We start from the raw sequence: 144,179 nt of genomic DNA, 5'->3' as shown, positions 1-144,179 counted from the left end.
AAAATTCGCAATATTTTTGGTTTTTTTTCTGGTCTATGGGTATCTACTATATATTTCCTGTTCTACTATGTCCTTAGATGTAAAATCCTATATGCTATAGCAATTCGATATATTTTAAGAAAAAGTAGATTCGATATATATCGAGCGTGAGACTATATACAAAACATGTTTCCATTGCGCATTGTGAGGAATACCATGATGTACCAATTCACTAAATTTCATTGGTCCAACGTATACACTTATCATTTTATGCCAATTTGCGTATTTGCTATAAAAATCGAATCGTACATTCGACCTTACTGCCACCTGTATTGAAAAATTCGCATACTATTGATAACCCCTCCATTCGATGGCCATACCCTTATCCCTCTCTTCTCTACTATCCCCGCTTTCAAAATTTCGCCTATGTTCTTATATTGGTGACGTATATAGGGCGATGCGTGTATTTCTTACGGGGACCTAATACAAAAAGATATAAATTCATATTGATATATCTTCGTTAGGAAACATTACTCATCTAAATAATTTATGTGTACGCATAATTCATTTCTTCCCTTACATATTTTTACAATTTTTATCCCCGTAACTATGTAAATAGGTCTGAAAAATGGCTCAATCGAATGCAACCTTTTATCGATCATAACTTCGACTGTAATCGCTCGATTCGCTTGATTTAACTTTTGTCGAAGAAAAGACATTAACAGTAGTATTATATATTACTTTCACATTCATGCCTTGATTAAGAAAAAAGTTATTAGCGATTTAAGCGTAACCAAGGAGATTGGTATCGATATAACTCGCACATGAATCGATCGAGCGAAATGGTCATCATTGCAAAAGTTGACCATTGTGATAAAAGTATTACTCTGAAAATTTCATTTCTCTAGCTTAAACGGTTGCTAAGATATTCAAGATTGTATGCTCCACAAAAAAATGGCGACAATGATTTTTCGCTTGCAGGACATTTTTCGGTATTTAATTATTAATTAACCAAGAGGGATACGGCGAAAGTGAGCTCAAACGTGAGGGTTCGGAGAACCCTCTAACGGTTTTTCTTGGAGATTCCAAATTTTCATATGGCACATGTCTCAACGCCGAAATCCAAGATTGAAAATTCGACCACCTCTACAATGGAAAATCGAAATCGTTTATTCCTCGGAATTGTTTCGACGTACGAAAATTTCAAGATAGCCAAAAAATTAACCAAAGAATTATCTAACTTTTTGGCAAAGGAATTTGTCGTGCGATTATTGCAAGTTGGTGAAAAAAATTCCCAAAGTTTTCCCATAAGAAAAGCATTGAGAGCGTTCAAACAGTAATAAAAAATACTAAATATCAATTCGTCGCTATGGAAACCACACCAAAAAATCGACCAAAAAATCTAGTCCATGTCCATTGAATATCATGTTCCTCGGACGTTTAAAAGTACAAAATAAAAGCGAAAAAGTTGTAGTCCCATAAGGCTCCCATGTTAATTCAAGTCGATATATCTCGAAAACTAATCGACTTTTTCAACTTTTCAGATTTTTCCTCCCGATGAATTTTTTTTTACTTTCACGTCCAATATTCCATGTACCCACACCTATCACAGTTTGGGCTGCTAATTTGTATCAATCACCCAATCAATGATCACTTTCCCACTTTATAGACGCAATGACGAGTCGATTGGGTGCTTGAATTCTTCAAGCGGGTAATTAGGAGGGTGGGAACATTGTTGTGTCACGTGTTGTCGAGCATTGTGTCCATAAGTGTTTAAAATATTCAAAAATTTCCCAGCCGGTTTTTGAAAGGGTAAGGAAATTAATTGTTTACTTTTTAAATTATTTGTTATTTTCAATATGATTTCATTTGACGGATACTTCATTATTTGAATAGGCTAAGTTTAGCACTGAGACATAATTGGAATAAGGTTTTTAAAATTTCAAGACAGTGATGATTTTGTGGTTATTTTTCAACTCTTAAAGTCCAAAAGCGTTGTGATAAGCGAAACTTGAAAATGAAACGCAGATTCCTTAGATAAATGTATAAAGATGTACCACTCGCAAAACATATGTCCATAATGCAGTGTGTAAAATACTAAATTGTAACGATTCCCCAAATTTCTTTGGTACTAAAAAATAGTTATTCTCAAGATATTCCAATTTGAAAAAAATAGCTTTGGCATATTTGCTATCATTATCGTATCGAATTATCAAGTATACTGACACGTGTATTGAAAATTCGCAATCCTGTTCCAGTCTTCGATCATCAACCCTAAAATTCCTGGTCAACTATGTACGTGGATAGAAAATCCTGTATGTAATAACGATTCGATATATTTTAAGAAAAAGCATATTCAATATATATAGATCGTGAGACTACACGCAAAGCATATTTCCATTGGGCATTGTGAGGAAGACCAAGATTTACCCATTCACCAATTTTCATTGGTCCAACGTAAATACTGATCATGTTATGCCAATTCGCGTATTTGCTACAATTATCGAATCGATCTTTCGATAAAACTGCTATCTGCACTGTAATATCCGCAATGCCGTAGATTTTAATTCCAGTTAATAGAAATCTTCTCTATATTTCCTGGTCAACTATGTCCTTGGATGTAAAATCCTATATGTTATAGCAATTCGACATATTTTAAGAAAAAGTAGATTCGATATATATCGAACGTGAGACTAAACGCAAACAATATTTCAATTGGGCATTGTGAGGAATCCCAAGATGTACCCATTCACAAAATGTCATTGGTGCAACGTATATACTAATCAAAATATGCTAATTTCAGCATTTGCTATAACTATCGAATCGATCTTTCGATTATACTGACATCTGCACTGTAAAATCCGCAACGATATTGATTTTATTTCCACGCTATGGTCATCTTCTATATAATTGCTGGTCAACAATGCCCGTGGGTGTAAAATCCTAAATGTTATAGCTATTCGATATAATTTGTGAAAAAGCAGATTCGATATGTATCGAATGTGAGACTACATGCAAAACATATTTCCATTGGGAAATGTGAGGAATACCAAGATGTATCCATTCACCAATTTTCATTGGTCCAACGTATATACTAATCCAGTTATGCCAATTTGCGTATTTGCTACAATAATCGATTCGATCTTTCGATTATACTGACATCTGTAATGTAAAATCCGCAATGACATTTTTTTTATATCCAGCCTATGGTCATATACTATATAATCCCTGGACACCAATGCCCATGGGTGTAAAATCCTAAATGTCATAGCTATTCGATATAATTTGTGAAAAAGCAGATTCGATATGTATCGAATGTGAGACTACATGCAAAACATATTTCCATTGGGCAATGTGAGGAATACCAAGATGTACCCATTCACCAATTTTTATTGGTCCAACGAATATACTAATCCAGTTATGCCAATTTGCGTATTTGCTACAATAATCGATTCGATCTTTCGATTATACTGACATCTGTAATGTAAAATCCACAATGACATTTTTTTATATCCAGTCTATGGTCATCTACTATATAATTCCTGGTCAAGAATGCCCATGGGTGTAAAATCCTATATGTTATAGCTATTCGATATAAATTGTGAAAAAGCAGATTCGATATATATCGAATGTGAGACTACATGCAAAACATATTTTCATTGGACATTGTGAGGAATAAAAAGATGTACCCATTCAACATATTTCATTGGTCAAACGGAAACACTATTGAAGTTATGCCAATTAACGTATTTGCTAGAATAATCGAATCGATTCTTCGATCATACTGACATCTGTACTTTAAAATCCGCATTGCTTTTGGTTTAACTTACAGTCTATGGGTATCTACTATATAATTCCAGGTCAAATATGTCCTTGGATGTAAAATCCTATGTGTTATAGCAATTCGATATATTTTAATAAAAATTATATTCGATATATATCGAGCGTGAGACTACATACAAAACAAATTTCCATTGGGCATTGTAAGGAATACAAAGATGTACCCATTCACCAAATTTCATTGGTCCAACGGAAACACAATTGAAGTTATGCCAATTAACGTATTTGCTATAATAATCGAATCGACTTTTCGATCATACTGACATCTGCACTTTGAAATTCGCAATGTTTTTGGTTTAATTTCTGGGATATGGGTATTTACTATGTATTTCCTTGTCTACTATGTCCTTAGATGTAAAATCCTATATACTATAGCAATTTGATATATTTTAAGAAAAAGTAGATTCGATATATATCGAGCGTGAGACTATATACAAAACATGTTTCCATTGCGCATTGTGAGGAATACCATGATGTACCAATTCACTAAATTTCATTGGTCCAACGTATACACTTATCATTTTATGCCAATTTCCGTATTTGCTATAAAAATCGAATCGTACATTCGACTATACTGCCACCTGTATTGAAAAATTCGCATCCTATTGATAACCCCTCCATGCGATGGCCATACCTTATCCCTCTCTTCTCTACTATCCCCGCTTTCAAAATTTCGCCTATGTTCTTATATTGGTGACGTATATAGGGCGATGCGTGTATTTCTTACGGGGACCTAATGCAAAAAGATATAAATTCATATTGATATATCTTCGTTAGGAAACAATCCTCATCTAAATAATTTATGTGTACGCATAATTCATTTCTTCCCTTACATATTTTTATAATTTTTATCCCCGTAACTATGTAAATAGGTCTGAAAAATGGCTCAATCGAATGCAACCTTTTATCGATCATAACTTCGACTGTAATCGCTCGATTCGCTTGATTTAACTTTTGTCGAAGAAAAGACATTAACAGTAGTATTATATATGAATTTCACATTCATGCCTGGATTTAGAAAAAAGTTATTAGCTATTTAAGCGTAACCAAGGAGATTGGTATCGATATAACTCGCACATGAATCGATCGAGCGAAATGGTCATCATTGCAAAAGTTGACCATTGTGATAAAAGTATTACTCTGAAAATTTCATTTCTCTAGCTTAAACGGTTGCTAAGATATTCAAGATTGCATGCTCCACAAAAAAATGGCGACAATGATTTTTCGCGTGCAGGACATTTTTCGGAATTTAATTATGAATTAACCAAGAGGGTTACGGCGAAAGTAAGCTCAAACGTGAGGGTTCGGAGAACCCTCTAACGGTTTTTCTTGGAGATTCCAAATTTTCATATGGCACATGTCTCAAGGCTGAAATCCGAGTTTGAAAATTCGCCCATCACGACAATGTTAAATCGAAATCGTTTATTCCTCGGAATTGTTTCGACGTACGAAAATTTTAAGATAGCCAAAAAATTAACCAAAGAATTATCTAACTTTTTGGCAAAGGAATTTGTCGTGCGATTATTGCAAGTTGGTCAAAAAAATTCCTAAAGTTTTCCCATAAGAAAAGCATTGAGAGCATTCAAACAGTAATAAAAAATACTAAATCTCAATTCGTCGCTATGGCAACCACACCAAAAAATCGACCAAAAAATCTTGTCCATGTCCATTGAATATCATGTTCCTCGGGCGTTTAAAAGTACAAAATAAAAGCGATAAAGTTGTAGTCCCATAAGGCTCCCATGTTAATTCAAGTCGATATATCTCGAAAACTAATCGACTTTTTCAACTTTTCAGATTTTTCCTCCCGATGATTTTTTTTTTACTTTTACGTCCAATATTCCATATACCCACACCTATCACAGTTTGGGCTACTAATTTGTGTCAATCACCCAATCAATGAATTACTTTCCAGCTATATAGGGGGGCGTCAACAAGGCTGCTAAACTTGATTTTTTAAAACAATTAGAAATTATCAGAAGCCAGCATGTTTCATGTAATCAATATTATTACACTTATGATCCACTATCCCCTCCCTGACATAGATTTACCTTTAAATTGGTGCTATTTTCATCCTAAACCCATCTTGATCCTGCCTATTCCACTTATCAGTAATATAAATGCCGGTAACTTTAGACATTGCTACCCACTAGATGCCATTACATGTTTTGTCGACTGAAATAATTATATTTATTATTGAAATAATGATGGTAACTTTACAATTAAAGGATGATCCCAACCCACATATATGTAATAAGTCTTTGAGGTAAACTTGAACATAAAAAATAAGGAAGGTGCTTATTAATCTCTATCGCAACAGGCTCAATTTTGTGGAGGTTCATTCTAATAAATAAAAGCGAACAAACTATGTATAAATCTACCAATTTATTTTTGTGATACTACTAGTTTCGACGCAGCAGCATCATCATCAGGTACAAAGGCTACAAAGAAACAAACAAGGGGTGGCTGGGAAATCTGAGGTATGTGATTGGGCGTTGTGGGAGGGTGGTGAGAGTTGGAGAGGGGTGGGTGTGGAAGACCGTTGGTCGGGAGTACCGGAAGGTTGTTGGTGACTAAGGTAATGACGGAGATGTCCGTGGGAGTGGGGGGAGGGGAAGGATTATGGGTTGTTGGTTTTTCCGTGAGGTTCCCAGCCAACCCTTCCACCTACCCCTTCTTCCTCCTGAAACCACATGATACATAAGGATGTTTGTTTCTTTGTAGCCTTTGTACCTGATGATGACGCCGCTGCATCGAAACTAGTAGTACCACAAAAATAAATTGGTGGATTTATACATAGTTTGTTCGCTTTTATTTATAAGGTGCTTATTGGTAAGTAGCTTAGCCTTTTTTTAAGGCCACACTAACAAAGACCCAGAGGAAGGACAAATGGGGGCCCAACTTTCAGCACTTCTGTAAATATTGATATCATAGCATCATTTCAGATAATTCATTCAGGTATTAATTCCCAAGAATTATAATTGCATTTTTAGTGCTTCCACATTTTAAGAGAGGGTCCTTGAGAGACAGTGCCACCACTGTCTCTCAAGGACCCAGATTATCTCTTGGAGTTTGAGGAAGGGTCCAAGGAAGAGTCGGACTCGAGCCATAATGGACTTGTTTACCTATCGTTTCAGTGAAGAGTGACGTAAATCAAAAATATCAACCGCCTGCATCAAAACAATCTTTGTATTTAACTTAAGATGATGATGATTTTGTATGATGTGTTACTTGTACTATCAAGAAAGTACTACTCTATTCAAAAATGGCCCATGGCTTTAACCATTCCATTCAAAATCAGAATATACATCTAGCATCAGTTTGCCAACATCTATTAGTCAGTCTAACATCTATTGCACACATTCTCATTGAGGTAAAAATGGGATTTAACAACATATCATGGATAAGGACATCAGGAGCCAAAACTTAGGTTGATTTTTGGAAGAAAGAAATAAGGAAAGCAATTAATCAACTCCAAGGAATAGAAAAGGATGGCATTTCACACCTGATATATAGTTATGAGATGAGAAGGGTGAAAAAAATGCAAGAGCTGCTGGCAATTATTTTTAGAAATGAGTTAATCTCTTTTCCAGAGTGGAAATGACTAACGCCACACCAGTGAGAAACGTTATATTTCGGAGATTCCCTCTCCCACCAACATCATTGGGTAAGGCTGTTAATTGGAGACAGGATGCTCTGCTGATGGATGGAATGTATTAATGGGATGCCATTGAGAACTGGGATCTTTGGAATCGTCAATTTGACCGCATCAGGCATTCAGACCGGGAATGAATTCCAATCTGAATGAAGCTTCCAGATTTTTAGTATCCTGCACATCAAAGAAGGCTAGAGCCAGAAAAATTTGGGCTACATCTTTGGATGGTGGGTTATAACCAGCTATCTCTAGGTTACCAAGCAAGACCTTCTTGGGGTTTGAGCTCCTGAGTGCCCTACTCAAAATGATCTTTTTTTTGAGGGATTACAACCCCTAGACTCCATCCCACTAGTTTAAGCATTCAATTAATATAAAAGTAAACTTTTGGTCAAAACATTATTTTGGGAGGAATACCAAAAAGTAATCCCATAACAGATCACAGACCAAAAAACTATTATTTTTCTATATCTGGATTGACCTCCACTAAGTGAAGCCTGAAACAATGAGACACACATGTGAAGAGATTATAATGGATCCATAATTATAAAAATCATTACAGAAATTCATTCATATAAAACACTTTTAAAATTCTACGAAGACAACATAACAAACTGTATCATCAATTTATCAGCTTAATGGAAAGGGCTGGCATGATTTTAGTTGACCCCAAAATACTGGCAGGATTAAGGTAAAAAGGGTTTTTTTTAAATACAGGCATCCCCCGAGCTACGTAAGAGATGCGTTCCGGCAGACTATGCGTAAGTCGAAATTTACGTAAGTCGAACCTTTGCGTTGGCGCTTCAGAGATTGCTGTATAACAAGTTGTATCGTACAGGAATGAGCGCAACCACATACGCCACCACATCCATCTCTAGAACTGCAAATTTTCACGATGATTGCTGACTTGGGATTTATAAGTGATTTTCTTTCGAGGAATGACAAAAATGGGTCACTTTGTTATTTTTAGCACGTAAAAAACTCTATAACTACTCGATATTTTTTCTACCATAGGTTGTACGAGCAAATATCTACTTCTTCGCGCTCGCATTCGAAAATTAACGTAATCATTTGAAATACGGTTATCACTTACGTAAGTACGGATTTACGTAAGTCGAGACATACGTAACTCGGGGGATGCCTGTATGCAATGTTGGTTCCTAATTGAAGAGTTTTTAAAAACATTTACAGGCAGTATTAATACATTATTTTCTTCTGAATGTTTGTCTACTGAAGCTGTACAACAAAACAAAATAATCTTATGTCAGCCTGGTGCACCAGACTGAGGACTTGAATATGGTTAGGCCTTATTAGTATCACCTTCAATTTCAGTATGTAATTTTTTACACAGATTCTCAAAATGTCTAATTAAACTGATAGACTTAATCATCTATAATGAAAACAGATTTTAAGGCCACGGAGACTAAACATTAATTTAAATATTATAAGAGTATGCAATGAAAACTGGATTAGATGATGGGCTACTTGAGCGCTAGACCAAACTTGAGCCAAAAATAAAATAGAGATAATCACTCTTGTGAGCAGCAGCATTAAAATACTCTTAGTGACTCTTAGTGACACAGTTTTCCAATTGATAGCAAATGGGAACAATTTTTTTCAGTTCACAGAATAGCTCACAAGGGGTTCTGTGGTGGCTGACCTGTCACTGTATGTAGAGATTTTGACAAGATGATTAATGCCAAGTTCGTTGAAGGCAGGTGGTCAAAGTTGCTGAAGCTCATAAGCACTGTTGGTAAAAATGCTGAGAAAAAGTAAATGGGCTCCATCACGGTTACTTTACAAAAAAGTAATCAATCACAAGTACAAATTACTGATATAAAAAAGTTACGAATAAAATAATAGTTAGAATTATTTCTTGTGAGAATGCCCACTCTATGGACCAGCAGGCAACTGTAGAATATTGCTGCAGAATAACTTAATCCTAGTAATTACGTTGCAATTTCACTTAAGATACATAGGTACAATTATAACTGCTGTAACAACACATAGGGTGTCATATTTTGTATCCATCATAAGCAGTGCCACAGCAAACTTATAGAAGATCTTCTAGAGTGTAAGGGTTAATAAAATATCCCTCACAAAGCTATAAAACTCACCATTTTGAACCGTTTATCTTAAAAAGTTTCTGGGGGAGGGCCCCCGCACCTCCTGTTTATCCTGGTGGGTATACCACACACCTAAAACCCCTCCTAGCCTTAATTCCTAGCTGCGCCCCTGATCATAAGAAGGCTAGATAACATGCGAGGGGCTGAACCTACACAGGCAAAGTACGCTCAAGAGATCAGTAAAGTAGACGCCCATTACGAGCAAGTAAAGATTACAACGAAAGTAACAATTCTCCTTTCACTGCGAGGAGTACATTACAAATATAAATTAATTTCAAAAAGGTAATCGCTATAAGTAATCCAATTGCTTTTACTCGATTTCTTACCGACACTGGTCATTAGGTGAAGTATAGCTAGCGAAATGCATGCATGCTTAAAAGTAAGATCAAGGGCGTTAATTTTCTTGAATGTGATAGCAGGGGGATCTGACCCAATTTATGATTTAGCTTACCCTCATTGAATAGAAGCCGACTCACTTATATGACTGATATACTAACATAACTGCAGACAACAATTAGTGCCCTGATAAAAATAAACTCCTCCATTGAGGAGAGGTCTACCCTCCATTGAGGGTGAGGGAAGGATAGGTGTACCCTTCCTATACCCTTCAGCAAGGGTACATGAAGGGTATAGAAATCTTTTATCAATCTCGAAATCTTTTAACAAGCAAAACCCATGCAAAATTTAACATATGGACCCACATCGTGAGTTCAACAATGTTCGAATTTCTACTATTTAGTATTAGTGTAACTAAAATGAAAATCAGGAGTAAAAATATAATTATGAATTTTTCACCAGTAAATGAGACAAAAATAATCTTAAAATATTGATACTCTCAGTGGAAGCCATCAACATGGATGGCAGGATAAAACTCTGACTGGGCACATAATAACAGCATCGAAGAAAAGCCTACCAAAAAGGGATTCAAAAAGCGCAGTTCTTCAAATTTTTATTAATTCCAACCAAATTCAAAATATACTTACAAAACATAATATGAACAAAGGAAAAAGAAAAATTATTACCATATTTCAAAATGTTGACATTTGAATTGATATTTTTAGCATTTAACAGTTGAATTTACCCCAATACCAACGAGAAGGAGGGAAAAAAATGTATTTTACAAAGAATATGCTTAAATGGGAATATAAGTAAATATTTAATTTTAAAGTATATACCATTACACAACACAACATTATCAAGAGCAGTGAAAATGAATAAGGACAGTAAATAAATTTTAAATTGCTTTAATTCCTCAAAAAAACACAATAATACTTATTCACCATGTCATAGTAAGGAGTAAATAAAAAAAACAAAAATTTGTGGGTAAAATCAGCTATGATAATAAAAAAGTGAATGAAAAATAAATCAGTGATATCATCATGAAACATATTTCAACCTAAAGAATAAGAATAACAAAAAATGAAAACATTATAAAGAGAACAAAATTACATGAGCCAAAAGGTAGGTAACATTCTTTCACTTCAAACCTCCTAAATACAAAGCACAATAACAGAATTTGAAATTGCACTAAGGTACCATACTGCTTTAGCCAGAGGAAAGTCCAACGATATAATTCAAGCAGGAGATAACATAAATGATTCATTAAAATCAACAATTTATTGGTATAGACTTTCCTCTGTTTATCCCCCTCCCCACGTAGAGGGAGCAGTTTGGATTTTGAGGGGGAGGGAGGGTGGGGAGGGATTTTTAGTGAAAGGAAAGGACAGTTAGTGTCAGTATTGCTACCAACACTACCATTAGTACTACCACTACAAGCACACACAAATTTCATCAAATTACATTCCATTCACTCATTCATGAAATCACATTCCACTCTTTCATTCATAAAATCACATTCCATTCAATCATTCATCAAATCACATTCCACTCTCTCATTCATAAAATCACATTCCATTCACTCATTCATCAAATCACATTCATCCATTCATACAGCCCTGCCTACCTATATCCTACGCCTGAATTTTTTACGCCTGAAAAACTACTTTATACGCCTGAATTATTTAAACGCCTAAATACGGAATCGTGGCCACGATACACGAAGACCTGCCTAATCTGAGTTATTTCTACTCGACGGTAGGACGCAATATAAAATCCCTACTCTCCTGCCGCAAATCCTAACTATAGCTGGAAAAAATACATGCATTAATAAAAAATATACAAACACCCTGTACAATAATTGCTACAAAAAATGCAAAAAACAACCATCTTCAGGCTTGGTGTCTTCTTTCTTCCTATCTTCATCCTTCCTTTCTTCACGATAAAATCCTCAATTCTCTAGTTGTCGGCGCAGTAACCTTCAGGTGTCCATTTCATGGACCTGAACAGTTGTCTCCAAAAGCAATCGCTGTCGCTGTCCACAAGCTTGACCTGTGGTAATATAACAAAAAAATTCTCAAAATCCAACAAAGGGAGACCTAAAAAGTTAACTCAGCTCAGGAATATCATTTCGAGGAAGACGTTTAGACAATATTAACTTTTTAAGTGTCTGGAAATTTTTAAAATTAAAAAATGCAAGTGTTGGTAATTCCAAATTATTTGATTACGCTTATCTAATGGGCGATATTTCAATGTATGTTCATTATTCTTTAAAAATTTTAAAGATATGATTGGGCAATATTAAAAATTTTCCCGGAAATCATTAGCGAGCTGAGTGTGTTTTTAATGTAACTTTTTTACGACTTAATAGGACTTCATGGGTAATACTAAAAATTGATAGTAAAAATGCATGTAAAATTTTATGAAATGGAAAACAATGATAAAATTATAAAAATCATTACGATGACATTATTTAGAAAGACGAAAAGAGAAGTTACAAATATGGCATCCTTATTAAGGACACCACACCTATCCAGGGGGATGTATTTTAATAATTTCTTGTAGGATGTAATTTAATAATTAAGTCCTATGATACGAAAGAAATAATATAAGTTAATTCTCAAAATCATGCAAAGAGCCCGAGGTCTAAGTAATAACTTCAGAAACAAAACAGCCGAAAAAAATGAAAAATACATGCTGATTTTTCCGACATCATTGGAGTAATAAATATTTAATAGCAAGGAAAAAAGCGTCAACGGAAAATAAGTACCCAAGATTAAACAAAAATGAGTATCAATCAATGTAACATTATTTTTGCGACTTTTTTTAAAATATGCCACTTATACTCGGAATATATAAGTCGCGGAAAAAATCAGAAAGGTAGAAAATATGACCGGAATCTCATGTTTCCCTCAGGTAGGGTCTCCGAGGAAGTTATTACTTGAGCGCGCTAGACGGATGCTGAGTTACCAAAAGCAAAGCCAATATGGAAACCTCGACCACCACATTACAATGAGAAAATTAAACAGCAAAGTAAATACTTATGATAGATTCACGAAAATCCCCGTAACTGTCCTTCATTCGAATTATATACATTAATGGAAATGAAGTTTCACATCGAAATATATGACAGCAAACGCTATCGTCGTCGTCAACCAATCAATGCCGTGAGATTCAGTTCGGGATTTTAGTTTTGAGTGTTACAAAAAAAAGCGCGAAATCATTATTAAAATAAAAGCGCGGGTGCGGTTGAATTAAATCTTTTCGCGAAATGTGAAAATACTTATGTATTTTCTCACACAATCATTACTTTTATCATCGAGGTTCCTGAATGTAAAAATTATAGTGTACCTATGTGATCACTAAATAATGGTTCTGAACTGAACTGAAAACTTGGAAAAGGAATGAATGAAATCTTACCGTCTACCTGCGGCAACGAGCTGTATTCTTCCGATCTCTTTGCACGTGCTTTCATCGAGGCCTCGAGTAGTCAACTCTCACAATACCATCCAAGGAACTCTGCAATTGAAAAAAACGAACACTCATAAAGAGACAAAGCAATGTCCTCGAAAATCGGCTTCATAGCCGTATCAATGGCCAAATTTTCTTATGGCGCATGGACGTTACAGAGTGAATAGGCTCACCTTTTAATTGGATTTAAAAACTTCGAGTGAAAAATAAAATTTCCCGTAATGCAGGGGAAATGAAAATAATATTCACTTAATTAAAAATGCTTATTATTTTAACATAATTCCAATCAAAAAGAACTATATCTTTGTTTAAATAGGAAAAATTAAGGATTGATTTTGAAGTAGGTAACTTCTCACAGGGCAAAAAATAAATAAATAATTCTGATTGAGAATGAAAAATCATGATGGAATATAAAATTTGTAATGAATATACATATAATTAGATACTAACTTTAAATAAAGGATTTTCGGACTGCTCTATAATGTGAGAATATTTTGCGGAAACTGTTAAGGGAGGTGATATTTTGACTCGAAAACATTTGTAAAGAAAATACGGTGATGTGTTATTATAAGTCATCCAGAAAAAAGTTGGCACAAAAAATATTTAGCCCATTGCAATATTTTTTCATAACTTTACAATTCAATTCAAAGTTAGTATAGGTCAATCAAAATTATATCACTTAGAGTTACTAAGTACCAAGTACAATTTTCAAACTGAGTAGTCAATGACTAATTTGAAGAGGATATTATGTTTACTTGTTAACTTTAATGGCATTATGGGCAAATTAGAAGTTCAGTGTAAGCACTTTTGAGTTCCGTTAATGAATGCACCATTGAACATTATCAAGCAACTCGTTAATTTAAAAATTTATATGGGAAAAATGAACCAAATTTGAATGAGTATTATGAAATCATACCGCTCCTTATCTGCTGCAACTCATGTAGAGCCGCAAGAAGCCGGCTCGGTAAGGTGCACCATCCCATCTTCTTCCAAGTGTCTTCTTTCTCCTCTTCTCAGCATGTCCAGCGATGTCTTGCGGACCTAGGGAGAGAGCGGGTTAGTGCATACACAAATAAATAACCCTTCCGAGGATTTGCACCACTCCAAAGCAGCACACAAGAACATGACAATGGCACCGATAGGAAATTTCCTACCTAGCCACAGCCACATTCCTGCATGACGCAATGGAATTCGTAATGCAAAACCACGGCACAAAAAACTAAAACTAACGCACGGAAATAAACGCCTAGCCTTACGCAAATTTAAGTTCATTGGCCATAAGGGCCCAAAGCTAAGATGTCGTCTTCTTCTGGTCCCGCGATGCCATCCTCTTCTGTCTTCTCTTCTTCCGATGAATCTTCATTCTTCTCTTCACATCCAGCGATGGCTTGCGGACCTAGGGAGAGAGCGGGTTAGTGCATACACAAATAAATAACCCTTCCGAGGATTTGCACCACTCCAAAGCAGCACACAAGAACATGACAATGGCACCGATAGGAAATTTCCTACCTAGCCACAGCCCCATTCTTGCATGACGCAATGGAATCCGTAATGCAAAACCACGGCACAAAAACTATAACTAACGCACGGAAGAAACGCCTAGCCTTACGCAAATTTTCATTCATTTGGCCAGAAGGGCCCAAAACTAAGCCGCAAATATCCCACTCGTCTTCTTGCGATGCTCCTCTTCTTTCTTCTGTGAATACTTGCGTCTTCAGTCTCCTCTTCTTTGTGAAGTCTTCACTCTTCCTTCCTTGAAGTCCAGCGATGGCTTGAATCTGTGAAGAGGTAAGATTAGTGCATGCACAAATAAACAAATAAATAACACTAACATGCTAGCCCTAACGCGACGCAACGGAAAAATACTCGCACCACACGCAAATATAAAAAATCACACGCAGGAAAGTATCACACGAAATCACACGATAGATAAAAAAACACACGCAATCGGATTCTTTCCGTTCTTCGAGCTCAATTTGATGTCTTCAATCTTCATGGCTGGAAGGGAAAGAGTTACAGACATGTTACAATTAAGTACAAAAAGCACACTCAGTTCAGGCGAGGGATTATCCAAGTCCATTCATTCCCGATACACACACAGATTATCTTCCCTCTTCATTCTTCGAGGCCCCCTGAGATGTCTTCAATCTTCGGGGCCTCAGCTACGTCTTCTTTCTTCATTCTTAAATCCTGCAATAAATGGTGTTAGTACAAAACCCACCCAAATACCTTAAAAAAACTACACACTCAAAAATACCCACGTGGATTTCCTGCCTAAGAATGCATTCTTTGTCTCCTGGGACCGGTCTCATTCGTAGTAAATAACTTTCAAGTGCACTTTCTGGTACCTTTGTTTCAGCGCTGTTTATAAACCTTTTCAAACCTGCTCCTTCGAGCCGTTACCTTTCGTGTACTTATGTTACCTAGAGCTCGTGCTTCGATAATCGAGGGTGAATTCACTTTCCACCAGGAGTCTCTCATAACTCCAGTTGTGTGGTTCAGGTCGGCCCTATTTACCATTTCACGTTCAAGATTACCTGATGAAAATATACGGCAATGCACAGCGTCCGAGGAAAAGTGCACTCATACCAGCCTTCAACTCAAGTCGATGAATGGTGTTCTAATTCTTCAATATTCATTCTGAAATTTAAAAAGCAAAAATTTGGATTAATATTCTAGTCAAATCTCTCCGAATAACATAAAAGAAATTAGCATTGGATGTCCCGCGAGGCCATCGTCTTCTTCTCTTCTTCATTCTTCTTGCTCCACCTTTCATTCTTCCCCTCACGTCCAGGGATGGCTTGCACCTAGAAGAGAGCAAAAAATTAAATTAAATTCGGGGGTTAGATTATGAAACATGGGTCACTCCACCTTAATTCAACAAGCGTTTGTCCCTAAGAGACTCAGATTTTGATACCTGTATGGGTCTACCTCAACCTCAAACTTAATACCCTGAGATCATTTTTTTCATATGTGGTTTTAATACGTTATCAATTTTTTCCAATAAAATTGCCATAAATCATATAAATCCCACGATTTAACTATAACATTGCCTTAGAGCCATTATTTATTGCTCATTTTACAGCTACGTGCTTTCGGAAGTCACTCTGAGAAAAATATTTATAAAGTGCACTTCCCTATTATTGTTATATGTAAATGTTTAAAACATTGTAAATCAACTTCTTTAAAATAATCCATATCAGAATTTGCCCCAGCATTTACTTTTTAGAATGTAGGCTCATTCATTGCCTTAGAATTACAAGAATTAAATTTAAATTAACCCCTGAATGATATTTTTTGAAAATATGTAAACGTTTACTTTTTCTCCCGTACGGATTTCCGATTCCTTTTAATACCAGTCTATGGACGTGCACTCATAGACTGGTAGTCTATATCATAGTAGTATGACCTACAGCGTCAACTATAAAATAACCATGAATTCATCAAAATCTGAGACCCTACGGGACAAGCTTTTTTGGAATTGAGGTGGAACGACTCAAACTATTATACCCGTCTGTCTTTAAAATTCGTGGAAATGGATGCTAAAACAAAGGCTGTTTATTTAAAAAGAAGGATACTCAAAAAATTCTCTAGAAATTCACATATTTGTTCAATGACTTTTAAACAACGGGCTATTTTTTAGGGAGTTTGCTAAAGTGATATTGAATAGGGTAGGTATATTAAAATCTCTCGTAAACAGATTTCATTGTTGCACTTTAATGTGGAATTCTTTATATCCACTTGATTTAAGCAGTAAAAGATTTGTATAAATATGTAAACTAACTTAGAAATATATAACTTCAATTATTATTATAGCAACACTAGAGAATTCGTAGAATAAGCAGTACCAAAGAAGTACATAGCAAACAAACGTTTTGGGAAATATTACACCGTATCAACTTTTTTGTTTAAAAAAATAGGCAGACAGCAAAATTTGAATATATAACTCAAAAAATTGAAGTAATTGACCACACGATGTTAGTATATCACAAGTTGAACAAAATTCTTTAACTATATTGGATTTGTACAAATTGGAATTCAAAGTTGCTTTGTTCCACCGAGATCACGAATTAACTTTATCTTGTTTATTTTGGATACGTTTATTTTGGATAAATTAATATGGAAGCTCATTTTTAATCTATAATCAAAGTCAATATTTACATAAAAATTTCCTTCTCTCTTCACAAAAATCGTTGAAATTGATACTGAAAACAAAGGAGGCAGTCAAGTGAACCTTATTTCTATATTCACGGGTTATCTTAGTGGTAAAATGAAAAAATCAAAACCAAAAACTTAAAACCATGACCATTGACTACTAACAAAGTAAATATTCGTCTGGACGGTTTTTGACACGAAAAATGAATGCTGAAATTTTTGTCATTTATTTTCCGAATGCCGCAAATATCCGTTTTGTTGCCCTTTTATTCCGGTCGCAGTTACGCGAAGTCTTATCGGGACCCAACAAAGCGGGGACATACCCTCGAAATCCGGGAGCAGGTACCCGGACGAGCAGAAGACGAGCTGTCTTCTATTAACCCTTTTTGTGGTATGGAATAGCGATTATTCAGTCAGTTTTTGAAATAAGTATTTGTTCCTTTCTCCAAAAATATAAACTAATAATCGATTTCTTTGTCTTTTAAGAAGAGTTTACAATTTTTAAATGAAAATTTACCGTAGATATTAACTTATATCTCGATTTCAATAAAAACATCAACATATAAATTGTTGATGCTTTAAATCCGTTAATTAGGACGATATAGCTCCGTTCAAAAGTTGACAATGCACAGGAAAAAACGATGAATTACATTCGTAGTCTGCCACATACGGGCAAACAAGGATTATCCTAGTAGCTAATTCACAAAAACTAATCATGAGTTGACCCGGAACCAATTCCGCTACTAGGGCTATCAACCCGGAAAGGAGGAAGACCAACTATACTTTGAGTCCGAGATAATCCGGAAAAGTCGTAAAAGGTTGGCGCTGAGAGAGTGTGATTATCCCTAAGACCCTTCTTAATCAATGTCCTGCAAAAATGGTGCCTACAGAGGAGACGGAAGGGACCCTTGGGGCTTAGTCCAACAGCCATGCTAAGGAAACAACACCACTGTGTCGAAAGGGTTAATGGATACCCCCAAAGATGTAATATTCGTAAGAATTTGCTTGTATGATACAGAGTAAATATATAGTTGACAGACGAAAGTGGTATATTTTGCTTGAATGTTGAAAAAAATAAGGAAATAAAATCCTTTCAGGAATTAAGGAAGTCGGAGTAGTAGACCAAAGAAACATTATTTTACATTAACGTCCGAAAAATATGGCTCTGCTGTGACTACAAGTCAAGGGGAAAGTGAAGGGTCTATCAATTTATAATGACAGGAACTTTGAGAATAATGTGATAATAATATTCGGTTCCCTTAGTTTTCACCTGTATTTGCTTTAGTATCGAGTACGGACACGGAAAAGATAAGCGTAAAAACTCCATTTGCGAAAAAATTATAAAATCGAAAGAATGAAATGCTAGAAATTAAATAAATAAATTATATTTTTTCAAACGTTCCAACTTCAGTGGTGAAGTATATGAATAAAAAATAATAAAAAGTACGGTCTTATCCTGTAACTCATGTCATAAATGATTAGCCTCATTCACTAATTCGAATCACGTGCTAACATTCTGTACGCGAGAGACCTACACTTAATCAGCTTCTTTGCTTATTAATGCTTCATGTGACATTTTTCCGATGCCCTTTGAAAGTTTAGTTAAATTAGCGCCAACGAGAGTGAGACGATCCGTATGTCAAATGCTAACTCAGCATAATATCCAGTCAGCATTATGCGAAAAATCCACGGAGAAAAAAAATCATTCACCAGGATTCTAGCCCGGATCCTTCCGAATGATTTTTTTCTCAGTGGGTTTTAGCACAATTTGTGCATTGTGGGTGACTCGCGTAAAGTTACCACCGTGGCTAGTCCCGGTATACATATAAAAAAAACACTTATCCAGCCAGCAAACGGAAAAGGTGTTTGGCAGGGTTGGCTTATCACAGGCATGTGAGCTAGCTTCCATAAATTTTTACGAAACATAATAGTAATGAAAAAGGAGTTTGGTCCGTGATTTCAAATGAAACTATCGTTGATCATGTAATTCACTGCTTTCCTTGGGTCCTAACTTCCTTTCTTCGCAAGATTTATCGCTCACGGACACTATAAAATTAATATGAATTTATTCATTGGCGGTATACAAAGAACTCTGATCAATTTTGTCATGTGGCAATGTTCCAACAAATATTCCAGTAATTTTCATGGGCAATGATTAGTTCTTCCCGATTCCCAATGAAATTATTCGAATGATAGAGATTTATATTATCGTATCAGCTTTAAACTAAGGAGCCCCTTTTCTTTTTTTCCATAAAAACCAGCACAAACTAATATTTCAGTTTTCTACGGGCAAATAATGATTGAAGGGCTAATTTTAATCAAACAGAATCACTACCACTATGTAGTTTTCCTATCATTGTTCTCAGTGCATTACATATGACGTTATTTCACTCAACTCTCTTCCCTTAGGCAACCATTATTATCCTCTGCATTTTGAAATTCTTTGAACTAATATCACCTACTTCGGACACCGCAAAGTAAAAGTTTCAACATTTCTGACTCTCGACAAGAGTAAAGAGTTACCGCAAAGTAAAAGTTTCAACATTTCTGACTCTCGACAAGAGGGCAGGTGAAAAATTCTAACGGAATGAAAAAGGAAGATTACATGCGTTCTTGTCAGCGTAAAGAATAGTATTAACTCAAAAGCACACAATATATTAATGAGCGCATTTGTAAAAATGTATACAATAACGCATTTTATCATTAATTAATCGTTAGTCGTCGTCCTGGCGTTATTTAGACGGCGCGTTACTCTTTTACTGAGCTAATCCACAACATAATTGAAATTAATTAAAAATTATTTTGATCACCTAAATCTACATCTACATACTAATCAGGAAGCCGCCTCAATAGGCATGTGGCAGGGGGTGTTAGGTCACCTGCCGTTGACAAATAAAAATGATATTCTACAACGAAATTACGCCCAGCATTCAGTAAAGTCCTTTATTGTCGACGGGGGAAAACTAATTCCCATACCTATCCGTTCGGCAAAACATCTCTCTCAATTTATCGTTTCTGTCAGACCTGTAAATGTGGTGGGGCTCTGATATGATGTTCTCCGTTTTCGCTTCGAAAGATATCCATTGTCCATTGCTCAAGCATTCCAAGTCTAACGCGCAGCCTCCGAATCCACAGCCGTTCCAACCTTACTTGTTTAACATCTGTGTAACTAACACTTTCTGTATGCCCGAAGTGGGTTTGTTACGAGTCGTGCAGCTTTCCTTTGTATTTTATTAATTTCATGAATTAAGTCTTTCTTCACCCGATCCCATACGCTCGCTGCACATTCAAGGTGTGGCCTGGCGAGTGTGAAATAGCACATCTCTTTTATTTTCTCATCCGAAAATCCACCCATTAAACGCTTGACGAATCCCAGCTTCTTCAGGGCTCTGACAAAAATATTTCTTAAGGCCTGTTTACACGGTACATTAACACGTACGAGTATAAATGTATGAACGCGAGAGTAAGCGACAAAATGCACCGCGTAACCACCCAACTTATGCGAATGGATGCACAGAAAATAGAACCTGTTCTAATTAGGTTCATGCATTAATACGTGTTCCGTTCCGATCCACAGAAATCATTCATTCATGATACATTAACTCGTACGTGTCAATCTGTAGCCATAATGCTAAAAACATCCACAGAAAATACATGGAGATAGTAGGGCGACCCGAGCAAAAAATTCACCGTCGTGCATTTGATCAGAAGTTCGAGTCCCCACTCTTGGCTCCACACATGGACGTTGTTTAAATTCGTTGATGGAATTTAAAAGCCAGAGTGATTACTAGTATGGCGGGATGGATGGCAACGTGGCGACGTTGCCATCTTCACCTCCTCTGCAGCCTTTATGTCAATACCATCCACAGCATTAGCATGTTTATAGTTGGACGAACTCTGCAAAAAATCCACCGACATGAATTTGCTCAAATTAAGTTGGAGCCCCCACTCTTGGCATCACAAATGAACGTTGTTTAAAATCCATTTATAGAAATTCATTGTTAGAGTGACCACTAATTTCGCGATAGATGGCGGCGTCGTTAGCAAATAAGCGTATTTTACTGCTAATTCCAGGGCATATGTCATTTATGTATATGCCTAATGAACAAAACGGGGCCCATTACCCTTCCTTGTGGGGCACCTTATGTCACTTCAACTACATCAGAGCTAATTCCGTATTGAAATAATTGTTACTTACGATTACTCAGAAAGAAGCGTATCCAGTTTACCACTGTTTCATCTAATCCCCATGACTGTAAATAGTATATGAGTTAATTGTGAGGTACCGTGTCAAATGCTTTCTTAAAAAAGAATAAAGTGTAATCATGTCTTTTCGATTCGACAGATTAAAGGACATCGTGAAAAAAGAGCGCGAGCTGTGTTTCCGGAAGCCGTGTATATATAAAACATTTTCTCAGTAATACGGTAGAAGAATAGATTAAATCGAAATCCCTCCGTGAAGGGATTAAGGGCAAATTTTTGGCAGGTGGCTGAAGTTTATTGAAGCCTAAGAAAATATTCTAGTTGTGACAATAATAATATTTCACACAAACATTTTATTTTCGCTTATGTTTTTTCTTATGACGTATACCCCTGCCTGTCCTTCCCGTATTTCATTTATAATTAAAGGGTTCTTAGAGCCCGTCCACATTACGATATTGTTACTTACATTAAACTAAGTCATCAACAATGTATTCACAACAGCGTATCAGCATTCCAAGCCTACTTGAACACCTTATAAAAACTGTAACAACTGTCATATAAAGCCTAAATAAGGTTTTAAAAAGGAGTACTGATATCCGTATAAATAATCGGTTATAAACTAGGACTCAACAACAGCTGTCAGCTCCGAGATCTCAACGCGACTCAAGTTATCAGAAGAATAACCAGACCGAAAACCTTTTGCAGTACAAGACTTCGGAGCCTCTGATGAGCTCAGTTATACTCCCAGAACTTTTCCGTAACAAACGCGTACAGTATAGACTTACTTGGCGACGGAGCCACGTAGTATTAAGAGACAAACGGTGAGTGCAAATGTGAATCTAAAGATAGACAAAACCTCGCCACGGAGCCCGAAAGAAAACACTGCGACGCACAGTGGGCTGAAATCGAAAAAAGCTGGCCAAAAATGATTTTTTCACTTTTTAATTTGGAAAAAACTATTATATTTTCAAATTATAGAATGATCATTGACCACATTACTGAAATAATTTTATTTATAACTAATTTTTTTTAAAGCAGGAACCAACTGTCAATTTAATGAAAAATGATCGCAAAATTTTTTCCCCATTTTTTGAAAAAATTGAATGAAGTTTTTTTCTACTGTTGCGTTATGTTTAAAAATGCCCAAATTTAAATCATTACATAATAGAAATTAACATTTTTAGAATCCATTGTGGTGAAAATTTTAATTCTAGCGATAATATTTATAAGTTTTATTTAAACAATTAAAATGTCCTATTTTTCACGTATTTTTAACATAATGTAGAGAAAAACTTGATATTTTTCACTTTGCTTCACGAAGTGTTTAGCACCACATTATAAAATGAAGTGTCAACTTTAGTTATCAATTGAAAAATCCTGCCCCAATTTGCCACCCCGCCTCTCCCATCAAGTTACGTGCATGAATGTCCAACCACCCGACGCGGTGGTTAGATGCTAACGTTTGCTCAGACATAGCTGTAGTCGACGATAATTCGCCAAAATTGAGGCGAAATTACGGTTGTCTACACTTATTTACTCTGTATACATTTAGCATGCCATATTAGTCTTATTGTTCCAATTTTTCCAAGGGCACATTACGATTTCCTTCATAAGTCATATAATGGACTCAACGGTTGGGCCGGCAAGTCAGATTCTTGTCCCGGGAAGCGGGCGGCTGCAAAGAACTATATATTAATTCTTGGAAAGCCCAATTCTTAACACTATGCACTTGCATATTCTGCTATCCGTACTCTTCTAGGCCTTTTATAACTCCCATCAGCTCAAACACTGGAAAGGGCACACGTGTGGCGGAGCGCCGCCGGCGCAGTGGCGGCGGGCACTACCCTGCCGACCACGTTAATCCCTATTGTACCCGAAAACCCAACCACCGTGTTATAATTCTTATCTGGCGTTAAAGAAGTTCTGTACTCGTTTGATAACTGTCCCTATGTAGAAATGCCGCTTATTGCTTTGTTGCCTCGATCTATGAAAGGGTTATTGCACTGTTGAGGATCGCTTCCCTTCGCACGGGGTTTTCCACAAATGCTTCCCTCCAATTGGTAGAAAACTATTCTCTTCCACAATTTTACCGAGAAAATTAGTCAGTTTGTCTTCGTGAGTGCGAAAGAATGTGCGTGCTTGTGCTATGGAAGCGAAGAACGAGGATTTTTTCCCCTATATCGTGAAATTTCAGCGTTAAGGCCGAACTACTACTAGTGAAGGATATCTCGGAACGATAAAAAGGTACGTTTTCCAAGTAAAATATCTCTGTGGTCGTGTGTATTAATTAGGGAATTATGTTCTAATTTCGCTTTCCTTACGCGGTGATTTAGATTGTTAATATTTCGGATGAGAGAAAATGGAGCGCATGAAAGTAACCCGCAAAGAAATACATGACGTTATTGTTAATGAAAGTGGATATTCTCTGTCGTCAAAACGTGAATTGGCCCTTCAATATCTTTAAGATAACTTAAAATTGGGGAAAGACGAGAAGACAAAGGAAATGTTGAAGAATGTCATGGATAAATACGTTTTCAATGGGTATATCCAGAAATGGAAAGAATGCAAGTGAACCAGTGTCAGGTTTGTAGTAAAATTACGATGTTGTTTAGAGAAGGATATACCGCTCCCAACAGATATGCATGAATCTCTTCTTGAGACTCCTTGTTAAAGCATGGTCAAGGCACGAATAATGATGGGAACACTGCCCGACGTTTTTTTCTGAACCTAAGCTAACATCAGAAATTACCGGTATGTTTACCATCAAAAAGTCACATTATATAGATTTTTATTTATTAATTCCAAAATTTGTTATGAATATTTAGAATTTTTTGGAAGAAAGATTTGGTGAGGACTTTTTTTCCTTTAAATAAGAATTAGCGAGGAACTCATCTCAAGGTTTGCCTCTATTTTAAAAGCTCTGACATCTGGACTTGAGATAGATTACGCCAATTTCAGCGAGTACTGCTATGAAACTGCATCCCTTTTTGTGGATATGTATCCGTGATACTACATGCCTCCCACGGTGCACAAAGTGCAGTTTCATGCAGCATCACTTGCCAAGGCAGCAGTGCTTCCAATTGGCCAATTTTCTTAGGAGGGCTTTGGAATCTCTCCACAAAGATATCAGAAGATTCGGAGCGCACCACACGCGAAAAAATTTTGCGCTTAGAAGAAATGGGAGATCTTTTCCGAAGGCTCCTCCTTACTTCGGATTATCTAATATCCAATAGTTATGTATGTACAAATGCTAAAAGAAGTGTTTCGAATGATATACGAAACTTACTTGTATTAGAGGAGCCAACTTCTGATGAGGACAGTGACGGCTGGGAATCCGTTAAAAACTGGTAGTGGGCTGGTAAATTTATCCCTAATGTTTTCTTATGTTTTATATATTTATGTTAATATATTATGGTTCATAAATAATTTTATGTGGCATTTTGGTTTATGGTATAAATTTTTGCTTGGTGATTTCTTGTGTGTGTCCTTTCAAAGTGTTAACGCAAAATTAGTTGACTAATAATGTTTAAAAAATAATTTATGTATTTAATATGAACATTTTTATTTATATTATTAAATTTCATGTTAAACTACTTACTTTTTTATTCCTAACTATTAATTTCATTTAAAAGTTCCCTCTTAACTGACGCCGTCCAAATAGTCGATTTTTGTTTTTTTTCCGTCTCCGCGAATTTGTTTAAAAAATTTCCCTGGATAAATGTTTTCGGCAAAATGTCTTTATATTCATGTTATATAACCCAAATATGTATAGTAGGAAAAATTTCGTCGAGCTAATTATAAAAATATGGAAGATATGATTTTTGGCCAGCTTTTTTCGATTTCAGGCCACTGTGCGACAGCCCAAGGTGAGTGTGAACGTGGGTAACCTCAGTACATTATAAGCCCTAATCTTGATTCTGATTGGGCTCATGCCAATGGAGTTTGACTCCCGATTCGGTGGCTAGGTCACGTCGTGCCGCAGACACGGGTGGACTTGGGGTGGACTTGTGTGCAAAACGGGCGAACTCTGCTGCCGCTTGTTCTTCGTTGCTCAATTTTTATGATATTATAACGGTGGATTCATCGAGAGCCTTGCGGAGTAATCATCGAGAGCGTTGGCAACGGAGGTTATTGACGAGGAGAGGAGAGTTAACAAGAAGGGATTGAGAAAAATAGTGTGTTTGGAGTGACTTTAAAATAACTGTGTTTTTTATATTGGGGATAAATATTCTTTCTTGTGTTCTACACAAAAAATGATTTAAATCTATTTTGATAATTGATTTTTAAGTGAATCTGAGTGAAAGTAAATGAATATCTAGCAGATGAAACGCAAGAAGAAGTCACCAAAGGTTTATTCATCTCGCAGTTAACTTTTATGTTTTACCATGTTTTACCGATCTTAGCCGTATGGTATGTTTTAATAAGCCACCTGGGGATCGAAGTCTTCTGTAATAAAAAATGACCAATGAATTGAATCATACATAGACTACGCACAGTTGTTTTAAATGATACGAGCCATCATTTTCAATTTAAATACATTCGTCATTAGCGTCACTTTGATCTGCAACAGATTCGTATTCAGTACATTTCTCATGGGTTATGCGGTGGAATTTTTTCGTATGTACTAAGGACATTGAAAATAGGAAATTTTTCAGTTCATATGGATGCAAATAAAAACTAAAAAACTGCCAACATTCTAAAACGAAAAGAAATTGCAATGAACGCCAGAATCTAGAACAGGCGTACCAATCTGATACTACAATTTTTGATATAGTTACATTTCATAATAACTGTCAGAAACCAAAGATGAAAGTAATTTTTAGGAATATTCAAACGTAATTTATAGGTAATCTATTAAAAGGCGCATTAATAAAATGATGACCAAGATTATGCTGCTTTGTAATGCATCTAGAGCAAGGAATGTGAGACTAAAGATAAAGGTGGGTGGGGAAAAACTTAAACAGGTGGAGCAATTCATATATTTAGGTAGATTATTAGAGGAAAACGGACACAGTAGAAAGACATCAGGAAGGGAATTGCATTAGGAAAGAAGGCGTTCATGTACGGACAGGACCTTCTCAGAGGATGGTTATGTAAGAGTTTAAGGAAAAGGTTGCTGAAGAGTCTAATCTGTAGCGTAGTTCTTTACGGTGGGGAAACGAGGGCACTTAGGAAGGAGGACGAGAGAAGATCGGAGGCATTCGATATGTGGGTGAGGCGAAGAATGGAGAAGGAGAAGTGTCCGACGCATTCCTACGCTGTTGGAAACGCGAGTGACAAACTTGAACGGTCTGTTGTTCAGGCATTACTCGTCCCCGGTGAACGCACCACCGATGGTAGAGATGGGAGTGGTTCCCCAAAACCTTGAAATATAGTTCTCTTTTTCTATAGAGCGCCAGGTGCATGCATAGGATGTGAAAGTACATCACAGTCTCTTTTGGCAAGATGGATTTGAGCAGAAACAAGGTGAATTACCAAGAAGATATAATGATAATTCACAGTCATTCTGAGATTAACAAAACTGTTCACCATTCAAAATTTTGCCTTCATTCATGTAGTTTTCTCTAGCTCATCACACACATATGGGTCACACTCTCCGACAACGTTAACTTACAACACTTTGTAAGACTAAAAAAATAAATAAAACATGACTCCTGTCGTTTTCCTATATATAAGAAAATGCTGCTGCTGGTACCACAAACTTGGGAGAGGAAGAAAACCCTCTCCACTGCCATATGGTGGAGTGTATCTTACGGAAGAAAAGAAACTCTCGGACCGAAAAACAACCCTAGACGAGTGAATCGGGAGATACGGCGGGGAGTAGCTGCTGATTCCGTGGTTAGAGGGAGCGCAAGAGACCGCTCGTACGCGAACGTCGCATGTTTCGGGGGAGACCCCGGGAGGGGAGGAGTGGAGGGAAACGAGGGGAGGGGTGAGGGGAGTTGAACGCCGAAACCTGTTTTCGTGCGCGATCTGTAAATCGCGGAAATACCCCGGAATTAAAAATATTCCGTCAGCTGATCGGCTAGGTAAGTACGTCGCGGTGGAAACCGTGACAGGTGGACGGAGAGGAGGAGGAACGACGAAGTGCTGGATATGGTGGTTGAGGAGAGGCAGCTTTTATATTAGATTCGGAGGAGACATAAGGTATGAATGGAGCGAGTACTTAGCGGGGAGGGGATGTTGAAAACAGTGATAGATGGTACAATGTTAGATACACGATGGAGAGGAAGGAACAGGATGTAATAATAATTAGATAGAATGAAAGGCAGTAGGCCTTATTGTGAATTGAAGAGCAGTGCTTGAAGTAAGGGGATGAACCCAGAATGCTTCTTACGTACTCCATGGAAACCTACCCCAATCGGCAGAATACTTGAATAATGTTTAAAAGGTATGGTTTACCGATGCGTTTGAACTAACAGTAAAATATCTGTGATTGCCACCCGCGTATTTAGCTAACTTCGGACTGTGTACCTGCGTCTGATATACAATGTCTCCTGAATAACTACACAACTCTACACCTGTCGCTGGCCTCCTATGACGTCAGTCAGCCGGCAACAGTCGCATGAGGTCGCAATGTCATCCAATGGTAGAGAAATGATGCCTCCTGTAACCGACCCTCTATGAAGCTGAGTGTTGTCATACTTTCACAAGAGATAATAAAAAACAGTCAGAAGGAAACTAACTACAGTTTAGAAATCAGCATGTCTATTCTAACCTAAAATAGCTCAAAAATGGAAGTCGACAAATAATAAGTTAAAAATTGTTCTCCAGTGTAATCAATAGAATTACATTAATTTTTGTTACTCCTTAAATGTCATTAAAATGATTTCAAAAATATGTGTTTCTGGTTATTTAGTGAGAATTGTAGTTAATACGAGTAGGAATTTTTCCCAACTGATACTGGACAGAATAAGCCGAAATGACACGAAGATACGGCCTCAGTTTATATTATCTCACAAACAGTCAATGACTCTGCTTAAAAATAAATGGATTAATGTAGATAGTCATTATTTTATTAATTCGGCCGTTTTTAATAATTAGGTGTTAATTATTTTTTGAGTCACCTGTGTCTATTATGATGATGTTAAGAATGATTATTGTACAAAAAATAAATATGAATTTTCGGATTCGAGCCCTCCAAAACAGTCACAGAAACGAATGCGCGTGAAACAAACCTACTCACCGGAGCCAAATCTACTCATTATGTGAACGTTGAATCCAAATATGCACTTAAAAAGAGGAAAAGCCTCGCCAAGGAGCCCGAAAGAAAACACTCCCACGGCCATAGCTGTGCGTTAACGTTGGTACCTTCACTGCATTCCATTCGACCCCGGTCTGCATTTCAGTGGAGAAGATAGTAGGTAATTACCGAGAATTATCTTTTCTTCTTTAAATAACATTGACTCACATGTATGGTATTTATTGTTTTAGGATTGAGGATGCGAAACTTTTTTTGCAAAGAAACCGTCTCTAGGGTACATCGAGGGTTGCACCAGTATTGAGTTGGGAAACACGCCAACTGCGAACGTTTGCTCACGATATGTTTTCATGGAGGCAAGCAAGCTTTTTCAGGATGAGACTCTTAGAATAATTCGTCGACAGAATTAAAGGGTCCATTGGCAATATTATCAGCCAATCAGAATGCTCGGCCGCTGACAGAGATTTAATTTAATTCAATGCCAATCTTTGATGTTAATTGAATGAGAGTTATGGATACGGAAAGTGACGCAATATGCGATGGAAAAAGGGACGATGGGATTGACCGCGAGATTCATAAGAAATGATGGATCAGTGAGCGATGACTATTTTGGTCCCTGAAAACCTATCGGTTGACCTGTGAATATAGGGGATGGAAAAATGATGGTGTGATTCCGGATTCATGAATCAGACTCAACTTTACAAACAAAAGAGAAAAATCTTTGGCTGCAGTTTCTGTTAGAATTTATTTCAGATAAGTGAACGAATAAGATTATTTAAGATAAGTGAACGAACGAATACAATTGATGGTGAAATGCATCATAATATCATACTATGCGACGATGAAGTTTATTAATTGTAACCTATGTGAGTATATGAGGTATATAACAAGCATATGAGGGGTGAGTTTAAGCTAACGAGCCGGTGATAGCATTGGACCCAATCAATTAGCGGGGTCACTACCATCAAATCTATTAAGCTTCACAAATTTAAGCCCAACTAATGAGATCTACAAAGAAACTAATTAGTCAGAAGTTGTTACTACTCATCAGATGGTAAATTTCTACAACCAATAGGGCCGCGAGTAAAATCACCATGGCAACCATAACTAATGTGAGGCTACACTGGATGAGTACTTGCAAAAGGTAATATTATTGATGAATTCCTTATTCTGCATATGATGTAATAAAGCTTTTGGGACAATGGACTAATGCATTATAAAGGCCACCGAGAAATCCATTTAATCCAAATAACCCGTAGGCAAAACGAGGTGGTGAAGACATGATATCGGAAAATGGAAGATTGTGAAGCCGTAGTTTGCTTCACGCTCACCATGCATAATTATGGAGCTAGAGAGTCACTATCGTAATACTCGGTATCTATTAATTTATATCTTAAATAAATTCAGAGAAAATAGAAAGGAGGTTCTGATTTGTTGCGTGGTAATGTGTAACAAAAAAACTACTTCGTCTTCTAAGTCGGCAGCACTACGTGGTTGTGTTTCCTCGTGTGTCCGGGTCATTCAGTCTGTTCCCTAATCTGCTCCGGAGTAGTTGTTCTTGAATAGTTTTCATTGAATTTCTCGGCTGTCAGCAGCACTGTTGTGATGTGATTACGTGTTTTCTCTCTCCTAGTGATGGTGCTCTGAAAATTCCTCCCTCAGAGAGATATTTGGCGCGACCCAATGACCATGCCATTGATAAAATCAATCAGGAGATTTACCATTTACCATAAATTAGGCGCATTTATAAGTTACCACTCATGTGAAATAATGGGATATGTGGGTGAAACAAAAGATTAACTCCGTTTTAGGTCACCTAAAGAATACGCTAGAGAGAATTGATATTTATAGAAAGGTACCAAAAAGGCCATTGAAAATGTTCAGTTCAATAGCATCTCCCTTCACATAGTCACACCGTATTAATTTGCTACCTTCAGGTATAACTAGGCTACCGCAATTATGGTTATCAGAAATAAGGATAAGCAAATGGGAAATTAAAAAATATCCTCGGTAACAAGGCATACGGCTAACGATTGACATTTGTAATCCCAACAGGTTCCAGTCAACATAACTAGTGAAGCTATAAATTGATTTTCAAAAGTATCATCATTTTGTATCTGGAGAATTTTACTGTCAGTGGGATTTGCGATTGAAAGAGTGAAATAGAAATAATGTGCTGGAACACATTTTTCCTTGGCGAGTACTCCAGAACTGAAAAGTGTGCAAGACATTTCGAGGACTGGAAATTTATAGTAAAAAACTATCTCAATATTAAGAACTTATAGAAAGCAGAGGATCCCAAAACCGACAACGACGGTAATGAGTTGCCGATAAATGGAGATAAAGACTAGCTCGTACAACGGTTTGCACAATGTTAGAACCTGTGTTCTTCACCAAATTACGAAACGCGATCTCTTTGACGCGGGTTTGTATTGAGGACAACTGTCTAGGGAAATGGCGATATCCGAGACACTGCAAATTGGAAGTAACCCGCTCGATGGACGATTATCTGTCGAAAGTAATGGATCTTGTTCATCGGCTAAAATATATAGACACCAATGTTTCGAATATCGGGTCATACCAATAATTATAGGCGGATATTCATCTATTCTACCTGATAAGTACGCACCTTTGACCATGCCCATAGATAATAGTTATTAAGTGGTTACTATTGAAGAACTCAGGAATAATATGTTAACTGAGAGTGACCGGTAGCAATCCATTGGAGTACAGAACCGTGAATATGTGGCTCTGTGGCCCATCGCAGCGAAGAAAAATGGTAAAAAATGGGCAAAGGGAGCGTAGGTAAATGCAGTGCTCTTGAGCAAGTTAGTTGTAAGAACTATGAGTTCGAGTGCTATCAGTGCCATAAGGAAGGTCACGGAGGGTCTGAATGTTAACAACGAAGTTATTAATGTTGCTGGAAGAACCAACGTCTCCATTTAATTTCCAAACAGTCCTCTTATATCGCTCATATCCGATATCGTGTATGTCCCATAAGCAACTACTAACTTGCTGTCAGTTAGCAATGCTATCCGCTAAAGGTTTTGCGTGATCTTGGTGAAAATAAGGATGCCTAATCTTCCGTAATCATGGTTATACTATTAACGGCGATTGGGCAGCTGTGTCCAATGATATCGTTGTGATTATCAGATGGAGGTTGTAACTGTGGAATATGTGATAGAGCATAAGAATCCACAAGTCTACCATATCACTACCAGTACAGGAGAAATTCTAAAAGAACAGGAGAAATAAATCCTAGTGCTGAGGCACACTGGAATCGGAGACTGGGACAGCAAAAGATGTGACTAAATTTAAGACATTGGCTTATGCTGTCAACTCAACGGACACTATGGAGATATGTTGCACTCCATGCATTGCGAAAAAAGATGAGGAGAGCTCCAATGGAAGAAATCTTGTCAAATGAAAAAATATTAATTATAATTCCTGCATGCTGATCTCTGCTGGCCAATGGAAGAAAAATCATTGGAGGGGAAGCTGTATATTACTGACGATGAATGACTATCATGACAGAAAGGTATTTGGATATTTCCCCTAAGAGTAAACCTGATTTGTTGGAGTCGTTCAAAGAAGTCTTAGAGTGTGTGGAGAATCAGATTCGAATGCGTAATGAATATCCTTTTTTAATTTGCAAAATACATACTTTTAGCATCAACACAGTAGATAGTGTTGACCCAAAAAAGTTTATAATGGATTTTTTTAGAAGAGAAAATTTTTACAAAATAATTAATATATGTATTTCAGCACATCCATTTAATTTATTTATAAAAATATTCATTCACTGAGAGGAAATCAGCATGGAAAGTGGCCATAGTTGTATCATCGTGTGTATGTGACTAATATCTGTCAATTCTCAAATTGAGTAAAATTCTTACATTAGTATCGACAACACTCAATAAATATTGTATTCTTTGTATGTATTCTTCCGTACGATGTATTCATAGTTGATTAGATGTATTCTCTGTCTTCTTCTACGATGATTTCTTAGTTGAAATAGTTTTGATAATCCTAGAGCAGAAGATATAGTATATATCTATAATTACAACGCAAAGTATATAGTAGTAGTTATACATAAACGGTGAGTACAAATACTATCTAAAGAAAGGAAAATCTAAAGAGAGGAAATTATTCGCCACGTAGCCCGAAAGAAAAAAACACTCCCAAGGCCTTTCCTCAGTGCATTCCATTTGCAGACTTCAATTCCGATTTTTCACCGACCCGGCTCCATCAGTTAAATGGGGCTCCAACACAATAATCGACCAAAACCACTTTGCCGAAGAAAGGCGGAAACTAGAGGCTTTTCTGCGGAGAAATAATTCGACGAAAAAATTATCTCACGAGCACTGAATAAGGTCATGAAAAAGAATGATGAGGACAAAGGAGACACCCAGAAGCAGCGAACTCCTCAAGAAATACCCTCAGCGACCGAAAGAAAGTCTACTACACATAAAGGCATTCATAAAGGCATTTCAAAAAGGTATTTGATAAAGTACCCCACGGAAAGTTAATAATAAAACTGAAATCTTATGGTCTAGACGAAGATGTCATTTCCTGGATTAGAGAATTTTTGAGCGACCGCGTCCGAAGAGTAGTATTAGACGGTGCAGTCTCCAATGAGGTTAGAGTCACTTCTGGCGTTCCTCAGGGTAGTGTCATTGGCCCACTCCTATTCATTCTTTATATAAACGACATTGGCGAAGTAGTGCAGAGTAAGGTACGATTATTTGCAGACGACGCTGTAGTTTACAGAGAAATCCGTTCCAGCAAAGATATAGATGAACTAACGAATGACCTTGCTGCTATCCAAGCTTGGTGCGATGCTTGGCAGTTAGAATTAAATTTGGAAAAATGCGTCGTAATGAATTTCTGGAAGAAGAATAACTCCCTACAGCGTAACTATATCATTCGGGGCACCCTGTTAAAGGCAGTTGAATCCGTGAAATATCTAGGGGTAAGACTCAATAATGATCTATCGTGGAATAAACATATTCCAGAAATAACCGGTCAAGCTAATCGTAAAATGGGTTTTGTTAAAAGAATATTAGGAAAGTGCGACGACAAAGAGAGAGAAATAAGCGACTTTTCCCTCGTTAGACCACATTTGAAATACGCTGCCAGTGTTTGGGACCCCCATGAAAAAGGCTTAATAACAGAGTTAGAACGCGTGTAAAGAAGAGCTGCCAGGTATGTGAAAGGTCGTTACGATAGTCTTGTTAGTGTAACTGACCTCTTGGATAAACTCGGATGAGAATCTCTGTCGGACCGTAGATTAAAAAATGGACTAAACCTTTTAGATAAATTCAAGAGCAGTGTCTTTTCTGACGAAGTTAACCATATCTTGCGGACGCCAACGTAATACGGAAGATCAGATCATATAAAGAAAATAAGAGAGATAGATAGCAGAACAGACAGATTCCAAATGTAATTTTTTCCACGATCAATAAGAGATTATAACGGCAGCAATAGAACTCGTAAATAGATTGCATGACCTGTAGTGTAGCCTACTAACCTATGTAAAACTTAATGCATGTTTCTTAATTTCAATTCTATATTCTATTTCTAACAGCATATAGTAGTATAGTTTGTTATTATACGGGACGTTTTTTGGACGGTGTGGTGTGCATGTGGGAGTCCAAATGCATGCTGCGTGCTGGTGATTGATCACCCCCTGCCAAACACCCTAGAGGTGGCCCGCAGGGTATTATGTAGATGTAGATGTAAAGGGGACGACGGACAGATTTGGAAATAGCCAAAGAACATTTCAGATAAGGACAATCTTCCCTCCTCACGTGCAGATAAAAAATCTCTTTAAACCCTCAAGAACATTCTCCACTACAAGTCGAAGGGGTCTATCGGAACCCATGTCAAACATGTGGGAAGAACTACATTGGCCGATCAGTTAGAACACGAGAGAGCAATTAAACTGGGGTAGTTGACGCGCCGACATATCATCTTGCGAAATACCTGGCTCAATCCCTACAGCCACATGCTGGAAAAACTTCGTCTTATGTGAAGAACTCAGCTCACTTCATTGACATTATAAAAAATGTCTCCATCAAAGAAAGCGATATTTTAGTGAGCTTCGACGTGGTGTCGCTTTTCACCAACATTCCGATTCCAGATGCAGTTGAAGTTGTAAGATCGCTCACATCCGATGGCATTCCAAAGGACTTCCCGGAACTGGTCGAGCACTGCCTAAGGAACTCGTTTTTTCTATGGAACGGTTGCCACTACGAGCAAACGGAGGGCACGGCGATGGGTTCACCACTATCACCAGTAGTAGCCAATCTCTTCATGGAGAAATTCGAAAAGGAGGCACTCGAATCCTGCGAAAAGAAGCCGAAGATGTGGCTGAGATATGTGGACGACACGTTCGTCATCTGGCCGCATGGTGTACAAGAATTACAAGGGTTCCTTCGACACCTGAACTCACAGCATCATGGAATACAATTTACTATGGACATGGAGAAGGAGCAGTCATTAAATTTTCTGGATGTCCTCGTGACCAAAAAAGACAACGGGAGACTCGGCCATGCTGTCTACAGAAAGCTTACGCACACCGACCGATACCTAAATGCAGCATCTCACCATCATCCCAGTCAGAAGGCCTCACTAGTGGCTACATTAATTAACAGAGCGTATAATATCTCCGACGATATCTCCCTCTCCACGGAGATAAAGCACCTCACTACGGCACTGCAGAGGAATGGCTATAGGAGAGAATTGGTCCTTAAAAGGACCACGAAGGAAGAGGAAAAGCGACGCAAGGCCACCATTGAAAACCAAAGTGATGACGTTGGAGAAGAAGAATCGTCAAAGAAGCTATACGTCAACCATCCCTTTCATTGCTGGAACGTCGGAGAGGATCGCCAGAATATTAAAAAAGCATGACGTGGTCACCAGATACAACTGTGTGACCAAGATAAGAGACTTCCTCCCCGGGCCCAAGGATATCATTCCCCAAGAACTGTATGAGGGGGTATACAAGGTGCCCTGCTCCTGCGGAAAATCCTACATAGGGGAAACTTGCCGCTCCATGCATGTGAGGATTAAAGAACATCAAAGGGCGACCAATAACAAGCAGTTTCAGCTCTCTGCCATCGCCGAACATGCATGGTCGGAACCTGGCCACAACATAAAATTTGAGGAGAAGAAACTTTTAGTTAAGGAGTGCCGATACTTCCCTAGACAAATCAGGGAAGCGATAGAAATTCAAAAAACACCTTTGAATTTCAATAGAGAAGATGGGTACTTCCTTCACAGCGCCTGGAAAAGAGTCATCAAAGAGAAAGCCAATCACAGTGCAGCTACCATCCAGCCCACAGTATATAAGCGAGGCAGAAACCAACAGCCGACACCTTCGACCTGAAGACGCTGGCAGGACAGCCAGCGAAACTGTTGTCAATCAACCAACAACCTGACGCGGAAGAAAACCCTGGAGACATGCAGAGATCAGACCATCGCCGCGGAAATCTACGCTCTAACAATAAAGCCCCCGATAACATCAAAGAAAAAATTGGGAGTTTACATGGATGAATATCCACGAGGAGAAATCAGCACACGCTTATAATATTTGTAAAACAGCAAAACATTCTAGTGAAGATGGGCAGAACAACGATCTATGCCATCTGAATATCACCATCAAATACAAGAATGTAGCTAACGACAGGAAGTTAAGAATAGTATAAAACTAGGGAAACAAACATTGGAAGAGGTCGACCAGTTTAAATATTTCGGAGGTAGAATATGCAAATGCAGAAACAAAAGAGAAATAATCAGTAAAATAGCCCAGGGCAAAAATACTTTTAAGAAAAGACAAAGCAATTTGCTTATAAAAGCAGGAAATTTTATCATGAAGCTTGGAAATATTTTATCAGAACTTACAATTCGAGCATATATGGCAATTAATCATCGGCAATGACAGCAGTGAAGAAACTGATGGCTATTCGGCCATATGAAAATTAAATTGATCGTTCGAGTGAGGACTGCGGGATTCCTCAGAAGAGTGGGAGAGAATAGAAATCCTAGTCAATACTCATAGTAAAATACACACCATTACAATCGAACGTATCTTGAAAAACTGATCTTGATGGTCTAATGAAGACAATCCTCGAATGACAAGTGGTTGCTAAGAGCGGAAAAGTAAGAGGTCTGATTTCCTATTTAAGAAAACAAAAATGAAGGATATGAAAGAGCATTTGAGAGACCGTGACATGATTAAATGCTAAAATGAACCTCTCAAAATTCACCTGAACAACGTAAAATTATAACAGCTTTAAGTCCTCTTCGCTTTCATAGTCACGGATATTCATACCAGTAAGCAGCCGATAATTCGTAGCATTAAATGCAATTAAAAATAGCAAATGATGAAATACGGACAAAGAAGTAATCACAGAATAAGTTGATTTTTGCGCACCGCACAGGATTCAGTTCTTATTTAGCTACTAATAAATACAAAGAGAAGCAGGAGATCTGTGTATGGGAATATTCAAATGAAGTGATTGATATTGACTCACCATATTTCTTCAGTCTTCCTCTTCCTTGAAACCTCATCGGAATGCCCCATTCAACCCCAACCGTTTCACGGAACTAATCCGCAACCCCTAATTCAATCGAGGACCTGAAAAGAAAAAGTTCGCGTTAAAGGCTGGCAATATTCACGCACTAAAAATACATGCACTTTACATGGAGCTTAACTTAAAGATTATGTTGATATTAAAGGCTACAACAAATTATCATAATAACGACCACAAAGTAAGTGGAAAAATTAATTGCCAAGTGAAGTGCTGTAAATCCAATTAAGACCTCCAATATTCTATTACTTTTCCTCATCATCAAAATTATACATATAATCAATTATTGCGGAGCGGTTTCGGAGTGGCAGGTGCGTGTATTAACGAAATAAGTTAATTGCAATTTCCTAGGTTCATATATCAATGACTTTTTAAAATACCTCGTTGAAATTTTAATTATGAGGAATAACTCACATTCACGTACCAATTATGGTAAAAATTATAAAGGATGAATAAGGGATCCCAATGGCTAACAACTAAAGAAATCGCGGATAGAAACTTCGTTTTGAAATTTAACGTTCTCCCATAATCAACAACGAAGCAGCGTGGGGGCATGAAATACACTGTTCCACGTCTAATGTTAATACCTTATACCTACAGTCACTGCGATGAAATTCATCATTTAGACATCCGTCAAAATAGTAACTAGCCTGCTGAAGTATTAGAAGTAAGCTATCAGTGTGCCGTACGGATCATAATTGCTGCGATCAAATCGATGTTCTAAAAACCTCGATAAATGTAAAGATAAAACTACTCACACGTTAAATACTCATTTCAAAAGCCGGCACTTCATAATTGAATGCAATTTTCACAATTTACACTTATTACACTCGGAAACAATTATTACGTACTCAGTCAAGGGTGAAACGCGTTGAATGATCGAATATTCGCTCTGGCAACAAGCTAAGTACGGGATTTAGTCCATTGCCGATACACTTTTCACAGAATCTCGAAAAATTTAATTTCTTAGAGCACAAGATAAAGAGATCAACAGGACAGTTTTAATCGGTGAGGATATTTTCCCATCACTGTCGTTCTTTTAAAAAACTACTCCGACACTAACATTAACTTCGAGGCACATTTCACACATGAGTTAAAAAAAGTTGGAATGTGAACACAGTCGGCGTAATAAATATTGTCACTCAAAATATATGCCTCTCTGATTACGATTACTGAATGAAGTTGAACAAAATGTATTTGCGAAGTATCCAACACTTCAGAGGATAAATTGAAAGTGCATTGAAAATAATATGAGAAATAAGTAGTTATGGTACTCACCTCTTGACCCCAAGAGAGCTTGCCGCGAACTGAAGTCCAGAAACAGGGGGAGGGGATGTTGCGAAACTCCGTCAGCCATGTCACGTGTGCCTGTGACGTCACGATGATTTGGAACCGATTTATATTTTTAAGCAATGAAAAGCCGAAAAAACCGCTGAATATATTATATTTTTGGACATTTAAATTTTATTCGATAAAATACATCAATAAATACGGTTATATTCTATGTTGTAAATAAAAAAATATATCGCGCGGAAAATCAATAAAACGTTCAGCCAATAAGATTCGTTCGTATGATGCCGCTATTACACAAAAATAGCGCGGAAATTCTCAAGCGGCCAACGGTCGAAACACACGTGACCAATGTTCCAGAATTTTCTAATCACCTGCGAAGGTCATTAGTTACGTTCGCAAAACACGTCATCGCATTACGAAAAACAGTACATCAACGGTCCGCATTCAACTGTGGTCCCAAATCCAGTACCTCCCCTTCCCCCTACTTACGAAGAACGCACACCCCATTCCCTCACCAATCGTCCTTTCGACATAGTCACACTTCTGAATGTTTTAAGTTTGTTAAATTAATTTCCTGGACTGTTTCAGCCATTCCTCCGTTCGTTGAAGTCGCCATCTTATTATGCGGAAACGACAATGGAGAGCGATTGCTACAAGCTACATTTCATCAGAAATACCGAGAAGAAATACAACGGTATTGACTTAGGTAAGTGAGCAAAAGTAATTTTTGTAAAATATTGAACCGAGAAAATAATTTTAATCACGATTATCCTTACGCATAAACATGTCTCTAATATAGCTCATCACGTAAAATGTTTGCATACGATTGTGAATAGCGCAGACATGTAGTGAGTTAACGAACGATAAGAGCATTGCTATTCCTACTATGCCATAAGCACACTAGGGATAAGATTATTTGTGTTCGCTATAGCGCATAAAATCTCTCTACTTTACGATCCATTCATTGTCATCGATGTATCAAATTTATCGAATATTTAAATATGAAAACCACACTGAGCATTAGTAGCTTCTATTCAATCAAGGTCGTATGCATTGCTTAGCTTAATACTACTTGGAATATACGTAGTATTTCGGTGGTACAGATTCCATGGAAGGGAAAAATTCTATTGAATTACACCAGCTGCGAATGTGTTATTCGATATTCTCATAATTGGTGCCATAAATTTAATCGCAGAAAAACTTTCAAATGGCCTCCAAAAATTATTTTTTATTATCTTTTTAACTGGTCGAGGGTAAGCAATGAAACCAATACAGTGCCAAATTAAGAACTTTCAATGCTTTGAAGATCTTCAGTCTTCGATATGATCTATGATATTCAATGAGATCATCTTCTTTCACTATGCCACATCTTTATACAAGGCATTGCTCAATGGTTCATTGCGAACCGACTGAAGATATAAATCACCTGCGAAAGTTACTACCTCGAGGAAAGGATAAGAACGGACAGATCAAATTGATTTCTTTCCGTGAAGACAGACAACATTCTTGGTCTTCATCGTGGAATCTTACTCGAGGTAAGTCATATCGTTAGCCTTTCATCAACTGAATTAATCAATCTGTAATGACTCGCATTAATATTATTAAATATTCGAAATGGTAATTTTATTCTTCGTTGGAACTATAAAAACTGGCATCTTGAGTAGGTTAAAACATATTTAAATTAATACAAATTTTGGTTTGATTTCCCCGAAATAAAACCATTTTCCCTAAGAAGTAATTGTGGAATTTAGGCGCCACTAATAGTAAGCTCATACGAAGTTATGTGTTCAGTGAGATTAAGTGAAGGAAATTTCAAAACAGATCAATGAAACCTCGTATTCGATAATAATATTCTTGCAAATTTCAAGAAAAAGCTATATGGAAATAATCAGTGAATTTCAGCTTCAGCACTCGCCAATTTCATACAGTGGTCATCCCTACTGGAATGATTTTTAATTGATAAGCATTAACTAAATGAGTTTATGGATTTGAATCAACCCGTTGTAGCATGGCAATATTTCTGTCTGTGTCATTCAGACTTTGCCAACGAGGTTTGCTTATCAGTATTGTGTAATTTAATAATAATGGTCTTATCCAACGGAAGCTGAAGAGATCTTATCCATCGTCCGCCCCATACTCGTAGACATGAGGAAGCAGACAAAATATTCGGTCAATATACTTGAATATTCTTTGGCAACTGACGAGATATGGCAATACAACAGGAAAGGTCTCGTGGTTTACTTCAGATCTCAAACGGTTTCGATTTTTCCGTAGACAAGGCGACGAAGAATAATATGGACAGGGGTTTATCTTGGATAAACAAACGAACGAAGTATATGGGGCAGAAATGATGAGTAAGCTTGTGTCGCGTTAGAGATTTAGACAATATGCAAGGGATGAATTGAAGGTATATATCCTGAAAAACGGCAAAGAATAGCTTTAGGATATAGCAATTAATATGTCGATAAAAAGATAGAGCAAGGAGTATGACCATAATTTAGAAGATGTATTCGGTCGAGCGATAGTGGTGCGTCCTTTTAATTAATGCCATTCAGGTTAGAGATGGAAAAAACAATCTTAAAACTGATACAATTATCCAGATATCACCATTAGGGGTGACATTGGATAAAGATGCGGTCAAATCCACATTCCCTGCCTGTCGCAGTTACTGCTTCAGGCAGTTTTGCACGGTCATGCGTTTACAGCGCAATGGGAAGTGGAAAAGAAGCTTATCCACTTCTTCCAGCCAAACACCCATCTCACTTCAACAAGTTTGACCCTGTTTAAACTGAGCAAATACTTTTTTGAGAACTTTTCTACACGACGCTGCTTGAGCTTTCAGACTCTTAAATAGATGTAAAAATTTTAGGAATGGCATATCAGTGACTAAGATTATAGGGTGCAAAATTAAAGGATAAGAGCATTACGAAGTAATTATTCAATCCAGGGTATCGTACATTAACCTGTTCGCGGCTGTGAAAACTGGTGGCCAGGTCACGCGATGGCGAAATAGCAATAATAGCAATTCATACCGATTGAAATAAATTGAAAATCCTTTTTTTCTTCCGCTATACTATCAATTTAAAACAAAATCAATTTTGTTTTGAAGAATTTTCCGCAACACTATTTAACCTCCATGTTGAATAAAACTGCAAGAGAAGAAGACTCCCTACCTTTTACTTGCTGCCAGGTCCATCGGCGACAGAGCTCAGCATTACAACAGCGACTCTCCGAAATACTAATATTCACCTGCACTTCACAGTGAACACAACACTGACAATGAATTATTTGGTGAACCCTTGACACATTCACTTCACTCTTTAGCTCAATGAACACTCGCTCGTGCCGTTGAGTAACACATTCAGGTAATTTCACATAATTCCATGAGACATGCACACTGCTTCCATGATAATGAAGAACCAATGATAATTATCCAAGCGTTGAGGCAAAGGGTTGAAGAGATTGCTGACACCATGATGTAAGGATTGCAGTGTCATTCAATGAATTAATGGAATTGTTCACTCCAGCTCTTGTAAACTGAAAAAAAGAAATGGTAGATTTAAGCTATAACACTAGAAATTCGGTGTTGATGAAAGGAGGAGTTCTTGATCATTATACTCGAAAGGAATATGAAGTCTAAGCCAAGAATGTGGGTACAACTCCATTAATTGTGACCAAATCATATTGCCAAAGAATGTATCATTCATGAGCAAAATTATCAACTAGTACGATTTAATTTGTAGATTATCATGGATTAAAAGGTTATTTACCAGAATAGGACTTACCCGTACACTTCAGCGACGGAGGATTCGCCTCCTTACCCAAACCGAACTGCTGAGAGACTAAAACTTACCTAGGTATGATAGACTGAGGAAATGGGGGAAAACCAAAAGTGACGCAGAGCTTATTACTAGCAGTCCTGAGAGGTAATGGAGGGTATGGAATCACTAAGGATGTGAGGGGAGGTTGCCGTGAACAAATAGCTCAAGTCAGAGTCAAAATTGTTGGCCCGATTTTTTGTGTCCCAGTGCATCGCGAAGGCGTTCGGGAGAGGTTCGGTTGGCGCGTCGTAGGGTGGAGAGCTGGTTGTTAAGGGGAGGTATTGAAGGAGAAGAAGAGGGGATGAGGGAAGGGGAGTCAGGGCACAGCAAAAGAGACCCTCCACATTCCTCTCGTGACATCACATACTTTGGTCACAAGGTTCGCTTCACGGCGAATTGTCGCAGAGTGAGCTAATGTGTTCATTTAACTGTGTTGAAGCAATGAATTTACAAGTAGGAGTTAAAACGTGAATTTTTCATCCAAATCACATGAATATGGACGTATATTTTGATATTATGCGTAATACTACTGTAACCGTGCGTTGTGCATGTGGTGGTCCTCTTGCATGGTGCAAGTTGTTGATTAATCACTCCCTGCCTAATACCTTAAAGGTTGACGAAGAAGAATTACAAAATGCTCTTTTTTCTGTTTCTCTTCTTTCAATCGCCTGCGCAATTGGGTTGGTTACGCGGTGCCTTCTTAAGTTAATGCATTTACACATTTCCTTACACATTTTTGTGTATCCTATTACCAAACATAAACACCAAGGAGAAGTTCTTAATCATTATACACAAAGGAAACATGTGATAAATGTTTTTCATAATAAGTACTAATTGATTATAATAGTAAGCTTTATAGGTTCAACTAAACCATAAGTTTTCACGGGATTAACTTAATTCCAAATGTCAATTCATTTTCGTAGCAGCAACTGTGGTATCAAGTACTGCAATTAATAACTTACTTATTGTTATCACCGCTTAATTTTTAATATTATAGCATGATTTTTATACCTGGGGAGGTCGTGGCGATGGCGGTAGGTGACGAGGTTTGTAGTCTTCTTAAGTATCGGGAAACCAACCACCTAAAGTACAGATAGTTTACAAATTATGGCTAATATTTTATGCCTGAATATTTTTCATTTGTGTTCATTGTTTTCTATCTTCTTTTTTCACCTTCCTGATTTGAGTTAATACTCTCTGCCTGAGCATTGCATATTTTTTTATTATTGGTTGTATGTTTATTTTTCAATTCCGAGGGCTGTTTTTTTCAATCTCCAATGGGTCATGAATAAATGACGAAGTGATTGATTAAAAATCCTTTGATTGCTAAATATAATACTAACTACAATGTCGCTTAATTTTCGACGCAATCGCTTCGGCGATTAACTATCTTCATAGATCGGTGCTGCGAATGCCTTTCAATGAATTTTACTGGTATCCTGAATCTAATCGTCCCCTTATAAATGCTTTTTCCTGGCCAAATTTTCTCTCCGGCGAAATAAGCAAGTAAAAAGTCGCAAGTTCATTATTGCACGGAGGGTAATCGTACACGAGAACAGTTGGGTTGTACAGGCACTTAGAGGACGGGCGTTGTCATGTATCAAAATACTTTCAGAATTCAGAACGTCTCTTATATAATTTTGAATGGCTCCGCGTAGTGAGGATGTTTTTTTACACCATGTATTTGAATTTATCGTTAAACCCGGCAGAATTAAATCTAAAAGTAACACGCTTTTTAGGCCCCAAAACAGAGTAACATAATATTTCGATTGTTTAAGGATCACTTGAATTTTCTTGGTTAGCTTGGTGACTTTTAATGCCTCAATTGCTTTGACTGTAACTATGTTTCAGGTGTGTCTTATGAAATCCGTATCATCTTTAGTCACAGTTGCTTTTTAAAAAAGTTCTCTTTTATCAGCTTAAAGGACAAGAAATGTCAACGCTTAACCCATTCGTCAAGTTTCGTCGTTGTCACTCCACGGTTCTCACTAAGCGATAGAATTAATGGCTGTTATATCTACATCTACATAACCTCCTGCGAGCCCCCTCTAGGGTGTTTGGCAGGGGGGTGACAAAACACCAACATGCAGAATGCAAGAGGACCGTCACATCCACACCGCACGGTCGTAGAAATATTACGCATACTAGCAAAATATACATGCTTATTCATTAAAAAAACTTGCTAATGGTTAGTAATTCCTAGAGCAAATACATGCAAGGTTAGAAATATGAGAAAAAACATGCAATAAGTGATCATACCAAGCAACGCCATTAATCCTATCCATTGAGACAACGTTGCTATCCGTAATAGTACGAGGGAAGAATGGTATTTTAAATCTCCCTGTTTTGCAGTCTATTTCTTTTAATTTATTCTCATGATAACGTCTACTATAGTACGATGGTAAACGAAGGATGTGATTCACGTCGTCTGAGAAAATATCTTCTTCGAATTCCCTAAGTAAGTTAAGCCTAAACTTCGATCTACGCTCCTGTAAAGATTCCCATCCTTACTCGTGTTACATACTGGAAACGCTGCAATTTTTGTCATAACAACCCATCAAAAATCTGGCCGCCCTGCGCTGTACTCGATTGATTTCATCTATTAGTCCTACTTCGTAAGGGACCCATACGATAGCATCATATTTTAAAGTGAGGCCTCACTAGATTCAGGTAGCTTATTTTTTTCGCCTCTTTTGGGCATTTAATGAGAATTCTTTCTACAAATCCCAGATTACGGTTAGCTTTCCCGCATACTTCCCGTACGTGTTTATTCCCACGAAAGATCCCGGGTAATGGTGACCCCCAAGTATTTAAATGATTCAGCATTTGATAGTAGAATCCCGTTAGTGGTTTAGCTCCTCCTTGAAGATATATCCTTTTCCCAAAAATTCATCACCATAAACTTTTCAAGATTTAATTCTAACTTCCAAGTACTGCACCAGTCATTTATGGCAACGAGGTCCTTTTCTAATGCTAATCTATCGCTATGGTCGTAAACTTCTCTGTATAAAACTACATCATCTGCGAAGAGGCGGATTTTGCTCGTGATGACGGTGGTTATATTATTAATGTAAAGAAGGAACAGAAGAAGGCCGATAACACTTTTTTTGGGTACTCTTGTGATAACTTGAATTGTATCCGACCTAACTCCATTCACAACAACCCTCTGTTTGAAATCATTTAGGAGATTTTTGTGTACATATGTGTATGCTTCCACGTGTGTATCTATGCCGTAGACTTCCAACTTTTGAATCAGCTTTAAATGCGGAACCTTATCGAATGCTTTTCTGAAGTCTAAAAATATTGCGTCGACTTGAACATGTCTGTCACCCGCGGATAAGATATCGTGAACGAAGAGAGCAAGTTGAGTTTCACAAGACCTCCCTTTTCTAAATCCGTGCTGTTCTTTTGCTAACAGATTTTGGCAATCTAGGTGACCCATTGTCGAACTGAAAATAATATGTTCCAGTATTTTGCAAGAAATGGAAGTAAGTGAAATCGGACGGTAATTACTAGGCTTTTCCCTAACCCAATCTTCAAATATGTGCGTGACGATTGCTGTTTTCCAATGTTAAGGGACTGTGTGTTCTGCTAGAGATTTTTCGAACACTATCTACAAGTAAGGCGCTATCTCTGATGCTGATTCCTACTATCTTATACTGATGATACTATCTGAGCTCTACTTAATCTTAAAATTTAGAGAAACTTCCTTACATACGATCAACATTTCATTGGCCATCATGTGATTCTAATATGACTTGATGTCCATTGGTCCTCAATGTACATCAAGTCATATTAGAATCACTTGCAAGGTAGCTACCTGGCTCGAGTCAAATTTAATCCAACATTCACAATATCGTCGAATTTAATACCTGCCACATGTTTCTGAAAGAAAATTTCTTCGCGACCTAGGTAAAATACGATATAATGAAATGCTGAAAGTTCCACTTGGAAATATCATAAAGCCTACCTTATTAAATCATTCTAAATTTCATCTTACGCCCATTAAACACCATGTAATTCTCTCTTTTCTACCTCGCTTCAGCAGCATCTTGTCTATCTTTTCTTGTGAAATTATCTCATCTATTAGTTGAGAGCATAGATGATTCCATCGCCTAATAAATGTTCAATTACTTCATGAAAACGGCCGTGTGACCATTAAAAAATTGGTTTGGCAATGAGAACTTGTGGGAACTCTTCTCCATCATTGAATTCAAATATATATTGTGAATAATCTCTATGACCTGCGCCTCATAGGTTAGGCTATAGCAAAAAGGACGAGTATTTCAAAAATAAAGTAGTGTTATAATATGGTAGACTAATTCCGCTTTATGAAAATACAGCACATCACATGCAGCATCACCATGAAATCCGCTGGACCAACAATGCAAAGGACAACCAGAGTGCATCGCAAGACAACACTCTACGTCATCTATTCACCAACCCTGATGAGGACACGGTGGTCTCTTTGGGGGTTTTATCGACTTCCCTAAAGTTTCGGACGAATACCAGATCACAAGGCTCTCACGGAAGAAGAGAGTTCCGGATGATTTTGATTTAACTATGTCTGCCACATGGTCATTAATAAATGTATTAAATAATAATAACTTATTGAAAAGGCTTGACGACAAATATATAGCAAAGATCTATTTTATTTATCTCTTATAACTTATTAAATGCGGTTCATGGCTCAATTTTGGGGCTAAGTCCTAGTTTGCTATTAAGTATTGTAATGCAATAATTTATGTTGATGCCATAATTTGTACCATTAGCATTTTGTAACCAGCCATCAGAATATACTTGCTTGATTTAAGCAGATTAAATGTATAACACTGATTTAGTAATAAATAAAGACAAAACATCAGCCTCGATGGAGAAGTAGTAGCAGCAGAGAGAATTAAGAGGTAAAGATAAAGTTGTTCTATCACGTTAATATTTGTGGTAAGTATTCATTGTAATGATATCTTGTCATACCATCCGAAGAACAGAGTACTATGCTCCTAACGCCTTTCTCAAAGTGCACACAGGGTGCAATATTTGAAAAATCTCCGCCTCCACCAGCATTTGTATCCGGTCACACAGGTTGCAGTTAATTATAACTGATGTAAATATCTAACTATAGTTATCACAACCACCAAACCGCAGAGTGATACCTTAAGAATACATTATAAACGTTCTTTTTTCTTTTTAAAATTCATTAAATCAATTTTTGTCGAATAATTGTTAAAGAAATCCACCGTTAGTGTATGTTTCTGATTGTGATTGATTTTGTTTAAAAACGTAGCTCATGAAAAAGTGTTTTTGTGTAATTATAGATTTTTTTCAATCACTTGCTTTAAAAGATTCACTTTCCAACATCCATTGATAACGGTGATCCGCGTAGCCAGCAGCCATCTACGGACTGCCGCATGTTCGACAAATTGATTTTGTGCGGGTGCAATTTTTTCTCCCTTTTAATCTCTGCATCATGGTCGGTCGCTATTCATCTCTACGTATCGCGATCTACAGACTTATTTGTATATCTGGTGTAAATATTTCGAGGTAACTTAGTGATCATTATGTATATTTATAATTAAACGCGAAAACTTGACGAAAAAACAGGGTCCGCGATTTTTCCTTCGCATTGGTCACAAATAATACAACTAATTTGTGAAGAATTATTAAAAACAAACCAATAAATACAATATTGAACATTAACTATTGAATATCTACAAAAGGTCAGCAATTATTTTAGCGTGCTGAATTTCGAAAAAAACAATGCGGATATTTTTGGCGATTTTTGTTCAACTTTGAGGTATACTACAACTTATGTATTTTGTTTAAAAGTATAGCTTAGGAAAAACTCTTTGCATCACAAAGTTATAATACACAAATCTGCATAGCTGCAACTTCAAGACTAAAAAAAATACATTTTTGAGGTCTCATCCAGGTATAGGCGCGTTTCAAATTTTAAAATATAGAAAAAAAAGGCAGGGTCTCATGTACGAATTTAATTGGAATGTTCATGTACAAATTGAGGTCAAAGGACCACTTTAAAACAACATTGGAAGTAATTACACTATCCTCTATTAAATGCACATGATGACTCATACTTACGTATCAACAGGAGACTTCGAATGTGGAATTAACCGCATTTTGATAAAAGTTAATTAAATAATGCGAGATATTGTTGCAAATGAACAAATGTATCAGTTTGTGCGCCGTTAACGTCAGGAATATTTACCGGTTTTTGTTTTTTTATAATTATTTAAATACCATTTTTAGGAAACAATAGTAATATTTGAAAAGTAAGATATGCCGTCGCATGTTCTCTGATAAATTCTGTGAATTTTGGTACCTCATTTGTAGAGTTTGGTTGCGTATAAGTTGAGAAAAAGGTATCTATACAGTAGAAATGATAAAGAAGATTGAACCTCGCGCAACATGCTTCAAAATCAGTATCCGGCTTACAAAAAATGGTGAATTTAAATGCACTTTACCATTCAGAGAATGCGATAATATTCTAAACACATGCTTTTTCCATCCATCCTCTACTGAATTGAACATATTTCAGCTAAAAAACAATGGCATTTAGCATATGGCGGAAGGTGATTCTACCACAGGCCAGCAGAAGGCATATCTGGCGCCGCGACAATACTTTCGTTCACCTTGGTGACCAGTAAAACGTAACCGTACGGTAACATTTTATCAATTGGATTTTCGTTTATTGGATTCGGTATGACGTCTTTGCCTATATAATTACATTACATTATAATTTTTTACCCTTATTCTTCAATTGATCTCTATAGATTATATATCCCACTGAATGTCATTATTTTTAATGGCAACCAGGGCGCGTTATTATTATTTTTTCAAGTGACCCAGTGCTCTTTGAGAATTTTTTGTCCCGTTTTTTTTATTCAATTTTTCAATTATTGTACTTATAATACGGTATTTATACTAAATTAAGCCTGCATCCACGGCCGTAGCAGAACATATTCCAGGGGTTTGTGGATTAGTATGCAAATATAAAGCTATTTTAATAAGATAATTAAAATAGCTAATACATTTATACACAGTTGTTTATAATTAGCCCTTAAAGAAAAATACAAACGTTAGATTTTTTTCGTATCCAATACTGTCCTCACGGCGAGAATAACGTGTAAAAGCTGCCCTAAATGACTTGAGCTATTGCCGTTGGCGGACGATTACTCACCCTCCTCCTCATTGCTTTGTTTGCCCTTGTTCGGCTAGATGGGGATGAGGGCAGAGGGTGCATTACGACTAGCCATCCGATGCGGGGAGGGACGAAAAGGTGATAAGTGAAGAGTCAACTACCACGAAAGCTTCAGAGCGAGTGGAAAAACGTAAACAAATTCTAATTTATCCATTTCCTTTAATTCAGTGATTTGTTTTCTTACTGATTGCATTCGATTGTGAATTTCCAGTAACTTACACTTGGATAACTAACTTTCTAACATAACGTATAAGAGTTACATTCACATATACGATTAATTGAAAACGTTTTACACTGCCTTTCTTAGCACAAACTCTACTTCCTCATACTCATGCATAAGCCATTTTTTGACTGCGGATGTTAAATCCCATCTCTTCTCCCTCATTGCCACATTTTTGGCAACATACTACATATTTTAGCCCCAAGTATTAATATGACAGTCTATAAATTTCTATCGTTGGCCTGGGTATATTGAAGTTTATCCAAGATCTGATGTAATAAGTTTGTGGTCCGGCCTTTACACCGATACGGTTTTTGAAAACTTCAAGGCCTTTATAAATGAATAGATGCCTTAAAGGGAGGATGTTATATTTTCTGAAAAGAGGGAATGAGTGGCTTTTCCTATACGACCGCGTTATAACCCTAATAACCCTTTTTTGCGCCATCATTAATGGTTTAATGTCGGTAAAATATGCTCCACCCCAGCTGGCTATTCCATATTGCAATCTTGAATTAACAAGAGCATAATATACCATTCTTAACACTGATTTAGGGCTTATGTATCTGAAGAAGTAGAATTTTCTGACCATAGAAATCATTTCTGATTTTAATTTATTTATGTGAGACTTCCATTTACAATTTTGGTGAAAATATATGCCTAAATATTTTATGTGACTAACCTGTTCCTTCAGAATTTTTTTCCCGATGAAGTAACATTATAATTTATACAATTGGTACATTGATAGTATACTTTACCAATACTCCGCAAGCCGCCTTTAACGCGTGTGGCAGGGGGTGTTAGGACACCAGCCGTATAAGCATAAAAATGAAGTGCTCTAACGAAGGCGGACTAGCGTTTATTAAAGTACTTTATGGATCGGTGGAAAAACGAATTCCCATATGTATTCGTTCGGCAAAACATCTCTCTTAATTTATCGCTTCTATTGGACCTGGAAATATAGTGTGGCTTAAAGATTACGTTCTCAGTGTCAATCTTAAAGACATCCATTCTCAATTGTTCAAGCAACTTAAGCCCAGCGCGCAGCCTCCGAGTCTCCAACGGCTCCCAGCCTCATTCGCTAAACATCTGAGTAACGCTGTCTGACGAATCCTAATTTCTTCCGGGCTATGACGCAAATATTCCTTACATGTGTTCCCCACCAGAGATTCGAGGTTATCTTAACTCCCAGGTACATCACTTCGTTTGTTGCCTTCATGTCAATACCATCCCCTGCATAAACATGGCCATAGTTGGACAAATTCCGCAAGAAATGTATCATCATGCATTTGCTCAGATTAAAATCGAGTCCCCAGTCTTGGCTCCACAAATGAACATTGTTTAAGTCCGATGATTGAATTTCATAGTCAGAGTAATCACTGATTTCGCAATACATGACAGCGTCGTCAGCAAATAAACGTATTTTACGACTAATGCTGGAGCAGAGATCATTAATGTATATATTGAACAAAAGGAGACCGATTACGCTTCCTTGAGGAACACCTGATGTAACTTTTACTGCATCAGAGCTAATTCCGTCGAGAACTACTTTTTGTTTACCATTACTGAGAAAAGTCGTGTATCCAGATTATAACTATTTAGTTTAATCCTCATGACTGTGATTTGAATAAAAGTTTCTTGTGCGGTACCGTGCAGAAAGCTTTCTTAAAATCTAGAAGTAGTGCTTCAACTTGTCGTTTCGATTCACCTGACTTTAGAATATCGTGAAGATAGAGCACGAGCTGTATTTTGCATGATCTACCTTTTAGGAATCCGTGCTGACAGTCATGGAGGAAGTTACGTCTGCCCAAGAAAGTCATGATTTTTCTAACGACGAAATGCTGAAGTCTCTTACCTACAATCGATGTTAATGAAATCGGACGGTAGTTGCCTGGGTCTTGTCGGTTTCCCTTTTTAAATATGGGTGTAACGATTGCAAATTTCCAGAATGGCGGTAACTTTCGTTCGGAAAGTGACTTCTTGAACATAATTTCTAAGGAAGGTGCGATACGTGGAGCTAACTCCCTCAGGGCACATGCTGACACGTATCCCCATGGCGAGAAGAACGAGTAAGAAGATATAACTGTAAGTTGCCCTACTTGACTGAGCTGTTTCCGTTTTCGGACGACTACACACTCTCTTCCCATTGCTTTGTTTGATATTGCTCGACGAGATACTTAGCGAGAAGAGGATTATAACAGGGGGTGCGTTGCGACTTGCCAGCCGTAGTGGGGAGGGACGATAACGTGATGAATCAGTAGTCAACAACCATGAAATCTGCTGACCGCAAGGAAAAACATAAAGTCTATTTACGAATATACCTCTTGACAAACATACGACACTAGTAGCTGGATTCAACAATCCCTTTTTTAAATGAAAAAACGACGTCCAAAATTGAAAAATCTTCGATGTTTAAAACTTCTATTCCCATGGCAAGAATAACGAGTAAGACGTGATACCAGTAAGTGCCCCTGCTTGACTTGAGCTGTTTCCGTTAGCGGACGACTACCCACCCCCCATATCAATGCTTTGTTTAGGATTGTTCGTCGAGATACTAAGCGAGAAGTGGATGAGCGCAAGGGGGGCAGTACGACTAGCAAACCGTTGTGGAGAGGGACAGGGAATAATCAACAACCACGAAAGCTGCAGAACGCGAGGATAAACGTAAACAAATGCTAATGATACCATTTACGAAGATACCTTCTGAAAATATACGACATTAATAGCTGGCTTGGAAAATGCATTTTTTTGATGCAAACATAACTTACCAGAGTCAAAATCTTCGACATTTGAGACTTTTACCCCCACGGCAAGAATAACGTGTAAGAAGGTGTACCTGTAAGTTGCCCTACTTGACTTGAGCTGTATCCGTTGGCGGACGACTACTCACCCTCCTTCTCAATGCTTTGTTTGCCATTGTTCGGTGTGGTACTTATGTTAGCGAGAAGAGGATGAGCGCAGGGGATGCATAGCGAATAGCCAGCTGTTGTGGAGAGGAAAGATTAGGTGATCATTGAATAGTCAAGAACCACGAAAGCTGCAGAACGCGACGAAAAACCTAAACAAATTTTAATTATAACGTTTGCGAATATACCTTTTCACATGGTACATAAACGACACTAATAGTTGGCTTACAAATTACCCTTCTGAAAGCAAAATTGACATCCCAGAGTCAAAATCTTCGAGAAATGAGATTTTTATCCCCATGGTGAGACTAACTTGTGAGAAGGTATAGGCATCCCCCGAGTTACGTAAGGGATGCGTTCCGGCATACTCTGCGTAAGTCGAAATTTACGTAAGTCGAACATTCTGCGTTAGTGCTTCAGAGATTTCGATCGGTGGGGTGAATTCTCAGCGGAGAAATGCGCGGTACATTCCCGGTGAAGTTTCATTCTATTCACTGCGATATTCATTAACTCTTCCGCGTATTATTACGTTATTAGATACGAAATCAATAACATTGTAATAGTCGGCGAGTTGCATCTCAAGCATTGCCAATGAAAATGCGTAATATTATTCACCGAGTTGACCGATCGCGTAAAAAACTCTATAACTATTCGAAATTTTTTCTACCATTGGGTATACGAGCGAATATCTACTTCAACGCGCTCGAATATGAAAATTAACGCAATAACTTGAAGTACGGTTATCACTTACGTAAGTACGGATTTGCGTAAGTCGAGGCATACGTAAGTCGAGGCATACGTAACTCGGGGGATACCTGTACCTGTAAGTCGCCCTACTTGACTTGAGCTGTATCACTTGGCAGACGACTACTCACCCTCCCTCTCAATGCTTTGTTTACGATATGTTCGGCGAAATACTAAGCGAGAAGGGGATGAGCGCTGTTACATTGCGAACAACCATTCTGTCTTTTTTAGCAGTCGTAACCGTCTGAACTGGCCTCTTGAACATTAAAGAGGCGAAACATAGAAAACGGAGGTAGTGTTGGAATAGGCCTTGGCCAGAAAGGTGAGATGAAAGTGTTCGAATAAATATACTTAACATATTGTAAAAGGAGTTTGTTGCCAATGTTCCCGTTAATAGGGTGGTTTCCTATTATTTTTTTATTGCCTATATCGGAAGATTATTACTCCTGGAGTACGTATTTCACGCTTTTAGATTTTTAAATGATGATATCTATTTTTCGCGATTAAATGAAAAGTGAAAATTTTCAAGCGCGCGAAAACGCGACGGGTAAGGAAATCTCTCCGTGTGACGTATTTCTGGTTCCCCCTCCCGTCTTGTGAGGTGACCTTGATCGAGGCTCTAACCGCTGATACGACGCTGGCTGCTACAGGGTAGCTGAGTGCCATCCTGACTGGTAGCGCTTGGCTTAAAAAAGGTTTATTTATACCTTATTAAACGGAGAAAACTTTCTGACCTTAGCCAGTTTTAATAGGTGATTATTAAGACATGTTTCCCTGAGCTCTGCGCCTCATGCATGCATTGGTAATCTCAGACGATGTATAACTCCTATCTTCTCGTATAGAAACTAGGTCCCTGTGACGTCACGTGGAGTGGCATTGCATGGGCGCCAAATTGGCCCTTTTCAAATGAGGATAAAAATGGACCATTGCCATTCGTCTAAACCGGTATTTCTAAAACCAAATAATTTGTATATTATGAACACAGTAATGGTGGGTAACAAATCGCAATCAATGCCTTTCGGTTTCTTTGATGAAGGAAACTACCCTATTGTATGATCGATGGGTGCAGAAATATTCATGTCCCTTATCAGCAAGGTTGAGGGCAGAATAAAATGCCAGGATGGAAACGTGAGGCAGTTTATTCTTGCCAGGCAAATTTTATTATTAATGATGGACAATTTACTTAAGACGATGTTATGAATAAGGCCGTAAAACGTGCATAGAAATCTCATTTTTTCTGCTAATCAAGCATTTGCTAAGTACTCTATTAACTTAAAATCATAGTGATCGAAACTGGCAGCTCTAGTATATTTTTTCTAGTATTGCACAGGTTGTCATTTCTCTAGCTGCTCGCTCGAAATCGCATTCCCTCCACAAAACTAACCAGTAGAATTCGGCTTCGATGTTTTTCTTTTATAGTTTCCAAAACACCTCTTCTTGCATTGCGATTCTAATACATCGCACAGTGGGAAAAAATCGAAAAAAGGTGGCCAAAACCCATTTTTTTAACCATTTTATATTGATCCGAAAGTTGCATAATATTACAAAAAAAATCACGGAAGTCCAATTCAATACCTCAATGATTGTTACCCAGATGTTCGGGGTAAACATAAATTTGATTCTATTGGTGAATATAAAACGATAATGAGTATCTATTAGATACTATTAAGCTATGATTCTTGGAATATATCACTATCCGAATGAATTCCAGGAAATAAAGCACGTAAATGAAAGCGGAGCTGTTTAGACTGTTGCCTCTTCAACATTACTGGGGATTAACACTGGTACTACAATGGTATCGTCACGGAATTCACCCCAAGGACGGTAGGAAACCCATGAAACCACCATGAGGCCACCACAGTACAATGAACCACATAAAATTTCAACATACTAAGGATAGAATATGTCGAGAGTCGCAATGTGTAAAAGTTATAATGTATCAACATGAATAGATTGAATCTACTGAATATAAATAGTTAAATCGTCTATAGTCTTTCACTATCACAGCATTGTATCGTTCTCACTATTTGGGAAAAAAGGATGCACCAATTGCAAGTTCTACTTTCTCTAGTTCTTTTTCCTCCAACTCAGAGGGAGTGATTCGGGGGTGATCACTTGTCGAATCGACGCTGATGTTGGTACTCTTCTGTCCTGATAGTAGATGTGGTCACTGATGAACCCTATGGCCGAGTAAATCTTCCCCTTGTTGTCCTTAAGGATCGCAAATTCCCCGGGAAGCATGATTTCAAATAGGGCCGTGGCTTATTCTTTTCTTTCCTCCAGGCGGCGTTGCTCCGAAGCCATCACAATCTGTGGATGAAAGGTTCGATATTATTAATTTCATATACGTGCTTTCCTTTCGTACAACATGAGGATCTGACGTAATATACGCCTCACGAATGAAACATTCCCCAAGGATATTGTCGCGTACCCAAAAGAGGGTCGCTGGGGTTAGGGACGTAATTACTCAGATTCAGGATCGCATGTCAACAGAGGTAGTCTTTAGGAAAGAATTACACACTATGTCTTAGATAACTCCATTTAATGTCAATTACAGTTAATACATTTACTCACAAATTGTGCAACATGGCGTCGAGGTTAAGGGGCGAGAGTCTCAGGTGGGGAAGACAAGTGGAGAAGTAGCGACTGGCTGAGGGTCTCAGAGCGGAGGTTCGGCGGCGTCCTCGGAGTAGGGCGTGGCGTCGAAGTGGCGGTCGGCAGAGGGTGTCTCGGAGCAGAGCTTCGCCGTCAGAGATTTGCCAGAGAGAGAGCGTCTTCATCAGAAGACGGGGTGTTTATACCTTCGCAGTAGAAGCTTCTAGAAGCACTCTATGCCACGCCCTGGAGGTTACACGTGGGGTGGGAGGTGGCGTCAGAGACGCATCTCTCTGACCTCCATACACTGTCCTTTTGGGGGGCATGGAAAAATACCAAGCTGGGGGGAGGGAGTCACGTAAGCACATAACTAATGATGCATCGCCATAACGAACGGAAGAATGCGGTTGTGAGTGCAACACTAAGGGGAACCCCCAGACCACAGTCCAAGAGATAATAGCCTAGCGCTGTGCAGGTGGCTTGAGACATCGTGAGAGCGGCCTGCACCGCGAGAAAGGAATTTTTATTCTTAAGGAATAGCTATAGAAAGTTTGGGAAAGCGGCCCTGAGCCGGTGCACCTGGCGGTGACTCTAACTTAGTCGAATAAATGAGTATTCAATCTGGAGTCGCACACGGAAAAAAAAGTTTAGTTAGAACTATCGAATTCTGATGAAATTTATCAAACTTTTGGGTTCATATGGCACTTTGAAAAATTCAGTAATTATTACCAAACCAGTTTGATAAATTCTATCAAACTGATTTGGTAATTATTACCGAAATGGCTACAGCAGTTCGATAAAAACTATCAAAATCGAAAGGGTAATAAAATCGACGTAGCGTGCACATGTGAAAGATTTGCAACCCAGAAAACACTATTATGATAAAAAACAATAAAATTAGGAGTTTGGCGTAAGTTTCTGCAAAACAAAATACAAAAAAAGTGGAAAATAACAAGTCGGCATGAAGCATTTGTTGTGCTGCATTAGAACATGGGCAAAACCCACTTAAAGCACGCGCCACAGCGAAGAACACGGCACCACGTGACCTCCCCTCACACCACACATCTTCCCCTCATCTCCTCTCACACCTTCCCCACTCCGGCCCGCTGCCTTCCCCTTACACCACGCGCTTCCCCCACTCCCGCATCTACTGGCGCAGCTGCTCTCACACCACGCGATTCCCCCACTCCCGCGTCTAAACGCGCACCTGCCCTCACACCACCTCCTCATCGAACGCGTCACCACGTGTCCCAGCGGAGCACCCTCATTGGACGGAGGGCGGCCAGGCAGGGGTATATAAGGAGGAGCCCGAGACCAGGGAAGGCAGTACGGAGACGGGAGCCTTAGGAAACGGAAGCCGATTTGACACCCTCGTCGGCCTTCCTTCCTTGTGAACGGAACCCTAGGGCAAGAGCCGATTTGACACCCTCGTCGGTCCTCTTCCCTTCTTAACGGAACCGTACGGAAGTAGCCGATTTGACACCCTCGTCGGCCTTCCTTCCTTGTGAACGAAACACTAGGGCAAGAGCCGATTTGACACCCTCGTCGGTCCTCTTCCCTTCTTAACGGAACCGTACGGAAGTAGCCGATTTGACACCCTCGTCGGCCTTCCTTCCTTGTGAACGAAACCCTAGGGCAAGAGCCGATTTGACACCCTCGTCGGTCCTCTTCCCTTCTTAACGGAACCGTACGGAAGTAGCCGATTTGACACCCTCGTCGGCCTTCCTTCCTTGTGAACGAAACCCTAGGGCAAGAGCCGATTTGACACCCTCGTCGGTCCTCTTCCCTTCTTAACGGAACCGTACGGAAGTAGCCGATTTGACACCCTCGTCGGCCTTCCTTCCTTGTGAACGAAACCCTAGGGCAAGAGCCGATTTGACACCCTCGTCGGTCCTCTTCCCTTTTTAACGGAACCGTACGGAAGCAGCCGATTTGACACCCTCGTCGGCCTTCCTTCCTGCCGGAAGCCGCCCGCGGAGTCAGAGGATCGGAGCTGAGACGGAGCACTTGGCCGGTGACCACTGACGCCGCCATCCCGCCTGCGGCTCGTGGACCCGCCGCCAACGCCGGAACCCACGCCAGAGCTGTCGTGGATCCCCGGCGATCCCCAGAGAGGCCGTTCCGGACCGATCCATCCCAAGCCCCGCGGAAGCAGTAGCCGCGCCGCGGACCTCGCCACCCACCTTTGCACTCAATCTTGTAGGAGAAAGTAATCAATAAACACACCCTCGGGGTGTTTTAAACTACTTTGAACGTATTTTCCTTCCAAGATGCTTACCCGATCCCGTGTACCGGGGTGGGTCTCCCTACCACCTCCGGAGGTCGCTGAACCCGCGACAATTGGCGCCCAACTTACGGGGACATCAACCGGCAGCATGGATAGCAGCCGGGACCCACAGGGCCCTCCGACTGACAACGCCTGGCAAAACAACGCCTCCACCATGGATATTCAACCCGTCGATGGAGCGCCCGCTACACCTAACATTGCTCTTCCGAGAGAGCCTCAACAAAACTCGGTGGCGCCCAACCCATCTCGCACCCGCACAAGGGATCAATGCGAGGCTACAACCTGCACCAGAGTAGGGGAGCACCTAATTTCCTGTGCCAGCTGCCAACGATGGTTTCATCACCTCTGCCTTGGCTGGAGGGACGAAGCCAGGAACATTGAAGGACTACAGTTCATATGCGGAAGATGCAGCCAACGTCAACCTCAGAACATCAGTCCTCGGGCCTTGCCGGAGCCAGCTTACCGTCCCCCGTGGCCGGAGTTTTTCGGAGGGGAAGCGGAAGATCCAGAGATGTTCCTGCGAGGTATGGAGACGAGGTTCCACGAGGACCAGATACCTACCTCGTGGTGGGTCCCCAGAGCGGAGCAACAACTCCAGGAGGAAGCAAGAAGGTGGTGGACACCGTACCGGGAATTCTCGTTCACGTGGGACGAATTCAAGCGTAAGCTGAAAGGAAGATTCGACACACCTGCACGGAGGGCCCAGATACAAGCGAAACTCTATGGGAGCATGCAGACACAGAAGGAAAGCGCAGAGATTTTCATCCTTCGGAAGATCCAGCTGTTTCGAAGACTTTTCCCGGATGGAGATAAAGAAACCATCTTACCCACGCTGACAGAACAACTCCTCCCAAGAATCAAACAAATGCTGCGAGCCTGTCCACCACGGAACACTGAAGAGCTCATATGGTTAGCCAGCGCCATTGAAGCCGACCAAGCTGAAGACGTCAATCACACCCGACCTTCTGGACATCCAAAATGCAAGCTCTGTCCAGGATACCACCTGCACCGAGACTGTCCAGAAAATCAGGCGGGAAATGCTCGGGCGGGAAACGCTCGGGCGGACAATCACAAGACCCCTTCCGGCCCGCCCAACCGCCTATAGGGGCCACAAAACCTGAGGAACAAACGGAATCCACTCCCAGAATCCAGGTGGAACTCGGCGGCGAAATACTCCCAGCCCTCATCGATTCAGGAGCGGGAGTAAACCTAATTGCTGAACGTTGCCTGACATCAAGTTTCCAGAAACTAGTCCAAGGAGAACCCACTACTCTACGAACGGTAAAGGGAGACACGTTCCAAACAACGGGGAGTCTACAAACCATTGTCACCGTCCAAAAACTGCACCTTCCAGTAACGTTGCACATCACACGGGATATGGAGGAGGACCTCATCCTGGGACACCCCTGGCTAATAAGCGCCGAAGCCGTCATAGATTACTCACAGGGAACAATCTCTTTCGGCACTACGGACCGAGTCACTGCCGCCTGGACAAAAGGGAGAGAAACAACAGTAGAATGGCAACTACCAAGTCATTTCCAACAGCAGTTCCCACCAATCCACCAGAAAAAATTCCAGGAGATCCTTTGTAACCACAAAGAAGTATTCTCCTCGAACATGGCACCCGGGAAGACGCGAACGGTAACACACCGTATTAAGCTCAAAAATAACCTGCCAAAATGTCCTCCCAGTTACAGATATAGTGAAGAAAAGCGGAGAGTCATCCAAGAACAAGTAAAGGAAATGCTTAGGGGAGGGATCATCGAACCCAGTATCTCCGCCTACGCGTCACCTGTAGTGATCGTGAGAAAGAAAGACAATTCACCTCGGTTCTGTGTAGATTACCGTCGACTAAATCAAGTCACAGAGGAGGTAATACAACCAATGGTGAACATTCATGACGCTCTCAGGGATCTTGGACCCGCAACAATTTTCTCAACGTTGGATCTGAAGACAGGATACTGGCAGATACCTATGGACCCAGATTCCAGACCACTGACGGCATTCAGTACACCTGATGGCGCCACATACCAATTTCGAGTCATGCCGTTTGGTCTCAAAAACGCTCCGAGCACGTTCCAGCGACTCATGGCCCAGGAAGTACTCCGCGGATATATTGGGGAATTCTGTATAGCGTACCTAGACGATATTATTATCTACTCACAAACTTACGAGGAACACCTTTGTCAACTACGGAAGGTATTGGAGAGGCTTCGCACTCATCGACTGACCTGTGCCACTGAGAAATGCCATTTTGGAAAACGAAGTCTGGAATATCTCGGTCATCAAATCACCATCGAGGGAAACGAACCGCGACCGGAGAGTGTCCGTGCGGTGCTGGAAGCCATGCCACCAACCACAAGAAAGCAGACACGCCAATTTATAGGTTTGTGCAACTGGCTCCGAGATTTCGTCCCGCACATGGCCGAAATCCTCTCACCAATCACGGCGTTACTCAGCCCCGCGAAACGATGGAACTGGGGATCGGAACAAGAGGCTGCCTTTAATAAACTCAAAGAAGCCTTCAGGAATATCCGCCCCTTGGCTCGCCCAGACTGCACAAAATCATTTATCCTGCAGACCGACGCATCCAGTACTGGATTGGGAGCCGTATTATATCAACAGGATTCAGATCAAGAGCGGAGAATCATTGCCTACTCCAGCACTAAACTCAAGAGCGCTGAAACAAAATACCACGCCAACGAACAAGAATGTCTCGCCGTCATTTGGGCCATCAAGAAGTATCACCAATACCTCTCCGATAAACCGTTCTTACTGCGCACTGATAGTCGGGCATTGACCTGGTTGGAACGCATGCGGGACGATCGCGCCAAGCTGACACGGTGGTCTCTCTTGTTGCAAGAATACACATTTACAGTTGAACACTGTCCTGGCAGCAAGAATGAATTACCCGACGCCCTCTCCCGCACTCCAGTTGGAACAGAAGACGCTCTAACTCCGGATATGGATCGGATGGTGCCACCTTCTATCCATGCCGTCACACAACAAGCAGATCTGTATGAACGAGTCCAACAAGCGCAACAACAAGATCCAGAGGTTGCCGATATAAGGCAGAAGCTACTTAAGGCCCAGGAAACCACCTCGAAGACAAAAACCCAGAAGCAATTCCTGAAGAAATACAAGGAAGACACCGGGTACCTGTGGTCCCGACCAGGCCAAAAAGGACCTTGGAGGCTGTTGGTACCACTCGCCTTACGAGAAGAAATTCTCCAACGCTACCACGACATGCCATTGGAAGGACACCCGGGAATAAAGGCCACCTACACGGCCCTAACTAGAGGATATCATTGGCGCGCAGCACTCTCTGACGTCCGCAATCACGTAAAAAGCTGCATAAAGTGTGCTTGCAAGAAAGGAGGACAGGGAGGAAAGACAAGCGGACTCATGGCCCACAAACCACAGAGACCATGGGAAAACATCGCTGTAGACCTAATGGGCCCTTACCCACGCACCGCGAGAGGAAAAGTTAATCTGTTAGTAGCTACAGACCTGTTTTCAAGGTGGACGGAAGCATTCCCCATTGGCAACGCCGAGACACCGGTAATCATTAAAACATTAGAGAATGAAGTTTTTACGCGTTGGGGATATCCGGCTCACATCCTCACTGACAACGGACGGCAATTCACAAGCCGCCTGTGGAAGGATACCTGCGACCGATGGGGAGCAAAGCCGTGGACAACCCCCACCTACCATCCACAGGCAAATCCGACGGAGAGAAGAAACCAGGAGATAAAACGTGGATTACGGCTACATTTGGAAGACAAGCACACAGAATGGGACAAACATGTTCCGGCTATTCTATTCTCAATGAGACGAAGACAAAATGCTGCAACGAAGTTCTCACCAGCAGAAGTGCTGTTCGGTAAAAATATAAAGGGTCCAGGGGAATGGGCCTTCGCACCTTTAACAGATAAAACAGCGGAGGACACCACGATCCCACCTGAAGCCGAAGAACGCGCCGAAATAGTACGGGGAAACCAGGAAAAATACCAGCAAAAGTACGTCGCCAAACGAGAACCCGTTCCGGAATTCCGCCTCGGCAACCAAGTACTCATCCGGACACACCCGCTCTCCGATGCCACGCGCCGATTCCATGCCGGATTTGCTCCAAAATGGGAAGGCCCTGGTACAATTGACGAAGTGATCAGCGCAAACATCTACTGGGTGCGACTAAAAGGGGGACGTCGCCAAAAAGTCCACGCCGATGACCTACGACCCGCCCCCCCGCCACGATCACCACCAAACCCACCACCACCACCAAGGGATAAGACTTCAACCTCAGAGGTGATAACAAGTGCTAAAGTGACACAAATGAACAATGTGATATCGTTTGGACCGACACCATACGGCCAAGTGGAAAGTGCTACAGAAAGGGATATTATATGGACCGACACCATACGGCCACAATCCCCCCACAGTGTTTCTTCTCGCGGGTTTTGCGCCATCAGGGGAGGGGTGGATTGTTGTGCTGCATTAGAACATGGGCAAAACCCACTTAAAGCACGCGCCACAGCGAAGAACACGGCACCACGTGACCTCCCCTCACACCACACATCTTCCCCTCATCTCCTCTCACACCTTCCCCACTCCGGCCCGCTGCCTTCCCCTTACACCACGCGCTTCCCCCACTCCCGCATCTACTGGCGCAGCTGCTCTCACACCACGCGATTCCCCCACTCCCGCGTCTAAACGCGCACCTGCCCTCACACCACCTCCTCATCGAACGCGTCACCACGTGTCCCAGCGGAGCACCCTCATTGGACGGAGGGCGGCCAGGCAGGGGTATATAAGGAGGAGCCCGAGACCAGGGAAGGCAGTACGGAGACGGGAGCCTTAGGAAACGGAAGCCGATTTGACACCCTCGTCGGCCTTCCTTCCTTGTGAACGGAACCCTAGGGCAAGAGCCGATTTGACACCCTCGTCGGTCCTCTTCCCTTCTTAACGGAACCGTACGGAAGTAGCCGATTTGACACCCTCGTCGGCCTTCCTTCCTTGTGAACGAAACACTAGGGCAAGAGCCGATTTGACACCCTCGTCGGTCCTCTTCCCTTCTTAACGGAACCGTACGGAAGTAGCCGATTTGACACCCTCGTCGGCCTTCCTTCCTTGTGAACGAAACCCTAGGGCAAGAGCCGATTTGACACCCTCGTCGGTCCTCTTCCCTTCTTAACGGAACCGTACGGAAGTAGCCGATTTGACACCCTCGTCGGCCTTCCTTCCTTGTGAACGAAACCCTAGGGCAAGAGCCGATTTGACACCCTCGTCGGTCCTCTTCCCTTCTTAACGGAACCGTACGGAAGTAGCCGATTTGACACCCTCGTCGGCCTTCCTTCCTTGTGAACGAAACCCTAGGGCAAGAGCCGATTTGACACCCTCGTCGGTCCTCTTCCCTTTTTAACGGAACCGTACGGAAGCAGCCGATTTGACACCCTCGTCGGCCTTCCTTCCTGCCGGAAGCCGCCCGCGGAGTCAGAGGATCGGAGCTGAGACGGAGCACTTGGCCGGTGACCACTGACGCCGCCATCCCGCCTGCGGCTCGTGGACCCGCCGCCAACGCCGGAACCCACGCCAGAGCTGTCGTGGATCCCCGGCGATCCCCAGAGAGGCCGTTCCGGACCGATCCATCCCAAGCCCCGCGGAAGCAGTAGCCGCGCCGCGGACCTCGCCACCCACCTTTGCACTCAATCTTGTAGGAGAAAGTAATCAATAAACACACCCTCGGGGTGTTTTAAACTACTTTGAACGTATTTTCCTTCCAAGATGCTTACCCGATCCCGTGTACCGGGGTGGGTCTCCCTACCACCTCCGGAGGTCGCTGAACCCGCGACACATTGAACGTGGGCCCTCCGCGTGGTTGCAATGGACGCTAACTACTAGTCTAAATCGGTTGTCATAATAACTGCAAACTTAAACGCTCTAATATGTTATTATTGTAAGTATTTAACCTTTGTTTTGAAATGTGAATAAGGTGTGACTACAGTTTCCTTTTGTATGCTTAAGAGGAATACTTGATGCACACAATTGCATTACGTAGTTACTCCATATGAATATCTAGTGCAGATGCGCAAGAAAACTTTATTTGCAGGCTTATTACATCGATATAGAGATGGCTTTAACGTGCTGGGTGATATCCTTAGCATGGATTGGGTCTAGTATCACGGCTTTTATCACATGTTATTAAACATGATCGCGAATGATTATACCTCAGGAATACCTCTAATTAAAGTTTTAATGTGTCAAAATACACAAACATCTCCTTACAGCTTTAATATCTATGATAAAATGCTATTCAATCAATGTCTTTGATGCACCAGCTAACGGGTAGAATTGTAATTTAAAGCAGGAAAAAACAGAAAAATGAACGTAAACAAAATTAAAACGTTATCGCCATCACAAATAATGAAAACAAAATCATTTCTACCCACCTATCTTTTATGTAAGGCCTGTTTAAGAATCTTTCAACTGCAAATGTGTATTGGTATAAAAATATTAAGAGGAACGATAGACCGTTCGATAGATTACGAAACACTTGGTAAATTCTATCAAACCAAATTTGCATAGCGATGTAGAGTTTGATAATTTTTACCAAACTAGCAATCATCTTCGTAAAATTAATCATAACTTCGATAAAAGTTATCAAACTCAGAATCGTATTGAATTAATTCGGTTATTTTTACGGAACTCTTCCGTACAATTGACCAAATTATGCAATACCAAAATGTTTGATGAAATATATCAAGAGCTCACGCTAGCGTTTGGTAAAATAAATCAAGTGCTTAATAATTTGCATCAAAGTTTAAGTATATTTAGCAAAAATACTCCCTATCACACCAGTTCGATAGTTTTAATCAAATATTTTTTTTCAGTGCACCTCCGGGGTCTCGCCTCCTGAGAATGGAATGCGGGGGAGACTGTGGGGGGAATAGAATTCGGGGGGTGGCCGGCAGGAACACAGCATATCTGCTGTTGACATGCGATCCCCCCGGTGGAGCTTCCCGTCCCGGGAAGTAAACCCGGTGCCATTAGGGTCAAGCACAGAACGCCAACGGCCAGGGACATGAACAGGCTAGGGGCGGAATGGAACAGGAGGGGAGGACGCCATGCCACAAATATCAATAGAACCCAATACTACAAACACCGAAATAACCTAGAAAGATAAATGTATGCCAGCACAAACGGGACAACCGATGAAGTCGGTAGGATACAAGAACAAACCAATCAAAAGCTGGCAGAGTAAAGTCCACACCAAACAAAAACAACACCAACTGCATCAAGCAGGCACACCGAGGCCGATGAGGTCGACCCGGCAGTGAAAGGCACACAAAAATAAGAACACAAAGGAAGACACTATAAAAAGCATGGGTGACACGAAATACAGAAAACACAGCACAACATAGGGCGGAACGAACGAGCATGAAAATCAGCGTTAGCCGATGCAAAGTCTAACAATGGAGGGGCTCAAAAACGTGTCCATTTCAAGCAGGATCAATTGGAATAAAATAAAACATACCAGGTAGCAAATGCAAATGACACGTATAAGAATACAAATGAAAATCAAAAATAAAATCATGACAAGGTAATAGAGGGAAATGGGAACGCAACTTATATAATGCAATATAACAGGCACATTAGAGAAAGCCATAATACATAAACCATAACACCAACTGTAAAAACTAAGTGACCTAAGCAAATATAAACCCGTAGTCCAAAGAATACACAAAAATACCAAACAAAAGCGATAAACGAAACTCCCATGAACCCCGTAGACTACGAACAGACAAAACATAAAAAATAAAATTGATCAACCAGCTGGAAGAGCTCCCAATAAGACATAAAAATCTAGTGCACAAAACTAGCGTTAACCAACACATAAGTAAAACAAAAGATAAAGCAACTCCAAAGTAATACGCAAAAACATAAAATGTCAAACAAAATTACGAACCGTTACACAAAAGCAAAACAATAATCACCATCACCAAAATCATAAAGCCATTCTAGTAAAGTCACCACCATGATAAAAGCAATAATGTTACGAAAAAGATAATACCACTTTAGCAAAGTCATAGTCAAAAAAGCAAACAAATGATGAAGTGTGATCTCTCCACGCTACTCGTATGGTAGTCCAAGGACACACAAAAGCAAAAAAAAAACACAATCGACAAAAGCACCAGAAAATGAGGTAGGGGGAAAACGCTAAGCACTACTCAAAATAATACGGGGGAATACACACAAAACACTGCACTATTATCGGACAGGAAGAGGGCGACGCATGGGCAAATGCGTCGATTCTTCGATCACCTCGTAAACAGGGGTCTCAGCTGACAGGGCCGGAGCCGGACGGCGAAAGGAGGCGGCCGCGGATGGAACCGCTGGAGGGGGAAAGGCTGGTGGACCTCTCCTAGCAGGGCTAATCGGCGGCGGCGTGGGTGGGCGAAGAGCTGGCGAGTGATTATTCTCTCTCAGGAAGAAGGGAGTAGGGGTGTGAAAACAGTCGATGTATGGACGGATACTCAGGAATAAGGCGGGAATAGATAGGAAGGCGATCACAGCCATATTCAAGAACAGCATCCATGGGCGAAGCTCCAACGGTGAGTCACGCTCAGGACTCCAAGAGGACTTAGTACACTCGTTCAAATCCGTACAGGTTGAAGAATGCGCCAGAGAAAAGGGAGGAAGCGTTATGGGGAGGAGAAGCGACCATTCGGCCGGAATAAGGCGACGGATGGAGAGGGAGGGGGCCGTGGAGGGGATGCAGGGGAAGGAAGGCGTGACTTCGCTGCCGTCGAAGACGAGGCGACAGTCACAGGGTAAAGAAATTCGGAAGGATCCCTTATTCTCTGCGCCCCAGCTGCTCCATCGGACTCCATCGCAAAGGATCGCAGCATCCTCCGGGGGGTGAGTTATCAGGAACGTAGACGGGCCCAAGGAAAGGACCCGGGTTTCTGCCGACTTTCGGCACCGCAGTGGGCATTCTCGTGCCGCCTCATCCGCGGACCCGCCCACCGCCACTCGGCGGGCACACCGCATCGGGATGGAATCGTCGTCGCGAGCCGCTTCCAAGGAGCATAACTCATCACGGTAGGGGTTGCATTGCAGTTCACCCAACTGCACACCCTCAGCGGTCCGAATAAGCGCCAGCTCCGTTGCAGGGGCCGTAATTTGGCATGTGTGATCGCCGTAGGCAAAGGGTATGGGCACAAAGGAGTAAAGGGAGACAGAAGTGGTATTAGCTTTTGTCAGGGGAATGACTAAAAATAGGTAAAGGGAGGTAGGAGACAAAAGACAGTCTACGAGACTTAAAATGTAATATCGGGAGAAATGCTTAATCGCCAGTTACCCACCCACGATCGTGGATAGACTTTTGGATGGATAATAGTTCGGTGCGGAGTCTTTCCACATCGACAACCGAAGGGCTGAGGCGCCTAGTCTGACACATGGACAGGACGTTCATTTGTGCAGCAATAGTAGACAAGACGACAGTCAGGAGGCCGTAATCAGGCTCAGTACCGCGGGCGGGGGAGTAATTAGCCACACATGGTGCGGACAGGTTTGTCATTTTCCCCGCCTCTGCCAACTTGTCCTCCAACTCCTCCCCCTCCGCGTCGGATATCAGCATTCGCTTGGAGAGCCGGCGCGTGGGGAGAGAGAAGGCGCTGGTCATGGCGCCACCGTCCGTCGCCAAGGGTGCCTCAGTCAGAGATTCCAACCAATTTCGTCGATCCCAGTTCCGAAGTGCGTCATCCACTGCCATGCGGGGAAGGCCGCACACCGGGCGGCGATCAGCTGAGTTGCAAGTCCTTCCCACCATCTCCCGAAGTAATCGGAGTTGAGAGGTAGGATTGTACGGCAATTTGAAGACCAGAGGTGTGGAGGTGGTGTAAACCGTAATATTTGGCAACGGTTTGAGATAGGCCCCGGCGGTGAGGTCGACCGGTGGTAACCCCAGGCCGAAGCGGGGGGCGGCCTTACTCGAAGTGGCGAACAGAAGCAGGGCCACTGAGAGAAAGCGCCAGCCCACTCTGTGCTCAAAGGCCAGACTCTTCTGCAGGGCTAGGCTCACATAGGACATGGTGAGCGGCCTGTGAGGATATAATCGAACCCAAAAGACAATGTTTAGAATAGACACAGTGATTCCATAAGTGAGTAGGCAAAAAAGAAAAAGGATATACTAAAAGAAATAATCTACTTATAAAACAATAGCCGGCCGGCAACAGGAAATGCCGTAAGCCGTAATAAATCCAAGATATAGAATGACCATTATGTCCATAATACAGCATCCACAATGGGGTGATGACATAATATTATAAAACTACGTCAAGCCGTATACACGAATTGCGGAAGGCTGTTTACACTTAACTACGCAAACAGGATGCGGGTAGTGGCTGCCAATGGCGCATCTGAGTTTTCCAAAGAAAACCGATGACATGACTAATGAATAACTAACATAGGATGCAAGAAGGAGTGATCAGGTCCTCTAAGCTTCCGTTAGCCAAGTCAAAGATGGCGAGAAATACATGTCACCAGAGACCTCAAGGGAACCAAAATATGAACGCAATACAAGACTCAAAAAGTAAAGAAGTCATTCTATAAAAATAAAGGGAATATATAAAAAATAAGCGTATCTTAAGCTTGAGCTAGGGGGAGTATTTGGCTTCTCAGTCAGAGATAATATCTATCACAGCCAAGATAATGTCTATAGTAAATAAGCTGCCCCTACTGCAGGTTGCGCCATAAAGGCGGTCAAAGTTAAATTGTCATAAGCTTGTGTGATAATTATTCCGTACGCGGAGGTCCTATCGACCTTTCCACCCCTAAGAAACCTATATGAGAGGGACTTGGGGCCCACCTCGTCGCGCAGTGGACATTATTAATCTGAAAATGTGTCATCCACACATAATGAATCTTGTTGCGCCACCCAGTGTAACTGTAACGCGGGGTAAAACTATCCCCAAAAAATCCACTTAAGCTCTTCTCGCATTCGAGCGTTTTTTTTACAATAATAGCCAATGCATTCCTCATGCATTACCGGCTTTTAAATCCGTAACACAACTCAGCCTGTGTACATTCATCGTACATTACTGGCAACAATATCACGTGATGCATCACAAACACAACTTTAACTCCGTAATTCTCTTAAGAAGTTTCAACTTAGGGGCCACGGGCGTCCCCGAGCCCCTGGGGGAATCATCACCCCCAATAGAAAAAATTGCGCGCACTAAGACCCTATGGCCTTTGAAATCAATAATAAAATACTTTCGAGGGAAAGAGGGATGGAATCCATCCATTGCCCTTCCCTGGCCATTAAACGCTTCACACGCTGGCCTGGAAGTTACACTGAGGCGTCAACATCCCATAACTACTTCGTGGATTCTCTCACTCGAAGCCTCTAAAAAATAGCAAAAATTATGCATTTTGGAATTTCATCCGCTCCACGGGCCTTCACTCCGCCCTGGCGGACTTGCTGAAAGAAAAGGGTGATTAATCCACACAAATAAATAACCAACACTTGAATCTCGCGTAACATATGCCCTCTCGCGGCATTCCAAACTTATTGCACGAATCTCAAGCGATTCCGCGTCATAACACTCGAGGCGACCATCGTAATCTCGGCTCAAGGAAAGGATGTGAAATTTTTATGCATTTTTTCTTTACTCATTCATACGTCATCTCGCGGAGCGCGCTACCGGAAGACATTCCTCCGCAATATCTCTCTCGGCGGCCTGACTACTCGTGAGTGGCGGACCATACGCGAAATTTTATTATGAGGGAAATGGGACTTCATTATACCAAAAATCTTAACTAGAAACCTAGGGGGCCTACCTGCGATTCGTCATCCGTAGGCTTTCGCCGCGCAGCACGGGTGAAAATTAGCTCTTGTCCCTCAGGGGTCAACAGCAGATATGGCATACGTATCTCGTGTTTATACACGAAATAGACGAGGCCGGCGAGGACCAAGGTTAGGAAACCATTCCACGGTAGAGATAATCGTGCTATCGTTTTGTCGGATCGTGCTATGTATACGCTATCACTATCGCCCGTCATTAAAAGTCGCGGTTGGGTGAGGTTCAAATGCGGCAATTGGATAGTCCAGTTTTGATTCAAGCAATCGTCTAATTTTTCAAGTGGGTAAAGTCTGAGGTGATTTGGGATCCAAAACCAGCGAATCCAAATTAGACCAGATTGCAGGTAAGATGTTAAGTTTTAATTTGCTGAGGGCTCGAGTTACACGGACAATTCGAGGGGATATTTGAGTTGTCCGAGAAATGTGCGGAGCATTGACACGGTGAAGTTAGTTCTAGGGCCCCTGGGCCTGGTAATGTTGAATTAAGGGTCTTGGAGTAAGAATCGTCGCAGTCAATCCTAATTTCGGGTGGTGGATGAGTAATTATACACTGCTCGAAGCCTACTTCGCTGATAATGGTCGCCTTTCCGGACCTGCACTGGAAGGTGCACGCTCGCTACAATTGAAACATGGTTCTTCCTTTAAACATTTGAATTGCGCAGTTCGGACCATGTACTGTGTCTGCGCTAAATCGCGGTAAAAAGCATAAACTATCCGAGGGTACTTGGCAGTCGTGTAATGCGGGCCCCGAAATCGTTCGCAGGCGTTTTCCATCGACGGCTCCATAGACAGTTTCGTGGACGATAGAACAGGTTTGCTCGTGCCAAGCAAATGGTGTCGCGTTGATTTCAAAGAGAGCCCATTTAGCACCTATTTTGACGATGGGGATATTTACTCGAATTATCATGTCTCCTTAGTGCATTAGACAGTGAGAAACGTTTAGGGTGGCTATCTCTTCTGCGCCCGATACCTGTGGGTCCTACGGGTTTGTTTACGTACGACCTACCCCAGCACAGCGAGAAAGAGAGGGATTTAATTCTGAAGCTTATTTGACCTAGATTGCGAGTGTTATTAATCGTGGGACGGCGGGAATAGGAAGGGGTATTTGTCCTGTGGTGCGCTGACCGGCAGAACCCAGTGCTTTCTCCGCTTCTCTCATTCTCAGGTGGATCTATGGGGGAAGAAAACAAAAAAAATCTCTACCTGTGTAGACCAGCGCCGAAGACAACGTCCTCTGGGCACACTCCTTTGGACCAGGGAACGGTGAACGGACTTCTAGGTGGATAAATTAAAGGAAGGAAGTGGGTAGGGAAGAAGACACTTCCCCTCTCGGATGGGGCCATCTCCCTCAATCACCCCGAAGATCTCTTTCCGAGGGCCAGTTGTTGAGGGACCCCGGTCTGTCCTCAGGCATGGGGTATACACCCGCGGCCTCTAGTATGCGGCGACCTCTGCCCGAACCACCTCCGCGACGTAGCGTAGGGGAGCCACCCGCGCCCCGCCCCGCCTGCCTCTGGGGTTGAGGCGAGGGCGGACGCGCAGGGAGTCCACCATCCCCCCCAATCCATCGACGAGGTCCAAAAGCCGATGCTGACGTTCTCGGGCCGCCCGCGCCCCCTCCCTCGCCCGGTCCTCCACCCCCTCCTCTGCTCGCTCCCCCCCTCCGACCGCCGCCTCGGCATCTTCCTCCCCACCTGACACCGAGGACGAATCGGCAGAGGTTGCGGAGGGCGAGGGGGTTCTCCGCCGGGGGAGGCGCGCCACGCCTCCCCCGGGTTGGGGGCTGGTGAATGGAGATACCAGGGGAGAGTGCGTTCCAGGGGCCAAGAGACCCGGACCCAACCTGCCCGGCCTGGGACTCGCTCACCAATGTAACGGAAAAACGGTAACATTGTCCGAAGGTTTTTGAGGAAGACAACCCGGCGCTGGATGTCCAAAAGCGCGCCCCAACTCAAGAGGCTCTCCATTCCGAACACTAAGGGGAAGCGGAGGTTTGCGGTTGGCCACCCCCACACGTCTATCTCCTCTACCCCCAGGGTTAAAGTGAACCGGACCAGGTGATTTCGTGCATCTGTCCCCACGAGCTCCGGACAGATGGGAGTATTGGTTAAGGAGAAATTCAGGGGGACCGCGGGGAGGAAATTACCGTTCACCGCCCCTGAAATAAATATCCGGCACTCGCCAGGCCTGCGAGGATCATCCAAGTCGGTATCTGGGTGGTATCCGCTGCGAATAAATTATCATGTCTCTTATTCCTTTTACTTCTTACCTCTTCCTCTGCCCTTCTCCTTTCAGGCGATGTCGTCATAAGAGGCTCATCTTTTTAGGCCGACTTTCGGCCGTATTATCAATACATTGAGTAATTAAATAATGACCACTTAAGTAATACATTGCATATAAATCCACGCAAAAATAAAAGTTTCTAAAATTACTTGGGCCAGCGATGCGCTCAACATTTATATTTCTTGTGCGAGTATCATTGACTGCGCGAAAGAGGGGAGGGTGAGAACGCATCTAGAAGGCAAGAAAAGGGCTACAGCGCATCACTGGCAGAGAAAGATGCAAAATAAATGAAGAAACATGGAAAGAAAAATTGGCGGCTGTGAAAAGGTTAGGATTCATTTAAACTAACAGGTGGAAAGAAACCCATAGGGCGGGCTCGCGGGTTACACTCCTAGGGCAGGGTCTATAAGCGCGAGCTTTTCACCTCTGCGCCCAGAAGGGGGGAGGACAGAAAGGAAAAAGGATTGGAGGCATCGCCGCGATGAGAGCCCGACGATACCTCCAGGGAAAGGACGGGGGAGGAAGGGCGGGGACGAGGAGTCCCGCACCGTCACAAAGGCGGGCGGGCCCTACTATTAGCGAAACCAAGCAATACGCTATTAATATTCTACCAATTCTAGTAGATTTTCCTATGAGGAAGAAAAATCTATCGATCGAATCGGTAGATTCATTTAAACTAACAGCCTAGTTACAAAATCAAAATTCGTGCTGTGGGTTTTGTTTGTATTCAATATTTTTCCAGCTGAATAAACTGGCTGCTGTTTGCGGCTGACACCGTCCGCCGGGCGATGAAGGTCGCAACTCCTCCTACGCCAAATCATGTCTCGGAGTGTGACCTCCGAAGACATATCGCTCATCTCGAGCCTATTCCTCGTCGCTTCGCCCTCTACTTTCGGCGTCTGGTTCTCCGAATCCGCGTACATGATACGGCGACATTCGCGATTCATGAACTGTATCTAATTTACCTTTTTTCATCTTCACTTCGTATGTAACGGGCCGTTTTTGCCTCACTACCTCACGTGGACCGTGGTATCGGGGTAAGAGTTTCTCGCTTTTCCCCCACTTTTCGCGTGGGCGTGTACACACGCACCATGTCACCGGGCTTGAACGTTACATCCCTGTGTTTGTCATCATAGCGGGCCGCGTCTTTTACCTGGCGATTTGCGAGTCTTTCTAAGGCTACCTTTCGAGCTTCATCCCACCGCTCGCGTGCTTTCCTACTGTCTTCACTCATCTCGGGCGATAGACTTACTTCAGGGGGTAAGACGGCTTCTCGCGCGTATACTAAATAAAAGGGGCTCTCTCCCAATGTCCCCTGGATCGAGCTATTGAAGGCAAATGTTACCTGATGCAAATATTCCGGCCAGTCCTTTTGTTCTGAGCCTGTGAAAGCCGGAAGCATTTCTTCAAGCGTCTTATTAAATCTCTCGGTCAGCCCGTTTGTCTGCGGGGGATAAGCCGTCGTGAATGAACTCGCTACGCCCATACTCTTTAAAAGGGAGGTTGCCATCTCAGATTGAAAAACTTTCCCTCTATCCGATAGAATGGTATCAGGGCAGCCATGTCTACAGATTATCTGCTCTAATAGAAATCGGGCCACCTGTGTGGCCGTCCCATTAGTTAGTGCCCTAGCTTCAGCGTAGCGAGTCGCGTAGTCGGTCGCTACTACAATCATTGTTTTGCCCGAAGTACTCCGTCTGAACGGACCTAAAAGATCAATGCCGATCTTCTGGAAAGGTCGTTCCGGCGGTTTAATTGGCTGAAGGAAACCTCCAGGCTTTGTGTGGGGGCCCTTCCTACATTGACAATCAGGACAACTACGTACATATTTCAGAATATCCGCTTTCATTCCTACCCAGTAATAGCGGGTTTTTATCTTAAGTACGCGCAAATTCTAAGTGTCGGGACATGGGGTCATCGTGGTGAGAAAATAATACTTCTTTCATTAATTCCTTAGGAATTACTGTCAAATAGTCTTTCCCACGCAAACCCGCGTTTTTCCTCACAAGTAGCCCGTCTATAAGCGCGTAACCTCGCGAAATCTTTTCTAATCTCGGTGTCGCGCTTTTCGGGTCCTCCAACGCTTTTATTAGCGGCTCTAACGACGGGTCTTTTCTCTGCCTGCCCTTTAAATCGTCCGCAGCGAGTAGCATAATTGGCAATTCATTAGGTCCGTCTTCGTCTTCGGCCGTCGCCTCAGATACTGGATGCCTTGATAGGCAATCAGCGTCTGAGCGTAGTCGGCCTGCCTTATGTACCACCTCATAATCAAATTCTTGCAAGCGTAGGCTCCAACGCGCGAGTCGACCAGATGGGTCTTTAAGTGACTTAAACCAACACAAGGCATGATGGTGCGTCACAATAGTGACCTTCTTCCCTTTCTTTAAGTCTATACCTATTTTTTGAAAAGGTTTTTTTTCTAGTTTAATCGGCTGAAGGAAACCTCCAGGCTTTGTGTGGGGGACTTTTCTACACTCAGGGCAGCTGCGCACATATTTTAAAATATCCTCTTTCATCCCCACCCAATAGTAGCGGGTTTTCAATTTATCATGAGTGCGAGCGAATCCTATATGTCCGGAGAAGGGATCATCGTGGTGGGAAAACAATGCTTCTCTTTTTAGGTCGCGAGGCACTATAGTCAAATAGTCTTTTCTGCGTAAAAACGGAGTTCATATTCGGATTTAGGAGGTCATTTTACATAAGAATCAGCAGAAATGGCGTCAGGGCCGATTTGCATGCCGTCCAATGTTATTTAAAAATGATCATTAATTTATAAATTATTAAACAATAATATGAATGTAACTTCTTAAGAGCAAATATACTGTATGTAATTTCAACAACACCATCTCAAAAAATATAATCAGATTCATTTTTAGTCCGACCACTTCCAGACGTGCTGGGAGGACGAAATTTTTACCGAAGGTGGGGGAAGGAAAATGATCTGAGGGAAAGATCCGAAAACCCCGAGTTTCCCCGGGAACCCCCCAAAAAAATTCAAAATGGCGGAAAATTCGAATTTTCGGTACCTTCCGACACGTGAACGCCTCCTGCTACTTTACGGTTCCACAGATGCGATTTCTTGCTTCGGTTTCAAAAACTAGAAAGAGAAGGCTTTTTTTTAACGTCGGCTTCAGTTCCATATGCTGATTAAAACCTCCGCAACGACTCGTCAAAATTGGAGAAAAATCTGACTTTTCGTCGATTCGGACTTTTGGGTACCTCCTACACGCGATCGGATATTGTTCCTGAACAGTACCATTTACGTTTCCATTGTTTAATTATTATGAAAGAAGAATAATGAGGCTTTCCAATTCAGTTAGTTTTCATGCGCCACGCCAAAAAGCGTATCCGCACAAAATCGTCAAAATTAGCATTTCGATTTTTTCATCAATCGACTTCTCCGTGCCTTTTCCAACACGCGATCGCCCACTGATCCTACACTATTTCTTATCTGCGAAAGTTTAATGTAGATAATGAAACTAGAAGGATGATGCTTCCGTTTGACGTCCGTTTCATCTCAATCCGTCGAACAAAACCTGTGCAAAAATTCGTCAAAGTTGGAGATGAGTCGAATCCTTTCCCCAGCTCCTACAACGTTTGGTAACTTACAATACGTCCGCCGTGAAGTTTGCATCCTACCAAAGCACAACTTTAAGAATTATTTTTTTTTAATTTCCAACGAGGTAGGGACACCAAATTCACGTGAGTGATGTCTTTTACATCCCCCTGTGTGCCCCTACCTGGAGAACGCAGAATGTTAAATTAAACGGGTGCGACCGTCGAAAAACCACGCTTAACTTAACTCTCTTCTCCAATTTTAAATGTGTGTGTGGAACAGAATTATTTTAAATTCATTGGTGAATACTATAGACAATTGGAAGGGCTAGCGGTGGGGTCACCGTTGTCACCTCTCCTGGCTGACCTATTCATGGACGATTTTGAACAAAAGCTGTTCAACACCAAAAACATCTATTGCTGGTTCCGTAATGTGGATGACGTCTTTACAATTTGGACGGGCACTGAAAGACAATTAGACATTTTTTAAACAAGTTTAAATAACCAGTGTGACAGAATTAAATTCACATGTGAAAAAGAAGCGAGTGGTAAGTCGAATTTCCTTGATGTGACTGTTTCCAAAAGTGCTAAGCGTTTTGAATTTGCTATTTTTAGAAAAACCACCACCACTGATCATGTAATCCCCTCTGACTCCCGCCATCACATTTCCCAAAAATTATCGACGTTTCACTTCTTGATAAACAGACTTCTGAATGTTCCCCTCTCAGAAGAGAACTTCAATAAGGAATTGGAAACGATCAAAGCAATAGCAGCAACGAATGGTTATAACAGATCTCTTGTAGATACAATACTCGTTAAAAAACGCTCCCTAAGAGCACAAGAAATGTTATTCAGGCAAAGGAGGAAAAATTTAAGTGGAGAAAGTTACCTTTCTACGGTGTTTTGTCACAAAAATTGAGCAACCTTTTCCCTAAAAACCTTTACAAGATTGCTTTTTATAACCACAATAACCTGAAAAGATTATTTAACAACACTAAGGAGAGGAGTGACCCATTGGACAATAGTGGCATTTATTTATTGGAATGCAATGAATGCTCTGCAGCGTACATCGGACAAACGGGTCGCACTTTCCGGCAGAGAGCGGAGGAACACAAGAGGAGTTTTCGGACTTGTAACCTCTCCCAATCCCACTTTGCTAAACCCTTTTGCAAGGAGAACCACAACAGTGATTTGATTCCAAAAATTCTACACCGGGAGGAAAAAGGCAGAAGAATGAACAAGATAGAAGAGTTGGAGATTAGAAGACTCATCAAGAAACGTCCCCTACTTAATGATATCCTTTTTGAAAACCTTTCCCCCTCCTAATAGCCTCCCTGAACCTCGCGGAAAAACCCAACAACCTTCCCCTCCCCCACTCCTACGGACACCTCCGTCATTACCTTAGTCAGCAACAACCTTCTGTTACTCTGTATTAATCCCGCCCCTCTCCAACTCTCACCACCTGCCCAATCATCTACTTAAGATTTCTCAGCCACCCCTTCCACCTACCTTCTTCCTCCCCCACAGATACCACATGATATATAAGGATGTTTGATTGTTTGTAACCTTTGTACCTGAGGATGATGCCGCTGTGTCAAAACTAGTCGTCCCGCGTAAATAAATTGGTGGATTAATACATAGTTTGTTCGTTTTTATTCATTGAAATGAACTTCCACAAAGTTGAGCCTGTGACCATAGAGATTATTCACATTCTGCACGTCATGATTGCTGCCACAGACGACGGATATGTGAACTTCATGATTCAGATTGTGTAGATTAGCAGTATACAGACTTTTTTATTTTTCGTCAAATAAATACAATGTTTAAAAGAAAATAATTATTAAACTGTTCAACCATTGTTTTCCAAATTGTTATAAAAGCTTTATTCTATAAAACTGGAAAATACTTTATCGGTGTAATTTATTTATAATACAATATGACCCACTGAAAAACACTCGAATACGTCGGTCCTTTAGAAAAATTACCACTTCACAGGACGAGGATTGAAAGTGTTAAGGGTAGCTCTTGGCAATGGCTGATTTCTTCACTTGTTGGCCTTGCATGTCCGTGCCTCGTGTCTTACGTGTTTCAGTGTGTCATTGGGTCCATTTGTTTTTCACCCACAGCAGCCATAACAGAATTTCAACTTTTTTTGTAAGTACAAAGTTTGGTTCACCTGCCATTCCCTCTCTCTCTCCTTGCCACATTTTCTTCCCCTACGTACCTTTCCGTTCACCCCTTCCACAGCTACCTGCCCTCTCTTTTGCACAGGACTGTGCCAGGTTCTTTTGCGAGAGCTATGCACCTGAAGTGGTACTATGAAGCTGCACCGGCCTTACTAAATAAAAATGGTGGAATAGTGAATCTATTCTCATATTTTTTTATCTTCATTAGTCTATCAGCATAGCCTATGCTTATATGTAAAAAAATAATGTTTAAATGCACCACACTATTCATGTTTAAAAGCCTATTTTTTTTAATTTTACTTATTACATTAAATTTTGACTCATTTTTCTAATTGATGTGTATGTGAGTTAACAAAGTTCTTTTGCAGAGATACTATGCTTTAGTTGAATTTCATGGATTTGGTTATGTTCACTCTCAGCTAATAAAAATTTGAAATATGCATAGTGTTTCAAAATGAAAGTGGGGTTAACCAATAAGTATTTCGGTTTTTTTTATGAATTCATAATATATATGAAGTTGTGTACTATGTAAAAATTAAAGCTCTTCTTCAACAGAATTCATCCCCCATCCCACAACCAATTCAATTCCTCTAATCTACCACTAAAACCTATGATTTTCTTAGGAATGATTAATATACTAAAACAACTAATTAAATATAGATAACCATTTTCAACCTTTTTCCTCAGAACAAATCAGCGATTTCTTTTGATTTATATTTTGTAGACAGTCCCATCAATGTATATAAGCTCAATAGTCACACATACTTCTGTTTTGCTAGTACTCTATGGAGATGTAATTAGTAGGTACATGGCACATTCTAAGGTGGAATACTTGGAATGGAATTCAGCCACATTTCTGCTAATTTGTATTCTCTGGCCTTCTGATTAGAGGCTCTTTTACCATCTTTTGCTTCTGTGATTCTTTGATTGGGTGGGGTCTTGAAATCGTGCATTTTTTACTTCAGATTATAACCCATTCTTTTTTCCTTACTTTTGACCATTTTCCAAAATGAAATATAACTCAATATGGTACTAATAAAAAATACAATACATATGCAATTTACAAATATTCCTAAAAACTAAATATTGACCCACCTAGTATACCAATAAAATAAGGCTATATCTTCAGAATTGCTATTGATATAGGATTTGGACTTAATAGCTTAGAATAAAAAATATATTATTGTATTGGTTAATCATGAAAATTCAAAATGTTTTCCTCAAGGGTTAGCAGAGTAATGAGGGTCATGCCCTATTAGCTATTAAAATATCCTACTATTTATTTTTCCATATTGAAATTCACTTGAATTTAATTGAGAAGTGGTGGGGTTATTTAGGAAGTTATTAGGAAAAAATAATTTATTATCCTGACAATAAATATTTATTAACAATAAAAATTTAATAAATATAAAGGAATATTTTAATTATCAACAACAACAATAAATATGGTCCTAAAATTGCACTCTTATTCACATTATTTACAGTGTATATATATTGACACAAAATTATGCTAAATTTACATTCGCCATATCTTAACGTGCATTTTTCAAAGTCTGACGAACACTGAAAGAATATTAAATACAAGGCACACATTTATCAGTAGAAAATATCTCTATCAATCCAAGTCAATTTGAGCAAATTTATTAATGGCAATTTGTTCCCCAGCAAAACAAGATGTCTTACCTAGGTCATCAAGTCTTTTTATGTGGAGGTATTTCATTCATTGATAAGGAAATAATTTTCATCGTGGTCTCAATTATCAATGCAATAAAATAAAACCCTTTTAGAGAGTTTGTGAAAAATCAAAGCAAGTAAAAGGTTTTATCTTCATAGGCACCAATACTATAATGCCAGTCATCATTAGCTAAACAATCTCTGCCTCCTATGAACATAGAGAGCCAATAATTTAATTTCATGGATTTATGGATAATACTCCTGCACTGACACATAGTGCAATGCACTAGAAAATTCCAAAATTTTTGATTCTATATCATACATTTTCTTCATGTACGTCAGATGTATTTGAGCCTTTTTATTTTTGTACTTCACAGCTTTGCACATTTGGAGAATCAAATAGTGAAGCCACAGCACATTGGTGTATGGCTTAAATGCTTCCCATTCATTGCTGAAAATGAGAAATTCATTAGTGAGTAATTTTCTTTCTAATTCTTCCTCAAAGAAATTACAGTGGAACTTGGTTAGTACGTTCCTCCTTAGTACGTTTTCCTCCTTAGTACGACGATTTCTCTCGGTCCCGGTACCATCGGAACAAAATACAGGCAAAAGTATTTGGTTAGTACGTTTGATAAAATTGCGCTTTCCTGGTTAGTACGCTCAATTGCTAGCCGTGACGCAACCCGCAATTCGTTCTCCAGTATCTTCTTAAGTGTCGTAAAGCTCCGAATTCATGATTTAATTTATTATTACTAGCCATTAAAATTCTTGCATTCATTCCACATATCTTTCTTCGACCGTGATTTATCCATGTCTGCAGGAATCAGTCTGACTATGCAAAACTGCAGCCAATGAGAAGCCCCAATTTTCCCCACCCCGAGCTCCTCACCTTCTGTTGCCTTTGGAGTGCCCACTGCGCACAAATTTCACGAGTGGGTAATTGTTGCCATTGCACGAGTTATCATGATGAAGAAATGAGTCTTATCCAATTCCCACTTTATCTAAAGCAGTACTGCACGACGTCAATGCTACGTAGTACGTGCGTATTTGACTACTGCTGCGGGAGCAGACGATGCTCAGGATCTCCACGCGAAGCTTAGCTTAAAAATACTTGATTTCGGCACGAAAGCAGACGACATTAAACAAATTTTAAAAGTAAAATTCAACTGCATAATATAAAATCTTCTTGTAATTACCTCGTAATCTAACAACCTTGCGTGTTATTATTCGATATATCGATCGCTATAACAATCGATATGGCTTTATTCCAGAAGCGCGAATGTGTACGGCTGTTGCCGTAATTTAAGGTTAATATAATTTTGTCCAATTTTTATGATGCTTAAAAACAACCCGTTGACATACTCAGGGTTGTTTTTATATACTCCGAGTATGCTGTGACAAAAAAGAAATGACTTAGCTATACTTGTCCTCTTTCTATAAATACATTTAGGATAAATCACGGGAGAAAGACGCCGTTTTCATGTAATTGTCTTCGGGAAATCTATGAAACATTGTGATTTTTTATTCACATGGTATTTTTTTTCAATGTAGCGCCCATTTTCTTTATTTTAAAGGCAAAAAGAGTTCAGGAAGGCGATCCTACGAGAACTACCGATAGTAATTGTAATTATGACGACTTTTCCACAGATTGCAATTACCCCGATTGCTATTTTTTACTTTCCTCGTTAGCACGTTTTCCTGGTTAGTACGTTCATTTATTGTGGTCCCTTCAGAAACGTACTAAACAGGTTCCACTGTATATTACCACAAAGAATTTGAGCAAACAAAAAGTAATGCTTAAGACACAGAGATGAAATCACATATGCACACTAGGCAAACCCTTATCATTCAGAATTGAGAAAAGTCAAGTTTTTCTTGCCTCAAAATTACCTAAATGAAGATAGTATTCCTTTAGAAAAATTTGGTAATTTTAGTCTTGCCATGCTCAAAGCCCTAAGTACTAAGTAAGCACCCAATATGGTGTTTTTAATTCTTTCACCGTTTAATGAATTCATTCCTAGGCATGGAATGGAAATGTGATGGATGGTGTGATTTACCGAAGAAAATATCTTCTAAACAGCAATACATAACTTCTTAAACCATAGTTACCTACAGAAGATAACTTGGTTTTTAACGAAAGATTTTGCCACTAATAACCTGAGATAGGAAATATTTTTTGATTTTACATAAAGGAAACATTTACTGAACTCTCAGATGTACCAATGAATTGGAGCACTGAATGTGTGCTTTAAATTGATTCTTTTGTGGTTGGGTGCATGAGCATAATGGAAATGAATTGATGAATGGAATTGTTGTATCGTCAACTTAAACCTTCTTTAGAGTGAGCACAGTCCTTCAGAGGCTAAATAATTCGCACAAGAAACGCTGACTCTAGCAAAGGAGAGGGTGGAGGGGAAGTATTTAGCAATAGAAGTAAAAAGTGTGAGGTGCATTAGGCAGAACCACTGTAGGGTTATGCTGAGGGGAGAAATGAATTGTTGGGGTCTTTACACAATACAGGCATCCCCCGAGTTACGTAAGAGATGCGTTCCGGCAGACTCTGCGTAAGTCGAAATTTACGTAAGTCGAACCTTTGCGTTAGTGCTTCAGAGATTGCGATCGGCGCGGTGAAATTCTCAGCAGAGAAATGCGCGGTAAATTCTCGGTGAAGTTTCATTCAATTCACTGCGATATTTATGAACTCTACCGCATATTCTTACGTTGTTAGATACAAAATCGATACACATTAATAAAGACTGAGAGTTGCATCTCGAGCATTGCCAATCAAAATGCGTAATATTATTCCCACAGTTGACCGATCGCGTGGATTCGGGAAAGTACGGTATCTCACGGTACGGTAAGTGTCTAGGATTACGAGCAAATAAAACACAAAAAAATACCAGTAAATTACTATATTCTTAGATAATTCACACGCACATACACTCAATCTTTCACGCACTGAAACATACTTTCATTCTCTCATATCTCAATAAAATAACGTGAAAATATCGTCATTTGAATATTTACTCCGGTGGAAACATCGATGAGTATTTCCAAAGCACGAAGCTAATTAAAAGTGAGCTTTTATTCAGCCAACTCCGTCATTAACGTGCAACAAAGTTAGTGGGGAAAAGCTTTCAATGACGCAATATTCATTTACAGTTGCACACAATATGAGAGAACGAGAAAATGCAATGCTTAATAAAATTTGCCGCCAGAAACATGTAAACAATTACGCAATGAATATCGTGTGTCAACTTTTTCTCAACTTTTTCGCGGCGTTCATTGCCAACACTAAAAATTTCAATGCCGTTACGTGGGTACTAATCAATTCTTTTCCGCAATAAAGATTTATGCTTGAACTTCATTTTCTTTTAATTCCACAGATGGAAATGTCCAAACTTAAGGATACAATTTTTAAATAGTTGAAAGTCGGAGTTCGGGTGTGCATGCTGTATAACAAGTTGTATCGTACAGGAATGAGCGCAACCACATCCATCGCTAAAACTGCAAATGTTCACGTTGATTGCTGACTTGGGATTTATAAACGATTTTTCTACAGAAATTAATGAAAATTCCTGCGAGGAATGACAGAAATGGATCACTTTGTTATTTTTAGCACGTAAAAAACTCGATAACTATTCGATATTTTTTCTACCATAGGTTGTACGAGCGAATATCTACTTCTTCGCGCTCGTATTCGAAAATTAACGTAATCATTTGAAATACGGTTATCGCTTACGTAAGTACGGATTTACGTAAGTCGAGACATAATTGACTCGGGGGATGCCTGTATATGTACACTAAGAGATGGGTCAAAACAAACAGGTATCTAAAAGTCAGCACCTTTGGCAAAGGAGATACCAAATGTGTTTTTAATACAATGCTATTTCTAACAAAATTAACAGTTCACTTAAAAATCTTTCACGGCAAACACTAACAATAGGGTAGTTTCCTTCATCAAAGAAAACGAAAGGCATTGATTGCGATTCGTTACCCACCATTAGTGTATTCATAATATGTATACAGATTATTTGGGTTTAGAAATTCCACTTTAGGCAAATATCAATGGTCTATTACACCTCATTTGAAAAAGGCCAGATTGGCACCCATGCAATGCCACTCCACATGACGTCACAGGGACCTAGTTTCTGTACAAGTAGATAGGAGTTTTACATCGCCTGAGACTACCAATGCATGCATGAGGCACAGAGCTCAGGGAAACATGCCTTAATAATCACCTATTAAAACTAGCTAAGGTCGGAAAGTTTTCTTCGTTTGATACGGCATTAATAATCCTTATTTAAGCCAAGCGCTATCAGCTAACAGGGTACTCTGCTACCTGCTAGCAGCCTGCATCATATCAGCACTCAAAGCCTCGCCCCAAGGTCACCTCACTTGCGGCCGCGGGAACCAGAACGACGTCACACGGAGTTTTCCCGGCATTCATACTTAGCCGTCGCATTTTCACATGCTTGAAAATTTTCACTTTTCATTTAACCAATTAATCCCAAGCGTTGCGTAAACGCAACATTATTGAATCGTAATTATTAGAAAAAACCTTTGCGTCAGGATATTTTTTTCTCAGGTTTTCTGAATTTCTGAAATACCTTTTGCTCTTATTCAATTATTTTTGTAAAAATTTTCATTAAAATAATAATTTTTATTTTACTTCGAAGTTTGCCTATTTTGAAACGTTGAAGTACTACAAATTGAAAATAATTTTTTACAAATATTTACTGAGTAATCTTACTATAGAGCGTTCCACATTTAGTTGACAGTACGGGCCTTATGGATAACAGTGTTGCCAAGCTTCCGCTCCGCCGGCAGGCATCCTAATAGTGTATGCAACCATACATAATATGGCGCCAAAACGGTTAAGTTCAAAAAGGAGTTAGGGATCGCACGAAAGACTGCGTAAAAAGGAATTTTTTAGCGTATATTACAATACCTTTGCTGCAGTATAAAAGGAAAAGTCTTTTGTTATTTCATGTACGTACTTATTCAATGCACAAACTGAATAATGAATAATCTGTAATGTAAAAAATAACAATAAATTGAAGGATAATAAAAATTATAGCCGCTCCTGAATGAGACAAAATTTCTATTCCTTCCATATTATGCAATATTTTTTGGCTCTAGCTAGTATTACATGAAAGGCGACGTTGTATAAGACATCATCAATCTTTAATTTTTCAAAATTTTCCCGTACTTGGTTTATTGTAAATTAAAGATCTCTTTTCAAGCTGACATCTTCAAAGCTAATTTCCTTAATGTTCTCTTTCCTTCACCTTGTAGTAGGCAAGGATTCCAATTTCCTTGAGTAATAAGAGGCATTATCTACCACTATAATTTATCCTTCGGGTAAGTTTGCAAGAAGTGAGTGCTCAAACCATCTCTCGTAACACTCGCCACCCACTTCTTCATGCTCATTCATTGAGTTCTTTTTGTACAGAAACACATGTGATGCTCCTTTTATGAACCCATTTTCCGTTCCTGCGTGTATAATTGCAAATCGTCCTCCTCGGGAAGTGGGGGCCAAGCCCAGTATTTAGTCCAGCAAGGAAAGCTTGACGCGGATTTTCTAATTGTTTGTTTCGCAAACTAATGTTCACTATTTCTCCAAAATTAATCCAACTTTCGCCTGTAAATACACTCGTCCTGTGTTCGCGACGATATTTTTTTAGCTTCCTTAGATATTTAATTGTGCCACCAACTAATAATATCATCCCTTTCGATAAGGATGATTCTTTTCCCCCTGCGTTCGTACACGAAGCCTATGTCCAAAAGAAGACGATATAGTGTTGTCCTTTTGTAATCTGGGAGAATACAATCCATTTTTACCGGGTTTCAGATGGATTTTAAAGTCGGAGGAATAATTTCACGAGGGATTCATGTACCTTCCTTCTAATTCCCGATCTCACCAAACCGTCGGAAATCACTGCCCTCGGATTTTTGTAAGGCTGTCTAATTTCTTAAGTTTTTGAAGGAGTTACCAATGGACCACGGGAGCTTTCCTTTCTCACTCTGTAAATAGTGAACTCCTAGCACCCAGTAGCCTTCGAAGCTTCTCGACAGGCCTCACTAATGCTGAGAGATTTCCTTATGTACGAGAAGACTGAGCACCAATCGTCTTTCGCGGCTTATGAGCTTCTCACATTTTCTCCTCTTCTTTGTATCGGACATATTGATTGGACGTGTTACAGCAAAGATAAGTGTAAAACACACTTCACAATTCGCGATTCCAGCCCGGAAGACGCCAACTACCGGCGAAAAATGTAAGCAGCGCGATGGTGATAGAGTGGACTGTTTACGTGTAATTCATATGCCGAATATAGGCTGCGTAGTGCCTTATAGTAATCCCTGACGCCTGTTGGCTTCTTTCCTGACAATCATCCCTCTTTAATAGATCTTTCTCTTATCTCGCATTTCTGTGATACCTCCAAAACTGTATATTTTATGTAACTCTTAACTGTAACGTAACTGAATTTTCTGTTCTCACAACTCAGCCTCTCTCGTCTTCGAAATTCGCTTGCAGTCATTTCCATTATTTCTTCTCGGAAATTAACTGTAACAACCTCATAATAAGTGTCAAGTATTTATAGTTTAATTCCTTTCATTCCATCTTCTTTATTTTACTGTCGTCGTACATTTCATTCATATCCTATATTTCATTCAAGAGGAAAATGATCGGCAAGGTGATTCTCTCTCGGCGTCATGGACGCGTTTTTTGGTGGAAATTCTTCATCAAGAAATATTATTTAGGGAGAATGTGTCCTCAAAGCTAGGCGTAGGTATAGTTCCTGTTGGCGCTGAGGTGAAGAGAGAGGATCGCGATCCAAAACACATTCATTGTATTTTGATATCCTAATTGGAGACATGGTGCAGTGAGTTAAGTTGAAACAGTTCATTAGATTAATACATTTTCTTACTTGATAAAGTTCTTCGTTTGAGAACTCAGTGTTAACTTCACCTCATAAAATCAAAGATTCCTTATAGTTTTCAGCACTTAATCAAGCAGGATCATTAAATTATCTACATTAAGGTTAATATCCCCATCTGGAGTATGATACATACAGATGACAACAAAATATAAATAAATAAACTTAACAATCGAAATATCAAAAAGATTGTGCATTGGAATCACATTTTTATGGCTAATTGATTGAAAAAAACACCATTTCTTCCATTTTTAATCCCAATTCTGCAGAAGTAGCTTCCCACAGAATAACCAAGTGATATTACTATAGTATATTACTGTCAACTATAGTTGACTCTCCTTTAGGGCATTCATATTATATTCCTTGGAGCTCCTCAGAGTATATTATATTTGAAGTAGAAATCATTTATATAAGTACTTAGTTGAAATATTTTCCATTTGTTACTCTCCCTACTATGTGAGCAAAATAATAAACCACCACCTTTGATGGTAATAATGTATCTTATTGTAACCATACGTCATGTACCATTTGGTTAACTATGCTTCTTATATATGCTCCTATTGCCTAGAAGAAGCTTCTCAGTATCAATAGGTACTCATATAGCTCTGATAGTTGTTCTGTAGACACTCTACTGATAGTTGTGTGTTGGTAAACATACTCTCAAATGATGACTTGAAGTCAGGTCTATTCTTATAAGGCCAGCTGGATGCCTTAACATTATTTATGTCTTTTTGATGAGAAGTGCTTATCTATAAGTCTCCAATGAAGAGTAAGGTGGATTAGAGAGGTTAAATAAGGTAGAAGTGCAATATGGATGTGGTGACTGAATAAGCCAATGCAATCATTTCTCCCAATTGCACCTTCTCCTTCATCACTAACTCCACTTATAGCTTATTTTACCTCTCCACCTAGAGATTTTTTGGTTTTTCTCCAGTAATTAATAACTAAACATCCAGTTGGCATGCTTAATAACAAACCTGACCTAATGGTATCATGCAGCTGCTGTACTAGTGAGTAACCATTCCAGCCCACTTAATTCTTTCTTACTTCCTACTCACTGGCCCCTGGTCCTAAAAAAATACTCAAAATAGACTCAACCTAAACGATTTTACTCTCAAATGTTGACTAAGCAATTTTGTCTTGATGCTTCTTATCATTGGTGGTGAATACAAGTTTCAAGTGGGGATGGCAATAAAATATTTATATAGAGCTTACTGTTAGAGAGGGGTCTGAGAAGTACAGAATTTTTCTGATTATTAGTGGGCAATCCTTATCCCTAATTCCTACAACTGCTTCACAGAGGAAAAGCCCTCTTTTAAAATGATGTACTGAAATTGGTAAATTAGAATGCAACAAACCCCAACTGTACTGTTAATACATTCCTAATTTAAAAACTTAATGGCACCCATAAAAAGCCTATTTGGACCCATTTGGACATTGAGTATTTTAGAAATTAATTATGTACAATAACAACTACCCATGCACTGGAGAGGATAACTATCTCAGGCAGTTCTTGAACCCATGACCTTTAGCTTTCAAAGCGAGGCCTTTGCCCCACCACAACAAGGCCAGCATTATTGAGTTTAATTTACAAATACCCCTCGATGACTATCACTTGGTGTGACTGGACTCTTATAAAGTGATGGTGGAGTGGATAGATTGAATAAAGTTAAGGTGCATATGTAGACAATAAACTAGATTGACTCAGGATCAACTGTGTGAACACAACTTATTTTAACATTAAAAGAATACAAAAAAGTTTTTCTTTTCATCTACGATACAGTTGCAATTGCTTAGTTTGACTAAATTCTTCTCCATACTGCAACACTTTGTTTACAAGTACTTACCTTAACACCTACTTTTTTACCACTCCACTCCAATGCACTTTTCATCATCACAGCCCACTCACTACTTTCTGTCAATGTCCTCGACTCTTTACCCCATTATTCATCAAAATTAGCTAAGAACAAGTAAGTAGGTAAAATAGATTCCATGAGCTAAGGTACCAGCAATACCACAGAAAGTTAGGATGGCCTTAAGAAAAATTGAAGAAAATTTTATGCTAATTCAATTTTTTAATATACTTTTTGGACATTTTGAAAACACGATACAAGAAAGAGGTAGGTAGAGAGTATCAAGGTTATGAAGTTTATATGAGTGTTGACTATTACTTGTTATGGGTTTTCTACTCAGATCAGGGATGTAAACTTGGGAGGAAAGAAAAACATTTGTGGTACACTACATAGAGAAGTGACAGGTGGATAACATAAAGGACTTTGAAGTCAATACAAAATAGGTTCAGTTAGCAAGCTGGTTCATAAATACAAAGCCATTGAAGTCAACAACAGTGAGGACATTACAATCACAGTTCAATTATGGGCCTAATCATCAAACAAGTGATTTCTTAGGAGGAGCAATGATAAAATGTTTATGAAGTAAGGTTCAGTTGGCATGCAGGTTCACAAATACAAAGCCATTGAAGTCAACAACAGCGAGGAAATTAAAATCACAGTTCAATCATGGGCATAATCATCAAGCAAGAGATTTCTTAGGAGGAGCAATGACAAAATGTTTATGAAGTAAGGTTCAGTTGGCATGCAGGTTCATAAATACAAGGCCATTGAAGTCAACAACTGAGAGGAAATTAAAATCATAGTTCAATCATGGGCATAATCATCAAACAAGTGATTTCTTAGGAGGAGCAATGATAAAATGTTTATGAAGTAAGGTTCAGTTGGCATGCAGGTTCACAAATACAAAGCCATTGAAGTCAACTACAGCGAGGAAATTAAAATCACAGTTCAATCATGGGCCTAATCATCAAACAAGAGATTTCTTAGGAGGAGCAATGACAAAATGTTTATGAAGTAAGGTTCAGTTGGTATGCAGGTTCATAAATACAAGGCTATTGAAGTCAACAACAGAGAGGACATTAATATCAAGTTCAATCATGGGCCTAGTCGTCACTCTAGTGATTTCTAAGGAAGAGAAATGAAAAATATTTATGAAATAAGGTTCAGATGGAAAGCAGGGTCATAAAAACAAAGCCATTTAAGTCAACAAAAGTGAGGACATTTAAATCACAGTTCAATCATGGGCCCAATCGTAGCACAAGTGATTTGTTAGAGAGAGCAATGATAAAATGTTTAGTTAGCATGCAGTTTCATAATTACAAAGCCATTGCAGTAAAAATAAGTGAGGACATTAATAGCACAGTTAAACTATGGGTATAATAAGAGGAAGTTTTATAGAGAAACCTGTTTCAAAAAAGGAATCTGAAGGGAATGTATGGGAACGGAATTCCTATTTCAGGGTTCGATAAGACAACCGAATAACATTGAGAATCGCTTAATTTCTCCTCATCGTCGTTTTCCTCGGTGGGACCATCGCCTTGTTAGTGTTTTCCATGACGCTTTACAAGTTGAAAATTACGATAGAGCTCTAAAATGAAGTTAATAATGAACTAGCTGAATAGATAAATATGCACCAATGTAATGGAGAGTGATTCAAAAAACGATATATATTGAATGAAAAAGAACACTACGTACGGAAAATCCTCTGTACTGTGACGTGCAAATACGATACTTAATAACTCGATAGATATTAAGGATAAATATAGCAGAAGATGGAGCAAAATAGCCATATAAAGCTCGTTGCGATCTAATCTAGCAACATAATTTATCACCAATGTGTCCGCCATCTTGGAAAATTACGTCACCGCCGCTAGTGGTGATTTGAGTCGCCAATTCTCAAGGTCAATACACCACACAACACTCACTTGTTCACTCCAAAAAAATGCAATGACAAACTGAACGCCTTCGTTAATTCTTCCCTCGGCCCCTTCGGCCTGGGTCGCTTTTGGGGCAGGTTTTATGGTACCCTATGAAAGGAACTCAGAAAAAACCCAAGCCCCCTTTTGTAAATGCGTGCACTGGATGGGGTAGTATTTGGTACAGATTATGAGATATTCTTTTTCTTGGTTTCCCCGATGGGACCTAAACACCCAAGGCGAAAGAGTCTTACTTCCAAGCCGCTTGCTTACTTTCGTGTATCAATGTATTCAGATAAAAACACTGCTGTTACGACGTATGAGTAGGTATTCTCTGTTTAGGATATCAAACGAATACATAAATACATTTCATAGTATGCATTGACAAAAAACTCCTTTTCCGCCCGAGAATTTTCCCTCTGCGCGCAAGAAAAAGCAAGAAGCCCGCCCAGCGGCACCGTAATATTTTTTCTTAAGATAAAAACCTTGTAACTCGCTTCAGAATTGATGTAAGTTAATGATTTTTTCACCAAAAATAACCTTGTTGTTTTTTTCACATTTGGTACGCAGCATATAGGGACCTACGACGTAAGAGACGTAAGTTAGTAAGAGACTACTTTTTACCTTGCAAAAATCAAAATTTTCTTGTCCTAAAGTGTGTTACGTCGGCATAACAACATTAAAACTCAATATTTGTACAATTGGTGAATACCTTTAAGCAGAAAATAGTGTGAAAAATGTTTTGCAAAAAAATTCAATTCAATACAGACAACGGTCAGGCAGAAATTGCGAGAAGAAGATAAAGTAAAAAAATACACGTTTCTGACGGAAATTTACGGAAATGTTTTTTATAGCTTTTGTTATAATTTTTGTCGAAAAACTATTGGCGCCAATGAATGCAGCACCTTTTTCTACATTAGAATAAAATTTTTAATCAGTGTATAACGCAACTTTAATTTTCGTGCTGTTGTTGACAACACCGCGCTCCTGGCCTTATGGAGATTAACATGGGGAACGATTCTCCATAAGAGCCCATACTGTCAACTAAATGTGGAACGCTCTATACAGGTAATGTTTTCTCTTAGTTCTAAGTTTCTTTATTTATCATGTTTATTTTTGTCACGAACTTTCGCCGTTACTGGTATAAATATGGTTGTTGTAAATAATGTTGCATTTACGCAACGATGGGAATTCTCTGGTAGACCTGAGGGCTTTTAAGCATAACGAAACTCGTCAGTATGGCTTTTAATCAAAAACGTAGTCTTTTGGAGGCAGTTTAGCTGCATTTTTGGCATTCACAGGTTGTGAGTTTACAAAGTAAAGGTAGTATGGCATCTTTAACTCCAAAAATGGCCATCGGTACAAATTTTACATCAAACACTCTGGCACTTCATAGAGTCAAACTGTTGCGCACACACGTGGAACCGATACAGGGCAATGTCATTCCCATGTCATTGAGTGGAAGCATTACTTCGTAGGCGTTAAATTCAGCTTCAGATGCATTCAGTTTCAGAGATGGTAGATTGAGAGGGTGAGAAACGTATTAGTTGAAGCAGGATTGTGATGGAAGGTAGAGTGTTCCTCTAGTCGCTCTTTGGAATTTTCTCCGTGCAATCCTGAGTTACCTATTTTTTTCTTCTATCGCTTAGGTGATGTAAGGCTAATAATCTAGCTTCAGTTGCATTCGTATCAGTTAAGTAGTCCTCTGACACGCATCTTCAGCTCTCATCCAGTAATTATATCAATAATACCACAGTAGTTTTTGCTCAGCGTTTTCCAAAATAATTCTTCCAGGGGTTTCATTCAGATTTAAAAGTGAAGAAAATTTTACCCGTTATTTCTACGCTTCAGACATAGACTTTAGAAAAAGCGTCAAGACTGAAGAATATAAATCAACAGGAGAGGCGATGTATAATATTTTCTAAACCTTGGAATTACAATGGGGATTAAATCTTCTGAGTATTTCAAATATGGATGACTGCAGGAGGTGCTGCTAGGCAAATCACAGTTTACTCAATGGGGGATTCCACTGAAAATGGGTGATTATGCAATAAAAAAGTATCCTCCTCGATAAAAATTATAGTTAAAGCAGTTCTTATTTAACATGCGTATTATTCGCATAATTCCACTTTGAAAATCGTATAGTAATCTTGCGCTTTAAACGACCCATCGCCATGTTGGCTGAGTGTGACGTCAGAGTCCAGTAAACAAAACGTTTACGTGGGGTCAGTAGACTGTTTGGCCCAGTTTTAGAAAAATCTATGTATCTCTCATAGCATATAAAGCTATGCATCTCAAAGCAATTAGTATATGACAGTAGCTAAATGAGGTACAAAACGAGCTCTAGATTGCTATCGAACGAGGTAGATCATTAAATGTATCTTACGTTTCAATATCCCGGCTTCTCAATTCCGCGAAATCTTCATTGCCGGAGAAGAAATAAGCGACCATGAATTAATCTACTTTCAAAATGTTCCTAGAATGCGCCTTCACGAAGTCGGATTCAGCCATCGCACAGTACGTGCATCGTTAAGTCTTTAAAACCATTCGCAACTGTTTTTGACGCCCCCTTAATGTTATGTCTTAGTATCGTCGTAGCTGTTTGTTATCGTCGTTACTGTTTGTTATTGCCATGGATCGAATCTGCTTACTCGCACTCTGACGTCACAGGACGTTTTTGTAGCGCGAAAGAATTTAGTGTTTTTCGCGAACTTTGAAGCTCCGTAATAACAAGAATATAAAGAATTATGAAGTCATATTTTGCAAACCTTAATAACTTCAACTTACTTATCGATACATGTAAAAAAAAAGCTATTTCAATTTTATGAGAGCACCCCATTAGTACCTAAAGAAAAATCGTCCAGTAAACGCGCACGCCCAGGTGAAAGATGCAGAGAGCAAACAGGTTCACCTAAATGTGAAAAAATAGAATCTACCTCCGCAGTAGTCTCGAATTTCTGCGTGTAAAAAAGTAATAGAAACACTTATTACTCAGTAGGGAGACCACTCACCAATTGAGATCTGTCCCTTATTTCTCAGCGTAAAATTACTTGAATTAAATTTGAGCTACTCAAATAACTACGCTGAGGAGATAAATAGCCATACATTTACTCAGAGTAAGGCAGATTTAAAAAAAAATAATTGGGAACGTAATGTTGTCGGCGTAACATATATTACTGCGCACTAAGTTGTGCTGGACAACCAAAGAGGAGATGTCTGTCGCAATTGTGAGGCAATTATGACACGGATTCGGTTTGATGAATAAAATAAATATCGACAGCTCTCCGATAACTCTTAACTACAAAAAGTGATACATTTTTGAAAGTCGGACCTTTTCTCAATATACTAAATCAAAATTCCATTCAGTTAGGAATTTTCCCAACAAATGGTTCCATATTTCAGGTGGCACACAGCTAAAATGTTCATTCGTGGGGAACAATTTAGAGTAGGTTATACATTGTGGTGTCTGGCCTCATCTAAAGGCTATCTTTATCAATTTTTGCCATATGGAGAGGTGGACCTGGAAAGTGATATTTATATGATTTCTAAATTCACTAGGAGAAAGGGTTGTTCTAAAGCTAATTTTTTGTAAGTCTCTACAATTTCAGGCGGAGTATTTAGATAATTTCTTCACCAGTCACAATCTATTAGAAATTCTTAAGTTTTAATTGTTATTTTGCAATCGGAACAGGGTCATTCCATGTCAGTTCACCCAGGCATGGCACCCACCGACTCGGATTTTAATGAAATTTTTGTCACAAGCTACTATCACCTATCTAATGACCCATGTAAAATATTTCCTCTCTCACTCTCATAGTTTGCAAGATATGAGGAGTCAAAGTTTGAGATGTTTGCTCAGAAGTGGCGCTAGTGGGAGTCAAATTCCAGAGTGCAGGGCACAGGGTAAAAATTCATAACTCAGAAACCACATAACATATTTGAATGAAATTTTGACCCCTTGTCTATCCAAGTACATAGCTTCCATAGTAATGTCTTTTATTCTCCTTGCATTGCTATGTTGGCCAAAATGATGTCAACAGTTGTTAATTAACCGTTTTTTTTAGCTCAAAAACATTACTTCATATTTTGAGAATTATCACCAAAAGGCAGAGCAGTTAACTCATCCAATTTTTTTTTAAATTGAAGGTTAATATGTGCTCCAATATACTGTGAAATAAAAATGGTGGTGTTTTGACTGCCACTATGAGTATTTCAGGTTTTACTTTTTTTCTCACCCTGTGAGAGGGATTTTGGACATGTACTGTAAGATAATAAGTATAAGTGTATCCATACCTTCATGAGGATATATTTGAAATATTGGTCAGTAAATCTTAGACCAAACATGTAGTCTAGTGAATGTGGCTCTTGTTCATACATTTTTTTTTAATAGCAATACTTGGCTTGTGGCAGCTTAGGGTAAAAAAATCCAAATGGCTCAGAAATGTGAAATGATGCTTTTTTCCTGGAATTTACCCATTTTTCAAGTGTTTAGTTTATGGAAAGATTGGTATCAAAATACATTAGGCTCTTACTGTGCATTAGAGGATAAATGGAAATACTAATTTCAATAAAAGTATTTAAATAATCCACTTCAATGTGTTTAAGGCATCTCCTGAACATCTCTGGAGGCTCTCTCGGGCAACTAAATGCTTTACAATACCAACAATTCCATCACATGGGGATATTCCATGGCTTGTAGCAAAGAATGTCCATTATGCCATTAAGGAGAAATCCTGGTAATGCTTGCAAAGATTGAGAAATATTTTACAGTTCTTGTACCTGGCCTTTAAATATATTTAATTATTATTCACTATACATAAAAAATTAAAAACTGGCACTCACTTTGTATGCTTCTTCATTAGCCTGTAGACCTCAAACTGGTACTCTCCAGTCGATTCAAATATTTCAGGAGAAGCGGCCAAATCAGCATAGTGAAACCGACCGTCAATGGTGGCTCGCGACAGGGTGAAATCAACAATTTTTGCTGCAACACCTCTGGTAGAAAAAGTTATCTCTTCCCCATCCAACACATAGGTCACATCTTTAGCAGGAGTCTTGCAAACCATAATGTTTCCCCAATGCAGATCACGATGCTCAAATTCTAAAGCCAGTTCTGCTACAGCAAGAGCATACGCAACCTAGAGGTTGAAATAAGAGAAAAAAATCCACCTATTCAGACATAAAAGTCACATCAATGGAAATATTAAATTTAAAATGGTACACTCCATCAAAAGTAAAAAGTAGAATTTACGTGATTCAGTGACTGTTCCACACAAAAAAGAATTTAAGGTTGAACAGAAGTGGCTTACTTAAAGTTACAAACAAGAATTTCCAGTGACATCAATGGTCATAGGAGTCAATAGCATCTACTTGATTAACACATTTAAAAAGTGCACCTTTAGTAGAATATGAAAGATAAAAATCTGAATAGCCAAAAAACTAATTGTCCAGAAAAGAATGTGTTTCACAAATAAAGTACGGGAAATTTGGAAATGCCTTCCCATAATCGGTAGCAATTTAAGTATTTTGTAAGTATACTACTGTCTTGTTAAATTCCACCCAGACATTCATTGATGATGTCTTCTGCTCTTTTGCTACTTTTGTCCTGATAGAACCTGCCACTGCCCACTCATTTAAGAATCTCTCCACATCCTTGGGTAGCAAATTGCGGTCACTGCTACAGCTTTCTCTTAAGTTGAATGTACAGTTACAATAGCAAAATATGAAAGATTCCTACCATTTGCACAAAATCAATGTAAAAACTAGAGATGTGCGAATAGTATCCGCGAATACTCGAATACCTCGAATACTAGAAAGTATTCGATATTCGAGATCTCGAATAGTTATGCCAAAGGTACCGTCTCGAATACCTCGAATACTTTGAATTTCGCGTCATACACTGTCGCTCGCACGTCGTTGGTAGTTGACTCGGAAAAATGAGAACTCTAGTCGTTTAGTGCATGCAGCGCCGTTTTAGGCAAGCTGACGAAATACATCAAATTCGCGGGTTCGAGCGGTGAAAAGAGTTCAACGTGGGGAACCGAAATTGGTCGGATGAAAAAATCCGAAAATCCCAGGTGTCCCCCATCAGGAGTACCTCAGTTCCGTGGGATAGCAACATTGGCGCATTTCCCACGATCCGCTATCCCCCTCCATTCAGCGTTCGCCCCACCCCCTCCGACGATTTCCTCTTCCCCGAAATCAAACAAAAAGTCCCGGCTCATGCCGGGATCGTATTACGAAGACCTCAGCTTTGAAAAAAATATCAAGTTACCGGAAAATAATAGAATCGCGTTTCACCCTTCCCTCTTTCCCCCCACTGACCATTTTCCCGCATCCATCTTTTGATAAAATGAGAGGAGGTGTTTGCCATGTGTCCTTTGTGGCTAATAACGACAGGCACTTATTTTGAATCTTCCCCAGGAGATGAAACTACCATAGGGAGGAACTCAGTGCCGTGGGATAGTGACATTGGTGCATTTCCCACGATCTGCTATCCCCCTCCATTCAGCATTCGCCTCACCCACTCTTGACGATTTCCTCTTCTCCGAGCTCGCGCAGGGATTGTATTACAAAGACCTTAGCTTCGAAAAAATATCAAGTTACGCGAGAAAAATAAAACCGTGTCTCGCGCCCACCCCCTTTTCTCACCCACTGACCTTTTTCTACCTACCGGCTTCGAATTTCCCCCTTTCTGGAGGTCAACTGCTGCATGAGTCATCTAGTAGCCCGAAAGGTGTCTAACAATGACTTTCAGCAATTATTATTACACATTTATTGGATTGAAATAGTAGTAATGTGCGCGTAATTTAAAAAAGAATAAGACCAAACACGAAATATTTCTGACTTTATTTAAGCATTTTACGCAGGAAAATAAATACCGGGAAGAAGAAGAAATACGACGGAGGCTTAGCATTTTGGCGTAATGCTCAAATAGGGTGGTTTCCTATTATTTTTTTATTGCCTAAATCGAAATATTAATACTCCTTAAGTACGTATTTAACGCTTTTAGAGTTTTATAAGACGATATCTATTTTTCGCGATTAAATTAAAAGTGAAAATTTTCAACCGCTCGAAAACGCGACGGGTAAGTATGAATGCCGGGAAAAACTCCGCGTGACATCGTTCAGGTTCCCGCTGTCGCAAGTGAGGTGACCTTGGGGCGAGGCTCTGAGCACTATTACGACGCAGGATGCTAGCAGGTAGCCGAGTACCATGCTAGCTGGTAGCGCTTGGCTTAAATAAGGATTATTAATACCTTATCAAACAGACTGAGTGATTATTAAGACATGTTTCCCTGAGCTCTGTGCCTCATGCATGCATTGGTAACCTCAGACGATGTAAAACTCCGATCCTCTCGTGTAGAAACTAGGTCCCTGTGACGTCACGTGGAGCGGCATCGCATAGGCGCCAATCTGGCCTTTTTCGAATGAGGTAAAATTGACCATTGTCTAAACCGGTATTTCTAGAACCAAATAATTTGTATTTTATGAATACAGTAATGGTGGGTAACGAATCACAATCAATGCCTTTCGTTTTCTTTAATGAAGGAAACTACCCTATTCTTTACATAAAATTAAAATATTCCATTAACCCATTACCGGCCGAGTAAAGAAATACTTGAAAATATATAATTTTTTCTTTTCAATTGACCTAATAAAATGCTAAATAAGGTAAATTGAAAATGTGGGCCTTCAAAAAAATTTGCTTATGGTAAAAAAAAAATGTTGCGTTTTCGCAACGTTGGCCGAATCCGGTATCTGTATGCAGTTATGCAACCCGCATTACAATACATTGCCGCCTCATAGGAATATGCTGTTTTTACTGTCGGATATAATCCTATACCTTTTTATGCCACGTATATGACCAATTTGGTCATATTGGATAAATAAAATCCTTAGATATTATGTTTCCAACGAGATGTTGTTGTTATTTGACCTAAGTTCACTATAAAATAGACATGCTTTACGGTTTGAAAAAAATAAGTCAAAGCGAAAATTTTCTCAGAAGAGCATGTATTTCACATTTTTTCCTTGACTTTAATTTTATCATTGCAGATTGAATTACAAAAATTAATGGCTAATTATGAAATACTCAAGCATTTTGGGTGCAATGGAACATAAAATTTTGTACATTCAAACATGGTTTGGCTTTTACACTGTTTCGGCAACTACTGAATTTTTTTTAACTCTCTGGCCAAATTCGTCCCTTCATGCTTCACGAATCCGCGATGAATTATATGGCCTAACATTTTCTGTGTTTATGGACGCGAATTGTATAGGGGTACGTCATCTACTGACTTATTCACTTCACTTTTTAGATGCGTCCCTGCTAGATACGATTTGGAGTCAACCAGTGAAATTTACTTCCGTTGCATAACCTGTACAATCTCCTGGCGTTAATGCAAACGCTGTCCAGTAAGTTGATAAGCTAGGACCGTTTTTCCCCTGAATTCTAGTGCGGTAATTTTCATTTGCATTATCAAGTAGGTCCACACCTCCCATGTATTTACTATACTCCCCAATAACACGAATGGTATTTTCTTTTATTAACATAGAATATTATGTGAAATAGTATTTTCTTTTTTCTGCTGAAACTTTTCCCTGTGCCAAATGGAAGCGAAAAACTTTTATTGCTGTCTACTGGGACAATCTATTTATCATTCCATCGAACAATACTAAGACCTTGGGCTTTATCAAATGTTTGTTTTCATGTTCCTCTCGGTTTACGTCGATGGTTTTATTATTTTCTATCAGGCACTCCTCCTTTGTACGTATTTACTCGTATTTTCACGGATAGCTCCATTGACAAATAATCCTTTTTCTTTCAAAACAATAAATAGTCTTCAAGATGAAAAGAATTTATTGAAAAACATACGATGATTCGAGGGATCAGGGATAATCTTGAGAAATTCCAGAATAACACCTGCTTCCAAGCCTAAATTTCGATAGAAGTAATTTTCTATCGCCTGGTTGAACCCTAAAACCGTCTGAATAACATAAGCACCAAAGTTAAAAGCAAAATCTGAAAGGCTTGTTTTAAAAGAACATTTATGCACTGTAGTGGCCAAAGTAAGGTACCATTTGCTCATTATTTCAAAATTAATGCGCAAATATTCCGAATTGTAATAATTTTTCAAGTCGTCAAATTGAGGTCAAAATTTACAAATCTGTCATTTTTGTCCAGACGGAATTGTCTGAAAAGTGTAGATTATTTTTTATTAATCTAAATATATTTTGGTTCAATCATTGCCGAACCATATCTACGCCTTATCGTCTTCATTCACCCAATATCCTGTTGTGGAAGTCGGTGATATCGCTGAATCGTGAAGTAAGGAAGGACTAATTCGGATTGAACGTACAAAGTTGTGTGTTCCATTCCACCCGAAATGCTTTCATGTAATTCATAAATAATCATTATTTGTTGTCATTCAATCTGTTGTGATAAAATGTCAATTAAAAACTGGAAAATATGTTATCTTCTGTAAAAATATTCACTTTGACTCATTTATTTCAAGCCGCAATGCATCTCTATTTTATATTAGATTTAGGTAAAATAATGCAGCATCTCATTGGAAATGTAATATCTAAGAATTTTAATTATCAAATATGACGATATCTGTCAAATACGAGGCATAAAAATGCGTAGTATTATATCTGACAGTAAAAACGGCATATTCCTACGAGACGGAAATATTTAGTAATGCGGGTTGCATGACTACCTATAGATATCGGATTCGGCCAACGTTGCGAAAACGCAACATTATTTTCCGGATCTGATTTTCGCTTAATGTTGACTCCCTGACGAAATATAAGCTTTAATATCTGTTAATTGAAATTTCTACGTCCACATGGACGAATAAAAAACTTAATAAAGGGAATAGTTACTCTTAGGAAAAATTATTTATCTTGCTTAACAGGAGACTCGAAAATTGACACATTTTGAGTATTTTTATAAATATCGAAATACTTATTAAATGTCATTATAATCTCACTAAAAATCAGTTTAAACTTATTTTTATCGAAAAAAGCGAATTCTAAATGAATAAAATTCAATTGAAACATTTTTTTTGCATTTCTCAATAATGTTGCGTTTTCGCAACGTTGGCCGTAAATGGGTTAATCAGCTAAATTCCTGTTTGAATCCTTTAAAGGCAATCACAATTACTCGCCAAAATCTCGGGTTTCCTGCTGCATAGGCGACCTAGTCAAACATTTTCACATTCATCGTTTAGTATTCGAGGTATTCGAAATTCGAGGTATTCGAATATTCGAGCAATGATTTGATATTCGAATTCGATATTCGAATTCGAGAAATCTACTATTCGACCCATCCCTAGTAAAAACATAAATGTAGCCTACAGTGTATTTATAAATTATACAAAACAAGGTATTTTATTATTAAAAAAAGAGCCATGGTGTTGAATTACAGGAGAGACTAAAATAGAATGTACGAGGGTTTTTTTTTTCAACCTACGATAGCTCAGCAAAAACACCATATAAGCAACAGGCGAGTACAACGCAGGTAGGGCAATTGTGCATCCACCGTACCACACCCTCAAGTCATTTCTGACCTTAAGCTGTTAGTTTAAAGTTAGTAGCAATCTCATTAACTACACTGCCTCAATTGATTCCCCTGCCAAGCGTGCACTGAAGAGAGAGAGAGAGAGAGAGAGCCAGAAAACTCGCTGAATGGCTTTAACATTGACATTTCTTTTTTTAATGTTTGTATTGACGTTATCGAGGGGTTAGGTGGAAGAGGGGACTTTTCAGTCTCAACCTCGCCCGAATAAAGGCATTTTATTATTATTTCTTGACCTTAATGTTGATAAAAGAGAATTTTTTTAATGCACTGTGGCTAGTGGGGTCTCTTCTGCACTGACTGGCAGCTAAAATCGTGAACTCCCACAGCCCAAGGGTTAATGAATGTCATAGTTCTAAAAAAATGTATCCATTCAAACATACAAAACAGAATCCTGGTGCAGGCTTTTGCGGTGTGGTGAAGATTTAGTGGAGATGTTCATGAGATAGGTACCACTTCATCGACCTGAAGAAACCAGCTGCAATGCCGGCTAAACTATCAGATACAAAGAAGGACACACACACAGTGCATATCCCGCAAACATCTCCGCTGAATACAAAATCGTATTGATGAAAGATACTGATACACCTGTTTTATTTGACTAAGATCTGCTTTTCCATGTTTACATGGATTAATTTTATTCAACTTGTAAGAGAAAAAATAATCTTCATGGGATTTATTTCATCTTAATATTTACTACCCTACTGTTGAATTCTGTTTGTTTTTATTTTGAATAATAATTATACAATTACAAAACTAAAATGAATTGGTATTTAATGCTAAATCAACAATTTTAAGGAAAAATATTATTTAAATTGTGATTTCTTCAGTTGGGCAAAAATGGGTTGATTACCTAATGTCTCCATATCAATTCATTTCTCATCCATATTTTCATTTTATGAGTAGGAGATATGTTTTCTCTCAATGCATTTTAGGAGGCCATCGGATCTACTTTAGTGTTTCAGCTTTAAAATGTTCCAATTTCTCAAGGTGTACTTGGGCATGATAATATTTTTTCAACAATCTTTGTTTCACACAAAATATTTGGCCGCTGTCAACGTTCAATTCTTTTTAGGTTCCAGTGGCAATGACTGATGAAGACTGGTCACAATATTGGTTAATTTACTCACCTGAGTGAAAACGGAGAGAGCCTGTGGTGCAGATGCAAAAACAAAGTCCTCCAACGCAACTCCTGCAAACTCTAACTCTGTGATCAACATAAGTTGCTCATCAGGAAAAACAGTGGGGCAATCATTCTCAGAGCCTAAAATAAAAAATAAATGAAATTTGGGATTAATATTTTTCAATAGTATCTTACACACGTCAAATGCATTGAGTCAAAAAAAATTTTTGAATACAAAACAATGCTTTTGTCACACCATGAAAAAAATATCACATTATTCTTTCTTTTACTTATTTTTGACGGAGTTCAATAGAAAAGCAAGTTCACAATACTGAACAAGTTAAATTATAATTTTGGCAATCACAAACAAGCTCTGAAGAATATAAAAAAATTATAAAGAATTGTATCCGAGGCCATCTCCATTTTACATTCCCATTTTCATATGTAGTATCTTAGGAAAAAAATGTTTGCATGTAGTTTTGAAAATGCAATTATAAGTTTCGAATAATAATTATTTTTTTGAATATGTACCATGGTGTACAAAAATAGATTATTAACACATGGCTTACCAAAATTCTTGGATGTAAATTCTTAAGGCCTAGTTACACAATACATTAACACACATAAGTTAATGTCTGTTTTCATGAATGACTTTTGTGGAACCAGAACAGAACATGTACGAAAGCATTAACCAAATTACAGCAGGTTCCATTTTCCGTTCATGTATTCGCACAAGTTGGGTAGTAACATGGTGTATTTTTGTCTCCATTCGCACATTCAGACATTAACTTGTATGTGTTAATGTATCATGCAACCAGGCCTTTAGATGAAGAATTCTTAAATCTATTAGAAAAGTTGTGCAATTTATTTTTTAAACATTAAGAAATAGCAATAAAAAAATCGACAATTCTGAGAAGTAAGATAACATAAAGCAATTTCATAGACGCTAGGAAAGAAATTCTGAAAGGCTATACCTTTTTTTTCATCATATGCCCTCCAACAGTCGAGGAGCACCTCAGGGAAAGGACAATGGACGCATTTGAAATCCAAGGCCTTTACAAAGCATTCTGTCATCAATTTCTCTCCACTTCTCAGGTCACTCAAAGATCTGCAATAAAGAAAGAAATAACAATTCGAGCAAATTCACATCTATGTATTTACTCTCAAACAAGTGCCCAGCTTTGAAAAATAATCATTACAATCTGAAATAATTTTTTACATCATTTCATGATTATATTTCATCAGACCAGACACACATAGCTATAACCATCTAGGCTGATACCCAATAATATAATCAAATAAAATTTATTAAAATTAAAAAAAAATTAATTCCATAAGTGCCTTGAAAACTCTAAGGAAAATACTTTAAATGCCAACAAAAATTGGCAAGCATTTAGATAAAATTTATTTTGCTTTGAATTTTAATTTTTATACAGAATCATTCATACCAATCATTCATATTATGTATATGATATTCATACCATTCAGGATCCACTCAAATTCTTGCATGAAAGCGTGTGAAGTTGAAAGCCATTTAAAATAAAAATTATTTTAGACAAAGTCATAAACCATTACTAAATATGAAATGCGAGAAGATAAGCATCCAATATAATGGTAACTTTTACACCAGGCTTCAGAGAGAAAAAAAAACTTAATAACAACTGTGGTCAGGGGCGCGGCTAAGAATTAATGGGGGGGTTTTAGGCGCAACTTATAACAGGGGGCATGGAATACTATGTGGGAGGTGCTGCCCTCCCACAGAAATTTTTTAAGATGAATGGTTCCAAATGGTGACTTTTACGCCTTTTCGAGGAATATTTTACCAATTCTTACACTATCCTATAAGTAATATATTAATCCAATTAAGAAAATTGATTAAACTTAAAAATTTCTAAGAGCTATTGGGGGGGTTTATTCCCCAAAGGCCCCCCACAGCCTGCTGGGCCTTGCTGCACCACAGCCAGTGGTTACTGAAAACAACTGTCCAAACGTTTCCCAAGACTGGATTCTAATAGCTCCAAAATGACTGGGGCATGGAAAAATACTAAACGTAAACAAATAAAGAGGCTAATATTTTCCTAATTCGTGCAAATAAAGAATTCTACCTGAGTTAGCAGGCTTATGTTGAAGGAAAAGAAAATGTACATTGTGTTTAAATAGCCCAGAACTGTTGGGTATATCACAAAAAGAATAACTACCTCGTTATGAAAATTTCCGAAAGGATATCTGCACTCTTCTTCTGCTCCTCTCCATTGAAAATGAGATCTCCCTCAAATGGCTGAACCTTCCACACACTTCGTGTCCCTTGGCGATCCAAGCATCCAAACACTTCAGAAAAGACACCCTCTCCAATTTTCTCCAGGACAGCTGGAGACCTATAAACAGGCATTTTAGGAATAAAAGATGTGGCTAACGAACTCATTAATATGCCTTAAAGGAACATATAGTGCCCGTTCAGAAACAACAAACCATAGGATGAGCCTCTAATGAAGCTAAAATCCTTTCATACAACTCCAAATACCCAACTGGGCTTGAGTACAATAATAAGGAGAGCATGTACGTGTTATGGAATACAGCTTGTATTGGTCTCACTGAGCAGCCACCAATTGTATAGTAATACCCTTCGATGATCAATGATCATTAACACAATTAAGATAGGTACTCAAAAAGTTATATACCTTCCCGCTACGTACGATGAAAAATCCACATCACATGACTGCCGGCAAACACGAAACACAGCTTCTTTGGCGGCACAAAGGAATGAATCGATGGATGCACTGGAGGATGGTCTTAACTCATTCGATGAAAATTTAGCCAAAGCCGGCGGTGAAGCAAACTCAACTGAATCCTTGTCTTCACTAGATAAAATGTCTTCGAATAGTTCACTAGGAGGTACCTTGTTTTTCGATTCCACCAATATACATGTACCTCGCCCCTTGGACGAACGTAAATGTGCTCCGCCAACAGGAGTGCTGGTGAATAAAAATAGTCTGCTTTTGCGGAAAGCTTTCCCATAAATTGGAGAGCATAACGATGGAGGTGTTGGACTTTCAACGGTGGTACGCGGAGATAGCTCTTTGAAATGATTAGATTTCGTCTCCGAAGAGAGGCACTCCACTGAGTTGTCCCTCAGGGACATTTCTGGAGAACGTCGGACTGCTTTCCTCCGTACAGTAACTGTCCGCGGAACGCCATTTAAAAGCCCGTTCGGTTGCACAAAAGAATCACTGTTTTGACTGGAACTATGACATGATTTGAGGCCACTGGATTCCCTAATACTAGAGTCTCTGGAACAAGACACACATCCCGAGGAGTCGGACTTCTTTCCTTTGAATGCATCAGGAGAACCGCAAAAATCAAAGCTAACAAACTGCAGTCCCAAATCTTTCCTGCGGAAGAAGGCATCAGTAATAGGATTGAACATGAAAAATCAAAGTCAACGTGGAAAGTAGGATACTCACCGGGCAGTTTTGGCAACTTTGGAAAATGGAGATTCTTCGAACGATAGCGAATCGTTAAAAATAAGACTGTGATTGGGTTCCACATGAACCAGTTTTGGAGATACATGTGACAACCTTAAAGGCTTAGACACAATAGAAATCCGTTTTTTACGCTTTCTGCCAACATATTTCGTTTTGTTCTTCCTCACATTTTTGCATCCATTTACCTCCGATTCCGATACACTACTCGACAAATTTAATTTGATAGGTGGCGCCCTCTTAGGGATCACTAATTTTCTTTTAATTTGTCTGGCATAAGATTTGATGGGAGGCTTGTTGAGGAACATCTCTTGGGCATAACAAACAAACACACGCGATACCTAAAATATACGAAAAATTGACGCATGATTAGCACATTGATTCTCTTATGCCTTGACGCTGAGGAAATATACAACTGAGGACTAACGCTCAATGACATAATTATGAAATTATAGGCAAATGCTCACCTTCACAATGCTTCTGGCTCTACTAGTTTCCTTACGCTACATACACAAAAGGGCGCCCTTTTGAAAGAATGCCAGTGTCCTCTAGAATGAAAATAATGCACTACCAAATGCGGTAGCGGCGGCGCGGCGGTAGAGCGAAAATAGTTCCACCGGTGCCCTGTAGGAAACGTAATTTCATTACCGCCAACTTTGAATTGCGGCGGGGTCTGTCCCCTGTATTTTTGCGGGTTGAGGAGTTGAATCGTAAGATTTTTAAATCAATAAAGGCTTTCCTGTCCTGCTGCGTTATGCACAGCATTCAGTTCCGAGTTTCCAGGGTCATTGCAGAAGACATATTATTTGTAATGAGAGGAAGAGAAGGTGCAGTGTCGAAATTTTTTTATTTCACCCAAAAGCAAAATACAACGATTCCAGACGAAACAAAATTTTGTTCGTGCAATCAACGTCTACTGGTATAAAATAATTTATGGCAGTGCACATAGGATACTTTGAGCGCAAGTGCTTTGGGTTTACATTCGTTAGGATTATTATATAACCATATAAATTATTGAAACGTTTTTTGGCTTCATAGATTGAGTTAATGCGCTTCGATGGGCAATTGTTTTCCACAATGCTGCCAGAATCTCCTTCATTTGATCTTGTTTTGCGAGTGATTTACCATGGATTTTTCCTTGCGCTAGGAATGCTATAAAATTGGGCATCGTTTTCCTCCCCTTACGTACGTATTGTTATTGCGGGAGAAACTGTCGTCGGTACGCGTTATGCCTGTGAAAGTGTGTGCTTGCATTTAATTTGATAATTAATCCATTAATCATGACTCCTAATGAGTATACTTTCTGAGTGCAAGCGAAACTTACGGTGCTGCGTCATTTAAACAAACTCTTTAAGAATCACGTGCTTGTTTTTCCACCCCTGAGTTTATGTAAATATGCTTAAAAAACAATTAGTTTTTTCGGGAAATTCTTCAGAATCGGAGGAAATTGACGGTGGCAATAGAGCTAAGAAAAAAATGAGGAAGAATAAAGTGAAATCTGTAGGAAGAAAGCGTAAAAGAGGGGTTTCATTCGTGTCTAAACCTTTGAGGTTGACACATGTGTCTTCAAAACTCGATCGTGTGGAACCCCATCACTGTCTTTTTGACTCGTTTTCGTTCGAGGAATCTCCATTTTCAAAAGTTGCTAAAACTGCCCGGTAAGTTTCGTGATTTTCACCTTGGCTTTGAATATTTTCATGTTTCCATCTTATTACCACTGAGCTCCTTTCACAGGAAGGAGGGACTGCAGTTTGTTAGCTTTGATTGGTTCGGTTCTCCCTCAGAATTCAATGGAAAGAATTGCGACTCCTCAGGATGTGTGTCACATTCTAGAAGCTCAAGTGATAAATCCAATTATCGTAAGTCATCTTTACTTTCTTCTGAAATCAGTGGGTCCCCTGTGACACCGAGCTTGCTTTCACAAGGTGCTCCGCAATCAGTTTCTGTGCCGAGGGAAGTAGTCCAATGTTCTCTAGAGAATGCCCTGACAGGGAAATCAGCTGAGTGCCTCTCTTCAGAAGCAAAATCTAGCCAATTTAGAGTGTCACCTCAGCAGATGATAGAAGGGACTCCAACGCCTCCACTACCAACACCATCATTATATGCTCTGATTCATAGAGGAGATTTTAGGAAAAGTAGACAAACCTTATTCACAAGCACTCCTGTGACGGGAGAAAATTTACGTTTGGCCCAGTGGCAACTTACATGTTCCCCTGTGGAATCTGAAAGCATGGATCATTTTAGTGAACTATTCAAAGACATTTTATATAATAGCAGCAAGGATTCAGTTGAGTCTGCATCACCGTTGGTTATGACCGAATTTTCTTCAAACGACCTAAGGTCATCCTCTGGTGATTCTTCTAATTCAGTTGTTTGCGCCGCTAAGGAAGCTCTATTTCGTGTTTGCCGGCAGTCGTGTGCTGTGGATTTTTCATCCTACATAGCTGACAGGTATATAATTTTTAGAGTATCTGTAAGTTATCCTGATCATAATGAATATACAATGTATCATTCCTTCCTACTAGTGGTATTTTGCATAATTTACTTTTCAAAATATTAATCTAATCATTAAAATGTAACACAAGCAGCACAACACAACCTAATTATATCACCCATACACTAATCTTTCCATTTTTAAGAGTTGTCAGAAAATCCATACCAACTGTGTTCGTATAAGAGAAAATTGTGCCCAACAAGGGGAAGGAGGGTGGGAGTGTCCTCATATTAGAGGTTTGATTCCTACACAATTGTATGTATCCTTTTGCCGGGGAATTGAATTCTGACAATCAGTCAGTGGTGACCGTGCACAGAGATTTCACTGCATATTTCATGTTAGTTTTTTATTACTGGTTGAAGCACTGGAATAAGAAGAGAAAAATGAGAAGTATGCTTCTTTCAATAACATTCTTCGATTTATGTATCATAACTGCTGTCCTACAACTGATGCAAATGTTCTGCAGCGATGATTTGAATCTTAGAATTTTATATGAAAGCAATCTTTGCAATGAAAAGGGTTAAGTATACGATATTCATGTTACTCCTACTCTGCGAGAAAGAAGAGAACCATTCCCCATCACTGTCCCTGGTGGTGTAGAAATTAATCAAGTTCACCAACTAATTTCATATTGCAATGAGGGCAGTTGCTGGTGATGTTTAGTTAATATGTATTTTACCAATAGATAGGTGATTTTGTGAGAATGGTTTTCTAATCGCTTATCGCTGGATTTGGGCCAGCATGAAATATTTGATACATGATCTCTACAAAATAATTATCTTTATGGGCCACTCCAGTTACCAAATCAATCATTTCTTTCCCTAATCCTTTCATAAGCTTCACCAATCATTTCACTCACCAATTCATTTTGTAAATTGCCAATGAAAATGGTATTTTTTTCTCTAAGTCCTGATTGGTATATTAATGAGTATTCTTTAGCAACATTTTTAGTCCTACAATACCTGCTTATAGGTCTCCAGCTCTTCTAGAGAAAATTGGGGAGGGTGTCTTTTCTGAAGTGTTTGGATGCTTGGACCGCCAAGGGACGCGAAGTGTGTGGAAGGTTCAGCCATTTGAGGGAGATCTCATTTTCAATGGAGAGGAGCAGAAGATGAGTGCAGATATCCTTTCGGAAATCCTCATAACGAGGTAGCTATTCTTTTCGTGATATGCTCAACAGTTCTGTCCGAGGGTGGATCCAGGACTTTTTCTGGTGGGGTTTGGTTTGGTAAGGCAAACGGTCTTCTCATATTTGGGATTAAGAAAAGATACAATAATTACTGTATAGAAAACACACTTCATCTCCATACTCTGTAACACAAAACAAACGAAAGTAATATTGGGGCCATATTCTTAAAAGTAGACCCTAAATCTTGTCTATTTTTTTTAGCCTGGGGGGAAGGGGGCACGTGCCACCTCACAAAATCTGCCTATGGTTCTGTGCTATTTAAACACGATGTACACTTCTTGTGCTTCAATATAAGAATCCTTTATCTGTCATAGACATGAATCTTCATGTGCATAGATGGGTGAAAAAATACATGCAAATTTGTTTGCATCGAATATTTTTTAATTCACCCCTCAATTTTGAGGTGGTAAAATCTAGTCTGGTAGTGTGTTCAGACAGTTTTTTTGAGTACGGGTGTTGATAGTTTTTTTTTTTAAATCTCTTACTCCTAAGTCTGTTATTAATGTTGTCATTTGATTGGATTGATATATTTACTAATTCCACCCAGCTGCACCATATATTGTTGATATTTTTTCTCTATCAATTATAAGCTTTGAATAATTTTCTTTTATTAAGTAGTATCTGAATTTTTCTCATCAATAGTGCTTCACAAGATGAATAGTATCCTTCGTATCAAATGTATTTATTCTCTTTAATATGTATTATTTAGTAAATACATGATCTATCACTTAGTTTTAAAAAATATTCATTTCAACGGCATTCAAATTTCATAAAAGTACTGGTTTCAAGCATGATTTTGGGTGAATCTTTATTGGAAACAATATCAATTTTCTGTAAAAAATGACTATTCATTGCATAATACAGTTTATCTAAATTTTTGCCAATTTGTTTAAAATGGGATTTGATGTAATTTTCTCTTGGTTTCCCTAGCAAATAATGGATTTTTTATAATTCATTTGACAATCATGATGGATCGTAAGTCATATATATTTCTGGTGTCTCTGATAAAATACTTTCATGAAATGATTTAAAACTGTATTTCATACAGTTATAATCTTTATTGAAGCTGAACACTTACGAGCAAAGAATATATAATTGTGTAAAGAATAAATAAATTGAGAATTAAGTTAAGCAGCTCTGGGGTTAAGTCAAATTTTTTAATTCGTTATTTTCAGCTCCCTGAGTGATCTGAGGAGTGGAGAGAAATTAATGACAGAATGCTTTGTTAAGGCCTTGGATTTCAAATGTGTGCATTGCCCTTTCCCTAAGGTGCTCCTTGACTGTTGGAGAGAATATGATGATAAAAAAGGTATAGTCATTAAAAAATATCTCATCGTAGTCTATCTTATAAACATAAAGAGGATGTCTATTTGCCTGTCCACTACGCATCTCCATATGGCTGCTAAGATTGCAACTAAAGTTTGTACATAGGTGCATCTCATGCTCCCAAACCCCAGTGTGATATTTTTGTTTGTGTCTGATATGTGTCCTTTGCGTCGTTCTCTCATTAACCTTTGCTGTGTCACGTCATACAACTTCTGCAGTTTGATATCCTGTTAGATAGGCAAACCTCTTGAAACCTAAAAATCTTGCAATTTGACCATGAATTCCAAGTTCCACATTTCCCTCTGGTCTGTGTAATATCCTTCCCGAGCAACAACATGTGGCCTGCTAGTTCATTTATAAAATCGCTTCATATAAACATATGTACTTTAAGATGAGTCGATTTCCTTATTGTTGCATCTTAAATGTTTATAAAAATATAACATAACTATTGCATGGACTTCTTCTAAGAATTTGGGGTAACTGATATATTTCTCATTATTTAATTATAAAATTATCTATTTATATCGGCCTTGGTATTTAAAAATAAAATTTGGTGGAAACTCATATTTAAATTTGTGAGGCTGCCAGTGCATTTTCCTACTGAGCTACCACATTTAAATAATAATTTTAAAGCCAATACACACCATGGAAACGGTCTCCAAATGTCCTTCAGTCATAACTTCAAGTTATTCCCTAGCATTTTATAATGACTGCCTAAGAAATAATGCAATCAATGCAGTAGATATTTTTTATCTTTCTACTTTGGAAAACAAGGAGCATAGAGCACGTGTGATTTTTTAGTCTAACAAATTTTGGTTGTTTTAACTTCAAAATTCTTAATTTTTTTACCATGGAAAATTTTTATTTCAATTTCAATTTTATTACAATTACTGGAAAATAGGTAAGTAGTATCAGAGAAGGTGTTATAACATTATGTTATAGTTATAACTTATTATGGAGTTATAACAAATTTCTTAGAGTCTAAGAATGATAAGAGTTTCTACTTTGTGCATATTTAAACATATGTTATCGACATTATACTAATGAGTTGAGTAATATACAATTAAATTGTATTTTTTAGAAGGTTGAATGTTTTTTTTTCTTTTATTTTATGCTCTGAGAATGATTGCCCCACTGTCTTTCCTGATGAGCAACTTATGTTGATCACAGAGCTAGAGTTTGCAGGAGTTGCATTGGAAGATTTTGTTTTTGCATCTGCACCACAGGCTCTCTCTGTTTTCACTCAGGTGAGTATAAATTAACCAATATTGTGACGAGTCTTCATCAATTATTAGTGTGAGAACCAGAAAAGAACCACATGCTCACAGTGGCCGTGATTTGGTGTGGACTGTAATGGCTTTAAATTTTCTGAAACTACACAGGTCCATTAGGAAAAATTGTATAGATCAGAAGACCACCTCTCCTTATTTGCTTTAAAAGAAAAATTATCAGCTACCGTAAAAATAAAAATACAAGAGGATGAGAAATGATTTGATGGAGGCAACATATGATAATTAACCCTTATCTGCTCAAGGTGCCGATATATAAATTGGTTTTTGCATTAAAAAGCTCAAGGTGCCATAAAAATGTTTATGTATTTCAGTTTGAGTTAATTTCACTTTTATACTGGAGATTAGATAAATGTACATCAATCCTGAGGAAATGGTATTTCTTCTGCAGAATTTAGTGTCCTACATAAACAAAACATTTTGTCTCTTCTTCCAAATGCCTGAAGCACTCTTGAATTGGTCATGAGCTTTGTGAGAGTGAAAACTGAATTTGCCGTGACAGCATTATGGTTAAGGAAACTGTTGAAGGAAGGAGGAAGAGAAATAGTGATTAGGACTCTAATGATATAGTAATCAGGATCAAAAATCAAATTTGGTAGAGAATGATTGCTAGGGAAATAAGATAGGAGTAATTGAAGAGTATACATGTCAATGATAAAAAAAAGAGAAAAAAATAAGCATTCAGAAGATAGAACGTAATCAATGCATAACCAGTTACTAGAAATGAAGAATAAATGACCAACCAAAGGGATTTAGATAGTTCTACTAAGCCGTCAAAAGAATGACAAGAGGGGAGATTAGCTCTTCCTTCCTGTTACTGAAGTAGATGATATTTAATCCTTTGATAGCTGATATCTGGAAATCTTTTCTATGATTATTCGGAAGTTTGTGATTTTAGCTTGGTGACTTCAGTGGTCCTTCAGTTTTTTTTTGTAGATCTGTCACTCCACTTTTATTTGAATGTACCATTTTAAATTTAATTATACTATTGCTGTGATTTTTATGTCTGAATTGGTGTATTTATTTCTCTTTTTCAACCTCAAGGTTGCATATGCCCTTGCTGTAGCTGAACTGGCTTTAGAATTTGAGCATCGTGATCTACATTGGGGCAATATTATGGTTAGCAATACACATGAGAAGGATGTGACCTATATAGTGGATGGGAAAAAGACAACATTTAGCACCAGAGGTGTTTCTGCAAAAATTGTTGATTTCACCCTCTCACGAGCCACCATTGATGGTCGGTTTCATTATGCTGATTTGGCCGCTTCTCCTGAAATATTTGAATCGACTGGAGAGTATCAGTTTGAGGTCTACAGGCTAATGAGGAAACATACAAAGTGAGTGCCAGTTTTTCACCTTTTATATTCAATGAAATTAAAGCCATATATAGATGACAGTGGCGAACTATCTTCTCATCTTTGGATTTGTTGATGACAATATCAAAATTAGAGACATTGAGGTATTATGCAGGTATAAATCTCTATCTTACAGCAGCAGCAGGTGTTGGGTTACAATAATTAAATTGGTTTCCTTGATTTTGTATTTTTTTCATTTTTAACATTGAAATTTTTTTGGTCGAATCCTTTGTTTTAATATAATATTCTCGAGGAAGTCTTTGAAAGAAAACTACTCACTAATTCATTTTTTATTTTCAGTAATGAATGGGAAGCATTTAAGCCATACACCAATGTGCTATGGCTTCACTATTTAATTCTTCAAATGTGTAAAGCTGTGAAGTATAGAAATAAAAAGGCTAAAATACATCGGACATATATGAAGAAAATGATTGATATAGAATCAAAAATCCTGGAATTTTCTAGGGCATCGCATTATGTATCAGAACAGGAGTATTATCCCTGAAACCATGAAAATAAATTACTAGCTCATTGTGTTATTAAGAACTTCTGATTATTTAGCCAATGTTTATATTTATGTTATTGGTTCCTTTTAGGATAAAATAATAATCATTACTCGAGTTTTCAAAAAATCTTTTTGTAAAGGTTTCATTGTTGCAATAATAATTGAAACCATGATGAAAATGATTTCTTGATTTATGAATTAAATACCTATGCATATAAAGTCTTGATGACTGTGGGGTAAGACATCTTTATCATGTCCGTTATTATTTGCTGAATGTAAATTTTGCATCATTTTGTTTCAAAATATTTTACCAATACTGTGAGTACGTATTATCGCAGTTATTCTTAGTTAAGTCCCCATACTTTACTATTGTTAATCGTTAAAATATTACCATGTATTTATAAATGTTTAATTGTTAATAAATATTATTTATTGTCAGTTTAATAAGTAATTTGTACACAATCATTTCCTAAATGAGCCCACCACTTCAATATTTAATTTCAATGTGAATTTCAACATGGAGAAGAGACTAAAAGGATGTCCTATGATTCTCATTTATTCTCCAACGCCTGAAAAAAATTTTTTTTGTGATTGAATAATGTATTAATATATTTTTTTAATTCTAAATTATTTGGTCCACGAACAATAACACTATGACAGTGTAGTGTTATGCACAGTGGCCTGAAAAGCCAAAGGTTCGTGGTTCGATTCCTGGTCCAGGGGAATTTTCTGAACAATAAAAAGTTATGGTACCTTTTCACACAATTTATTCAATACGACCGGTTTCGTCGCAGAGGCGACATCATCAGGTCTTTTTTTTATTGTTCAAAATGGATTTTCACAAGGTAAAGCCAGAAACAATCGAGTTTATCGGAATTTTCTGACTCGTATCAGCATGGTTGTGACTCATGTACCCCCAAAAAAGGTCATGGTGTATTGAACGTTGCCTGTTTTTTCAGGGCTTTGTGGTGGAGCATGCACTTTAGATATATTCACAGGCAGTGACGTAACTATAGGAATATGCTTTGGGGGGGGGGGGAATGACATGGCGTGGGGTGGTGACTAACCCCCTTGGGGGGTTTGGGAAAATTTCGGGAAAATAAATATATCGGTTATTATGCAGAGGAGATAGTCTTGACATTCTCGAGAAATTGGCATCAATAACATCTCAGGAGTGGAGTCCTGTTCAGACACAAAATTTAAAAAAGATGAAAAGACCTTTTGAAATGCAGGCGAGCCTGTAAAAATAAGTACTCATGTAAGGGGAGCAAATTTGTAACTGTGGCAAGTGGCAATCCAGTTAGCAAGGATTTAGCATCATCCCTAAATTAGAGGATAGTTGTTTTGGGATGGATGGATTTATGCGGTGACGAAACCTATCTGGACGCAGAGATAAGGTATGAAGAATCCACGCCATATATATTAGGGGATAAACGGAAGATGAATTTCTGCATTTCTGGAGATAAACCTATCCTTACGCCATAGGTGGCAGCCGGGGCACAGCTAGGAATTAAGGCTAGGGGGGGCTTTAGGCACAACTAATACTTTGGGGCCTGAGGGTGTGGAATACCCACCAGGGTAAGCGGGAGGTGCAGGGGCCCTTCCCCAGAAAATATTTCAAATAAATGGTTCAAAATGGTAAGTTTTACAGCTTTCTGGGGGATATTTTATTTATCTTTACACTATTCTATAAGTAATATTAATCCAATTAAGTGAAATGGATTGAAATTAAAAATTTCTCTGAGCTCTGGAGGGGGGGATTTTATCCCCCAAAACCCCCCTCGCTGCGCCACTGGGTGGCAGCTGTCTCGTGTACAGTGGGCAGAAAATGATCGCTATGTTATCAGCCAAGATTCATGAGAACTATGTGATAACGATATATCCCACATAGCATCAAATATTTCAGAGATATCTCTCCATGGAAGAAGATGAAGAGAAGTCTAGGGTTTTAACTTGTATACACCACTCTAAAAACAAGTATAGGTAAACATCGAAGCAACTTAGGGTACTGTGACAGTCCCTCAGCTAAACCCGTACAAGATTTAAATTTTGTTAGGTTCCCCAAAGCTCCGGCATGTCCTTAAAAAAAATCTTTGTGTGGCAAAATGCATAAACTAATGCCTCCCAGTCAGCACAACAATTATGGCTACACTGTGGCCAAATTGTAGTTTACCTGTGGCAACTAAGGCTATGGCTAGCCACAGCTTGCCATTTTGTGGCCCGACTGTGGTTGCCATTCAGCATAGTTTGGCTTGCCAAACATGTGCAACTGTGGCCACACTGTGGATCGTCTCAGGAAGGCCACAGACTCGCAAACTAAACATTTGTAAATATAAGTATACATATTACGGTTGCTATTGATACAGGTTAGTTGGTGAGTTATTAAAATGGAAGTTGGTTGATTCTATTGACATAAAGAAAGTTTACATCCACACTTAAGCCACATTATGGTGGGCCATATTATGGCCAGGGGTCAAAACCATTATTGGGCCACAATGGTAACCCACTATGGCCACAATTGTTGTGTTGACTGGGAGCTCCCATCTGATAAACAACTGCTATTAACTCTTTCGTAAAAGATTTATGATAGAGATGTGTATAAGATATATGACGGATGACTACAAACAACTTTCTAAAAATAACCACAGGCAAACCTAATAATGCATTAATGCAAAAACCTTAATAATGAATTCTTCCATGCCCCCTCCGCGACGTGACATCACGATTGAAGACAGCAACGCATTCAAATGCTCCATCAAACCACCACCATTACTTGCTACTTCACAAAGTAAAATCGTTTACTCCAGCCTTTACTGACGAACACCTTACCAATCACTCGATAAGGACACTCACCAGCGAGTGATAACACCGCAGATAAATATTGATAAATATTCAAACCAGCCCAACGTTGACAATCGATTCAAATCAAGTAGGTTGGATTCAATTTGAATTCAAATAGAAATTCCGATGCTCTCAATGCGTTAAATATCGTTATGTTGGACAAGCCTTAGACCATATAAGCAAGCAGGTTACGCGAAAAAAAGGGGTTCAATGGAATACTTTACTCCGTGACGAATCACTGCGGGAATAATTGGCGCCGCCATATTCGAACCCCGGTCGAACGTCGAACTGTCGAACTTATGACGCGATGGCGATTTTCAACGAGTGCCTATTCTTTCCGTAAGGGTTCGTTGCCACTGCCCCCGTATGCTGCTGCCAGCTACTGGACACGGCCGGCACTGCAGTTTTGTAGTGTTGATGGCATCATGAGGGATGATGTGTTTACGGAATTTCCATTGGTGAAATATCTTTTATTTTCTGCTACGGAAAAATTATTGTGCAAGTCATGTTGATCCGTAAATTACAGGAGTTGTGATTGAATAGTTTGCTGCTGGACTTGCATGTGTATTTGTGAAAGAAGTCATCGGATTTTCGAAGTTGAGGCTGTAATTTCATAGAAACAGACAAAATGAAGATCACCGTCACTACTCTTTCAGACGATATTTTCACTCTGGACGTCAGTGAAGATTTAGAGTTAGAAAATTTTAAAGCATTTTGTGAAGTAGAGTCTGGATTCCCCGCTCCAGAAATTGTCATTGTATTTAATGGCAGACCTTTAATGGATGATAAGAGATCTCTGAAAGAGTTCGGTATTAAAGACGGAGACGTCGTCACTATGCAGCATATGCAATCATCAGTAACCGGCTCTCAGTCACAGATGGGTTTCGCTGCGCCTCATCAAGGTTGGTGAACTCAGGTTTATTGCTTCATTTTTGGCACGGGGTCCAAACTAAGTTTTTTTCTGATGGGTCATCTCTAGTCACCCTCTGAAACTTAGAAATTTGTAGTTATTCTTTGTGTGAAATTTTGTTTTGAGAATCCATCCAAGGAGCAATTTTCGTACCAGATTGTATTTATCCTCGTAAGTACTAAAACGGAATGACTGATGAACTAGAATATCAAGTCGGCATATTTCATTCCTTATTGTCTGTTAGAGGTTGGAAATTTTCTGTCAAAGACATATTAATTTTTGAAAATACTCTGTCACCACTGTCTGCCCGATCAAGTTTTATCATTCAAGAAATGTACGTGCATCCAAAGCGGACCAACAAGCGACATTCAAGGCACGGGCTGTTTAATTCGCACCGATATTCCCATACTTGTATAATTCTTTCAGTTCTGGCTTATGCCATTGCTTAGTGTTATAACTCATTAGTTTGTGGCGACATTCAATACACGGGCTGTTTAATTCGCACCGATATTCCCATACTTGTATAATTCTTTCAGTTCTGGCTTATGCCATTGCTTAGTGTTATAAGTAACTCATTAGTTTGTGGCGACATTCAATACACGGGCTGTTTAATTCGCACCGATATTCCCATACTTGTATAATTCTTTCAGCTCTGGCTTATGCCATTGCTTAGTGTTATAACTCATTAGTTTGTGGCGACATTCAATACACGGGCTGTTTAATTCGCACCGATATTCCCATACTTGTATAATTCTTTCAGTTCTGGCTTATGCCATTGCTTAGTGTTATAAGTAACTCATTAGTTTGTGGCGACATTCAATACACGGGCTGTTTAATTCGCACCGATATTCCCATACTTGTATAATTCTTTCAGCTCTGGCTTATGCCATTGCTTAGTGTTATAACTCATTAGTTTGTGGTCCCATAAAGGTTAACCCCGGAAAAGGTGTTAATTGTGTTTGACTCGACAGATGAGGGAAAATGCCTCTCAGACGATAAAATACGAGTAAGCACTTCAGTTACGTAAGATTCTGGCAATTGACAGCTTTTTAGGTCAGGAGTAGGAAAATGGGGAGTAAGGATGCATGGAGGTGTTGTCTCATCTCATTGTTTGATGAGTAGGCGTTCTTATTTCACTACTTCACTATTTGTTTAAGAGTAATCAGTGTCCCTCAGTTGTTTGACTTCTGTTCCAGAAATATCCTTTGGGTTCGTCCACACATCGTACGATAAAATTTAGGTAATTTTGTGGATCCTCCGCTCCATGAAATAATATCTGTGGGCCAATCTTTTATTAAATGTCACTGCCTTGATAGGTCCTTCAATCCCCAGTGGTATCCTGTACCCTTTATTCCTTTCATGATCAATAATTAATTTATTTACAGCCGCATTGTTACAATAATACCTTTGACGTCTATGTTCACATAATTGACGTGTTGGTTCAGGTTGAATGATCCCAATTCAGGGGTGGAAGGTCCTGTGTCTATCTTTTGTACGGTGTGGTATTTTATGGCGAATCTAATGTTATATTTAATTAATGGTATATATTCAAGTGAAACAATCAATCATTATCTTTTAATACTCTCTAAGTTCCTTAAGCTTTTCATTTTCCCCACTTTTGTGATAAATTCCAGGTGAAACAGATTCAACAGTTTTTGTAACTCGTGAACATGAACTAGCATAAACTTATGACATATCACTGCAACAGAGCTTTGTTTTCTTTCTCCCTGTACCAGGTTTGTGGCATTCAGCAGCCACGTGTTCTGGTTTTACAACTACCTCTTATGAACTGGATTCACTGTCCGCCTTATTTTCGGAGTGATTATCACTCACATCACTATATGCTCGCTGTTACATATTCATTACCATAATTGGACGACAAACAAGTCAATTCCCTTACATATTCAATTGATCAACAGATTGGTTTGGTGTAGTTCCCTACTCAGTTCTCCTGTCAGATAATATTTTCCTGTCTAAGAACATACATATTTTTTTCTTTTACATCCTTATTTACCTGTCCAGTACATTTTAATTAACAGTCTTCCATTTCTATTCTTCTCTACTACTTGTCCCTCAAGGATTGTCTTCATCAAGCCTTCAAATATCAAGATATGGCCGATTGGGTTGTTTTTTCTTATCAAGGTTTCTTTTTCTTATCAAGGTTTTACGGAACCTATTTTTTCAAATAATCTCCACCCATTTCTTTGGCCGTCATCCAGTGTGAAGCAAGGGCATGTATACCCTGTTGTCGGTACCAATCCTTGTTCTGACAACGGAGCCATTTCTTCACTGATTGAATCATCTCCTCGTTGTCCACAATATGTCTACCACGAATGACATCCTTTAATGGGCCGAACAAGTGGAAGTCTGAGGTAGCCAGGTCAGGGCTGTATAGTGGATGGGTAACACTTTCCAACCCTGTTTTGCCTTGAGTTCAGTAGTCCTCTAACTTGAATGGGGCCGAGCATTATCTTGTTGAATCATAACACCTCCAGGACTTGTATGGCACCGAGGTCGCTGGAGGGGTCAATTTCCTCTCCCGATTAACTGATTTAGAGCCAACTGCCAAGTCGTAATGCATCTTTATTTGCAAATGGCATCATCAGCTCGCTGCAACATGTCAGGTGTGACAGCCGTGGTTACTCTTCCTGACCGCTGCAAATCTTGGAGTACCGCTAAGCCGCCATCTGATCATTCAAAAGTTCGTAAATATTTCCCTCAGTTTCTTTCTATATATGTAGTGAGAAATTCAATGATGGCAAGCTGCTTGTTACGTAAATCACTTACAGATGCCGTTTTGAAATGGTCATGCAGCTATGCTATCCAGTGACGGATACAGATGGGGGGCCCAGGGGGCACGCGCCCCCCCCTTGCGGGTCTGCCTGTATTACCGAACTTTGCAAAACCGCAATTGTAACTTTTTTATATCATAAGATGGCATTGTCTTTTACATGTTTATAATCACTTTAAATAAAATTTTCATATACTTTGCCTCTGACTTGATCATCTTTTATTACGATAAAAGTAAAGACAACTCAAGATATGTTGCGCCCCCCCCTTGAGTTTTTTCTGTATCCGCCACTGATGCTATCTGTCAGAAGAGACAGAAATTTTGTATGTGCATTCAGGAATCTTCAAATAATGCATACGTAATGTTTCGAATTCACACCATTGTTGTCGACCGAGAAAAAAATTTTGGTGCATTACTTCCTGGGCAACCCTTGTAAAATCAAGTTCACATGCAGACCTATTCTTTCTCTCTGGAAATGGAAGGTTATTTCTGTTTCCAGAGTAGCACAACTCACAGTCACCTGATGCTATTCTTGCTATTGAAATTTTGTCCCGGGAGATTCTCAGACTATCTGAACAGTTGGTGCTATAATTTTCTATATACAGCTTCAATTACATTATTACTCACTGCAATGATGACTTATTCTTGGTCACTTCATACCACTCATAATTGATTGTTCACTCATAATTATCTACTCTTGTTGCACGAAAAAGTTTTTGATCACTATTCAATTTATCAAATGCGTGAATTTCACCGTCATCAATCGTGTATCTTATACCTTCATGCTCTAATTGAGGCACAGAAAGTTAATTACCCCCAATCTTAGGTACCCATAACACTTTATTTCACATCTCCAGTTTAGCCACCATTTTCATCACTTATTTTCATTGTTATGGAACCCACTCCCTTCACTTTGCACATTACTAATCTGTTTTCTACCCTATCGTTCCCGTAAAAATCTCCCTGAAGTCCGCCAGCTACTCTCCTTATGGTTTTATGTGACTGTTACAACTAATATCCACTATCTTGTGATCACTCTGTTCATGGCCCTCCTTTCCTTCTAACCATTGGCAAGCTCTGTACATGAAACTCAACACCCCTGTGACCGAATTTTTAAGTTATTAACTATCTTCCCTATGGATAACTTTTCTGTTCACCTTCATTTTTGTACCTCTGAACAATGGTTTTGCTGTTGCTGCCCCATTTGGAAATCCACTCACACTTCCTTTGTGTCAGATGTTTATTTGAAGGATGGCCCTCTATGCGTAGAAAAATATTGGAATTGGAAAAATGTGAAACTTTCAAGGTGATTGATTGGGGGAATTAAAAACTTCCTTTATTCAGCCATCCCATTAAAAAAATCCTAGCCCATCCCTTGATTGAACGACTTTTAAAAAGTAAAAACATTAACTTCTAAACTCAAGCCAGGCTTCAGTTTATGGACTGCTAGTAAGGTTAATGTGGGGCTGTAAGGGCCACTTATAATAAAGTAAATAGTATTTGCACCTCATCCTGGAAAAAATACATAAATATATTCTCTGTGATTGGTGCAATATTGTCAGAGTTTATTGACTTTAGCTTTAAAAATTTCCTCATTTCTATGCATAGATAAGTGGTTCCTTAAACCTTGGATTAAAAAAAGTGCTTAATCTAAAGTTTCAGGGGTCCCTTTCTTGGACTTCAGCAGTATTCAAGTTCCTGGTGCAACGCAATCTGGTCTTGGTCACCCTGCCCGCGGTCAAGTTGGAATGGCTGGAGCTGGAGGCATGGAAGATGATCCTGGACTCATTAGAGATATGTTCCTTGCAAACCCTGACCAATTGGCTTTGCTGAAACAAAATAATCCCCGTCTTGCTGATGCTCTGCTAACCGGAAGCCTTGGTGAGTTTAAGAATCAGCAAATAATTTTTAACAGCATAATGCTTGTGAGTTGACGTTCAAGGAAGTAGTTGGGCTCATGTGCAAGTATCATCATTGCCCATATGTATGAAGCATTCAAAATAATTTAAAATATGCATCCACGTATTGTTGATCTTAAATGCCAACTGGCAGGCCACCCGATGTTGCTCGGGAAGGATAGTACGTTGGGAAGTGGGAAACTTGAAACCTTTCTCTATGAAGCCTTTGAGTTATGTTTTCCCTTTGAGCGCATCAAGAGGCATGATTAACCGGCAGGATGTTCAAACCCAGAAGCTGTATGATGTGACGTAACAAATGGTAATGAGTAAATGACACAAAGGATGCATAAGACTCAACTGAAAGTGGCATTATAGGGTTTGTGAGCATGAGATGCATCTATAGGATTATTCCAGGAGTAAGGTGCGGCCCGAAGAGATTGGGCATAGGTATAGACTGAAAAGGCCTAACTGAGAATTGAAGTTTAATTTAGGCTTGTGGGGAGAATCACAAAATTCTCCATGTATGCCTGAATTAGCAGGTAGAATAAAAATCAATTGTACTGTGTCTATTTCACCTTAGCGGGGCAGGTGAATTGTTTTTCCAAGACTAACATAGATGGTGAATTCACAATCATACCTTATAGATGTTGCTAGAACCATTTTTCTTAAAAAACACTGATACTAATGTACGAGATTCCTCAAGAACAAATGGTAACCTCTTCTTAAGACACGTTGTTGTCTAAAGACCTGTCGCTTTCAACTGTACTCATAAATATCTCACAACCTCTTGCAGTGGAAAAGTTTGTGTTCCTTGAAAGCGATTCAGTGCAATCCAATTGTGCACCTGAAGAAATGTAATCTAACATTTATTTCGTCTCAGAAAATAATTGCCTTTCTAGTAGTTTTTGCCGGTTAAAAACCAAAAGCCTTCAATGGTATTATATCCTTTTTCTATTTCTATGCAAGTATATTGTGATTTTCCTTACAAAAGCACCATGTTTATACTTGTATTCTGAAAAAAATACTTAAACTGAGGGAGGAATTGCTATTTATATTGTCAACATGGAAAAATGACTGATAATCCTCTCCACTGACATGGGTGAACTCAAGCTCAGATGGTATCCCTATGGCTAACAATAATGATAATTACAATACTGACTTATATTTAGGTTTTTTTTCATTAGATGATGTTGAAAAAAATACTGGATTACTATCTTCAAAATGCATGGAAATTTATATTTGTATTATTTTTGTTGTATAACGTTTACTGGCCACCTTAAGACGACTCGGATATCTTTCTCTCTTTCTTGTATATTGGTTAGTTGCAGGATTACCTTAAATTCGTCGAGCTGTGAGAGGGGGTTCACAGCTAAAATTATGCTCAGGGCTCTTGGTGAAGGAAAATAGTCACGTTGCACCATATGCGCTGCCCAATGAAGTCAAATTGACTCCCAGCAGACATGGAATGCACGAACAATACGCAAAGGTCGATTTCAGAAAATTACAGAAAGGCTGCACTGGTGTTGTGGGGAGCCTTTTAAAAGTGACTGCACATGTACACTATGGTTCATATTGCCTTGTGGCTTTTTTTCTGATAGAGTATGCTGAAGATACTTAATTTCTCTCCTTGAAGTCAAGAATTATGAGACATAATGATTTTATTAGCAATGATGGTTGAAAATTCTCTTTTGCAAATATATTATCTTATTTAGAATAGTGAAGGGATTTTATGTTGTGAGTTGTTTCAGGCTTAATGTAGAAAAATTCTAGCTTACGAGGACAGTAAAATTTACTGGCCATTTTATACAAATACATACTTGTACTTTACTTCACAACCAGTTTCAGTACATTTTGTATTATCTAAAAGTGACTTCTTCTTAAAACATTTCATTTAAATACCCTGGAGGGGAAAAAGTAGGGGAGAGGGTGAGGGGAAAGAGAAGGGTGGGAGAGGAGAAGGTATGTTTGGGGGAGATTTGAGGACCAATGTGTTAGGGAAGAAGAAGGCATAAGTCTTTTTGAAGCATCAATAAGGGTTTCAAATTAGTTTTGAAGCCTTTACTGAAATGGTTTTAACTTCTCACTCCTTATCTGTTTGCAACTGTGGCAGTAACATTGCTAGTTAAGAAATGGTTTGAGGCCTCATGTCATTCTCAGTCGTGCAACCTTCAACACCGCACCTTGGCCCTTGTGTGACAGTTGCTATACTCTGGAGCCATTCGGGCTGTTGCTCTGCTCTGGCCTTCCATCTTTTCTCAACCGGAGCACTTGTTCATTTTTTGCACTCTGCTGTGAACCTCAGTTGCAGTTCGTGAGTCAAACTGGTTTGATGGAAAACTTCCAAATTTTGTGTTTTCTAGAGGTTAAGCCCTGGTTCAATTGACAGTGTTGTATTTTTTGTGTCATGAAAGGGTTTATTCATCTCTGGCCATAAGAAATTATATAAGAATATTTGGAAAACTTCACCTCTTGTCTAATAAGTTGCTAACATTAACACTTCAATATTTTCCAGAGCAATTTGCTAGTGTGCTGCGGGAGCAGCAGGAAGCAAGGGCTGAGCGGCAACGTCAGCGTATACGAATGATGAATGCAGACCCGTTTGATGTGGAAGCGCAGAGGCTGATAGCTGATGAAATCCGCCAGAAGAACATTGAGGCAAACATGGAGGCAGCAATGGAGTACAATCCGGAAACGTTCGGAACTGTAGTGATGCTGTACATCAACTGTCAGGTGAATGGACATCCAGTGAAGGCGTTCATTGATTCAGGTATGCGATGCTCCATTTAAGTAGTGTATTTCTAATGCTAAACTTTGAATAAATAAACGAAAAGAATTTGAGGGAAAATGGTACGGTAATGGCTTACATTAAAATTGGGAGGATTCATGCTCCCCCTTTTTTCACCGGCATTTCCGGAAAAAGGTGTGCAGCTTGCATGAGTAAATACGGTAGTTTTTTGTAGCTCTTAACTGATAATTGGGCAATGCCTCACCCATTCTTTCTGAGTTGTGGCTTGGCCATCTTTGATTGTAACAGTTATTGCCTTTTAGGAAGAATAAGTAAAAATAACTCTCTGAATTCTGTGCATTTTTAAAAAATCTGTTACATATTGCCATGATAGGAAGAAGGATTGGCATACAGGAAATTCATACAGATTGATGCCATATTAGCTTTGCGTGGTACTCCACCCCACCTTGCCCAATCAGCATCAAAGGCTTTCACTGATTGGCTGACTCTTTAACGACCAATGCTAACTTAGGATGGCCCAATAATAGCATGAAATACTCTGCATCACCTCATTATTGTTTTAATTGAACAAACTGTCAATTAGCTTAGAGTTCTTAAGTGGTGAAGTCTTTGCCTGCCTAACCAAAATTCTTGGGTTAGAGTTCCTCCTGAACCAACCACCTCACTTCTTTCTCTTTAAAATTGGGCATTCTCGATCTTTTTTGGTACTTGTTAAATATGGATTGCTGTTTTTGGGTGTGTTGGAAATGTACAGACAAATGAAGGAAGGAAAATTAATCTTTTGATTCTTATTGCCAGTCAGTGTTAAACCTGGTCTATAATGGGTCGTAAGCTTTAAGAAATTACTCCAAAGGGAGACGTAAGCCACAATAAAAAACTCCTCAATCATAGCACGGATGGAAACAATTGACTGGCACTCTAGGATTATGTTTTCAACATTTTTTTTGCCTGATATTGAAGTTTGCTGAGTTATTTTACCAAAATGTATTCTTCCCCGGTCTCAGTGCATTTATTTTACACTTTTCATATATTACTATGTGCTTAATTTTACAATGCTTATGGCCACATCGAGGGACTTTTTACAAGTATTGTTCGTTGTACCTACTCAGAATGTTGACATTTTTTCTTAATTATTTGTTATTAGTGGACATCAAACTATGTACAGTGCAACCTCGATATAACGACACCCCACGGTGCACTAATAAACACTCGCTATAGCGAATTGTCGCTTTACCGGAGGTGGAGCAAATAATAGCCAATATACCTGTTGCGGACAGATATACAGAAACAGGAGTGGTGCGGCGACAGATAAACATCTATCCGATAAACGTAAGCATAAATCCAGACGAAAGGCGATGTTTTTTGCATCACTAAATTTCCTTACTCGAACAACGACTAACTATTCAAACCATTTATAAGCGCCGCACTGAATAAAAATCATGGAAAGCATTGTTTCGTCAATCATTATGCTAATGCACAACCGACGAAGTCATTTTTCTATGCACTTAATTAGTTCATTTACGTGATAATTCTATTATTTTGGTATTTTCCACTGAAAATTCAAAAATTAACTGACAAAAAAGTATCGCGGTTATTTAATGCCTCAAAGGTTTCCATTGGTGTATGTTTATTGTTTCTGTACGTTAACCGGCAGTGAAGTGAAATAACGCATTACATTTGTTTCTACCGGTGGAAGGTTGTATAACGTTCCCGCCTTGGAAGACTTTTTCTATCAGATAATGTAATATCTTCATCATCTACGGTAAAAAGTTTGCTAAGCTTGAAAAATGACGAGATTAAAATTACCGTTGTTGAAAAAAAGTTTCTTTTTGAGTGTTACGCTCGCGACGTATTTGAAATGATACACCGAGTTTACCACGGCACTGCAAACGAGAGTTAGTTGTTCTGTGAGTTCTTCCAGCGGCCACCAGGGGATGCTCGGCTACCCACGTAACAAAAGAGAGTGCCAGTACGACTCCGACCAATGACCCGAATAGTTCACCCTTGTAAATCCGCAACGGAGAATAAATACGTCCATCCGGACAATCCACGCTGAGTATCATTGCTTCGTACATCCTACATCATCGCTAAGGCGCACTACCTACCTTTAGAGGCATCATTGCAAGAAATACCTCATACTGCAAGGGTTTTGTCGGGGAGTTGTATGTAAAAAAAAGTTCCGTTTCATCTATGTTATATGACGCGGGGAATACTTCTAAAGATACTTATGATCGGAGTCCTCTCTTCCACGACTTCAGGTTTACACCGCAGGCATCACCAGGGGAGTTGTGAGGGGAGATAACGCTTTGGTGCTTCGCATTAGTATAATCAACCTTCCGCACTCTTAAAATTCTCGATTCGCAATCTATCCCTAAAATACTCCGCTTCAGGCTTGGGCGTAGCCCCTTTCTCAGAAGTTCCCGCAGATTTGAATGGGCAAAACCACCCGAACAAAGCTCCTTATAACTCTTCATCGTCTGCATTCCTTGGGCGCTTTTGTTTTTTTAATTTTGCAGAGCGAATAGGAAGATAAATTAATTTCGACACTCATATTACTCCTTTATTTTTATTTTCTCGCTTAGACGTGTTAGGTGTTTTTTTGGCCATGGTGACTGCCATCAAATGCTTTCTATTCACGCAACTCACGGACGTGCAGGTATGCTGCCGACTGCTTTCTGCCGCCCGAGGAACAAAAGAAGATTAAGCATTCGCGAATGCTAATGCCACAATATTTTCACCAAAATTAACTACTTATTTATCGAACGACAGTTTACCACATAACTTTGAGACTGAGCACTCCATTAACTTCATTTCTAACAGATCGCTAGCAATTACAGAGGTTAAGGAGTCTTGATGAAATTCTTCCGGCGGTGAAACCCTCGCTATGGCGAGAGCCAACACCAAAAGGGTCTCGTAAAAACGAATTTTTTAACACGCTTATTGTAGGGTCAATTGACGGTGCATCGGCTATCTCTCGTTATAGCGGGAGTGTCGCTATAGCCCGTACTCGCTTTAACGAGGTTCCACTGTACTATATTCAATAATATAATTTGTAATTTTCTTCTCTGTGAAGGGTAAAAATAGTATTCACTCATATATTTTATTATTTACCTTATATACCTATCCTTTCCCAAACCTTTAATTTTGTGGGCATGTGGCTGTCGTTAACTGCAACATCCACTTTGGATTTTGTGAGACACTGCACTGACAGCAGTAGTGCTCAAGACAAGCTTTTATTGGCTATCCATAGGCCATAAGGATGGGCACTGACCATCTTTCTTATATCTTATGTCCATGGAAGGGTAGCATTTTGGTTACCCTATGGCTCATTGTAGGCAGCCCTCACGGCTACGTCTTATTGTAGACAACCAGCCCTTACACATAATACTGGAAAAGGGTAATTGTTTGCAAATGCTTTTGTTTGCAGGAGCCCAGACGACTATCATGTCGGCAGCATGTGCTGAGCGCTGTCACATCATGCGGTTAGTCGACACTCGGTGGGCAGGCATTGCCAAGGGTGTTGGTGTCCAGAAGATTATCGGGAGGATACACATGGTTCAGATTCAGATTGAGGGAGACTACCTCACAACTTCCTTCTCAGTGTTGGAGCAGCAGCACATGGAAATGCTCCTTGGCTTGGACATGCTGAAGAGGCATCAGGTCAGTCACCGAGAAACTCCATTCATTGTGGCTGTATGTATCAGAAAACCTTTTTTTGAGGCAACTGCTGTGCTGAGCTATTCATCAAGATGTTAGTTGTAGTTGGTTTTCGCAAGTGGAGACCAAGTACCTTTGCTATGCCTTTTTCAAAGCTATATTTTTAAAGGCATTCAGAATGCTGAAGTCTTCTCTGAATGGGTAATGGTTTGTTTGAATGGGCTCTAGTTTGGCTGTAATTTATTATTTTTCATGTGGTATGTGTAACATGCCATACAGTATCTAAAATTAGTGGCACCTTCATCATGTAGGTGTGATGGTGTTGTGGTTAGCATAGTTATCCCTCACCATGGGGACCAGGGTTTGAGGCTCCATCATTGAAATATATTTTGCTGTCCTCAATTTTTAGTATTTTTGCCCAATTCAGCAGTTCAGTATTCAGAATTCTGAGTGCCATAAAATGTTGATAAAGGTAGCGAGGTACGTGTTCCCCCTTGTCTGTGAGCATGAGTGAGTAATCCTTAATTGTATTTTTTGCCTGATTGTGTGATTGAGACCTGTGATTTGTTCCTTTGACAATTCTTCTAGGTGAGTGAGTGGGCTATTTTGAGTGTTTATGTTATTGCTCTTTCAGTTAAAATTGTCGTATCTCTCCCCACTGACATCTTGTCTAACTTCCCAAACCCCTTCCCTGTTTTGCCCTGCAAGAGTTTGGCCTTGGGAAGTTTAATTCTTTCAAATGCCATACAGCTATAGAGCATTCATTCTTTTATATATCTAATGTTGGTTTTAAATTTCGCTTAATTACGACTGGATCTTCTGAATTTGTTCTCGATTGTCTTATTTTACAGTGCTGTATAGACCTGAAGAGGAATGTGCTTCACATTGGGACAACGGGGACGGAGACGTCCTTCCTCCCAGAAGGTGCGCTCCCGGAATCAGCCCGCCTCAGTGGGCGAGTGGACGTGGATGAGGCGACAGGGGAGGCCATGCAGCAGGTGGAAGACCAGGACCTGGCGCGAGCCCTCGAGCAGAGTGCGAGGGAAGCTAATGGTGAGATGGTCGGAGACTTTTTGACCACCTTCATGTGAACGCAAAGAAGGCCAAATGTGTTTTTTTTTACTGAAGATTCCTTTCGGCAAATTTTTCTTTGGTTAATTTTTTCAACCAACTATTGAATAACTTACACGTAACCACGGTCTTTCACATCAACCCTACTGATATCATCAGCACTTGAAGATCTAATGAAGACTCTAAATTTTGGAGTACAATAATTGCTAGGCACCCAAAGAATGAACCGTTTTGTTATGTCAATGATGAAATTGTGTATTAACCTTGGATATAGTAATTATATGAAATCTTAAAAATAGCATGTTTTAGTTTTCATGTCCAAATTGAATAGCCTTGTTTGTATTGTACTCAGGCTCCTCCACATTTTGAGCTAGGTTATAAAGTTGAAGTCCAAATTGTAAATGAAGGAATCAAGAAATTCAACTGTCTAACCTGTTGAAAATTTTTTTGAAACATATGTTTTATCAAATTTTTATCTTGGAAGTTAGAGAAATATATACATTATGAAGTTAAAAGTATGCTATTTTTCATCATTTATTGTGATTAATAAAAAAATAAATGCATTTAAGCTCATTGATAATTTTTTAACTTGAATAAAAATAAAACAATTTCATTAAGAAAAAAGCAAAACAGAATTTTATTGAAAATCTCTGAACTTATTTTTAGCTCTTTCAATGCAACATATTATTGCATCCTTTTCAGGGAATCGCATCTACAGTATAAATTCCACATAGCCAATTTTCGATGAAGTTTTTGATGGTGTTGTGAATTCTATTAGAATTCTAAGTTCATGTTTATGTGATTGTGCTACTCGTTCTTCTGATCATTGAAAATTACAAGTAAGAGTGAACTTAAGGGATTTATAAATGTTTGTTTTAGAGACCTAAGCAACATCATGTGATATACGACCAAGTGTGTGTGCTTTCAAATATTGTTGATCACGAAGAGAGTAATATTTATGTCACAATACTGGAGAAAATATTTTTCAATAGCAGTAATTTGGCTATCACCATTTTTTTTGCATCGTTTCATTGAGTATAAGGAACTGCGGCTTGACCTTGATACACCTGTAATTTTTATATCATGGAAAGTGGCAATAGGGTAGTTTCCTTCATCAAAGAAAACGAAAGGCATTGATTGTGATTCGTTACCGACCATTAGTGTATTCATAATATGTATGCAAATTATTTGGTTGTAGAAATCCCAGTTTAGACAAATGTTAATGGTCAATTTTAACCTCATTTGAAAATCGCCAGATTGGCAGCTATGCAATGCCACTCCACGTGATGTCACAGGGATCTAGATGCTATTCGAGTAGTCAGGAGTTTTACATCGTCTGAGAATACCAATGCATGCATGAGGCACAGAGCTCATGGAAACATCTCTTAATAATCCCTTATTAACACTTTGCATGCCATGGACGTAATATTACGTCTTTCCATTTAATTGGCTTTGTATGCGTGAAGCCGTAATCTTTCGCCCGTGGTACTTTTCCAGTTTACTGCTTAGTGGTTCTGTTTTTTCAAAAATCTACTGCTCCATGGAAAAAGAGTTCACTTTATGTCTTGAGGACGAAGCCCTCCGTAGCTACCGGCATCCTCATCTTTGGCCACTTAGTGTGAAAATTCTTTGGGCCAATCGAATCGTTTGTTGAGGGTGCATTGACCCTTTTTGTCATCCAGGATTTATAATGCTTTGCTTGGAACAATGCTTTTTTATGATTTCCATGCTTTAAATAGTTCAAATGGAGCGTATTAAAAAAATTATTATGCATGTTATGGCGGTACATCATATGTTGCAACTTTTTTATTTTTCAAAAACAGTAGGTTTTCATTGTGAAATTATATATTTAAAAATTAGCAATAAATGTTATTCAACTCATTCATAAAGAAGAGCAAAGTCCAATTTTATTGAAATGCACATCGATAGAAATATATTTTTGATGCTAATGTTTTAAAAAATTTTACGAGTATAGTAAAAATGGCTGGATTTTTCAGTAGGGCTTTAAATTTAGGAGCCGGCACTCAAAGTGTTAAAACTGCCTGTGGTCAGAAAGTTTCCTTGGTTTGATAGGGTATTAATAAGCCAAGCACTACCTGCTAGCAGGGTACTCTGCTACCTGCTAGCCATCTGCATTGTAGCGGTACTCATAGCTTCGTACCAAGGTGACCTCTCACAGCTGGAGCTGGAACCAGAATGATGTCACACGGGCTTTTCCCAGCATTCATAAGTAGCTGTAGTGTTTTCGTGCGCTTGAAAATTTTCACTTTTCAATTAATCATGAAAAATATATATCGTCATTTAAAAATCTGAAAGCGTGAAATACGTATTCCAGGAGTAATAATCTTTCGATTGAGGCAATAAAAAAGAAATGGGGAATCACCCTATTAGGGTTGTAAATGCATATTCTGAAACTAATCATAATATCAAGCCTCATTAATATGAATTGCCATTTAGGACTGTCGTGAATTTTGAATGTGCATTCATTGGTCGGAAAGTTTCCTTCGTTTGATTGGGTATTAATCATCTTCATTGAAGCCAAGTGCTACCTGCTAGCAGCCTGCATTGTAGAGGCACTAATACCCTCACACCAATGTGGCCTCACATGGCGAAAGCCAGAACCAGAATGAGGGCTTTTCCCAGCATTCCCAATTAGCCATCACGTTTTCGCGTGCTTGAAAATTTTCACTTTTAATTTAATCGCGAAAAATAGATATGGTGATTTAAAAATCTAAAAGCGTTAAATGCGTACTCCAGGATTAATAAGTTTTTGAGTTAGGCAATAAAAAAATAATAGGGAACCATCCTATTCATGGCATGAAATTCCTTGTGTCCTGTGCTACCTTCATGCCGCTGTGTTTTCCTCGATTGCCATTGATGGGTGTGGGAAACTTGCTGCATAACTCATGCATTGCAGTCATCTTCATCAAAGCATTTCAGCAGTAACAGTATTTTGGGAATGATTTCACAGCTCTGGGATCGTGGCAGGAATAGCTTTCAGCATAGCATCAATTTTGCAAAAGTTACTACAGTAGAACCTCGGTTATACGACCCTCAGTTATACGATGACCTCACTTATACGCCGATTTTTTTTGGTCTGGTGAATAACCCCTTATGAACCCATGTATTTCCAACCTCAGTTATGAAACTCTTCACCTATACGACGACCTCGGTTATGAAACGTATTTTTCCAGTCCAATGTGATAAAATACCTCACTTGTACGACTTGTCAGAGAACTGATCTACGAGAAGATTGCGGTAGGCGCGCCGATTTTAGTCACAGGAATGGGGGTAGTATGCGCTCATTACATAGATATGTCAATGAAGAATTATAAGTTTTAATTATGAGCGATGCTGTTTATTAGATATTAATTTTAACTGCAGTAGATGATCGTTAATCCGGAATATCTATCTCTAACGGAAGATTGTGTAGAATTTTCCAAGGTTATGCTTCCCGTCGCCCAGCGAAATAACACCTAAATGAGCCGTTTAAAATCCTCGAGTATCAAAATTTTGGCTTCCAAGGTCATCCAAAAAAGATTATCGTAATTGTAGTATGGACGTAAGCCGTTGGTGATTCAACACGATGGTGAAAACAGCATGCGTGGACTCATTCCGCGGGCTAATCCCTCATCCGCGGGACGAATTGAGCCGGAGGAAAGTTGCTTACGCGGCGCGCAGATCAAAACTGACCCAACTTGTATCTGCGGGTTTAAATGAAATATAGTTTGACCTTGACTGCCTGGTGGCAAGCGTTTATTTTGTAACTGAACGAGAGTTAGTACGAAAGCCCTCGGAGAATAACTCGCGTCGTCAGTAGTAACGTAATCATTAAAGTCAAATTCAAAACGCGAGAGATAAGGCAGTTCCTTTCGACTCAGGAATGACTTATAAGCATTATATCGAAGTACAAAAACAGTCTGGTGTTGTTTTCAGATATGGGGAAGCAAAATATTACGTGAAGATGAGTCACACGGCTTGTGAGTCGAAGTTCCCGGCGCTGAATTCGTGGAAGAATGCCGGCAGAGAAGCTATACTCAGTAGATTCAATCTATTATTACTAAAACGTCATGGGAAAATTCTTTTTTAGTGCGTAAACATTATTGAGAGGGGATATTTTTCCGGGCTCTTAATCTATTTTTGTTCATTCATCACTGACAGCAGTTGCGCGATTATTTCAAATGCTCACTTAAAAGTTTTCTAAGCACCGGAAAAGTGAACTTAGTCACGGAATATCCGGGGTACCAGTGGCATAACTAGGAATATGCTTTGGGGGTGACGGTAGTACCTGGGGGGCGGCTTCACCCCCCACCCCTCGGAGGCAATGGGGATTCCCGTAAAATTTAAAAAAATGGCATGCCTGTAAATATGTTCTACATCATTTTGGCATATAAAATAACTTTAAGTAGATGCAGTTGCTGTTTATCAAAGCTAGACTTGTGTTTTAATTTTTTTTTAATTTCTCTGAGGCTTTGGAGTGGGATCCATCCCCTCATCCCCCAACCATAATTACGCCACTGCCAGGTGCTCCATATTATCTATGGCATGGTATTTAGAGGGAAGAAACCGACAGCTGGGGTCATTTTCGACATGAGGTAAGGGAGGGAGTATAGAAACCCTGTGTTGGAATTAGCCAGGTTGTAACGATAGGCTTAACCAGGGCTTAATGTTCCATCTGCCGGACATGGTGTTGCACTGGAAGTTCCGTCCACACTACTTTCAAGCAGGGATACAGCCATCTCTGAAAACTTTCTGCCTCGGCCATGACATGAACCCTGGTCCATAGGGTGGGAAGCCTTCGTGATACATTAGTGAAATTTTGCTCCCTATACCATTTTTCCGAACTGACGGCGGCTGGGTGGAAAATAGAAACTAGCCAACGAGAAGCGCTGCCCCTTCCACCCCTCCATCCCCTTCCCTTTTCCCCTCCACTCCCCTCCATCCGGCCGACCGGCGTTGCCATCCTTGGGAATAACGGTACTTTTGGGGGCGGCAGAACGAGTGCTGTGCGATCTCCAAAGATTCGGCTTGGCAACACTGCTAGCTGGAGAGCGATGTGCACTGCTCGGAGTTCGGAGAGAGACTGCGGGCTCTTCCTCACTTTCTCCTGTCGCTCTTCTGTGATTGGCTAGAAGAGTGGGTGGGTTTCGAGCACGCTCAAGGTCAGCCGCCGTCAGTTCAGAAAAATGGTATAATTACGGGGTTAATTTGGATGACTTTCCTCAGGTATTTCATTTCTTCAATCTCCAATCTGGGGTTTGCCTATAGGTGGTAAAATGAATTTCCTGAAAACCGCTTTTTATGAGTCAACTTTTTTAAAAAATTGGCTTCTCTGTGAACATTTAGTGTCATCATTCCGAAATCTCTCCAGTGTGATAGCCTTGCAGCTTAGTACCAGAAATGCTAGTTGTTCAACCGTCGGTAAAGTTGTTCAGGAATGTAAAATTATATTTCTCTTAAAGTAACACATCATCTCGGGTGTTACTTTTGAGAAAATAAGATCATTAGGCTTCAATTTCTTGCCTCCAAATGAGTAATTGCATCCTGGAGAAAAACCAGCCCCTATAGGAAAGGATTTCATGCTAAATACCAAAAAACCTCACATATGAAACTTCCTCACTTATGAGACTTTTTTTGGTTTTCCGCTGAAAGTTTCATAAGTGAGGTTCTACTGTAATTAATTTATTTGTAGCAAATTACCTCGCCACTCTGTGACTCAGGATTTTGCTTAGTTGTGACTCAATTTGTTTTTAAACATCGGTTCTCAAGTACTCCTTTCATTAAGATTCTTGTGCAGGGAAATATTACTATTCTTGTTGAATTGGTTATTTCCCTGCACTATTTTATTTAATCTTGAGATGGTGAATTATAGGTGATGTTTTTCCGTTACGAAAAATAAAATTGTCTTCTCGATAGTAATTTTGTTCTTGAATCCTCAAATGTGAACCATTGCACTTCATTTCAGGGATATAGATGGCAGAGTACGTAAATCAGCCCATTTTTATTCATTTTAAAAAAGGTAGAACTGATGCTAAATGCGTCTTAAGGCATGGCAAAGCTGGAAGTGTAGACATAGACGCAGCTTAACAATATTTAGAGAATTTCAGTGAAGTAATTTTAAAACTCTGCTGCTCCATGGGGAAAAACTGCAAAGTTCACAGTTTTAAAATGTAGTAAGCTAAATATTTACATTGGAGAAGATACTGATAAAACATGACTAACGTTACTTCTGCATCATATAAGCCCATATGTTAAGGTATCCCTGTTGAGGTACAAGAGAATGTCGGCAATGCAAATAATGAAGCATTAGAAAATATTGTTGAATGTTTGCCGCCAAATGTAAGCATGTGAAAACTTGTTTTTTGTTCCATTAGTCAGTGTATGGCCTTTTATATTAATTACACATTTCTAGAGGTAGGAGGTAATTAGTCCACCACTGCTGGCATTATGCTCATAAAATCTTGTGACCCATCCTTATATTCCAGGTAGTATGACAGTCCAAATTTTGAGTATGAGTACTTGAGTGAGGGGGCCTGTGTTTGACAACAGGCAGTACTATGACAACTTTTTCCAAATAACCATGGCATTGAGAGTTCCTTAATGGGGTCCCAGATCAATGAAATCCAATGACAAGAGTACTAATGCTGTCTTTTTCATTTCAGCACCTTCAGGCTCAAAAAGTGCCAAGTCCAGGACTGATCCTGCCACAACGGTTATGCCTACGGATAGGTTTACGGAAAATGAAGTTAGGGAGCTGGTGAGCTTAGGCTTTACTCGTGAACAGGTATGTGTGAAATTTTGTTTTATTTTCCCTAGAAGAACGACCACTAAAATGAAATGGACGAGAAATACCTTCTCTAATGGCCTAAATATTTTTGCATCTTGGGAATCAAGTTCGCCTAGGAACTGGGCACAGAAGCTGGGGTATACAAATAGTATTGGCAATAAATTAAAATTAGATACTTTGTGAAAAATTAGCTTCACAGCTTTGGGGCGTTCATAAAAAAAATTAGTGGATTGGATGCCATCTGTCATTCTTCTGAGGGACTAACCGCAAACTGCGTACACACACTCACACACACACAAACACGCACTATTCAAACTGAGATGTTTCTTAGCTGTGTCAAAGTCTTTCGAGGAGTTTACTTTCTCATTTCATATTATATCCATGTTATCCCAAACTTTTATTTTATCCCAAAATATCTTCTATCTTGGTTTGTATGTATTTAAAAGACAGGTATAAAGCTCATGTGACACACGGCGTGAGACTGACGGTGGGTGTTTGTTCCTTATGTGTCATATGGAAATTTTCCATTGCAATAAGTCATCTACTTACTAACATCCGGCTTATGAACTTTCAAAGATACAGTAAAACCTCTTTAAATCATAATGGAGGGGACCAAAATTTAGACAATTTGATCTATGGAGGTTCACTATAGAAAGGTTTTGGTGATAGGCACCATTTTTTCATATCCTTCCCAAATGAAAGGCACTACCGTCTTTTAAACCATCATATTTATGTGTTTAAACAAACATACATGCATCAGTAAACATATATTTATTATTTAGTAATTACAGAAAGCGAGAGCTGTTGCATGGTTTTTTACCATGATTCGAGAGAAAACAATGTGATCTCTCTCAATTCAACAGTCACTTAAAAAGATTTGGATAGTTGGATGCCTTTCTTTCTTATTTACTGTTAGGTATGCTCTCATATCGAACAAAATGGTGGTAGCTAATGGTTGACATGAAAATTACGGCTCATTAAAGGTGTATAAGAGAAAAAAAGAAGCCTGAAATATGTATTGCTGAAAATGTCATTCCATATATGTAATTGCAGCTGCATTAATTGTCTCTAGTTGTCTCGGTACGATTTGCAGAGGTAGGAAGGCCATCTCGGGGGTGTCTCCTTGGTATGATAAGTGGAGGTTTTATGAGATAAAGAGGTTCACTACATAGAGGTTTGCCTATAAATTTACATGTAAATCTGATGGGACCGTAAGGGTAGTTTACGATGTAAAGAAGTTCACTATATTGAGGTTTTACTGTGTGAACATTTAGTGCCCGAAATTTGAAATTTGGCACCTTTGGAGTTGGTCGATGCGACTGACAGTGCGGCACATAGGAACTTACATTTTGGGGCTTTGTACCTAACGTGTATGTGAGGAAATCTTTGCCACAATGAATGCTAATTATATTGTCATGTAACCTTTGGGGACTCATCTTCAAAAATGCTGCTTGATAAACAATGTGAGTCATTTTTAGTAGCAAACATACCTAAGTCAACAATATATAAATGCTGTTTTCTTTACATGGGGCCAAAGATATTTCTTTCACTGCCCGCTAGAATTTAAAAAAATAAATCCTCAAATGTAATGCGAAGACTTGCCAAAAACAGGCTTTTCTCGCAAGTAATAATTGAAAATTTATTTTGATGTTATTTATTTAAAACACACATGTGTTATTTACTGCATTATTATTTTTTTGATTGGCATTCATTTTGTTATTTGATGGTGTCTCAATTCTGGTCCCATAACCTTTCTAAAGCTCCTTCTCTTTCATATTTTTGTATTCAGGTGTAAAAACAAAATGTAGGAGTAAATAAATTATTAATATTATGTCCCTAAGTATTAATGATTAAGTATTGATAACTGATGGCTGATAAAGAATCATGCTAGATCAGTCCATGACTATCATGAGTTGTAATGCAGTGCTGCATGCTGCAGGATAACCACACTTTTCGATGCATTGCTTGGGTTTTTCATCTTACTAACATATTCAACGTACGAACAAGGTCTCGGTGTGCATCTTGTTTGTATGTCTAGGTCTTTCTGTTATTCAAAATCAACTACACCCCACAGTAATTTATGAGGTAATTTCACAGGTTCTGCACAAATTACTGCTGTGACGTCTGGTGTGGTGCACCACTTTTTTTTTTGGTAAACTTGGTATTTAAAAGGGGACCCTGGTGTTACACAAATAATGTATTTGCCATAATATTTTACTCTTGAGAAAGTATCGAATCCCTTGCTACGAATACTTGTCAAAGTATGGCAAGAATTTTACTTTTTCCGTTTCAATAAGTTCACCTTGCGAACTAATACCCATTTCTTTCACTAATTTGCTAATATTTGAACAGTTGTTATATTTACATGGCTCTTTACTTTGAATAAGTTGATGCATGTGTAATTTGTTTGATTTCAAAATCATTCAGTTTTAGTGATTGGCTGGAAGAAATCATTATGCTCATTTCATCATTGTTTGAAATTTTTTGAGAACATTTCGTTTCGCATGATTCTGAATGGAAATTTATTATTGGCCCAGTACTTTATTTTGTTATAAAATTATGTTTTTAACCATTATTTTTCTCACCATGAAATCAATCTTTCTCTCGTCTTGCTGAAAATTTGAAGGTTACTCTTGAGACATGCATTTTTGATTTTGCTTTATTCCTCTCATTCTAGGTGATAGCAGAGCTCCGAAGATTTAGGGGAGATAAGACTCAGGCGACCGCTGCTCTCCTGGCGAAGTCACTCAAGTTTTAAATGTGCTTTGTGTAACTGTGGTTCAAAAGATTTTGTTGGAATAGGCAGCCCTTGCCGTTAACTAAGTGGATTTAACTTCAGTGAAGTAAAATTAATTGGTACTCTTTTTGAAAAGTGTTTTCACAAATATCAATCCATAGACTTTGGGTTTGATTTTAATATTGAAGGAAGTGTTAATGGATTTCATCTGGTTTAACCATTATTCTCTTTTCTGTGTGTTCATTGCCAGCTTATAGTCCTGGAGGTGCCCGTGTTCAAGGCCATACTCCTAATGGCTGGGAAACTTCACCAAGTCATCATATATTAAGGGTAATGGACTGATGATTTGTCACAAATGTTATTGGCAACAACGAAAGTACAACAGAAAATGTTTTAGTACGAGTTGAAGGAACATGCAGCTGATTTCTATGCTGTCGTAATTTCAGGGTACTCATAGAATAATCACTGCGGTTGGTCTGCTCACTGTCAGTGATGCCTGTCACTTTTATGAACTAGCATTGTCAGTGCAGAGGTTTTTTGAATCACATTAATTGCCCTTGTAAGTACATTGTGTGAATTAAATGAGTCATTAGGGAATGGGATATGATTGTAAGCAACAGAGGCAACTGTGTGACTGGATGTTGAATTATTGGTACATAATGTAATTATCAGGTTAAGGTTGTGTTTTTATGTGGGAATAAAGTGGCCGGGAAGGCACAGGCCATGATGATCATTTTACACTGATAAGATTTTAGAGGTCATTTTGCTCATTTTATATATATTGCTGTATTGGCTGTAAGTTTGTAAAGATGGTGTATTAAAGTTGAGGTCATGTTCAATGCCGCGAGAATCGTGGCTGCAAAGTTTACTTATCCCTTTCATTCAATCGCACAAGGATGCAAAAGCCTTTGTGACAGTTCTTAACATTGTTCCTCAAATAGCCTGGCATATCAGCAAAAGATGTAGTCTAAAAAGCAAATTCACAGCTGGCCGATAAGCGCTTGAGTTGTGAGTAAATGAGCATGTGCTCCTACTAGTGTCACGTCTTTTTGCTCTCATGTGCACGGAAGAAAGTGTCGTTGCCTTTGCTGTCTTTCAATTTTGTGTTTTTACTCATTGAGAAGCATTTATGTTTTATAATAAAGCTGTTGGATGTCTTTTTGTATAATTATTTTGTCTTTTATCTTTTGTAAAATTTGCTCAGGTACATAAGTTCCCACATTTCTCTTGTTGGTACATTTATCTGCCTTGACAATAAATGGAAGATGACGTGGTATTTTTGTTCTCTTCAATTTATTGACTCACCATTCTTTAGAGCTTTTTCTGTGCTGGAAAACAGGTATTATTTATGGCAGCAGTAATTTGTTTACATATATATAATCAAAGCAATCGTATCTAAAATTCGTCTATATCTCATGAGCACCAAAAAATGGTTTATTCTTCCGCCAATGACTTGGTTAGTATAATAGCTGAGCATCCTGTGCTGCTTTGTGGACCAACAATGCAAACCACATGCCCAGAAATTGTGCGGGGAATTTCCTTTGGGTGTCAATGGCTGACTGTGCAACTGATGGCATGATGAGCCAGGAATCGGGAGATCTGAGTTTGCATCCTGGCCTAGTCAATTTTTGTCGTTTCAACATTCGCAATACACGAACAGAGTTTACGGTAATACCTGCAAGCAGAAAAAGTAATCGTCCCGGAGTTAGAGTTTTATATTCTTTGAAGTGCCAATGGGAAACGCATATAGAAAAGCAGTGCGCTGAACAGAAATGAGGAGAATAAAAAACTTAGATGTTTACAATATCGCAAAAAAATTGAGTGCTTGGCTGAACAAGGGCAGTGGTTCCAGTGACGAGACGCAGTCGACATCACTAAGCATTGAGAATTAAGATACAGAATCAGGTACGTTGGAATATTCGTATTTTCATTGTGTTTCAATAATACCTTCGAGTCAATTTGCCCTGCGTCCTTCTCTCCTTCTCCACGTTTAGTTTTTCGTTTCTTTTGCACATATATTTTAATTGTTTGCGCATTTGCGCCAAATATAAACAAAGAAAAGAAACGATCTACCATTGCAAAACTTGCAGTGATACGCCTGATGCTAGTAGCGGATCTGGGTTTGAAGCAATGGAGGGGGACAAACCGGGGGCGCGGGGAATCCCCCCGGCCGACAGGAGGGGAGCTTGAGGATTTAAAAATTTTGGAATTTTAAAAATTCAAAAACGGCGGTATTTGGACATTTCTTTGATATAGAAAGACACTACTGTGCTCATGTAGTTGGTCCTGTATCTATAAATAAAGGCTTTATGGTGACCATAAGGTTTTTTTTTAGATTTCAGTGTAGTTTCAAGGAATAAATTCACTAAAAAGAACCATAATAAAATTTTTAAGCTGTGAAGTCCTCACTTTAGGTAGTTTTTTATTACATAATAGCTATTTTCCATTAAATTTTGTCTAGTTTTCAAGCACCGGAATAGCGTCAAAATCTATTCTAATAAAGTCAATTCTAGGCATGCGATTTCCTAACATTTTCCAGGCCAGGGGGCCCCGGATTCCCTGGTAATGGGGGACCCCATCATGAGCCCCAGCCGTGGGCAACCAATCACCCTAGACCACCCCTGCCTCTTATGTATCTTTTGTTCTAATTTTACTAAATTTAATTTCAAGAGTAAATTGATAATGTATTCCTCTACAAATATTAAATGTAGGACGAAGGGTTAGATGGAAGATGTGACTTTGTTGTCCCCCAATCTCGACCAGGAAAGTCGCATTATTATTATTTGCGTAGTTTGAATTTTGCTTTGGTAAAGTGTTGGATTTGTAAGAGGAAGTTTTGGAAGCATTCTTTTGTGATGCATTGATGTCAGTGCCGCGTCATCAAGAGAGTTTATTCATCCCTATTTGCTCACGACCGTTTCTCGGTGACTGGACTCCCACCGATGTTAACGCGCCAACTCCCGGCCGGCGAATTAGCCGCTCCAGGGGGTCCACTCGTAATGGCTTGTCATTTCCAGCCACGACGATCGTGTCACGCGGTTGTGTCGACTGCCAATCTGCGTCATCGCTCGATGACGATTCTGCTGGGAAATGAGAGATGAGGTAAACAGTGGCGCAGCGAGGGGGGGGGGGGTTTGGGGATAAACCCCCCCCTCCCCCCCAGAGCTCAAAGAAATTTTTAAGTTTAATGCATTTTACTTATTGGATTGATATTACTAATAGAATAGTGAAAGGATTAATAAAATATCCCTCAGAAAGCCGTAAAAATCACCATTTCCAACCATTTATCTTAAAATTCCGCAATTTATTAATCTCGTACCTACAGCTTATCCTGGTGGGTATTCCATACCCAGGGACGCCGACTTACAAAAAATATTGGGGGGGCCCAAACCGGGGATCTTGCCCCTGGAAATTTTATAAGTAGCGAGTTTTAGTTTTTTAAGCTTTTTAAAAGAGTCATATGATCAACATTAGAACCCTGATAACTCGAATCTCGATATCTGGACACTCCGGGAAAAATCAATAAGCCTGGCACATTTTTTCTTCACACCCATAACGAACTTTTGAGGGGGCTCGGGCCCCCTCAGGCCCCATGGAGTCGGCGCCACTGTCCATACCTCCACACACTCCGGTATTAGTTGCATCTAAACCCCCCCCCCCCCCAGCTCTAATTCCTAGCTGCGCCCCTGAAGGAAAATACTTGCTGACCCACTCCCGACTTTTAGCCAAGAAAATCTTTTAGCAATCAAGTACGTATATAATTTGTTTGGTTGTGTTTTTTATTGCCCGAATATTAAAAAGAGGATCCTCAAGTCGGCCTCTAAACGTGTTTGTCACCCACTGAGCATTTAAATGGGTTTACAAAAGTCGCCGCTCGCGTCGCTGACGGACAAAGTGATCCGAGTTTCAATGGGAAATGAGGTATAATTAGCGGTTTTAACCTAAATTTACAAACATGGTGATGTGATCTATCAAATTCTTAACTTTGCAAAAGCTCTTATCACAATTATAGACATTATACTGCATGGGCGTACCCAGCGGGGGGCAGCTACCCCCCCTAGAAGCAAAAGCATTTTTAGTTCAAAACGAAAGTTTTGTACAAATTCTCTTTAAATCAAAGGAAAAAGGTATTACTACGAAACATGTAATTGAAATAAAAATATTTTTCCAGCAAATAATAAAAAAATTGATAAAGCGATGTTATAATTTTCTGAAAATTTTGGTTTCCGTAACTTTTCCCGTGTTACAACTTGCACGACCACGGCTTGCCCCCCTCTACTTTTGATCCTGGCTACGCCCTTGTTATACTGCCAAGTATAGGAAAAAAGTGAATCGCATTGCACTCATCACCGTGTCGCTGACATTTTTCGAAAAGCTATTAAAATGCGACCGAATGGGCAACAGAAATCAGCCTTGTATGGGATGGAATCCCTCTTTATAGTCCCCTCGGTTATTTTTTGAGCCGCGCCACGTCTTTGCGGTGCCACAAA

The 144,179-nt window shown here is 39.2% G+C and overlaps 4 protein-coding genes across 5 annotated transcripts; 3 read left to right on the top strand and 1 right to left on the bottom strand.

Moving 5' to 3' along the window:
• Window positions 1–80,082: 80,082 nt before the first annotated feature.
• On the bottom strand, window positions 80,083–106,667 carry LOC124164125 (serine/threonine-protein kinase haspin-like). Its single transcript, XM_046541309.1, has 8 exons — window positions 106,558–106,667; window positions 106,073–106,431; window positions 105,290–106,000; window positions 104,810–104,986; window positions 103,586–103,719; window positions 102,619–102,752; window positions 95,750–96,045; window positions 80,083–80,648 (listed from the first exon to the last, which is right to left on the bottom strand). The coding sequence occupies exons 2-8, from the start codon at window positions 106,396–106,398 to the stop codon at window positions 80,444–80,446; spliced, it is 1,983 nt and encodes a 660-aa protein (XP_046397265.1). The 5' UTR covers window positions 106,399–106,431; window positions 106,558–106,667; the 3' UTR covers window positions 80,083–80,443.
• A 522-nt stretch (window positions 106,668–107,189) lies between these two features.
• LOC124163568 (serine/threonine-protein kinase haspin-like) lies at window positions 107,190–114,130 on the top strand. Of its 2 annotated transcripts, XM_046540557.1 has the most exons (7): window positions 107,190–107,748; window positions 107,825–108,541; window positions 109,557–109,733; window positions 110,949–111,082; window positions 112,181–112,346; window positions 113,433–113,728; window positions 114,047–114,130. In XM_046540557.1, the coding sequence occupies exons 1-5, from the start codon at window positions 107,486–107,488 to the stop codon at window positions 112,186–112,188; spliced, it is 1,299 nt and encodes a 432-aa protein (XP_046396513.1). In that variant the 5' UTR covers window positions 107,190–107,485; the 3' UTR covers window positions 112,189–112,346; window positions 113,433–113,728; window positions 114,047–114,130. The 2 variants fall into 2 exon arrangements, with proteins under 2 accessions (XP_046396513.1, XP_046396511.1); XM_046540555.1 differs by having other exon boundaries at window positions 110,949–112,346.
• Window positions 112,257–113,732, top strand: LOC124164473 (serine/threonine-protein kinase haspin-like). The gene is made up of 2 exons (XM_046541800.1): window positions 112,257–112,346; window positions 113,433–113,732. The coding sequence occupies exons 1-2, from the start codon at window positions 112,257–112,259 to the stop codon at window positions 113,730–113,732; spliced, it is 390 nt and encodes a 129-aa protein (XP_046397756.1).
• A 3,348-nt stretch (window positions 114,131–117,478) lies between the features above and the next one.
• Window positions 117,479–140,965, top strand: LOC124163531 (protein DDI1 homolog 2). Its single transcript, XM_046540501.1, has 7 exons — window positions 117,479–117,994; window positions 122,450–122,674; window positions 125,204–125,458; window positions 128,865–129,097; window positions 129,946–130,147; window positions 136,828–136,949; window positions 139,630–140,965. The coding sequence occupies exons 1-7, from the start codon at window positions 117,721–117,723 to the stop codon at window positions 139,708–139,710; spliced, it is 1,392 nt and encodes a 463-aa protein (XP_046396457.1). The 5' UTR covers window positions 117,479–117,720; the 3' UTR covers window positions 139,711–140,965.
• The last annotated feature ends 3,214 nt before the right edge of the window (window positions 140,966–144,179 follow it).

The sequence above is a fragment of the Ischnura elegans genome, chromosome 8, assembly GCF_921293095.1.
Source record: "Ischnura elegans chromosome 8, ioIscEleg1.1, whole genome shotgun sequence".
NCBI classification, from domain to species: domain Eukaryota; kingdom Metazoa; phylum Arthropoda; class Insecta; order Odonata; family Coenagrionidae; genus Ischnura; species Ischnura elegans.
The sequence above is the reverse complement of the archived record's forward strand: the minus strand, read 5'-3'. Positions and strand labels throughout refer to the sequence as shown.

Coding starts and splice junctions, on each gene's coding strand:
- LOC124164125 (XM_046541309.1), bottom strand. CDS start 106,398: ATGTTCCTCAACAAGCCTCCCATCAAATCTTATGCCAGACAAATTAAA. Junction 104,987..105,289: donor TCATCGTACGTAGCGGGAAG/GTATATAACTTT, acceptor GCCTGTTTATAG/GTCTCCAGCTGTCCTGGAGA. Junction 102,753..103,585: donor GGCATATGATGAAAAAAAAG/GTATAGCCTTTC, acceptor TTTTTATTTTAG/GCTCTGAGAATGATTGCCCC.
- LOC124163568 (XM_046540555.1), top strand. CDS start 107,486: ATGCTTAAAAAACAATTAGTTTTTTCGGGAAATTCTTCAGAATCGGAG. Junction 107,749..107,824: donor AAAGTTGCTAAAACTGCCCG/GTAAGTTTCGTG, acceptor CTCCTTTCACAG/GAAGGAGGGACTGCAGTTTG. Junction 108,542..109,556: donor TCATCCTACATAGCTGACAG/GTATATAATTTT, acceptor ACCTGCTTATAG/GTCTCCAGCTCTTCTAGAGA.
- LOC124164473 (XM_046541800.1), top strand. CDS start 112,257: ATGTTGATCACAGAGCTAGAGTTTGCAGGAGTTGCATTGGAAGATTTT. Junction 112,347..113,432: donor CTCTCTCTGTTTTCACTCAG/GTGAGTATAAAT, acceptor TTCAACCTCAAG/GTTGCATATGCCCTTGCTGT.
- LOC124163531 (XM_046540501.1), top strand. CDS start 117,721: ATGAAGATCACCGTCACTACTCTTTCAGACGATATTTTCACTCTGGAC. Junction 117,995..122,449: donor TTTCGCTGCGCCTCATCAAG/GTTGGTGAACTC, acceptor CTTAATCTAAAG/TTTCAGGGGTCCCTTTCTTG. Junction 125,459..128,864: donor GAAGGCGTTCATTGATTCAG/GTATGCGATGCT, acceptor TTTTGTTTGCAG/GAGCCCAGACGACTATCATG.